Genomic DNA, 101,489 nt, shown 5'->3' with positions numbered 1-101,489 from the left:
TTATATTACGGTAAAATTGCATTACTCAAGAAATAAGTTACTTGTACAGTACATACAGAGACAATATATAGAAAACCCTGCTACGCAAGAAGAACTTTCAAATCAATGCACTTGGCACCCACCAAACTGTTAGCTTTAATCACGCTGCTAAAGGCTGCGATGGGGAACGCGCCGGGGCCTCCCCGCCTCTGCTAGCTGCTGGTGGAGGTTGGGTCTGGTCCCTTTGAGCAAGCTCCAAGTTAGTCAAGACTTCAAGGTTCTTCTGTGCTTGTTAGAGTCAAACTGCGCCGGTTGGATGGCAGCAGTGATGGGGGGTCCGCAGAGTGAGAAATGAGAAGCTTTGGCCTCACCCTGGACCTCTTCTTAGAAGCTTTGCCCCAGAATAGTTGGAATGTAAAGGTGACTGGGGAGGCAACGGTGGTGCCCGTGTTGGGTGACCTGCTCCTGTGCTGGTCCTTGGCGATGGGATGAGGGAGGGAGGGAGAGATCAAATAATGCTTTATCTCACGAACTCCTTTAGAACCTGGCACTCATTAGGACCCACAATGGGATGGTTGGGATGTGGCTAGTACACTGGTCTGCCGGCAAACTGCAAGCGGTCCCAAGGTTAAGAGGGAGCTGAAGGGATGTTCTGGCTGGACCCAAGTCCTGTGCTGTGTGCTAGGCCAGGTCCCTGCTGTCACAGAGCGAAGGTGCTGCCCGATTTGCATCTTTACCACCAAACACAACTGTCCTGAGTGCTGGCTGGAGCAGGGGCTCCCCTCCTCACATCCTCGGGGATGCTGTGAGTGGCCATGGGCTGAGGGCTCAGCCGAAGGCACCCGGAGTCGCTGCCGGCTGGGTCATGGCTTTGTTATGCTGGATCCACACTCGTGTTGTACGTGCCCATCGCAGGGCCAAGGCACAAATGGCTTTCATCCAGCTCTAGGAAACGTTCCTTGTCCTCCATGGGAGACCAGGAAGCGGCCGTACCTGCAGCACACCCGTGCAGGGGGCTCTTCCCTTGGCTTCCCCTCTTAAATTCGATGCTGATACTTCCTAAGTGCCCATAAAGCCCCTGTGGGTCAGGGAGCTAAACCTGCCGAGTCCATTGCTGTTCCCAAGTGCCTAGAAAGACATAAAAATGCCTTCAAGTTGCTTCCATTCCATGGAAGGGAATGGCTTAATGCCCACTGCTCATGAAGAGGATGGATTGATGTAGCTGGCAGGAGCAGAAGTAGGGCTGCACGGCCGGCTCGAACCTGGGTCAGAGGCCAGATGCTTTCCAGAACTGGGATTTCAAACTCCTCCAGGAGCTGGGGAAACAGCCCCAAAATCCCCTTGGATCCCAGCGTGGCTGGGATCTGACTGCAGGAGGTCTGAACTGTGCCACAGCAGAGGTCTATGCTGGGGAGGTGGTGGCTGGACGGCCTTTGGGTACCTCACTGGGGAGGTTTGAGGTGGAAATAACTCTATTAAATCACCAGAGCGCCTTTCCCATTGCTCACCGGTGCGGAGAACAGGAGTGCACAGCCCTGGATGTGGCTGATGGGGTGATACGGAACCCAGGAACCCAACGTGTCTTCTGCTCATCAAGCACAGCAATTGCCATTGGAACCACAGAGAAACCCCTTGCAGTTAAACTGCAGGTTACAAATACCTCATGCAAGTGCACGTTTCGTTGTTGGCACCGGAACAATAAGCCCCGGCGTGCCAAAACAACCCATCCCAGCAGCAGCAGCAGCATCTGATTTCTCTTGGCAAGGGCTGTGCCGGCTGTGAATAGCATTCCCTTTGCCCAGCCCGTTCTTCCTTGCAGATGCTCTGAGCGGAGGGTGATTGGGGTGAGAGCACCTCGTCTATTGGGGAAAGGCCCCCTTTGAATGCAGCTGCCTGAAGAGCAGCTCTTCGGCCGCAGCAACGTGCAAGTGTCATCCCAGCGCGTGCTCCGGGAACCCTGCACCAAGCACGGCAAGGAGCTGACACCTTCCTCTCCATCCCTGGAGATGCAGGACCGTGGCGGGGTCTTTATGCGCAGTGCAGGGCGCTGACTTCCCTGGCACAACCCAGCCCTGGTTCTGTGCTCCTGCAGCCTTTGTGCCGGTGCGGGGAGGGGAACGGGATGCGGATGCGGATGAGGAGCTCCAGCTGAGGACAGGGCCGGCTTTGTTCCTCGGGCAGCTCTCCGGGTTTGGCAGCGCTGGAGGTGCAATTGGCTCCTCAGGCTCTGGTTTCAGCTGAGAGCGGGTGACGGCTGCGCTGCTCTGCACCAAAATGCAGGATTCATCGCCTTGCACCCATTTTCGAGTTGGTTTAAACAGAGGAAGGCTTTGCCTGCTCCAAATGCACCAACACAGCCGGGAAAGAGCAGGGGCAGGAGATGGGGAAGCACAAGGTGCAAGTCCCACAATTGACGATGCCCCGTTCCTCCCAGCCCTCTGTTACTACTGATAGACCCGGATTTACTCTGCCCCATCCATCCTCCTGCCTGCACCAGCTCTGCCCTTCCCAGCCCAGAACTTGCCCTTCAGCTCCCAGCCCTGAGCACAGCTCAGTTCCTTGGGCTTTGCCTCCCAACCAGGCTTAACAGCTAAGCCCTGCCTGGAGGCTGGGGCTCTGCAGAGCTCCCTAAACTCAGCCCCAAGAAGCTTTTCCTTCTTGTTTCCTTGCTCTCCAATGAATCCCAACCTGGGAATGCGCCTGCGGGAGGGATCCTGCTTCCGTGGCAAAGCCAAGGAAGGTAAAAACAAAGAGGCTTTCCTGTGAGGAGATTTGAAGGCGATTCTTGCATCCAAAATCCCTGGGAAACCTGGAAGTTGAAACATCCCCTTCCGCGTGTCACAACGGCTCCAGCCCTTCCTCATTCTTAATATAACAGCAGCTTCCAAGCAGCGGTTCCTCTTGGCACAGCACCAGCAGGTAAAGCCTGGAAGAGCAGTGGAGGCTGGGACACGGCCACGCTCCCGGCTCCGGTGATGCTCTCCCGTGCTGGTGCCTTCATCTGGGATAGGACACGTGGAGCCGCAGGGATTAACGCACGGTGATTCCCATTGGAGTCACGGCAGCGCCTGTGTCTTGCTTGGTGTGCAACCTGTGCAAGCAAACAGAGCTCTTCTGCTATCAGGGGCTGCCGGGGAGATGCTCTTCCTCCAGGCAGGGAAGTGTGCACCATAGGGACCCCCCCTCGCCTGCAAGAGGCCGGCGCATAGCTTTAAATACCAACAAATCTCTGCTGTGCAGTGATTTAAGGGGGAAATAAAGGCAGATGAGAGCAGGGTGAGTGCTGGAGAGGCACAAAATGTTTTTGGGGGAAACACACTTTAGATTTGTGCCTAAAATGGTTCCATCATGGGGATAAAATGCCTCAAACACTGGGATAAAACACCTGCATCACCGGGATACACCTCTATCACTGGGGTAAAACACCTCCATCACTGGGATACACCTCTATCACCGGGATAAAACACCTCCATCACAGGGATACACCTCTATCACCGGGATAAAACACCTCCATCACAGGGATACACCTCTATCACCGGGATAAAACACCTCCATCACAGGGATACGCCTCTATCACCGGGATAAAACACCTCCATCACCAGGAGGAGCAGTTTGCCATCAGTCTCTGCGCTGGTTCTCCCCTAGTGACATTATTAACGATGGAGCAGTTAGTGTTCACGTCTCAATCAGCAAGGCCGATGGTGTGAGTGTTCCTCTGGCTGGGGCAGGGAGTCGCTGCAGCTGCTCTGGGTTAGACAGAAGGGTGAGAAAAGCCAGGGTTTTGCCTTATCTAAACCCAAAGCCCTAACTCTGATGGTGACCATCACCTTCACCCGATGCAGGAGCTCAGCTCCAGCAGGCTGAGCTTGGCTGGGGGCTTTGGCAGCAGCAAGTGCTGGGGCAGGAGGATGGGACCCGTCTTCGCCGGAGCAGCAACTGGTGATGAATTACAATCCACTCCTCTTTTTTCCTTTGCCTTAAACCAATTCACTGGGTGCAACTCAAGCCCCCGGGGGGGGACGCTGAGCCCGACGGCGCGCTGCCCGGCACGCGGGGACTCAGGCACGAGAGGCGTGTGTAAACAGTGACAAAGAAAGCTTTGATTATAACAACCAGAAAATACAACTAAGAGGCCCTTTAACAGGCCGAAGAGAGGGAGCACACCCGGACTGGAGTGAAAATTACCCCCTTTCCTTGCAAAAATACAATGCTCATCCCTAACCAGAAGGAAGAAACGGGGCACGTTCGGGGCACGTTCTGTCCCTCCATGGGATACCCAGCAGGGCTCTGGGATTTCTCCACCCGAAAGCGCATCCCGGCGCGCGGCAGCCCCGGTCAGAGCGCTGTGTACTGGTTGTCAACGGCACGGACGTGGCCCCGGCCCGGTGCCTCCACCTCGTAGTCCGAATCGCGGGGCCGGGGCGCCGGGGGTGCCCTGCCGGGGCGCAGGCTCTGCGCCAGCTCCGACGGCGGCGGCACCACGTGGAAGATCTGCTCCGATGGGGGGCCCAGAGGGGGCTCGTCGGGGCCGTGAGGACAGGAGGAGCTGGTGGGGCTGAGGCTGAAGGCAGGGCTCCAGCTGGGAACGGGCAGCGGGAGAGGGACCGTGGTGCTGGAGCCAGGAGCTGCGGGCGAAGGGCAGAGATGGGCGGTCAATGGGATGCTCCTGCCCTGTTGCTCCCGGGTATCGGGTGTGGTGCTGGATGCATCCTGTGCCCCCCCCATCTGCAGTGGTTTGGGGCAGCTTCTCCTTTCTCAAAAGAGGAAGGTGGGAGCTTGGGAGTCACCTTTTGTGCTGCTTCCCTGATGCTTCCGCTTCCCCTCATCCCATGGGCGGCTGCCCAGCCCCAGGGGACCAGCATCCACCCCAAGGACCCTCCTGCTGGGACATTCCTGCACTCCATAGAACCATGGAATGGTTTGGGTTGGAAAGGACCTTAAGCTCCTCCAGTTCCAACCCCTGCCATGGGCAGGGACACCTTCCACTAGAGCAGCTTGCTCCAAGCTCCTGGGTCCAACCTGGCCTTGAACACTGCCAGGGATGGGACATTTACCACCTCTTTGGATAATGTGTTCCAGCGCCTCAGCACCCTCACAGTAAAGAACTTCTTCCTTATATCCAGCCTGAACCTGCCGTGTTTCAGTTTGAACCCATCACCCCTTGTCCCATCAGTCCCTGATGAAGAGCCCCACTCCGGCACCCCATGGAACGTCCCCATCCCTCCGTCCCCATGTACCTTGGGGCTGGGGCAGGACGACAACGTAGCTGGACAGCCGGACGTCGCAGGCTGTCCCGCACTCCAGCGGGATGGGGTAGCGATGGAAGTGCTGCAGCATCTCCACGATGGAGGAGAAGCGGAGGTGTTGGACGCGGCACTGGCCCCGCTCCGTCAGTGCCAGCCGCAGGTGCTGTGGGGGGAAACATGGACCTGTTACCCTTCTACCAGCACCATTGCAGGAGGAGATGATGGGGGACACAGGGATATTTGGGGTAAAGGGGGACAAAGGGCCTTAACATGATGTGCTGCATCCTCAGTGCCTGTATCACTGCATGGATTGTCCCCACCAGGGATGGGTATGGGTTCACCAGCCCGCTGCAAGCACCAGGGCAGGGACCACAAGGGAAGAGCATCTCCATGGGGCGGGATGATGGGACATGGACCATGCTGCGGGGGGGAACACTCCTCAAAGGGCTCCCGCGAGATTCCCACCCCCATCCCACCCCCTCTCCCGCCCGTACCTTGGCTCTGCCCTGGAAGTTGAAGGTGAGCACGTACTCGCCGCGGCGCGTCTCGCTCTGCCGCACCAGGAAGACGCCGTGTCCCTCCAGCCCCCCCACCTGCACCAGGTGAGCCGCCTTCACCCGGGAGATGGGCCCATGGAACCAGGGGCAGGAGGAGAGGAACTGCTCCATCTTCGGCCCCGCCGCCTCCCCAGGCATCGCCCCTGTTAGGGCATAGGGATGAGTGCCCCTGGGAAGCGGGGACCCCCTGCCCGTCGCCCCCATCCACCTCCCCTCTGCACATGGGGATGCTCCATCAGCCAGGTGGGATGCAGAGACTCCCCCCCCCCGGCAAGGGATGCCCCATCCCCAGGGCGTCCCCGCTGCTCACCTTGGCCCTGGGTGTCCGTGCTGGTGGTGGGGCTGGAGGCTGCAGGGTTGGGGTGCCAGCACGCCAGCAGCTCGGGGTCACCACCATCAGACCTGCCGGGATGGGAGAAGCCAGGCTGAGCCCTGGGGGGGGACGGAAGGGTCATCCCCATGCCCAGGCTTGGGGGCATCCATCGGGAGCTTACCCCCTGCGAGCACATTCCCGGATCTCGGCCGTCCAGGAGCTGAGCTGCTGCTCGTCCCCTGCCTCAAACAGGATGTCGGTGGCGTTGGTGACCTGGGGGACATCAGAGAGGGACGTGAGAGGGGGCTTCAGAAAGAGAGGTACGTGTGAGGATGCTGGAGAGGGGCTCTTCATCAGGGACTGTAGCGGTAGGACAAGGGGTGATGGGTTCAGACTGAAACGGGAAGTTCAGGTTGGAGATAAGGCAGAAGCTCTTCCCTGTGAGGGTGCTGAGGCGCTGGCACAGGGTGCCCAGAGAAGCTGTGGCTGCCCCATCCCTGGCAGTGTTCAAGGCCAGGTTGGACACAGGGGCTTGGAGCAAGCTGCTCCAGTGGAAGGGGTCCCTGCCTGTGGCAGGGGTGGGAGCTGGAGGAGCTTTAAGGTCCCTTCCAACCCAAACCAGTCCATGGTTCTATACTCAAATCCCTCCCACCCATGCTGGGCACCAGCCCTGACCCCAGCGGGTGCAGAGCACCCCCCGTGCACTCTTCCCCAGTCCAAGGCTGGGAAGAGGAACTGAAACTTGGCTCAGGAGCCTTTGGCAACCACATGAGCTCCGGAGGGTGGGAAAAGCCTCGGGATCGGGTCTGCACCCCTCATCTGGTCCTTACCTTGAGGACGAAGGTGTGCAGGTTATCGGGCATCTCGAGGCGCGTGCACCTCCGCACCTCCTGCACGGCAGAGCAGGCAGCGTGCAGCTTCGGCTTGGAGCCCTATGGAGGGTAATGGGATGGATGAGCTGAGCCCCAGCTCCGTGAACCACCCCCAAACATCCCACTGCACTGTGGGGACAGGGCTGAGCCTGCCAGGAGCCACCCAGAGCACAGCAGGCAGCAAGGAAGTACCCGGCTCTGCAGGGAAATACCCCACCAGCAAGGAAATACCCCCTGTGGCATGGAAATACCCCATATGGCACTGCTGGGACAGCCTGCACAGAGCGGGACCCATCCTGGTACCCGCAGCAAAGGGATGGGGTGAAGGAGAGGAGGGAGAAGGGGGTTCCAGCATGGCAGCGTGGTTCAGGGAGACGGAATGTACCCACAATGGGGAGGGACACTGGGATGCAGGCAGGGAGCCCCTGCAGATGGGCGCAGGGGTCAGCGGCTGCTGACACAGGCACATGACAAAGTGCTGAGCACGGACTTCCACAGAGGTTAATAATACCCATCCGGGCAGCTTTCGGTTCCCCTCCTGCGCAGCACGCTCCATGTGCCAGCAAGTGAGGCTGCGGCACGTGGCACCCGCTGGGATCAGGGTGTATCCGGGGTGCCAGGGACCACCCTGAGTGCCAAAGGCCCTGGGGGACCCCTGGATCCCAACCCCTCCGTGCTCATCCCTATGGCCAGACACAAGCCACATTTAAAGAGTCTGTGGATGGACAAAAGGACAGGGTACCATGCTCATCCAGCCTGGAGAAGAGAAGAATCCAGGGAGACCTTAGAGCAGCTCCAGTGCCTAAAGGGGCTGCAGGAAACCTGGAGAGGGGCTTTGGACAAGGGCCTGTAGGGACAGGCCAAGGGGAATGGCTTTAACCTGCCAGAGGGGAGACTGAGATGAGCTCTTAGGCAGAAGCTCTTCCCTGTGAGGGTGCTGAGGCGCTGGCACAGGGTGCCCAGAGAAGCTGTGGCTGCCCCATCCCTGGCAGTGCTCAAGGCCAGGTTGGACACAGGGGCTTGGAGCAAGCTGTTCCAATGGAAGGTGTCCCTGGATGAGCTGGATGGGCTTTAAGGTCCCTTCCAACCCACACCAGTGGGGGAGGCTATGAGGATGCCCAACAGCATTTGCCAACCAAAGTGCCCCAATCCTGCTCCAAGCTTGTGCTACTCCCAGTAGCATGTCCATCCCCCATCTCTCCTCCCTCCCTCCACGCTCTCAACTGAGCACTCGGTGTACTTTGGGGCCGGAAACGCAGCACGAGAAGGATCAGGCCTTATCAGCAGTGAAAAGAAAGTTCTTAGAAGTCGCTCATGCACCAGGGTTTGGTGCTACCGCAGCATCGCACGGCATCCTCAGCCCCATTGGCGACAGTGATTGCAGCTGCAATCACTGTCGCCAATGGGGCTGAGGATGCCGTGAGATGCTGCGGTAGCACCAATCCTTCATCCCGAAGGACTTCCATTTTCCTGCATCATTGGATAACCACCGTGCCCTGTGTCAACTCCAAAGGGGGCTGCCCATCCTGGCTGCTTCCCCACCCCTCAGGGTTGTGACACCCAGCACGTCCCCACGCTTGCAGCGTTGTCTTGGCACGCATCCCGACCGCGGCGCTGGGATCGGCTTCCTGCTTTCCTCGGAAGCGGGGAATTTCCAGGAACAGGGAGTTCGCCGAAGCCCTCCGCGTCCCTCCCCGGGGATGGTGCGGATGGGGAGCAGGAAGGGGAGAAGGAAATGATGCAGCAGAGAGATAATGGCACCCGAAAAAGCAGTCTGGCTTCGGAGAAGTGCCTACCACAAGCATGGTGTGCCTGCCCCCCCCCACCCCCTGTACCACAAGATGCCCGGCTCTGGTACCCAGAAAGGGATTTCTTGGTAAGCAAAACTGCACACTCAACACACCGCGTGCTCACCCAGCACCCACGGGCTGCTGCTCAGCAAGAGAGGTGCCACAGCAGCAGCACCACGGGGCTGGGTGCTCCTCGCTGCCAGCTTGGGATGCTCAGGAGGGGATGCTCATGATGTTGCCCCAGCTCAGCCCCTATGCCCATGAGCATCATAGAATGGTTTGGATTTGATTAAGATCACCCAGTTCCAAACCCCTGCCATGGGCAGGGACACCTTACTCTAAACCAGCTTGCTCCGAGCCCCATCCAACCTGGCCTTCAACACTGCCAGGGATGGAGCATTCGAAACTCCCTTGAGCAGCCTGTTTCAGCCCCTCACCACCCTCACAGTAAGGAATCCCTCCCTTACATCTAACCTAAATCTCCCCTGGTTAAGTTTAAACCCATTCCTCCCTATCACTACAAAAAAAAAAACCCAGCACGAGGTTGAGCACCCCTAAAATCACCCAGGGCCACGATACCCCATGAAGCAGCACCCCAGAACACAGCCGCACCGTACCAACGCTGCACAGTCCTGGTCCTGACCCCTGGGCCATCCTGGGACGTGACACCGGTGATCTCCAGCTCACAGGGCACCAGATCCTGCTGCCCCCTCTTCCCCAGGAGCCAGGCACTGCTGGGGACATTGAGCCACCGATGGGGACACTGATCGGTTGGGGATGGAGGAGCTCTTGGCACCTCCTTAACCCCCAGGGATCTGCATCTTTGCGCTTAGCAGGGAATTCTTCCAGAGTTTAGAATCAGGAAGCCCCATCCCGGCCAGTGCCAGGGGACACGGGGAAAAGTGGGAGATGGATGAAAACACCCCCAGGATGAACCCCCCTCCTGCTCCCTCCCCCGAGCATCCTACTGGGGAAGGGCACCCCACTGCACCCCCATCACGGGGAGCACCAGCACGGCACAGGGAATGCCGGCACAGCCCCATGCACCGGGCACTGTGCCCGGGTCAAAGCTGGGTTTGCCGGCACCTGATGACTCCAGGAAGGATCCCGCGCCGGGAGCACGAGCTGAAGGTGAGGCCAAGGTCACAGCTGCACCGGGGCGTTGCAGGCGCAGAGGAGCCGCTGCGTTTCCGCTCGAGTGGCTCTCACCGCAGCTCCTGCCCCACCGCGCTCCCTGCTACCCGCGCTGGCCCCAGAGCCATGGGCACCGGGCTCCTTCCGGCATCCTCCCTCCGCAGCCTCTTCCCGCTCGCCTTTCCTGCTCCCCGGTGTGGGACACCTGCTGAGCATCGCGGCCCCCGTGCATCTCTCCAAGGAGACGTTGGATCGATGCTTTTTTGGGAAGCAGAACTCCTTGGAGCCCACTCGCACGGGCTGGGAAAGCTCCTGCCGTGATGCTCTGAGGCGCTGCTGCAAGGAGCACGGCCCGGATGCTGCACAGGGGACACAGCAGATGCGGGACAGCGCTCCCTGCTCGGTGCAGAGGCAGGCAGGAGCTTTCCAAGAACGAGAGTGAAATCACACTGCCACAGTGCCCACATCCGGGAGGGCCGCAGCCCAGGTCTGAGAGCAGCAGCTCCAGGTCTGACCGGCACCAGCAGGATGCTGGCACCACCACTCAGCCAACCACTGCCAGGTCCCCAAATGCTGCCACCACCCATAAGGCACAGGAGGGAGCTGGAGCCAACCGCCCTTCGCAGGGGATGCGGACAGTGCCCGGGCTCCTGCTGGCAAAGGGATGAGAGTGGTGGCACAGCAATGACAGCGGTGGCAGGGCGATGGTGCAGAGGTGATGGTACCGACGATGACGGTGGTGGTGCAGAGGTGATGGTACTGGCATGGTGATGGATGATGGGAAGAACACATGGCAATGACCGTGGTGGCACAGTGGTGGTGATGAGAATGGCATGGTGATGACGGTGGCGGCACTGCAATGACAGCAGTGGCATGGTGATGAATGACGGCTGCAGTGGCACAGTGATGATGGCAGCGGCACCATGATGATGATACTGGCGTGGCAATGATGGCAGCGACACGGCCCTGTGCAGAGCAGAGAGCAAATCCTTCGAGAGCAGCGGGCGCCGGCGCTGGCCCCTCCATGTGCAGGGATTTCCCTGCGCTGCTCTTTCACTTCCACTCTGAGTCACACCATGGGACATGCCACAGGCCTTTGGGCAAGGACCCTGATGGATACAGGCGAGCTCCATCGCTCCTTGTAAATCCCAGAGCCCCCCAAGCACCCCATACACAAGGGATAAACCTCAGCCGGAGCTGCAGTGTGACGGATGGATGGATGGATGGATGGATGGATGGCCACCGAGACCCACAGCACTGTGAGCACCAGATTGTGCTGCTGCCAAACCACATCCTGCACCCACAGGCCCCAGGGAGTTTTGTGAAGTTTCCCAGCACACAGCCTTATCCCAGCGGAATGCTGGGTGAACTGGAGGGGAAACACGTCCATTGCTGCGGTGCAGGGCAGCAGCAGGGTCCTGTTGGGGGCACCAAGGGCTGTGCCGGAGGGTACAAGGTGTTTGCTGCACCGGTGATCATCCTTGTGGGGTTCCACTGCGGTAATCCCAGTGCTCATCCTCGGGAATTTTGCAGGGCACATCATCCTGGTGTTTGGCCTTGGGGGTTTTCCCTGTGGTTAAACCCAATGCTCATCCTTGAGGACTTTGCACCAGCGATGATCCCAGCACATATCCTTGGGAGCGGTGTTTGCACCATGGCTAATGCCAGTGTTCATCCTCAGGGATTTCCACCACTGCTCATTCCCGTGTTCAGCCTCGCAGCATTTATCCTCCAGTAATCCCAGTACTCCATGGGGTCCTCTGTTCTAGTGCTGGGGACAGGGCCTGGGATCCCACTGATTCAGGCCATTACCCTACACAGCCCCATCCTCTCATGTGCCTCCTGAAACCCAAATCCACTGCAGGCCCCCCCCGAGCTCAGCCCAGCCCGTTAAAGCTCTTGGGGAGGACCCCAGGGTGGCACATTCCCACCCCACCGCCTGCATGAACCTGTTCACTCTGAAACCTGCTGACAGCAGCAGTGAGCACCATCAGGGGGCTGTGTTCTGGGCTTGTGGAACTGGAGGTAGGAGGTTTTCTGCCTCTGTTAAGCAGAGAAACACAAGAGGTGATCCCAGACCCCAGCCATTACCCCCCAAACCCTCCCCTCTGTACATCCGAAACCCCAGCGCATCCCAACCCACCAACACCAGAGGCACAAAAGAGTTTCCAAGACACCGCATCCCCGAGCATCCCCACAGCCCACAGCAGGGACAGAGCCATCCCCGAGGGGACCAGGCTCCGCGGTGACAAGAGGCACCGTTGTGCCAGCCTGAAGCGCTGGCTCGGGGGTGGCCGGGGCACAAAGCGCCTTCTGTTCCCATCCTGAGCGGCTGCCGAGCAGGAAAACACAGCCCAGACCCCATCAATCCTGATGGAAATAAACCTGGGACACGGCAAAACACAGCCCAAGAGCCACTGGGTAAATCCATACCCATGGGGAGGGATTTGGGGGTTCCATATAGAAACCCCCACCCCATCCTCGGGTCTGATGGCCCTGCTTTGTGCATTGATAAACATCCACTGAGAGGCGCAGACATCCATGCGAATGAGTCAACATTCCCTCTCCAAAACCTTACAAACCACCCCAAAACCAGAGAGCCCGGCGGCTCTCACTCGCAGCAGGGTTTGGGAAGACGAGGGCTATAAACAGGATCTGTAAACAGGCAGCATTTGCCAGCCCCTTTCATTTGTGTCTTATTTTAAGCCAAACTCGCTTCCAGCGTGGGCTGCTTTAATAATTTCCTGGAATAAACAACAAGCATGGAAAATCAACAAGGTGCCTGCGTACGAGCAGAGCCGGCTGCAGCCGGGGACTGAGCCACCCCCAAACCCCAGCCCCAGAGGGATGGGGAACAGGGGGTATCCAGCATGGACCCCACAGCATGCCCAGGATTTTGCATCACCCCGAGGCTTTACCTTACTCAAGGGTTTTGTATCAGCCAGAGGGACGTTTCCCTGCATACCCCCAGCATCTCATGTGCCTCCTGCATCCCAAACACACTGCAGGGGCCCCCCAAGCTCAGCCTCTTGAAGCTCACTGGGTGGCTCATCCCCACCTCACCACCTGCAGGAATCTGTTCACTCTGAAACCTACTGACGGCAGCAGCGAGCACCATCACCTTGCTCTGCCCAAATGAATGAAGTAGATCTTGCCCCAAAATGCTTCATTTTTAGCATCATCTCAAGGCAAGACTGAACACCACGATATCCATCATGCATCGGTTGGAGCCGGGACCAGCGGTGAGGAGGGGGGAACCCTTTCAGCCCCTGCGTAGCCTCTCACTGCTATTTACCTTTGAGAGAAGCAGCGCTCAGCCTCGAAACACCCAGCAACAACCACATCCTGGGCCGTAAAAAGAACGAGAAAAAAGGTAAAAAGAGACAACCACCCAAAAGAAAACACCACCGGGCACCTCACACCGGGTGCCAGGGCTGAGCGGGACCCAGCACCCACCAGCACCCTGCATCCCCAGCTGCGGGAGGCTTGGGTACAGACCCTGAGCACTTTCCCAGTCCCCTTCCTTGAGATTCTCTTCATATCTCCATGTTTTGCTCCCATAGGACAAGGGATAATGGTTTTAAAGGAAAAAAAAAAGGTAGATTTAGATGAGATACAAGGCAGGAATTTTTTACAATGGGGGTGATGAGGCACGGGGCTAGGTTGCCTGGAGAGGTGATGGATGTCCTGTCCCTTGCAAACACTCAAGGTCAGGTTATACAGGGCCTGATCTAATTGCAGATGTCCCTGCTCATGGTAGAGGGTTGAAGCTGGATGAGCTTTAAGGTCCTTTCCAACCCAAACCAGTCTATGATTCAGTGATCCCCAGCTTGCCCATGGTGCTCTCCTACCTGAGCAGCTCTGCAGCATCCCTGTGAGACAGCCCTGACCATGAGCATCCCACGTGCTGGCAGGCAGCAAAGCATCACTGCCTTAAGCATGGGGGTCACAGCAGTGGGATGAGCACCCCAACAACAGCAGGGTGGACTTTAAAGGATGGGGTTAAAGTGAAAGGAAAGCCCCTGAGCCCCTCTCCTGCAAGCCCCAACAACCCCAGCACCGGGGGATGCAGCAGGTTGGGGCTGCTTCATCCTGCACCCATCCCCTCACAACCCAACCAAGCCCCATCCCAGCAACACGGTTTCCAAAATAAGAAACTCTGCTCTTCAGCAATTAGCACCAGGGCTGTGGTTAAGCTGCTAAAAGTGTTTTTTCCGTGCATGACCAAGGATGGAAAAAGTTGTGGTTAATAAATGACAAATAACCTTTTGTCTCATTGCGCTCCCACCCTGCGATACCCAAAATGAAAATATAGGGGGGGGGAAGGGGGGGAATATAGAGAAAGTCACTACCAAAATCTCACCAAGCAGCTGAAAGGATGCCCCAGCCCTTTGCCTTCGAAGAACAGTGAGCAGCACGGCACCAAAAGCAAAGCTGGGGATGTGCTGCTCGCCCTGCTCCGCAGTGAAAGTCTGCGGTGGGTTTCGGTGCGGCTCCAGGCACCTTTGGGTGATGCTTTGCCTTTCCCAAGGGAATCGCAGTACAACCAAACCCCCCAGCTCTTCCCCCATAGCAGGTTTCCTGGTTTCAGCCTGGGGATGCCAGGAGAAGGATGAGGTCCCTTGGGGATGCAACCCAAGGGGATGCCAGGAGAGGGATGCAGCTCTCTGGCCACCCACTGTCCAGCCGCCAAGGGATGATGCAACAGGGTTGCTCTTGGATAGAGGAACAAGGCAGCAAATCCCAGCCTGGGATCAACATTTTCATGACAACAAAGAGAGAAAATGAGATGCCGTGCAGCCGGCTTGCCCCTGGGCAAACCATGGGGACAAGGGTAGGAGCACACGTGGTCCAGTCTGCTCCAGCTCACAGGATGGAGGACACCAAATGGGATCCAGATCGACACAAACATGCTCTTCCCTGGGCCACGCGATGACGGGACGCTGAGATGCTTCCCATCAGTACAAAGCCTTTCTCATGAGGTACCCGTTGCCTGCAGGCAGTGGGTACCCTGCTCATGGTGGCCTTGGGAAGAAAAGACCATTTTGCATTGGTTGTTTTTGTGGGAATAGAGGAATGAAGGAGCTGACGGTGCTGCAGCAGCAACCAGGGCATTTGTGCATCAAACTGGGCACATCCAGTTTGTAAGCACAATTGTAGGTCACTAGTAAGAGGAAACATGTTTTGGATTGGAAGCAAAGTGTTGTGCTGCAAAAGACAGGGATTGCTCAAATCCCTGCCTGGGATAGGGATGCAAACACAGCTGCTGCTGGGATCCAGGCTTCCCATAATGTGGCCTCTCCATCCCTGAGGGCATCTCCCCCTCCACCATTGCCTCTCCACACATCCTCACTGAATGAACTCCAATTGCTCCTGGAGGTCCAAAGCAGCTCGAGGAGGAGCTGGAATGGGGATGGGGAGCTCAGCACCAGGATGACCCTCACCCTACGCCTGGTCCCAGGCACTGCGAATGGGAGCCGAGCGGTGCAGGACCTGATGCTCAGGAGGCGGCAGTTCTCAGAAACCAGCTTCAGGTGAAAGGAAGAGGAAAAAGAGAAAAGAGAAAAGAAGAGAAGAAAAAAAGGAAGTCAAAGCAGCCTCACGCTGAGCAGAGATAAAAATACTGCTCCTGCGGCCGCGGCTGCAGACGAGCCATGACACAGGCTCCGCGGGTTCTCTCCGGAAGGAGTCTTCCCGGCCTGTCTCGGCGTGCCATCGATTTACGGGATGCGCTGGATTTCATTAAAATGCTATAAAGCAAGCAGTGCAAATGCAAATCCCATTTCCCTTCCCCTTTCCTGTGAAAACATCTGGGCAACAGAAACGGCTCGGGAGGCTTCCGCTGCAAATCACGGTTTTCATGGAGCTCAGGGCTCGGCCATGTAAAAGGCACTTGGGGCTCAGCTGATGAAAGGGCAGCCCCGAACCCCTGCAGGTTGCCTTAAACTTGTGAAGCTGAAGAGGCCTCAGAGCTACCCAAACCTACAAGAGATACAGGAATAAATATCATGGTAGAGGAGAAAGTCCTTAGTGCCCCCATGGAAAGCAAGTGAGCATTGCCCTCCTACAGACATCAGAGAATCCACCTGGGCTGCACACATACGCCCATGCCCAGGGTTTCACTGGTTTTCCTGTGCACATCTCTATATACCCCCATATGTACAAGCACTACAGATACCCCGGTGCCCTAAGCCCAGTGGTGCCCTGCAGCCAGGCTGAGATGGGCTCCCAGGAGAGCTCCGCATCCAGGCATCTCCAAACCCCTCCTCTGCGACATCATTTTTCCAGCGCTTGAGGGAGGAAGGAACGATGCCAAAACCAATCCAGCAGCGGCTGCAAGCACGGGAATGTGAGCTGCTCCCTCTGCCCAAAACCCCATCCCATCCAGCTGAAGCTCCAGTGACATGACAGGGAATGGGATGCCCGCACGGGTGGCACCGGCTCTGCTCACTGACACTCACCCCTTCACCCAGCACAGCATTGGCCACCCAAGCAGTAAATGGGATTAGGGCCCTTCAAAGCACCCTGCTCCCTTTGATGCCAGACATGTTATGGGATTAGGCTCAGAGGCCCCATTGAAGTGCACCAGGGAGAAAGTAGAGGGAGGGAATAAGATAAAAGCTGCCAAAATGAGGGAGCAGAGGCCAAGCCATGGCCACTTCCCGCAGGCACCCTGCCCTTCCCAGGTCATTGCAAGGTGCTAAGTATTTGGAGGCCTGGCTTGATTCTCTAAAGCCATGAGCTTGAGCCGAATCTCCATTTACATTGTACTATCTAAAGGGTCTGGAGGTCTGTGGATGGGCAGTGGAAGGTGTCCCTGCCCATGGCAGGGGGGTGGAACTGGACGAGCTTTAAGGTCCCTTCCATCCCAAACCAGTGTGATCCTACGACCAACAGCATCACCAGATCAGGAGCAGATCCACAACACGGGCAGTGGCAAAGCCCTGTGAGCACCGTGGGGCAGAGCATGGAGGGGAGGGGGCTCCCTGCATCCTTCCCTAGTATTTATTTGCAAGGAAAAAGAAAGCAAAAGTAAATCACCACCGAGCTGCTCTGCTCCCACTCCTCTCTTTGCCTCTTGATAGGTTTGGGAAGCGGGGACCCACCAGCACCGTGGGGGCTTTCCAGCACCCCCAGAGTTCAACTACACTTGGTGGAAAAGGGGCTGGACTGAGTGTGCTGTAAAGGAGAGAGGATCTGGCCCTGGCCCAGTTAATTCAAGAGGAAGGACCCACCCTGAGAGTATTTGCACAGGAAGCAATTTACTGCGGAGACTCGTGAAATCCAGGGAGGAACATCCCCCCTTCCACAGACCTGGCTGAGAAACAGGGTCCCCGGCCTCACGGGGATGGGATCTCACCAGGAAATCTCTGCAGGATGGAGACTTGGAGTGCACTGCAAGGAATAACGCTGCAGAGCACTGGGTGAACTTGCAAATGGTTTGTTTTAAATGCCTCCTGCCCGTGGGTCAAAGGAACTGGGAGGAAGAATGTGCTGTGTGCTGGGCTTGCTTCCCAAGCAAAGTGGATGGGGGGAAATAGAGAAAAAAGGGGGGGGGAAAGGGAAAAAAGAAAGGCAAAAAGCAGTGTTTGTAAGCACCAGGTTCTGTGGGCAGGCAGCACACAGTGGGATGCTTGTCCTCTGGGTGGTGGGGGGCATAAGTGGGTGCCCAGGAAGGCCCTGCGTGCTGAGGACCCTGTGAAGGGGAGCATCCCCTTGCTTGGCTTTAGTTTTGGCTCTTGCAAAGCCCCAAGGGCAGGTCTGGCAAAGCCACTGAGGATGTGGAGGAGCAAAGCTGGCAGCAATGCATGAAATAACATCAGGTACCTCCTCCCCACTGGCCAGGCTGGTCCCTGCGGCATGGTCCGACATGCCCAGTGCCATCCTGGTGAGCGGGGGTATGGACCACACCAGCATCCAGTGATGCTGCCCAGGAGCATCCTCAAAGCACCCCAAAGTGATGCTGTTCAGAGCCAGACCTCCCCATGGCCGGGGATGGGGACACACACTCCTATGCAACCTAACAACATGATGGAGCAAAACCAGCTCTTACTTCCAGACTGTGCAATTTTGGTGGTTTTTCCTTATTTTTTTCTTTCTAATATTTAATATTGGAGCCATTTGACAGAAACAGCAGGAATTCAACCAGCTGCTCCCTGGCCCCACTGCCACAGTGAGCAGCAAACACAGCCCAGAGGCAGGGACAAAGCTCCAGCCCCAGCTGAGGTTTCCTCCTTCTGAAGCACAAGTTTAGTCATCAGAGTTAAACAAGCACAGAAAAAAAAAGGGGAGAAGAGGGAAAACGCAGCCCATGCTGCCTGCGTGGGACCTGCCATGGGGAGGAACTGCCTTTTGAAAGGTTAAACCCCCCCAGCTCCCCCTGCATCGCTCCCTGTTCGCTCACATCCTGCATCATCTCCGCTCCAGCCAGCCTCTAAGCACCACGGGAGCTCCCTGGCGTAGCCAAGAGCTGAATTTTGAGCTACAGAAGTACTTACGAACCTAAAATTAACTTCCCTTACAGGTCCCATGGGGAGCAGAGGAAGACTTTTCCCCTTCCTTTCCCAGCTTGCCCAGGCGAGCCAATGCCTTGGCTGCTGAAGCCACAGCAAACCAGAGGCAGGGTGAATTTGGGGTGTGCCAAACCCTTGTTGGGATGGCTCTGTGGGACTGGGGATGAGCGGGATGGAGGCCACCAGGCTCTATCCTCATCTCACAAGGCAGATGCTGGAAAACCCAGGTTTGGGGTGCTAGCAGGGAGAAACACAATTGCACCTTGACTGACTGTGATAATCAGTGCACAAATCGCCCTCAGCACATGGTCACAGCAACGTCCATCCCCCAAACACAGGTTCTCCTTCTCAGAGGTCTTAAATAAACTGAGTCCAGCCTTGCGAGGCTCCAAATGAGGGAGAGCAGCAGCAGAGCAAACCCATCTGGGTGCTGGGCTCGTGCCCAGATGCTGCTCATGGTGACAAACCCTTGTGGTCAGGGATGCAGCACGGTCCTGCTCCTCTCACTGGACATGCTGGTACCCTGGCATCATCCCCAGCCCTCAGCATCATCCCCAACCAGCACCATCATCCCCAACCCACAGCACCATCCCCAGCCCTCAGCACCATCCCCAGCCCCTCAGCACCATCCCCAGCCCCTCAGCACCATCCCCAGCCCTCAGCATCATCCCCAGCCCTCAGCATCACCCAGCTGACAGGGGCAGGAACCAGCAGGTCCTTACCTTGGGTGGGTCGAAGAGCTCCAGCACGTACTCCTCGCCATCAGACGTCCCCGCTCGCCGCAGCACCAGGCGGCAGCGCTGCCAGTGCGTCCCACTGTCCAAGGAGCTCTCATCCAGCAGCCCGTACTTGAGGACCCCCTCCTTGCGCACCTCGGGGGGCTGCTCCCGCGACAGCCCCCACGGCAGGATGCGCTTCCCCAGTCCCGGCTTCAGCGCTGCCTCCGCCGCGTCCCCATCCCCATCCGCAGGGAGAGCATCCGAGGACCGGCGTCGGAAGAGGCTGCGCCAGCTCCTGCGCAGCTGGCTGAGCGAGAAAGGCCTCCGTGCCGGCCCCAGCAGCTCCTCCGAGCTCCAGGACTTGCGGAGCCCTGATGGGGTGGCTTCGGGAGCTCGGCCGGGGGGCTCAGAGCCTGCATCCGCCTCGGCTTTGGTGGCCACCGGGCCCAAGGAGGCATCCGTGTGGCGCCGGTGTGTCTCCCGGTAATCCCGCGCGGGGCCGGAGGGCAGGATGCGGAGCTGGTTCATGGCGAATCCCTCCTTCACCTCATGGCAGAAGTACTGCTGGAAGAGGTCGGTGAACTGCACCGAGAAGTTCTCCGCGGCCAGGAGGTCATGGTGCGGGTGCTCGGTGGCGAAGCGCAGGTAGTGCCGCGCCAGCTCCTTGGCCGTGCTGATGGCGTGCAGCTCGCAGAACTCATGCCAGCCCCGGGGATGCGCTGGCGTGCCGGCCGGCAGAGCGTGCCCATTCATTGCCGTGGCTCCAGCGAGGCGGATGCGCTGCAAGACAGAGCACACCAGCGGGGTCAAGGGAGCCCCAGTGCCCTGATGCCTCCCTCCTGTCCCAGCAACCCGCGGCCAGTGTGGCCATACACCAGTCCCAACACGTACCACAGGGCAAAGAGCCTGGGGAGCACCGTGGTTGGCTTGGTGCCCATCAAAGCCACTTCATTCACCAGGGTAGAGCATGGGATATGCTGCAGCCAGTCTGGGGACAGCCAGCTTCCCGGTGAGTGGCACAGTGGAACCACTATGGCTCAGTGCCCAGCCATGCCAGACAGGACTTGGAGCACCCAGCCCTGCCGCAGCACCTTGCATAGAATCATAAATCACAGAATGGTTTGGGTTGGAAAGGTCCTAAAGATTATCTAGCCCTAACCCCCTGCCATGGGCAGGGACACCTTACACTAGACCACGTTACTCTGTTCAACCTGGCCTTGAACACTGCCAGGGCTGGAGCTTTCACCACTTCTCTGGGCACCCTGTGCCAGCACCTCACTACCCTCACAGTAAAGAACTTCTTCCTTATATCCAGCCTGAACCTCCCCTGTTTCAGTTTGAATCCATCACCCCTTGTCCTATTGCTGCAGTCCCTGATGAAGAGTCCCTCCCCAGCATCCCCATCCCCACCTGGCAGGGCCGTGCCTCAGTTTCCCCACCTGCGAGGTGGGGTGCAGGCAGGTCCCAGAGCAGGGTGTCTATGGGGCTTCCTGCCAGCACAGCTGCCTGCAGCGGGGACGCCCGCCCGGGCCACATCCGCTCAGCTCCTGCCAAGGCTTCGCAGCGCTGATGGGTTTCCCTCTAGGGACCTGTTTCAATGCAGCTGATAAAACCGGAGTGGGGGCGGGAGGGGAGGGAACGGCAGGAAAAGCTGCAGGAATCCAGGGACAGAGCTGCCAGATCCCTGCGGCTGGAGGAGGGGGGGATACGGCCACGCCGCCGGCACTGCCAGCCATGAGCATGTGTCCCGGGGGAGATGCTCGGCTGCCCATGGACCATCAGGCTCTGGCAAACCACGCCATATCTGTGCCGGGAGCAGATTTTGGTGCGAGGCCAATCTGACGGCACCCACGGTCGCACTGGTGTGCGTGGCTGAGCCCGGCAGCGGTGCTCCCCATGGGCTGCTTGCTGCTGAACCTTGTGCTCGGCGCCGCACTTATCGGGGCCATGCACTCTGCTCAGGCAGGAAACATCGGCCAACCCAGCCGGATTCTGCTACAGCAGCACAGGCACCACCACCACCATCACCACCACCGCCTCCCCGAAACGGCAGGCACCCGGCAGCGCCGGGCTGCTGGGAGGGGAGGAAAAGTGATTGCATTGGTCACGGGGAGGGAGAATCGAGTAGAAAACCCAAGGGTCGGGTGGAAGCGAGCGTGGCGACGGGGAGCGTGCGGCAATGGTGGAGCTTGTTTGCAGGCAGGGAGGTGATAATGCCGGGAAGCCAACCTCTATCTCTGCCCACCCGCCGCCCTTCCTAGTACGTACCGTGAGGTTTCTCAGCGAGGGGAGATGTTATCTGCCCCCCGCCAGCCCCGGCTTCCCAGAAGAGCCACCCGAGGCTCAGGGCCGGCGCTGGGCATGCGCCCGGCCGTGGCCTGGCCGAACACCCCGGCGGGGCCCCGTCTATCAGCGCCGCCAGCCTGCCCTGACTCAGCACCCTCCCGCTTCCTCCCGGCACCCGGGAATCGCCGCCACAGCCGCCGGCACGCTCCGTGGGATGCTCCCTCAAAGCGCTGAAGGAAGCGGGGCACCCGCACCCATGACTCCTCAGACATGGGGGGAGATTCCCAAAGCAGGGAATCCGCTTTCCAAGGTTTGGGGCTTGCGCCACACCGGCTTTGGGAATGGTTTCCAGCATGGGAATAGCTGGGCTTCGCCTGAGCCACGCGGTGGAAGCAGCCAGAGGTCGTCTCCGGTAGCAACGTGCTTTTCCAACTGGATTGACAATGGGAACTACATCCCCAGCACTTCCTCCTGCCAGCACAAACTGCAACGCTGTCCTCCCTGCTCCTACCAGGTGTACTTCCCATGTGGAAACAGCTCTCCGGGATGAATCCATGCTTGAGCTACTGCAGCAGCATCCCGCTCCTCCACCTGGCTCCATGGGACATGCCACAGGGATGTGAGTGCCTGCTGATGGATGGGTTTCTCCCTGCTCCAGCCCACAATGCCTGAATTCTGCATCCAGTGGCTTGAAAGCAGAATATACATCCACATCCCTTATACCTGATACGCTCCTACAAGAGGCTCCTGGTCATCCTGCAGGCCAGCTCCGAGCCAAGGGGCTTGTCACTGTCGTGGCTGACATCCTTCCCAAGCACTGGAGGAGCCATGCATCACCCAGCCCGCCCCATCTCGGGGCTGTTTTGGGGTGCTGGTCCCGGAGCTCCAGGAAGAGCGGGGCGGGACAGGACAGACCGGCCATGGGTTGACTTTGATGCGGGTTGGGATGGCAAGCCCTGGCTTGTGCAGGATCCAGCCCGGCAGCAGAGCCACCCCTGGAGATTCCATTAAACTCTTGCTCAACCTTGTGAGTGTCTCTGCGGCAGGGTCGGATCCGGCAATGGGTTATTTGTGCCTTTGTGATGCTGGAAGGACGAGGTTCAGAACCAGCAATGCCATGGAGGAGCTGCGGGATCCATCCCACCGCCTTCCCAGCACAGCACAGCCATGCAGGGGGCCATGGCTGAATGGGAAGAGCACCCTACAGCACCCAGCACTGCAAACCCAGCCTCAGCCCAAACTCAGTCCACGGCGCTGAGCAAACTCAGCTCCTGCTTGTGCACAGGCAGCCCCGGAGCATGTGCAGCCACGATCCGAAAATGAAAGCAGCCCCAGCCCTAGAGCCGTGGGTCTCCACGCCAGCAGCACAAGTAGGAACTGTGATTGATGCGATTGATGTGCCGGCTCTCCCAGAAACTACTGTTCCCAATCCGGAGGAGAAGCGGCCAGCGGCGTTTTCAGCCCCTTTTTAGAAGCATGAGGCTATTCAGCACTCACCCCCAGCACTATTTTGAGGAGGGAGCAAAGCGAGGGGCTGGGAGACGCCCTCGCCAGCCCCATAGCTCCCTGCTTGCCGAGTGGCAGAAATACAGAGTTCCCACAATCCCAAGAGCAGGAACATTGTTCCTTCCCAGGATGTCCTCCATGAAAAGAGCTATTCTGAGCCGGCAGCAGCCTGTCTTGGCACAGCCCCGCACCCTGCTAGCGAGGCAGCTATAAAAGGCTGAGTTACAATGAACAGCACTTTTCAATGGGAGAGCATCCGGTGCGGGGGACTCAGGGGGATGCAGGTCCTTGGGGGGGTTCAGAGGGATGCAGGTCCCCAGGGGATCCAGCCTGACACGGATGGGCTCACAAGGGCTGGGTGGTGCAGAGCATCCCCCCAGGAGGGTGCTGGTGGAGCCTTTCTCTGCATCCCAATCCCCTGGGGACCAGGGTGGCGGATGCTGGAGTCTTGGCTGGATGTAACACTGGGATGAGAGTGCACAAAGGGACCATTTGGGGGTGGAGATGCAGCCCCTCAGCAAGGCAGGAGGGGCTGGTGCAGGGGGAGAGGTGGGAAAGGGTTTGGCTGCAGCCTCCTGATGTAGAATGAGGGTGGGGACAGAGGGGACCATCCCAGTTTCACCCTCCTCCAAGCTGGATCACAGCATGACGCAGAGCAGCATGGCCATGGAAAGCCCCATGAAGTCTTATTGCTGCCCTTTAGTCAAGCTGCTTCTTCCTTCCAGCAGCCCATGCACCCAGGGCATGGGGACTCCAAAGGAGGCAAGGAGGGTGACAGGGCGCTCCAAAACAGCACCTCTATATTTACAGCATCCCTATAAAGCAGCCAAGGCCAGCAGAATCCACAGCAGGAACTGCCCAGCACTGCCCTGCTCTGCTCTCTAGGAGCAGCTCCTCGTGGCGGTGTGGATTATCTGGGGTCTTATATAGGGCGATGGCACAGCACCATCACTCCCTGCAACCCAGTGGCTGTTTCCACACAACTTGGAGGACCCCTGGGTGTCTTAGGACCTTCCTCCCCTCTCTTCTGTGGCTGAAGCAAACCCACAAATCAAAGAGCAGCAGAGGAGCAGGTTAGAGAGATTCCTCCATCACATCCCCACAGGGGCTGTGTTTTCTGAGGAAATCAGGTTAAAAGCCAGGAGGAGGTTGGGGGCCCTTGATTTGCTCTCCTGCCCCCCCCTTTCTTGCAGGCCATGCACACCCCTCTCATTTGACACAACTTGCTCTGTTGAAGGCCAAGGCTGGCCTTAATTTACATCTCAATGGGCTGAGCAGCACCACAGACCTCTGGGGACACAGATGGTTTAGATCCAGACGGATTCCACCCATGTGGCTTCCCCTGATCACTCCACTGGACAGACAGGATGGACACAGTCCATCCCAAACCCACCTTGGGTCAAATGCAAGCTCCACGTTCACTCGACCTACAGGAGCTCACCAGGATGAGCTGCTGCGGCTGATCCCTAGAAAGCCTCTGCCTGCCCCTGTGCACCCGAGCGCCCATCACCGTGGCGTCTGGCACCCGGCAGCCTGGTTTATACCATGACCTACCATTTATACCATGTAGGTATACCATACCTACACCTGCTGCCTGGGGGGTAAAGCCCAGCCAGGGGGTGACCTCATGGGGTGACAGGGTTTGTTTTGCTGCACTAAATGAATCTCTGTGGTGCAGGCGTGGGAGAACCCGGGTGCAGGGAGTGCTCCCATGGGAGCGGCTGATAGAGGTCCCTGGGGAGCAGCTCAGCCCCGGCTCTCCCTCCCCACTGCAGCAGCATCCGCAGGGCTGGATTGAGCCCTTCCTCCTCGCCAAGCCGCGGCAGGACCACAAACCCCGCCAGCGCTGAGCTCTTGCACTTTCGCTTTGTCTCACCCGCTGCGATTTATCCCCATGCCTTTGTGGTGCCCATCAGCCCCCGGCAGCCCCAGGGGTGTGGGGCCGGGGGGGGGGGTGCTCTGGATGAATAGGATGTACGACCCCTCAGAAGCCACCAGCGCTTGCGCCCCAATCTCTCCAGTGCAATACGTGGTGCTGGCAGACCCGCTGCCCTGAGGGCTCTGGCAAACCCAAACCAGATCTTTCCAGAGGCAATAAATACATAAAGGCAAGAGAATAAAAGCAGTGCTGGAGGTGGGAAGAACGCTCCGGGACAAGGCTCTCCCGCACCAAAAACGAGTTAAAAAGAAATCCAAGGCATTGATCTAGTCCCAAACAAGTAAAAGTGAAACCTGCCAGCAATGTCATTGGTCTTTAAACTCCAATCGCTGCCAGCAAACAGGGACACGCAAGAGGCGGCAGCGCCAGGTCCCTGGCCGGCCACCTCTTCCTCCAGCTGCTTTTCCTACCTAAGCACCACCCGAAGAGTCCCTGGGCCACCAGCCCACAACTCCAGCACATCTTGAATCAATTTGCAACAACAATATCGGACTCGTCCCCGTTTCCTTGACAGTAAATCCCAGCCCAGGCAGCAATGACCCTGTTATTGCTGCTGTGGGAGCCAGCGGGTCCGGGCTCTCTGCGGGTGACCCCACCGGGGCTTGGCATGAACAGGACCGGGCACGCTGGCAAGTGCAAGGGAGGCCGCGGGGATGTTGTCCTCCGGGGCATCGGTCTCATGCTCTGAGCCCCCCCGCCTGCCAAGCCAGGCAGTGCCTGCGAGCCAACAAAGTCTGCAGGGAGCAGAAAGCCAAAGGAACCGCTTGGCAGGCTCCGGCTGGCACCTCCGCTTGGTGCTGGCAGCAGGCACGGGGGCAAAGGAGAAAGGGGCAGTGGGGTGAGCAGGCAGGGCATGGCCCCCATGGGCAGGGCAGCACCCTGCATGGGTGGCGGGCATCACCCCGCATGGTCCTGTGTCCTGCAAGAGAGGCCACCTCCACGGTGGGGGCTGCAAGGGGCAGATGGAGGAGAGGGACAAGACTGGATGACGGGTCCCCAGAATAAAGGTGCTGGAAATGAGGGACCTGGGGAAGAGAGTGATCCCAGAAGATGGGGTATTGTGGGGTAAAGGGGTGCAAAGAAGACGGGGATCCTCAGAACTGAGAGCACTCACAGGGGAACAGGGCCCTTGGGATCGGGAGCGCCTACGAGGGAAAGGGTTACGGGGAGGACAGGGTAGAAGGAGGGGACCAGAGGAAGGGGACCCCAAAGAAACGGGGAGCGGAGAAGCTGAAGGGGGCAGACCCGAGGGGTCGGGGCTGGCAGCGAAGAGGGAGGTCCGCACCGGCGCAGCTCCGGGCCAGCTCCCCCCTCCCGGCCGCCGCCAACACTTTCACTTTGCAGCGGCCGCTGCCCGGGGCCGCCCGTCCCGTCCCGTCCCGGTCCAGCCCAGCCCAGCCCAGCCCAGCCCAGCCCGGCCCGGCCCGGTCCCGCTGCGCGCCCGCGGTTACCTGCAGGAGAAGGCGTCCGGCTGCCGGTCACCCATGGTGGAGCGCGGCGGAGCGCCCGGGGCCGGGACCGGGCGGACGGGACGGGACGGGACGGGACGGACAGCTCGGGACGGGACGGCTCAGGCAGGAAACCGGGGCAGGCGGCTCCGCATTTCCGCCGAGCGGAGCCGCGGGACGCGGACCCCGGCCCCGGGCGCGTTATGTAAAGCGGAGCGGTGCGGCCGAGGGCGGGGGCTGTGCGGGGCGGAGCGGAGGGGCCGCGCTGTCCGTCCGGGTCCCGCCGGCAGCTCCGCGGGTGCGCACCGCTCCGCCCCTCCCAGCCGGTGCCTTTAACTTATCGCATCCGCGCCCGCGGAGGCAGCGGCATAAACAGCCCGGCTGCGCTCGTGGAGGTTGCTTTGGGTTTGGTTTGTTGGATTTGGGTTTTTTTTTTAAAGTTTTTATTACTTTATATTACTTTTTTTCCCCTCTGTGGGTTTGCGGGGGTTCGGTCATCACAGTCCCGTCCGCCCGGCCCCAGCCTGATCCCGGGGGTCGTTTGGGAGCCTGGGAGGGATGTGCAGGAAAACACCCCCTTTCCTGTTCCTGCCCGGCCGTGCCCTCCCACGGCTCCACAGGCTGGGTCCCAAGGGACCTCTGCGGTGGCAGCAGTGGGCGAGACGCTGCCTCAAACCCCATTTCTCATCGTTCTCCCCTGCCTTTCAGCTGAGGAAATCATCTTGCAGTGAAAGGCACCGCGGGGCTCTGCCTGCACCCCGTGGGAGCGGGTCAGGCCACAGCGCCTGTGGCTGTCCTGCGCTGTGGGCGAGGGACAGAGCAGTCTCAGTGTCCCTCCGGCCCCAAGCAGGGCTGGGAACTCTGTGTGTGTGTGTGTGTACACAAACCAGGCCCGGTCATCCTGCTGCTGTCATCCCACCCCATGGGAGCAGAGCTGCAGCAGCTCATCCTGCGAGCCATGGGAAATCAGGGGATAATAAACTTGCACCGCACCTTTTCCCAGGAAAGGGCTGGCTTCTGCTCTGTGCCATCATATCTGGCTCACTGACATCTCCCATCCGTGTCAACGGTTGTCCCAAGAGCTCCTCTGGGCCCTCATCCTCAGCAGCACTAGGGATGGAGGGCTCTCCTTGCCTTCAGACCCCATGGAAAGTACCCTGAGCAGCCCTGCCCAGGGCTGGCGCTCACCCAGAACACACCAAGCTGGAAAACCCCAGGGAAGTGGCAGCTGGGATTTTACAGCCACCACAGATCTATCTGTGGGTGTTGGGAGGGTGGAAGCTGCAGGATTTTGCCCTTGGAGAGCGGGCTGAGGCACTCTGAGCTGCGTGTGAATGGGCACCTGTGTGCCACCACCAACGGGCTTTGATGCTTTAAAATACACTCCAGTCGCTCACCCTATCCATTCCCAATCCATCTCCTTCCAATGAGGAGACTGAAAGAGGACCTGGCGCTGTTCCCTGGGACTGGACATGCCCAGACCATGGCCCTGGGCTGCTGCTGGGGTGGACACAACCCCACTGCCCTCCTCCAGCTGCACAAACCCCTTGGACCAGATCTGAGCTTCCCTGCACGGCTATAACCTCACACGCTCCTTGGGCATCCAGGCGGCTCTGCATCCAACCAGCCCTCCCCAAACCACACAGCTGAGAGTGGCTGAAATGATAAAATTTTACCTTAAAAGCCGGTTTTGAATTCCTCCTGCTGTTCCTTTATGCATAATTGCACCTTCTGGCTCTTTTCCTGAGCACGGATGAGCGGTCGGGGGAGCCCGGTGCCTGCCCTCCTTCCCACGGGGCGGCCGTCCCAGCCCGCAGCTATCGCACACTCGATGAGCTTCATCTATTTCAAAAGCGCCCTCTCAGCGTCCTCAGTCCCCGTGGCCTGAGATTTCTCTTCTGTTTTGCTTCCTGTATGGATTTTCCACAGTCCCCAACTGCTAATTCACTGCCACCGACTTCTGCTTTTGCTGTTTATGCAGAGCTGCGCAGATGCCTTTGTACACACACACACACACACACACGCTGCTGCTTCCCTTCCGCTCGGCACCGGGCTCCGCTTTAACCACTGCTGCTTGCTTCTCCTCTAAAAGCTTCAGCTTCCAAACATCCTTCCCACTTCCCCCTTCAGCTCCAGCCCTCCGGCCTGCTTCGGTCTCAGGGTGCGTGGAGTGCTTTGGAAGAGGCACATCTGCATTTCCCAGGGTGGGATGTGATTGGATGCAGGTGATATCTGCCACCCCCCAGTGAGATGTTCCCCCACCGTGTCTGGGGGTGACATTTAGAAGTGCTTGGTTATGGGAATCTGAATTTGTGAACGGGCATCTGTGTGACACCACCAATGGGCTCCATCTTTCCTGGTGGTTTAAAATACACCCCAGTCATTTACCCCATCCATTCCCAATCCATCTCCTTCCAACGAGGGAAAGACTGAAACAGAACCCGACTCCCCCCCCCCCCGGTGCTGTGCCCCTGGATTGGCCATGCAAAGACCCAAAATCTCAGCCTGCATCCATTCAGACCGCTGGGAATTGGTGGGTTGGGTGATGACGGATTGGGTCCTGATGAACAGGGTGCTGATGGAGGGGGTGCTCCCGGGGCTGGCTGCTCCCCGCAGCTCCGTCGAGCCTGGAGCTGCCGCCGCCGCTGGGCTCCATCCGCCCTCTCCCGGGCACCGGCCGCACTGCAGCCGCCCCGGTGGTGGTGGGGGGGTCCCCGGCCCCCGGGCTGCCAGGGTGGAGATCCCCGTGGGTGACTCCCTTTGGGGTGCCTGAGGACCATTCACTGGTGCTCATGATGGAGACCCGCACCTCTTCTCCATCCCCGGCTGGGGACCAGGCATGGAGCAGCCTCTGGGTATCCCCACAGCACCCCCAGATTCCCAGGAAGCCGCTGCTGAGCCAGCACCCGCTGTGACTCAGAGCTCCCACTCACCTCATCCAGCACCCGCTGCTGCATAACCGCACCAAGTCACCAGTCATGGGACAACAGGAACCAGAGGCCAAGGGCAGCCCACATCCAAAGTGAAAGCCCCTCACCTCCTTTCAGACCCTTTTCTTCTCCTTTTATCTCTATTGTTGGTCAAGCTCAGCCTTGGAATTCATTTCCCCATCTTTCCCATCAAGACTTGACATGGGAAACTGAGGCACAGGCTTTGGGCTCCCTGTTGGAGGGATGCTGGAGGAACAACGAAGGGAAAATATGATGGAGCCGCTCAGAAAGGGAAGTGCTGGAGCCTGTGCAGTGACACGAGACCATCCCAAAAGGAGACCCAAAGGGAAGCAAAAACTCACAGAGTAGTTTTGCTTGTGGTTTTTAAGGAATAGGGGGGACTTTTCAAAGGGCTTCCTGGGAAGTGGCTGCAGTGGAAGAACAACCTCTGCTAACATGGCCAACGGGGCTGCAGGAAGCAGCCAGGGTTTCAGAGTCCCAGAGCCAGGAGCGTGGAGCCCTTTAATCAGTTACCCCAGCAGGTCTAATAGCGATACTGCTTCTCCCATGGTCCTTCCATCTCCTAATCTTGCCATGTGAAAAGGCACATCTCCGCAAGGCAGGGAGATAAGTGCTGCAGAGAGAGCTGAGGGTTTCCACCAGTGGCCTTGAACAGAGCCTGCTCCACTCAGGAAGGAAGACAAAGCCCAGATGGTCTAAATCCCTCTTTATAGTACGAAAGAGAAAGGTGGTGGGAAAAGTCCTCAGTGATCTGAAAACCACCGCCATGAGCAGAAGATTGCAAAGCCCTGAGCAGCTGTGCAGGGCAATGAGGAGGCGAGGTGAGGACCACAACCTGCAGCAGTGGTGATTGTGGCAGAGGTTACTGATGTCAGGATTTCTTAGTTGGGGCCCTGCAAAATGAGCATCAAAACCTTGTTTGCTAAAACATACATGCAACCAAGCAGGGCAACAAAGAGACCGGGGGAAAGGGACAATGATAAGGAGAGCAAATCCTTGCTGCTTGTGTTTATTGGGATACAGTGTGGACAGTGGTGCTGCTGAGATGGTCCTCAAGCTGGTGATGCTTTCAGCAGGAAAGGACAACCAAGAGCAGAAGTCAGCCTGAAGGCTACTCCCAGCTGAAAGTTTTATGATTGCCCTGGGATGTGGGTACCAGTCTCAGTGGTCAGCATCATCCAGTCATTGCCAGAGAGGGCAAGCGCTGGCCACGGGGCCAAAAGCACAGCAGCAGCTCTAGTGCCATGTGGCATCATCCACGGTCAGGAAGGAGCAAGCGGGATGTGATCTCTGCCCACGTGGCTGCGCGATGCTTGGCAGTTCCAGCTTTTCACTGGGTGCTTCTTAGCTCCTTGGGCCAGTTGTCAACTTCCCCCTGATGCCCACCCAGCTCCTCCTTTCCGTTTGCACCAAGGCAGAGACCCCCTCCCTGTCTGCTTTGGTCCAGCCTCTCCCAAAGACATGGCTGAAAACTCAGGTGAGCAGCTGGTCCCTTGCAGCATCTCCCACCTATGCAGGACCAACCTCTGCCTTGTTGCCTTCATCTTCAGCCCTCTCATCCATCAACCTCTTCCTGTTCCCTGCTGGATGCTTCTGGGCACTACTTCTGGGACTCTGCCCTAAAAACCTGACTCAAAAATTCAGTGTTTTACAGCCACTTTCAGCACTAAGCTTCCAGGCTTCCCACCCATGAGTACATCCACGTGTACATCCATGCGTACTCTAAGCCTACATCCACACGTGCACTCACGTGTACATCCATGCCTACATCCATCCATAGATCTGTGTCTATATTCATGCCTACATCCACACATACACCCACGGACCCGCATACCCCCTGCATCCCCACATCCATGCTCCCACCTCCCTCAGGCGCTGCCCAGAGCTGTGGCACGGAGCCAGGACCCCTCAGCACCGGGGCCGAGCTCCGGAGTGGTTTCTCCTCCGGGAGAAGGGCCCCCCCTCTGTGTCCCGTGGGGCCGCCCCGAGCCGCGGTGAGGGGCGGTGGCGGCTGCGGCGGAGGCGGGAGGAAGCAGCGCTCCGCCCGCGGGGCCGCCCCGAGCCGAGCCGAGGTGGCGGGGAACCGAGGACAAAGGTGGCCGTGCGGGACCGGGTGCAGGGCCGGGAGCGGGACCGGGAGCGGGGCCGGGAGCCGGGGGTGCCCCGAGGCGGAGCGGGGCTGAGAGGGCCGCAGCCGGAGGGGTGGGGGGCGGGTCCTCCTCTCCCAAACATCCTCAAGACTTTGGGGACCCCAAAAAGATCCTCAAGGTACCGGGGAGAAAGGGTCCCCACTGCACCCCGGAGCTGGGAGCCCAGAGAGCCCCCGTCTCATCTCCTCGATCCCTGCTACGTGGCTTAATGGGAAAACAATAATCCTGGTGCCCATCTGCTTTGTGCAGGCTGGGGGACGGTGAAACACGCCGGAGCCATCAGCCGGAGCGGGAACACCAGGGTGCCGGACCCCACAGTCTCCTTACACCATCCGATCCCGGATCCAGCGCTCCCACAGCCGCCCTCACATCAGCGATGCTGGCGGATGCCGAAGACCGGAGCTAGAAGCTGAATCAAGGTAGGCAAAAAGCCTGGCACAGCGAGGCCACGGCTGGTTAGGGGACAAGGGGAGGGTGGCCTTGCCCGGGCGACCGGGCTCATGGCCACGGCTCTCTGGAGCCGCAGCCGAATCTGCGGCGCAGGTCATAATTCCTCCCTGTGTGAAGCAGGGAGGAGCGAAGCAGCACGGGGCAAACACGGTGCTGGCGGTCAGGTCACCTGCATCGGGTGACGTGGGGCACTGTGAGCCCTGCCTGGGGCTCCTCCATGGGAAAACACTCAGTTGGGGTTAAATCCCCTCTCCACGGAGCCCTGAGCCACCCACCGGCCACATCACCTTAGCTGGAAGCGGAGTTATCCCGGCTATCACGGGGCTGTTTATTCACCAGCTCCATTTCCTGGGCACAAAGGCTGCTGCTGCCAAGAACAAGCCGATGGGTTATTACAGTGCAATTAAAGCACACTCATCCTCAGCATCCATCCTCTATCCCTGCAGGACACGGAGCCATGAAGCTGAACGAGCGGAGCCTGGCTTTCTATGCTACCTGTGACTCCCCGGCTGACAACGCCGGCTTCCTCTACAAGCGCGGCGAGCGGCACACAGCGTACCACCGCCGCTGGTTCGTGCTGAAGGGCAACATGCTCTTCTACTTCGAGGAGCGGGAGAGCCGGGAGCCGGTGGGTGTCATCGTGCTGGAGGGCTGCACCGTGGAGCTCTGCGATTCGGCCGAGGAATTCACCTTCGCCATCCGCTTTGGTGGCACCAAGTCCCGCACCTACGTGCTGGCGGCAGAGAGCCAGGCTGCCATGGAGTCGTGGGTGAAGTCGCTCTCACGAGCCAGCTTTGACTACATGCGCCTGGTGGTGCGGGAGCTGGAGAAGCAGCTGGAGGAAATGAGCTATGGGATGGCCCGTGGGTGTGCTGGGGGATGCCGGGGGTCTCCCAGCTCCTGGAAGCCAAAGCCCTCGGAGCTGGAGCGGTCCCTGGAGCGGCTGCCGGCTCTGCCCGCTGTCTTGCCGAAGGAGAATGGCTGTGCTGTGTGGAACAACGCATCGGGAGCGAACCGGCCACCCGAAGCTTCAGGTTGTGGTGATGCTGCTGGTGATGGGAACCCGCTGCCACCGCCGCTGCCACCACGCAGGCGGGCATCGAGCACCGAGGTGGGCAGTGCAGTGGTGGAGAGCCCGTCCTCCTTCTGCCGGCTCCATGAGTGGTACGGCCGGGAGGTGGCTCAGCTGCGGCGGGACTGGCTGGAGAGGCAGCGTGGTCCCCAGCCCTGAGTGATGGCTGAGCCCTGGGGACCCACCAGGACCCGTAACAAGGAGATGATCATTGTTGGTGCTGCATCAGTCTCATCATCACTCTGGGATGTGCAGCCCTGTCTATGGTGGTGATGGACACTGCTGATGGTGCCACCAAGGGCTCAGCGGTGAGGGACACCGGTGCTGCTCTGTGATGGTGAAACACCAGTCCAGCACTGATGGCATGAAGCCCCTGGGCTTTGGGAACTGACAGGCTTTTGGGCATCTTGTGCCAAGGCAGCAGATGCTTCCTGCCTCTCAAGCCTTGCCCAGCAAGCAAGCAGGCTACAAACCACTTCCTGGCTGATGCCTGCTGGGATTCCAGCACTGCACTGAGTCTGGTGGGACCTCCTGGTGCTCTTGCAGTGGTATCATACACGGACAATACTTTTGGAGAAGGATTTGGATGGGATCTCACTGGCCTGAGCCCCTTTGTGGGTATTCCACAGCCAGGGACCCTGCTACCACCTTCCCCTCCCTGCACTGAGCTCGGCCGGATCCCTCTGCTTCAGCAGGATGTGGTCTGAAAATGAAAATATCACTGAGCGCAGCCCTTCCTTAACAGCAGCAGCTTCCCGGGGAGCTGGTGACACCCGGCCCAGGGTGTTCCACACAAGGCAATCGCTGCTTGCAGCCTTGGGTGAACCCCTGGTGAGGGCAGGCCCGAGGGAATGCTGCAGCTGCAGGCACCCCTGTGCTGGATGGGTATTTCAGGGCAGGGCATCACCGCTGCGCTGGCTTCCTAAGGGGAAGCATCACTCATGGTGGTAATGGGAACGTGTGTGTCAGCACGGAGCGTGTCGAATGATTCATGTGCCAAACCGGAGTGAAGCCAGTGTCTTGTGCTAGTGGTGCTCTTTTCTGCTCCCAGCGGTTTGGATTGACACTAAGGCTGCTGACTTGGAGGTGACCTGGGTTTGAGCTGGGTGGCTCTGGCTCCCTTTGCCCCACTGGGACAAGCACAAGACTTTGCTACAATAAAAGTTGTTTCAGAAATTCCTGCCTGTGCCAGGTTCTTGTTTGTGCCTTTAATCCCCTTCCTTCCATGGGGCTGGGCAGCGACAGGGTCACCCAAGTGGGACACAGCCAACGCCAGGGTCTTGCAGTGCCCTGGAGCCTGACATGCCTGTAGGGATGGGATGAGATGGATGGGCTAGGATGGTGCCACACTGGGGATATCAGGATACCCAGTGCCAGGGTGGTACCATGGCAGGGACAGCACAGTTCTGCTTCTCTGTGATGGCTTGAACAGCCAGGCACAGGTGATCAACATGGGGGTTTGGGCATTAGAAAATGACTGGGAGCACAATGCTCCTATAGTTTCACCCATGGAAGTGGTATTGGGTGCCCCAGTATGAGTTGCTGGTTCATTACAGGTTCAACAGGGTGTTACAACTATCCCATCAAAACTAGGGTTACAGGCAGCACTGTGTGACGCCACTCAGGTTTGGGTGCTCCTATTCAGGTTGCCCTGTGCACTTGGTGGGACATCCCAAGCCATCTGACAAGGGCTCTTAGCCAGGGACAAATTACCTGTCCCCTTGCTGGTGACAGTGTTGGTGCCAAGTGGAAGTGGCCAACATGACCCCATGTCCCTGCCTGCAGCACCTCCATGAACATCTCCAGCTTCTTGCCAACATCATTGAGGTCCATGTCTCTTGGAGAAACTGAGGCACGAAGCCAGGCAGGTCACTTGCTTGCTGAGAGCACTGTAGAACCCTGAGCCTTGCTCCTGGCCGCCCCACTTGGTGTTTTGGCATTTGGAGTGGTGCTGCCGAGGGCAGTGGGGTGCAGCCGTACCCACAGCATCCAGAAGGTTAACGTGGCCCCATCAGTCGGCTGTGGAGGAAGGTTCTGGTTTCCATGGCAGCTGTCCCGGCTTTTCCAGACGTTCAGATATTTATTAGAAACAAATCCATCCCAACATGTTAGCTGACAAACAAGCTTGAACAGATATGCGACATATGGATTTATTAATCCATCAAATGCAAACACCCCTGCCTCGTGTCAGGAGCTGCAAACATGCCCGGTGATGGGCGGCTCTGAAGAAGAGCTGTGCCAGGGTGCCATGCCATTGAGCCAAACCTAATGCCAAAGGATGCTAAGGTACCCAAGGGGCAGGAGCAAACCCGCACTGGGGATGAACACAGGACTTTCACAGGGCAGGATCCCTGCCCGTTGCAGGGGGTTGAACTAGGTGACCTTTGAATGTCCAACCCATACTATTCTATGATCTCACCTTGAGCCATTTCACACCACCAGGAGATGTTTATGGTGGTGAGAGCTCTTGCCACAAACCCAAAGCAAGGCTGTGATTTCCAGCATCAACCCAGGCACCAAGCTCCCATCCCATCTGCCTCCAGACAAAACACACTCCAAGGGCAGGGTCGTATCCAACTTCTGTATTTAGTGGCTCTTTACAGAACTTGCTCCTTCCAAAATTGTTAAACAAAGTTCATCGATCTCATAGAAACTTTAGAAGTACAGTACATGAGCCTAACAAAAACGTGACCGGTATGTCCCGCCAGCTTTAATACAACAGGATTGCCGCGTCCGAGACCATCCTAAGTGCTTCCTTGAATCCCATTCCACTAAAGCTCCCGCTAGCACACAACAGAGAAGAGCAATGATCATATCTTGACCTTCTGCAGAGTGGTGGCAGGGAAAAGAGTGGCCATGGGCAAGCTGGGGCTCTCTGGGGCAGGGTAGGTGGGCAAGGAGAGCCGTGCCTCCACTTTTAGCATCTCTCACCGACCACCACCCATGTATAAAAATACCTTCTCTTCTGATAAAAACGTATAAATCAGTCAATGCATAGCCTCAGAGCCTGCAGGGAGCCCTCCCGATGGCGGTGGCCACGCTGGGTGATGGCTGATGCCATGCGGGCAGGGGACAGGGAAGAGCAGCCCAGCATGGGCCACCCCATGGTGTTTAAAGGCATTTTGATAGCAGAGCCCAGCTGGTGGTGGTGGGGTTGGGAGGTGGCACGGGGTCAGCCCTGGAAAGCCAAAGCTCAATGGTGCTTTGCTCAATTCAGGTCTGAGCTTGCTCAATTCAGGCAGGAGCCTGGTGTGACAATCCGGGCCTCATCCTGGCTTCATGGGCAGCCACTGCCTGGGAATACGGCTGCAGTGAGGGGATGCTCCTCCTGCTCGGGTGCTCTCCCTAAGTAAAAGTGCTTCAGCCACCAGAGCTGGCTGTGATGCTGGGAGCAGCCCCGAGCAGGGTTCGACCCCCTGTGAGCAGGCAGCTCAGTTTTGCGTGCTCATCCCCAAGCACTGGTGCCCCAAGGGCAAAGCTCAAAGGCTCCATCTCTTCTTTCCCAAACAGACGATGGCAGAGCATGGGGAACTGGGATCCAATGGATACCCATTCCCAGCGAGCTGGAGCCACCCCTGAGCATCACACCCAGGTACCTCTTCCCGTCTCGCTCCCAAAATCACAAGCACAGGTTGCTCTCATTGCTTTTGCATTGGTTTTCCTCTTCCTTTGGGAGCTGGCAGGAGCTGCACCGTGCCTTATCGGGGCTGCCACTGCTTACCGGCTGGAGGAAGCACGAGGGACAGCGTTGGGACCATGCTACATCTTGTTCCAGGAGGCTAGTGCAGACATCTCTACAACATATACAACCGCACGGGACATTCTGTGTTACAAAGGTTTCCAAGAACATAAACCACCAGAACTAAATACATACTCGATGGCATCAGGGGGGTCGCTTTAGAGTCTTCAGGGACTATGTCGCAGTCTCTGGCTGGGGCAGAAGCGATGCGGTGTCTTACAGACAGAGGTGGAAACTGCTCAGCAAACGTTCAGTCCATTTGGTCAGTCTCATAGTGCTTCTCGATGGCTTTGCTCAGTCTTTTCCTGGGGGATTTTCCTTTGTTTTTAATCTCATCCAGTGGCAAACTACAAGACTTCAGTGTACATTTAATGACACGACTGCTACATCATCTTCATTTTATAGCTATCTTTAATATCAAAGCAGCTTAAGCTGTTAATAAATTCCAAAGTATCCTTTTATTAAAATATCTAAAAGAGGTCTATAAATATTTTTTGTTTTCCTTTTTTTTTTTTTTTTTGCTTTTTGCTTTTCTAAAACCGTTCCCAGTTTTTCACATTTAAAACAAAGCTGGGGGAGATGTGGCTTCGTCATGGGGGCCACCCCCTTTTCCATGGCTGCTCCATGGCGCCGGCTGCCTGTCGCCTCTCGGTGCGTGCTGCATTTAACAAAATATATGTATATATATGTGGGTGTCTCTATATCTCCAGGGTGTGGGAGGGCTCAGAACTCCCACTCGAGGGCCTCCTCGCGGTTGGCAGCCCGCTCCAGGCGGTGGATGATGTTGTTGAGGTTGGCCATCTTCTCATGGCGCCGCTGGACGCTGGTGCTGAGCCGGGGGCCGGGCGCCGGCGGCAGCGCCGGTGACACCGGTCCAGCGGACGATGGCCCCGGTGAGGCTGAGCCGGCGAGGCCGGGCGAGGATGCTGCCGAGGGCGATGTTGGGGAGACCTCCAAGCTGCAACGGGATGACCCCGATGAGGACTGGGAGCTGTCGGGATGCGGCGGTGGCGGCGGTGGGGGGCCTGTGGTGGCGGCACCGGCACGGCCCCCCCGCCGCGGGAGGCTGCCAGCACTGGGGGCAGCAGCTTGGGGGGCTGCCCCCCGATCCTCCTGCGGGGGTCCAGTGCCCTCGGCCGCCCCGGCTGGGCTGTGTGAGTCCCGCCGGCGGCCCCAGCCACCTGCCTCCCCCTGCTCCTCCTTCACCTTCACAGCGGCACAGGGGTGCTCGCCCCCCCCAAACACAGGTTTACGGTCCTCCGTGTCCGAATCGGGGCTATGGGGGGCCCGGCGCACGGGGATGGGTGTCCCACTGCTCTGCTCTGGATCTGTGTCGTTGTCCGGTGCGCCCTCCACCAGCATCTCCCGCCGCATCCGTGACCTGTCGGGATACAGCCATGGAGGGTCGGTGGCCAACACCCATCATCCCACTCAACAGGCACTGCATGTCTTGGAAAAGCATCTCCAGCCATAAAAATGCAGTCACACCGCTTGGGATGGAAAAACCCCACCTTGCTGGCCTTCAAAACACTTATTTTTGGGAAAAACACACTGCTTGAACACGGGGAATGTGTTTTGCAACACTTTGGGGCTGTTTCCAGCCAAACTGAGACAGTTTTTGTTAATACTTATCATTTTTCAAAGGTTTCTTCAGAGCAGTTGCGTTACAGGCTTTTCTGGAACCATTTGAGTGGAAAGGTTGTGGGCTTGAAAACACCATTAGTCAATGTATATGTTTTCATACTGTTTTCTATAGGGGAAGGAGCAAAACACATCATCTGGGCTGTTGACTCAGAGCTGGCAGCACTTGGAGTGCGCCTGGAGAGGACCCAGGAGCCATGTATGCACCTAGAACACTGCCTAAGGATGAAGCCTGTGCTGTTCCCGCACTGTGGGGATGAATCCTGTGCTCCAGGAGCCTCCATAAGGCTTTCCTGCACCCACAACAGAGCTCCTGCTCAGCGGCAAGTGGTGTCCCACACCAGTGAGAAAGTGGACATGAGCATGGTAATTGCTTTAGATGCTCAACACGACTTGGTCAAGCTGGTCAACACCTCTTGCCTACCCATCAACCAGGGCGCATGCTGCATTACAGCTGCAATCCAGCACCACGCGTGGGTCTGCACCTTCCCATCTACGCAAGAGGGACTGGGAGGACTGGAAGAGCAACAACAACACCCTCTTTGTGGCTCAGCACCATCAGATATCCACAGCCCAGGAGCGCCCATACCTGTAGTTGTGGAACCAGTTGATGACGGTGTTGGTCTTGAGGTTGAGCTGGAAGGAGAGCAGCTCGATGGTCTGCTGCGAGGGGTAGGGCTCCAGCTGATAGGCTTTCTTCAAGGCTTCCTTCTCCTCTGGGGCCAGCACCACTCGTGGCTTCTTGATCTGGAGGAGGCTGAGGTCCTGCGGCTGCAGGCTGGGGCTGGCGCACTCGGAGCGGGCGCTGGGGGACTCGCTGTCCGAGCCGGCGCTCATCAGCCCGTACCGACGCTTCAGGTAGGCTGCAGGAGAGGAGACCCAGCTGCGTGCCCGGGGAGCCCCCCTGCTAGCCCAGCACCCCGGTCCCATTGGGGCTGCACCACCCTGGCCCTCACCTTTCTTCTCCAGCTTCTTCATGTCGCGCAGCTTCTCCACGTTAAGGGGGTCGTTGAGCCAGAGCTGCATGCGGACGAAGGGCTCCCTCCCCTTCAGGCTCAGCTTGTGCCATGGCTTGGGCCTGGAGAGGAGATCGGACACCGAGCCCTGCGTCAGGCCCAGGATGCTCTCCCCAAACAGCCGCTGGCCTGGCAGAGGAGAAGCAGAGGTGGTTAGAGCGGGGCAGAGCAGCGTGGTGGGTGCTACAGTGCCCCCATGGAGCGGGAGCACCCCCGCTTCCCAGCCAGCATCTTCCCCAGCATGCCGGGATCCCACTGAGCACCCACAGAGGACAAGGAGGGGTCTGTGGCTACGGGAATTGGGGCGATGCATCCATGCAGCCTCACCAGCAGCTCCCGAAAACCCGGGCGGAGAGAGGATCCGCACCTAAATTGTTGTCCGTCAAGACCTCCTTGACCTTCTTGGTGATGGAGTAGGTGTCCAGCTCCGGGGACATGGCGACGATCTCCTGGATGCCCACGGGTCCCTGGCTGTTGGGGTACATCTTCCCACCCAGCGCAGGCGTGGACCGGCTCTCGGGCTGCTGGTTTTCTTTGCTGCTCTCCAAGGCCAGGGTGAGGGGCTCCTGGCAGCCCTTTTCGTGCTCAGCGGGGCTGGGGGGCGGCGAGGGGGACGGCTGGGGCTCCACCGGGCTGGCTGTGTGACACCAGGGCAGAGGGGTCAGCGGGGATGGTGGGGTGGGATGGGAGAGGGCAGGGACCCTGCGGGAGCAGGAAGGATGTTCTGGGGATGCTGGCAAAGTCTCACCAGCAGCTATGGCAAAGCAGGAGGAGCCAGTGGAAGAATTAAGGAGAGAAAACACCACTGATGTATAAAATAAAACCCAGTTTTATTTCATATCTGTATCTATATCTATGCCAGGCACAAAGCCAAAGATTTCTGGTTTTATTATTATTTTATTATTATTAACGTAGGTAATTTCAACCCCCCCTTCTGACCAAATAACTTTTGAGGATCTGTATAACAGCCCATAATTGTCTAAGTGACTAATTAAGGGGGTTTAAAATGAGCTGGATGCATTAGAGGAGAGGGGGATAAAAGGGGATTGCCAGGACTGGGGTGTAGGTGCTGAGGAAGCTCTTTCCAGTGCTGGGGTGGGAGGAGGATGAACTTGCCCTGTGCTGGGATGCAGGGAATGCATGCAGAAGCATTGGGAGCACTGATGGCACTTGGGGACCGCAGGGACCGCGGTGGCACTTACCCTGGGAAGGTGGCGGCTGCTGGCTGATGCCTTGGCCCAGCTGGTCTGTCAGCCAGAGCTGCATGCGGATGAAGGGCTCCCGACCCTTCTGCGTCAGCTTGCTCCATGGCTTGGGCCGTGACAGCATGTCGCTCACGCTGCCCTGGGACAGCCCCAGCACCTAGGGACCGTGCATGTGTCACCCACCAGCACTGGGCTGCTGCCTGCCCTCGGTCCCCATGCCAAGGAAGGCTGCCACCCACTGCTGCGCTCATGGCCCCATGGCATGTCCAAACCCCTTGGCCTCAGCCATAGGTCCTGCGACCATGGTGGGCCCTCCTAGGAAACCCAGTGGGATGGGAGGATGGTCCCTGCAGGGCTCTGCGCAGGGGACAAGGTGTTTCTGGTAGGAAGCACCTTCAACCAGTTGGTAATGACCACTGGGAGACCATTTGGGGTTGAGTCAAACCGTGAGGACTTGGCATCCTCCAAAAGGAAACCCACTGGGAAGAGTGGCCACCCTCAGAGGAGCTGGCGGAGGCCCCTAACGAGCCCAGGGCTTGGGGTCATGGAACAAGGGGGACAACAGACCCCCTTTCTCCAGGCTGGTACCTTCTCTCCGAAGATCCTTTGGCAGATGCCGTTCTTGGCCAACTTCTCCTTGACCTGCCGGGTCAGCTCCAGCGTGTCCACCTCCCTGTACATGTACATCTCGTACTGCTCCGGCGTCAGCGGCGGCACCGTGGGCTTCAGGGTCCGTGGCACATAGGCGGGGTAGTAAGAGAGGCGACCACCAGCAGCCGGCTCCGTGCCGGCTCCCTCTGCCTTCACCTCGGTGAGCCGGTGTGGCTCATCATCTGCCGGCGGCAGCTCCTCCTCATTGGTGCCCCCTTCACTGGGCTCACCCCGCGGCCAGCCCCGACCATTGGCCATGCTGGAGTAGCTCGAGGAGGAGGAGGACAGTGAAGGCGAGACAGAGGTGTAAGGTCGGCTGAGCAGGCTCCGCTCCGATGCCCAGTGCTGGTCAAAGTAGGAGCCAGCATCGCCAATCTCCGACTTCACCTTCCGGATGATGCTCTGGACAAAGGCGGCGGGGGAGAGGACAGCCAGGGGTGTCTGTGGGGGGCCAGGGCTGGCCCCGTTCCCCTCCTCTTGCTTGACATAGGTGGGGACAATGTTCTGGCTGACAGTGGCCAGCGTGGAGCGCTCGGTGGGTGGTGTGTCCCCGGGGCGCCCGCTGCCCCCCGATTCCATCTCCAGCAGCGCCTGCTGCTGTGCCTGCATCTCCCGCCGCGCCTGCTCCAGGATGCTCTTGATGGCATCTTCCGAGCTGCTGCCGCCTGCCCCGTTGGCCACTGCTTGCGATGCCGATGGTGTTTTGGGTTCCCCTGGAAAGAAAAGGGGTGAGGGGAGCCCTGAGGAGCAGCAAACGTTGTTTTACCATGTGGCCATAATACAACGCAGGAGAAAAGGGATTTGGAGCGCTCTCTATGGCATGGGTGCAGATCAGAAGGACCAGCAGCACCCACAAAGCGAAAGCTGCGACGCAAAGCTCAAAGCCTCCTTTTTGACGACTGCAAAATAAATCCCATTACCAAAGATTGAAATAGACAAACATGTTTGTTTTCCCTGTCTGTTTTTCCACCATTCCTGTCTAATTCAATTCTCCAGGATTCTGCTTTCTCAGCATACTACCTGTTCTAATGTATTTCGTTTCTTGTAATTGACTGCGAGCGCAGCTGCTTTAATGATTCTTTGTGCCAGATGGATCTTGCATCCTCATTTAATCATCTGGTTTGGGGCACAGGGGAGGAAAAGGGTAGATCCAAAGTTTCCAAAAGCCCAGATGCAAGCGCTGCTGCATGGGGAGTAATCTTCCATCCCTATTGACCAGCATTTCTTCCCACCATACCCCAGATTTCCTCTATGGATGTCAGTGGGAAAAATGCCCCCAAAGGCCCATTTTGGCCATGCCAATGCTGCTCCATGCTGGGTGCCCAGGGCCACCCTGTTCAGGAATACCGTGAGTGCCAGGCTTGGCATGATCTGAATTACGTTTCCTAGGGGATGCAGAAACTCCTGTGCTGGACACTCTGTTGGTTTTGTGGGTGTTTCATGGGTTCCCCCATGGGACCTGCAGCCACAAGTACCCCTCTGGGTGCTGCTCCCATGGGTGCAAAGTGGGGGCTTGGCCACCCCAAGGGCCTCCCAACACACTGGCACCTACCTCCTTTCTGTGACTCGATCTCCTTCTTGGCCTGCTCCAGGATGCTTTTGATGGCATCGTCAGAGCCGGTTTCTGGTGTCCTGATCCGTGGCGTGATGCTACCTGATCAAAGAGGCAGGATAACAGCTTTGTCACCAGCGCTGGTTTACAAGCTCCACTTGTATGTCAAGAAGTATTTACTGCTCCTCATGTTCAGTTATTTTTAGGGATGCTGGTTTTAAGACAAATGTCACTCCCGATTAGTCACTTGCTGGAGCACGGGAAGACCTGGTTGCCCCAGCTCCCAGCCACCTTGATCTCTCCATCCAAGGGCACGCAGGGTGCTGAGCAGAGACATGGGCACAGGGACCTTGTCCCACATCCCTGGCGCTGCTTGTGTGGGTGAAGGGGTAATGCTTGATTGGATCCAGGGATAAATCAGAGCCCCCTGGACTGAAACACCAGCATGGACATGGACCTGCAGTGCTCAGTGCCACTGAGGAGACACGAGTGACCAGCCGCCACTGCTGCCACTGTCCCTGGAGCCAGATGTCACCATTTCATGGTGGTGCTGACACAGCACTGAGGTCCCGCAGCATCAACACTTCATTATTCGAACAAAATATTCCCAAACACGTTGATTCATCACCACGGAACAGCCCAATGAATAATTTAATGGCACTTGTCAGAATAAATGAGCAAAGCCCGGCCGGAAACGCAGCTTCCATAAGGGTGGGTTGTTGTTAATTGCTACCGTTTGCCAGGGCTCCATCCCACTGGCAGCTGCTTCCATCCCACCCCAAAGCAAATTGGAGACCACTGGGACAATCCCTGAGTGCCATTGGTGACCCTGTGTGTGTCCCCCCCGCCTGTCTTGTCATGCCAGGCTGCTGGGCATCCCTGCATGGCATGGTGCTGCTGGGGTGAACCGGGATGCATCGGGATGGGATCCCATGGTACCACATGCAGCATCCCAGTGCAGGACCCCGCTGGCCAGGGCCACCCCAACCACTCACCTCTCTGGCGCACCTGGATAGTCCTCAGGGCCAGCACGTTCTGCTCGTCGGAGAGGAACTGCTTCATCTTGATGAACGGCTCCTTGCCCTTCACCGTCAGCTTGTGCCAGGGCTTGGGCCGGGCCAGGATCTCGCTGACGGAGCCCTGCGATAACCCCAGCACGTAATGCCCGAACACCCGCTGCCCGATGTTGTGCTTCAGCAGCTGCTCCTTCACCTGGAAGGCGATTTCGGCCGTGTCCAACTGCTCCTCCTCAGCATTGCTGTTGGTGCTGCTGTCGGTTGGCTCTCCAGGCGGGCTGGCGGCCGGCGCGGTGACACCGGGGAGCGCGGTGCTGCTTTTGGCACCGAAGATGCCGGAGGGGAAAGGCGGCCCCACACCGGTGTTCTCGCCCTTATAGGAGGGTGGTGGGAGCTGGGAGGCCTTGGGGTCCCCTGAAAGCCGCTCTCCCCCTGGGAAGGGGGACAAGGAGAATGTCCGTGGTCCATCGGGGGCCAAGCCAGGGCCGGGCAGAGGTGGGATGGGAGTGGGGGATGCGGCTTCTTCCGCCGGGGCGTGCTGCGGGGATGGGTACGGCTGCTCCATGCCCAGCGAGTCCTTCCCCGACTCGTCTTCAGAGTGATCCTCTTCTAGAGATGAATGAGAGAGAGGGAAACAGCCCTGCAGTGGAGCATCAGTTTCCCCAGGTGGCATCCAAACCCTCCCCTGCTGTTGGCTCCACAGCCAGGGCAGCATCCTGCCTTTCCACCCTCATTCCCAAGGATGCTCCCGGCTGCTGCGGGATGCAGGGACCCTTACCAGTGCTGGCCATCAGACTGGGCTTCTCTAGCAGGTACTTCTGGGAGGGGTAGAATGCCTCCTTCCCCAGCAGCAGGGCCTCCTCTGCCTTCGATATGCTCTGCAAGGAGCCAAGCCGAGATGGGAAAGGGCGGCGGAGGCACCGGCGGCAGGGCTGGCACGGGCGCCATAGCCCGGTGAGCGTGCTGGCGCGCGCCGCGGCACTTGCCTGGGGAAGGCTGCAGCTGGCGGAGGCCACCTTCATCGCCTTAAGGATGCTGGGAGGGAGACAAGGGGGTGACTCAGCAGGAATGGCTTCTTGCTGCTGTCAAGCTGTTAGGGATGCTTGAAGAGCGCCATGGATGCCCGCGGCACCCGCCCGGGCAGGGGGCAAGCAGGCAGGGTGCTGGTCAAGCCATACCTCAGCTCTGTTTTGATCTCCTCGTAGTCTGCCTGTGCCTGCAGCTTCTCCTCCAGCTTCTGCAGAGCAGAGGGGGGGGATTCCTCGCACCGGCTCCCCGTGCACACCCGGCAGGGCCAGACCCACGTCCCCCCTCCTTGTGAAGCCCCCGAGGACGCACCTCAATGGCTTCATTCTTGGCAGCCAGCTGCCCCTCCAGCTCCGCGATCTGGCTGGCAGAGGACTCCTCCAGCTCCTGCAGCGAGCTCTGGAGGTGCTGCACGTCCTTCAGGAGCCGCAGGATCTCCCGGTCCTTGGCAGCCAGCGCTGCCTCCAGCCTCGACCCTGAGCACATGGAATAGTTCACTTTGTCCTGCCGGGAGAGGGGACACCGTCAGCTCCCGGTGACCCAATGTGGGGACAAGGGCTGCCCTCCCCGTTAGACATGTCCCCATGGGCAGTGGGGGAGCGCAGCACTCAGTGCTGTGGGTGACGCAGCCCTGGGGAGGGACAGACCCTTCCTAAGCAATTAAAGGTCTCCCAGGTACATCTGCTCATTGCCATGGGGTGCTTGTTCCCCTTCTCCCATAGGAGGCTGGGACTGCAGATAGGACATGGCCAATGCTACACCCCACAGTGGAAAAATGCCTTGGTCACAGGCACTTTGGGCTTGCTCCCAAATACAGTGGGTGCTCCTGAATGCAATAGAGTGCTCCTCAGTGCAGTGGGATGCTCCTGAGCGTGCTAGGGTGCCCCTGGCTGCTATGGGGTGCTCCTAGCTATGACAGGGTGCTCCCAAGTGTGATGGGATGCTATTGGCTATGACAGATGCTCCCAGACATGAGGGGTGCTGCCAGCCATGGTGGTGAGGTGCTGCTGGCCTCGAGGGATGCTGGCAGCTCTGCTGGGGTGCTGCTGTGCCCGAGGGGTGCTCCTGGCTGGTCTGGGGGTGCTGCTGTGCCTGAGGGGTGCTCCTGGCTGGTTTGGGGGTGCTGCTGTGCCCGAGGGGTGCTCCTGGCTGGTCTGGGGGTGCTGCTGTGCCCGAGGGGTGCTCCTGGCTGGTTTGGGGGTGCTGCTGTGCCCGAGGGGTGCTCCTGGCTGGTTTGGGGGTGCTGCTGTGCCCGAGGGGTGCTCCTGGCTGGTCTGGGGGTGCTGCTGTGCCAGAGGGGTGCTCCTGGCTGGTTTGGGGGTGCTGCTGTGCCCAAGGGGTGCCCTCACCCCAGCAGCGCCCGGCGGGGAGCAGCAGGCCAGGCGCAGGGAGCTGTTCACAGCCGCCAGCTGCTCCCGCAAGCTCTCCACTTCCCTCTGCGCCGCCTCCGCTCGCTGCAGGAGAGCACAAAGAGCATCAGGACACGCACCCCCAGCTCGTCCCACCCCGCACAGCGCCCAGCGGGGCTCCAGGACGCACGTCCCTCCCTAGCATCCTGCTCCCACCACCGTCACCATAAGGTCTCCGCGTATTTCCTCTCCCCACATCCTGATCCCAATCCCTGGACGCTGCCCGCAGACCACGTCCAGGACACTGTTTTTTTTCCACCCCAAAGGCCTTATTTACATGCAAACTGCTCTTTAAGCCTCTTTTATTACCCATGCGCATTTATTTGGCCCTACGATTTCAGAATGAAGTAAAACTGATGGATAGGAATGGGTAGGACTGGAGGTAATTATACCAGACACCAGCACCAGGGTGCTGTGGGTGTGCTCTGAAATGCCCAGGAGAGGCTGGAGGTGACAAACATCAGCTCCAGCAGCCAGAATGGAACCTGGCAGAAGCCCAAACACACCAGTGAGCATCAACATAGGGCACAGGGGGTCCCACTGGGCTGGGCTGGAGGAGCCACCAGGCAAAGGAAACCAGAGCCACCATCCTTTATAGGGCTTCCCAGTCCCAGAGCCTGGGAATCCCTTCTGTTTTCCAGGACGGACAGCAAGGCCACATGGATGCTTGGGATGCTATGGTGGGTGCATGCTCTGAGGGGCAAAGCCCATCAGCCCCAATGTGATGGAAGGGGAGCAGTGTACGTGCCCTGTGCTGGCTGGAAAGCCTGCTCCTGGCTCACCTGGTTGGCTTTCTCCAGGTTTGTCATGATCATGGCTACTTCGTCTGCCCTGTGATGAGAAAGCAAGAGGTGTCAGCCAGCATGGAGGCACAATCGTAGCCCTCCATGGAGGGCGAGAGCTCCTGCAGGTGCCGCAGCATCTTAGATACAGGGAGTCCCCGTGACTTGGGATGCTTAAAGTATCTCAGCTCCTCAAGTCACTTGGCAGCACCGTGGGGCTGTCCTGGTGCTGCTGCAGGCAGCTCGGCTCAGCCTCTGGCACACCAACAGCCTCCCCACACAACCAGATACTGCCAGTGACTCACTTGGATGCAGCTTCCTCGTCGTATTTACACCGCAGCTCCAGCAGCTCCGTCTGGGTGGCCTTCAGCGCTGGGAAGAGGAAGAGGAGGGTGAGCCATGGGGTTGGGGCTTGGCCCCCCACGGCCAGCAGCCCCTGCCCCGGCCCCCCTACCTGCATGGAGCACTTTGATCTTCTCCTCTGCCTCCCCAAGCCGAGCGGCCAAAGTGACCTGTGCTTCCTGCAGTCCCCTATGAGACACGGGCACCAGTGAGCTGCTGATGCCACAGCCCCCAAGGTACAGAGACCCCCTCGCTGCATCCTCTCCTCTACCCCATCACTCCGTGACACCAAGGAAATACCCACCAGAGGATGCCAGGACGTGTTCAAGCCATGTTACCCCCTGATGTTAAGAGTTGCCTTGCCCCAGATGTAAAGGAATTCGCTTTGGGCTGAAAATGGTCCCTGCTCCCCATGGCTGAACCCCTTCCGACGGCAGCCCACCCCGCCTGTAATTAATTGGAGGAGGGGGAAGCAATCAGGGAAAAGTTATTCTGCATTATTTATAGCCCGCACTTGCAGGAACTTATTCGCAGAGATCTGCAATTTAGGGTTTAAAGATTCCTCATTTGTTTCCCGCTGCAGCGTGTTAAGGAATAACAATGAAGGCCCTGAGAAAACCGGGAGCCTCCAAATTAAAAGGCCATTTAATGAGGTTCATCCAACGACCTGGACTTAACCCCTCTGTCTGAGCAAAGCCACGTGCCAGGGAGACGGTGTAAAGGGTGTGCTGGAGGGATCTGCCCATGCCTGCCACTGCCCAAAACCCACATGGGATGGATGGATGGACAGATGGATGCCTAAGAATGTGTACCAGGTTTCCAGACAGGATGTGTCCACAAAGGAGGTGCAAAGGGAAGGAGAAGAGGGAAGGATGGACAGACGTCCCCATGCGGGAGCAGGAACCACGTACCCCGCAGCACCCCAAGAGGACCCCGTCCCCGGTACTCACGTACTTTTGCTGTTCTGCCTCATTGCTCTGCAGCAGGGTCTCTGTGCACGGTGCTTTGCCCTCGATGCCAGGCTGTGGGGGCTCGGCCACTGCCGGCGACGTCCCCTCCCTGCGCTCTGCGGGGGGACACGTTTCATACAGCTGCACAGGGGACAGCAGCAGCGGCCACCAGGGACCACGGGACAGGTCCTGGCCCTGAGACCCAACCCATGCCCCAGGGATGCTCAGAGGGAACCCATTTGGGACTGCTGCCACCCTCATCTGAAGGAACGGCCATGATAGGGGGTACCTTTGGTGCTGATGAGCTCCGGGTGCTTCTTCCAGGGGCGGCTGAGATCCTTCAGGTGAGAAGGTTCAGGCTCGAGGCGCTGGAGCTGCTGCAGCCGGTCCTCCAGGCTCCGCGCGGCCTCCAGCACAGGAGCAGGATCTGCGGGACACGGGATGCAGTGGTGAGCAGAAGGGATGCCCACCACAAGCCCTCTCCCTCCTCCCTGCAGACCCAATGCCCACCCTCCTCACCACCCCCATTACACTCATAACCAAAGCGGGTGCCTTCCTTGCCCTGAGGAACCCCTCGGGGTACCAAGTACCCCGGGCACACCCCTCAGCCCTGCGCTTTCCATCGCCATCCCCAGTGGACTGGCAAGGCTACGAGGGAGCATCACCTCCATGAGCGAGGCGGTGGTACCCACAGCACCAGTGGCCCCAGTGCCACCAGCGCCGGCCCGTTTGGGCGCAGACAATGGCGGTTTGTGCCGAGGTAAGCAGGTGCATTCAGAGCCGTCCGTCTTCCCTCTGTCAGCATTACACCATCATTAGCTAGTGTCTGCTCAGCAGGGTGTGCCATTATGTCTCCCAGGGCTGATGTAATTATACATTGACATAATTAACCCAGCAAGCCCATTAAGCAGGCCAGCTAAAAATTCATCTATAATTATTTGTTGTGTGCATGCTAATGAGTCCATCTGCACTGCCATTGTACAACATGAACAAATTAATTTACAAGTCTGGATTTTTTAATAAGTTCAAGAAAATGCCTCCTATTGAGCCAGGTTAATATAGGTTTGGTGGGGTGGGTTTTTTTCTCCTTCTTTGAAGAGGAAAGAAAATAGATTTGAATTCTCCAGGGTCAAAAAGTTAGACAAACAGGGAAGTGGGACGGAGCCGTGCGTGCTACTGTACATCAGGGATGCATGGCAGGCATCCAAGGGTGAAAAATAATAATGGTGATGGAAAAGAAATCAAACAACTGCTCGGAATGGGACACAGAACAGCTCTTCTACTGCCCTGCCATCCAACAGCATCTTGACCATGGGGTGCAGGGTCCTACTGCAGCACCCACCACGTGGCTTCCCTGCAGGACCAGTGAGTACCAGACCCCATGTGCTAATGCTGAAAGCCCCTGGAGCATCCTTCTCCATAGGGAATGTTCTCCCTTCTTTCTGCTGGATGTCACAGAGACTCCATGGATGGGCTGGGATAAAAGGTTTGCGCCCAGATGCTGGCCATGAGGATGCATCCAGAGCGGGTACTGAGCCAGGACACTGCTGGCTTTGGCACTAAAATGAGGACTCAGGTCCAGCTGGGACCTTCCCGGGCTGCTCCTGGCATCCTTTGGCTCAGTATCCTACAGTTGGTTCCCCATCCTAGGACACAGGAGTGAACCATCAGAGGGTCGTGGTGATGCAGCACAGCCCGGAACCAGACCGGATGCACTCACAGCCATTAATAACACCCATAAGTACATGAGATGAGATAACGATATAGTTAATTAAACCCAGCCCTCCAGGGCCCCAGCTCACAGGCTGCAGGGGTCGGGGGTCCCCCTGCACTCCCCCAGCCCTGGGGCATTGACAGGATGCTCCGTGCCAGCCCCTGAGCCATCTCCACAGGGATAAACACCAGGGCAAGCCCTGTTCGATCCACACCGGCAGCTCCTCTCACCTCTATGATGAGGAAGAAGATGGGAGGAACTGGCCTAGGTGATAAAGCCTCCAGGGTCAGCATTTTCACTCCCATGAGCAGCAGTCCCACTGCTGAAATACAACCAGGGCAATCCCCCAGCGCGCTGCTTCCCATTTGGAGCCAAAAGCCCAGGATGAAGTGGTTGGGAACGGAGCTTTTAGAAGGGGAAACAGCAAGCAGCGCTTCAGCTCCACTTCCTGTATCAGGTGAGGCAGCGCTGATGCAAAACACCTGGCTGGATTAATTCCATCATGCTAACACCACGCTGCCCATCCCGTGGGAAAGTTCTGTCCTTGTCTATGGGGGCCACCACTAAGGAGCTACTGGAAGCAGGCACCAAGCTCATGCCACGCCTGCACCCTGCTCATGCTGCTGGTGGACAAACCAGCTCTCCAACCTCCCTATTGCAGGGCTGGAGAGAGAATATACCCCAAACCAAGCACATCATCTGCTCACACCGAGGTACATGGATGCCATCACTCTCTGAGCCACAGGAGGGCTCAGAACACTGCCCATGACACCGGGGATGGTCCCTTCCTCTGTGGGTCATGGCCCCGAGCTGTGATGGGTGACACAAGAGAGGCTTATGCCAAAACAGGACCTTGGAGCTCCTCATGCTCCTCATGCTCCAGCAGTGCATCCACCCGCAGCAGCTCCCACACATTCAGGAGCTGCACCATTGCCCACCCGACAGCACAGCCAGCGGAGCAGAACCTGCTTATCTATCACTCGCCCACTGTATATATACATATCTGTGTATTTGTATACATGTAACTATATATATTGTGCTTCTATAGATATTATAAGTGCTGCCACTAGCTGGCGTTATTGGCTGTCCTTTAGTGGCACCAGTACTGCTGCAGCAGGGACAGGGCGGTGGGCAGGGGACCTTCCTGGCGTCTCCAGCCCTGGCACCAGGGCCTTTCCCCTGCTAGATGGGGTCTGAGCCACCAGCAGACCCCCCCCCGGACACCCCCACCGCAGCACCCTGCAGCCACTGGAGCTGCTCAAGGCACTGTGTGATGGTGGGATGGGGCAGGAGGTGCCCTGGGAGCTCATCACCCTCTCCTGAGCACGCACAGCTCCAGGGAAGCATCCGTGTCCCTGGGGACCAGCAGCTCATCCCTGTGCCAGGGCCTGGCTGCTTGATCCAGCTTTCAGGGGAGGTCTCTGCGCTGTGGGGCTGAAGGGTGACATTTGGTCCATGATGATAGCCAGGTCCAAGAGGAGCAGAGCGGACCCATGGTGCACCCCTGGTGCCTCCCTGTGCATGCACAGCACATCCATGGTACCTCCACAGCACATCCCCAGTGCCATCACCTCTCCCCTGGGCCATCACCTCGTCCACCGCCCCATCCCAACCTGCTCAAACGCATCCACCGGTGCCCTACACATCCCTCCACGAGGCAAAGCCAGCCTTAAATCAAATCATCCCCAACAACAATGACATTAATTATGCTTTTAACACATTTTACTGCTTCCCCCCCTTCCCTTCACGCCACATCTGTGTGAACAATATCCAAAAGATTTACGGTTTTCTCCCGTAATTACAGACACACAGCCAGCTCACTTATCAAAATACTTGCTGAGCAATCAGGCTCCGTTACAGTCTCTGCCAGAGATTTGTGTTGACAGCAGCCATTCAAAGCAAAAATTGTCGAATCAGGACTTATGTGGGGCTTGTAAAGTATTCCACAAAGAGTTCGCCTGTCAAGAGACACATGGACATGTAACAGACGGGGACAGAACGATTTGGGGAGCAGAAGGGAAGAGGGGAGCGGAAGATGGATGGAGAGAAGGGACGAAGAGGGGGGCAGAGACCAGAAGGGAGCAGTTCTGAGGTGTGAATGTGTGTGAATGTGTGTGCATCCGTGTGCATGCGTGTGCAAGCAGCAGGAGCATGGTGGGTGAGCGAGGGGAGGTGGGGAGGGAAGATAACTGGGTTCTGGAAACCGAGCTGACATTTGGTTCTTGTAGCACAGGAGAAAATTTAATGAGGACAAAAATACGTCTCCCTAATTCCCCTAAGAAATCATTAAAACATTTTGTTATTCCTAAATGTCTGGAAAATGAATTAGTGGCCCTGCAGGAGCCCTTTTGAGCATCTTCAGCCGTTCGCAGCTCTCCATCCTCACCATGCTGAGGGATGCTCTATGCCCTGAGCAGCCAAACCCTGGCTCAGAGCACAGCAGAGCCCACGGCGAGGAGTGGGGAGCAATGGGGAGGGGGGTCCCATCCCCTCACATTATGCCAACACAAGCCTCAGGGCTGCCCTGTGCCTCAGTTTCCCCCTCCCAAGGCTTTGAGCACAGTGGTGATAGAGGGGAAGCCATCCCCGAGGCACAGGCGGTGCCGGGAGCCGTGCTGCGAGCCAGCACTCGGCCGTTTCGGTTAACTTACCGTCAAAAAGACAACTGGGGATAGCCGCAGTGTTATTACAAGGGCTGAGCAAATGTATTCCTTTCCTAATGTCAAGATGCATTTGGCTCAGGGGCTGAAACACAGCGATGGCAAAAGCTGTTTCCACTCCTCTCTTCCGCTGGTATCTCCAGAGCACCATGCGCGAGCCGAGGTCGGTGAGACCAGCCGCAGCGGGACGGGGACGGCCGGTCCTTGCTGGCTCCTCTCGGCACGCAACGCGTTAGGCAGCCAGGTCACCACCGTGTTGCTTACCTGGAGCTTCGATTAAGTGCTTGTAAACGCTCAGGAAAGCCGTCTCAGCCTCCTTGCTTCTCTTACTAAGTGCAATCACCTGCAGGGAGACGGGAAACGGGGGTCAGAGATGGGCTCAGAGGAGGGAACTGGCTCTGATGCACTGGTGCGACCCGTGACGGGCTCATGGGTCCCACCAAGCATCCACCCCATGCCCCGCACGGCCGCTCACTGCCTTTGGCTAAACTCCTTGCACCGCAGCCACGTCACATTGCCCTAAATCATTGATGTGCTCTGAGTAAATGAAAATTATAATTTAATGTTGGTGCTTCAATAAGAAATAAAGCAGCTCGCCTGCTGTTGGGTTCACCACACAGCCCTCCCCAGCCACGCTCCCAGCATGATGCTGGGCCAGAAGCGATGCTCGCACCAGGGCTGGGACATCTCCTCCATCTCACGTCCCTGTCCCCCTTGGCTGCGGGCGATGCTCGCGCCGGGTGGGTGGTGGGGAGCCGGTGTGCTGCATCGCTAATAACGGAACAGCATCTCAATCTGCCGCACGCTCCATCCAACATTTATGAGCATGAATCATTTACACACCTTAATTTTTCAAGGCGTGACAACACCTCAGGGTGGGAGCTGCTGCCCACCGGGCACACTCTGCTGTGGAATGGGGCACCGGTGGGACACATAGACCTCTGTGTCCCTGCTGCTTCAGGGGCAGGAGCTGGGGATGGAGGCAACCCATTCCCAGCTGGAAAATGCAGGCTAAGACAATGACAGGCTAAGGAAATTGAGGCTGTTCATCCTGGAGAAAGAAGGCTGTGTAGAGACCTTACAGCAGCCTTACTGCATCTGAAGGGGGGCTACAAGAATGCTAGAGAGTGACCCTTCATCAGGGATTGTAGTGATAGGACAAGGGGTGACGGGTTCAAATTTGAACAGGGGAGATTTAGGATAGATATAGGGAAGAAATTATTTACTGTGAGGGTGCTGAGGCGCTGACACAGGCTGCCCAAGGAAGTTGTGAATGCTCCATTCCTGGCAGTGCTCAAGGCCAGGTTGGACACAGGAGCTTGGAGCAAGCTGCTCTAGTGGAAGGTTGGAACTGGATGAGCTTTAAGGTCCCTTCCAACCCAAACCAGTCTATGACTCCATGCCCAGTTTGATCCAAACTGGGCACCCACACCATCCCGTGATGGAGGGTGAGATGCCCACCAGCATTTGGTGCTGGCAGATGCACTATGGGCGAGTCAATCAAAACACATTTAAGCCACCAATGGACTAATCATCAAACAAAGCCCAAACTTCACGCCTCCCGCAGCAGAGCGTCTTTTCCCTCCAGCCAGAGCTCTCCATTGCTTGTCATTCAAACCCAAAGCAAACCACTCATTTGTAACCCAACAGCCACCTGAGCAAACCGCCTTCTCCTTCCAAGCTCGCAGGCACTGGAGCACAAAGATCATTTTTCTATTGTTAAAATTGTATAAGCTGGGCTTTTTATAGCGTCTCGTACACAAACCTACTTTCTCAGCGCCACGTTTCCAGCACAGGAGGAATTTGGGGGCTTTTCTTCAGTGTTCTGCAAAAAACCACCTGGCTTCAGGGTGCTTTAAAATAATAATAATGAAGTGGGGAATAGTGGGGGGGGCAGAAAGCAGCCGGTGAGCGGCACTGCCTGTGCATTGCAGCAGGACAGCACTGCGGCTGCTGAACGCACCGGCAGCACGCGGTGGTGGGGTGGCACAGGGAGCTTTGCCAGGGTGTCTGGCAGGATGCAGAGACACAGCGGTGCTGGGGTGCTCCACGGCATCAGCGCTGTGTGATCATCCCCGCTTCCCGCATCCTTGGGATGTTGAATGGGAGAGGAGGACCACAGGGGATGGATCTAGGTTTCCTCCTGGCACTTGCGAGGGGTTGACCATCCACTCAGCCCATCTTCCCCCCCATTAACTATACCATCAGCATCCTAACTGGAGCCACAGGACCCATAGTTTGCTGCTGGGGAGGCTTTTGGGGCCATTCCCTCAGGCAAGGCATCTGGGGCTCAATAAACTTTAGGTAATGTTTTAAATATGGATACAAATAAATAGGTATTTCAATTTTTCAATGACCTTTTCCAGATGGGGATAATTCACCAAAATGCCAGGGAAGATTCCAAGTCTTGCACAGGGACACCTCACCCTGAAACCACTGTTGTTTCTCACATAGAGCTGAACAAACAAGCAGAAAAAGCCCACATCAGCCCCAAAATCAGGGGTTTGTAATAAACCCCCCCCAAATCCTTCCTTCCCTGGGGACCAAACCCCATCCAAGAGGGCAACATCACCAGCATCCTGCTGAAAAGAGCAGAAAATGGCTAAAACCAGGACAGCTGAACATCGCCACAAGCACGGTGGGGTCGGGATGGCATCATCCCTACTCCCGTCATCACCACCATGCCCAGCAGCAATGGCGAGCCCACCACAACCGCTCTGCCTCCGCATTACGGATCCATGTGCTATTAATTCCTATTTTCTCCCCCCTTCCACCTCCCTCGGCAGCATTCCCGGGCTCAAGGTGAGGCACGGCAGCGGCGCGGGATCGCCGCCGTGTGATAAATTACATTTACGCGCTGGGTCCTTTTCATGGCTGGTGACTTTCCAGCAAAGCAATTATCACTGTGGAATGCGTAATAGCCTAATTAATTACTATTGTCAGGCTGGCCTCTGTGCCATGATTATACCTTCCGAAGCCAACTTTTTAAACATTTGGAAGCAGCAATATTCCTATAATTGAGTGACAAAGTGGTAAAACTCCCCCGGCGCAGGCGGTTCTCCTCCCGGCACGGCGGTGAGCACCCACCGTCTGAGCAGTTCCTCTCCAAAGGCGCGGGATTTGCATTGCACCGGCGGTGAGTTTATTCTTATATCCATGAGATCGAGTGCAGGATAAGTAGTGGGTTATTTCCATCTAAATACTGGTGGCAGTAAACCACAAATGAGCTCTTTTTTCAGTGGAGAGGAACAGCTGTCGGGGGAGAAAGCGGCAGCAGAGACCCCAAATGCTGAAGAAAACTGATGAAAAAATTCATTCAAGGCTTTTTTTGCTATTTTTCCTTGCTTTTTTCTTTTTTCTTTTTTTTTTTTGCTGATGTGTAAAGAAGTTGGGGAGAAACGGGAGGGATGCGGAGGGGCGAGGGGGGAGAGCCAGCCCCAGGGGAAGGATCTGGGTTCTCTCTGCTTCCCACCTCATCCTTCTCTGCCTCCCCGGCGTCCCGTATCCAAATAACCCCTTAAACCCATCACATGTGCACATCACGCATACAGAGACCCACTGCATGTGGACGAGCCTGTCACAGCCAAGCACAGATCCATCGCACACCCACAGACCCCTTGCAGGTACCCACAAACCCATCGCACGCATGTAAACCTACGACACAAACCCATCACACACACATTGTGCATCCACACAAACCCATGGTGCACACACATGTGCCCATTGCACGCATGTACACACCCACTGCACATGGACACGGACTCATCACACACATACATGGACCCATCATGCACCCATTACACAAGACCATCACGCACCCACATTGACCCATCACGTATCCGCACATACCTGCATCGCACACCCAGAGACCTCTTGCACACCCACCCAAACCCATTGCACACCCACAAACTCATTGTGCACTCAAGAACTCATTGCACTCCCGTAAGACCCATCACACATCCACAAACCCATCACACACACACCCCTGTTGCACAGCCATAGACCCATCACACACCCAAGCCCATCACACACACACACACACTCATTGCACATATACATAGACACGTTGCACACCCATAGACCCATTGCACACATACACAGACCTGTTGCATACCCAGAGAACCTTTGCAAACCTACACAGACCCATTGCATACCCAGAGAACCTTTGCAAACCTACACAGACCCATTGCATACCCATAGACCCATTGCACACCCATAGACCCATTGCATACCCATAGACCCACTGTACACACACAGACCAATTGCATACCCATAGACCAATTATATACCCATAGACCCCTTGCATACCCATAGACCCACTGCATACCCATAGACCCATTGCACACACACAGACCAACTGCATACCCATAGACCAATTACATAACCATAGACCCATTGCATACCCATAGACCCCTTGCACACGCACAGACCCACTGCACACAACGGTCCTATCACACATCCCTCTCACACCTACCCTGCCTCCTGCTGCACCCCCATGCCCATCCCTCCAAAGGCAGAAGCAGCTCCCAATGTTCTCACAAGGCCAAAAAGCAATTCGTGTCAAAAAAGATCAATAATATAAAAATAAAGCCTGAGAATTCTAGTTAAAGGGAACATCACAGAAATATGTTGTTCACGTTCATGACTCGCAGATTAAAAAAAAAGGGGGGGAAAAAGAATCAATAGAAGTTCTTCAGATGATGTTATTTCTAATGAGAAATATACCGAGACTGCAGCAAATAACTGCTTAACGGAGGAAAAAAATGCATTAATAATTTACTTTATAAAGCAAAGGATCCCGAATGCAGGAAAATCACTGCTGGTTCTTAATTTTGTTGTAATACTCCCTGACAAGTCCAATGATGCTTTGGCAAAGTTCTTGAGGCAGATGATGCTTGGCTCATTAGGTTAGTTTTCCCCCACCTTTTCCCGCAGCATCCCAGCCTGGCTGGCTCCAGGAGGAGATACTGGAGCTCTCCCATTCCCATGCACTGCAGGATTCCTTGGGCTGAGCCCCCAGCTCAGCGCTGGCCCTGCCAGCACGCTGCCGGGCAGGAGCATCCTCCTGCCTCCTCCCAACACCGTCCCCAGGTGAGCTGCAGCCTCCAGTCACACAGCAGGAAAGGAAAATATTTCAAGCTTATTTTACCATCCCCATCATCACAATTTAGTACCTTTTTTCACTGCTTTAGTTGAGGTTTTTTCTTCTTTTTTTCCCTTTCATTTTTCCTTAATTTATTTTTTTTTCCATGCATTTGCTGACAGTTGGCAACTCCAAACCATCTGCTACCGACGCACACACCGAAACGAAAGGCTTCAGCATCGAACCCATGGCGGCTCGAAGGAACAGGCTCATCTCTGACCATCAGCATGAGAAGGTGCCACCCAAATGGGCTCACTCCCAGATTTCCTGCAAGCCCCCAACATCCTCTTCCTGCAAGAATACACAGAATTCCCTATGTGGCTGGTGGCAGCAATCCAGGAGATGGGCAGGGATGAGCGGGACTCAGCACTGCTGGCACAGACGAAGCAGGGTGATGATGGGGTCCCAACTGGTCCCCGGGTCCAGGATGGAGCTGGGATGCGGGTGCACCCGGAGCATCGCAAAGTTTCACCTCCCATTTAGCAGAACAAAACTTTTAATTTAGATGTTTTCATCTATCTATCAGAGTAAAAGGAAAAAAAAAGTTTAAAATAATGACTGTAATAAATGAAGGTAATTAATTGTAGTTTGTTCCTTTACTGTCTAGTCAGCTTAATTTTACCTTTTCATCTAATAATGAGAAAATAATTTTTGTGCTCTGAGGGTTAATGATATGTAACTGCAAGAGCTGCTAATTGCATGTTGCAAACTATTCATCAAAATCCCCATCTGCGCTACTTGATTATGTTTGCTAAATTATTGCTTTGAATTATCTTTCATAAAGCAACTTTTGTAATTAGCAGGGCTTTCGCTTTGCTCTTTTCTCCGTCGCAAGGATATTCAAACTTTGTCCGTCTCAAGCTGTTGCCATTAAACTGCCGTCACGGGCGGCTTTGGGGGAGAGAAAGAAACTGCCCTTTCGCTCATCAGAGTGGGGAATAAAAGCTGGGTTTATTCTCTGCAGTCACAATTTATCCTCCTGGCCCTGCTTCTCCTTCCTTGAGGAGAAAAATATATATGGGAAGGATGCAGGAGCCTAAATGTATATGAGATGCACTGGGGAATGGCAGAGAGAAACGGCCTGAACAGCCCATATGCCCCCACCTGGGTTAATATTTCAAGATGCTATTTTTCCCCTTCCCATTTACAAGCAGGAGAGGAGGGGGAGCGCTCGCCATCCGTCACCACGCTTCCACGGGCTCCTTCCCGTGATGCAGGTGATGTAGAGCTCTGCTCTCCCTGTTAATATTCATGGGGAGCGGTGGGAAGTGAGGTTTGTGGGGAAAAATGTACTGGAGTGTGTTAAAAATGTGAGGAAGGGGGAAGGAAGAGGGGAAAGAGGGAAAAAATGGGGTAAAAAGGGGGGAAGAGAGGGAAAAGAGAATGAAACGGGAAAGGATGGGGAGGAGGGGAAAGAGGGGAAAAAATAGGGAAAAGAGAGGGAAAAAGAAGGGAGAAAGAGGGGGGGAAGAGGAGAAAAAGGGGCAAAAAGTGGGAGGAGAAGGGGGGAAAAGAAAGGGGAAAGGATGGGGAAAATGTTTTCAAATAGGAAAAAAAGGGAAAAAAAAGAAAAAATTTAAAAAAAAAGAGACAAAAGAAGAGGGCAAAAATAGAGAAGAGAAAAAAAGAGGGGAAAAAATGGGGAAAGAAGGGTGGAGAAAAAGGCCCCAGGCCCCAGCAAGCCTCATCCCAGGAGAAGCAGCATCGCTCTGGTGTCCATCCCACACTGAAGCAGCCCAGAAACCCAACCTCGGGGGTGCAGCATCCACCTTTTGGGATAAAATCCCCCAAAACCTCCCATGAAAAAGATACCCCGGGGTTGGGGGAAGGCGGCAGAGCCCGGGAAGCGGCTGCTGTCAGCCGGGAATTGCATCCTGCTCTCCTTTACACCCCCATAAATCCAGAGCCACTTGGGCGGAGGGGCTGGGGCTTCCCAAAGGACATAGCTCAATCCTTGCAGCGGATCTAATGAGGACTATTGGAAAAAATGCAGTATTTAAAGGACTGGAAATGTATTCCTATTGTTATCACTCTCTTTTATGTGTTTATGCATGGTGCATCGGAATGAATCAATACTGGATTGCCCTATAAATAAATGAGCGTATCAGTAAACCCAGTAATAAAATGAAGTGATGAAAAATATGGAAATCAGTCGCATTTGTGTAAATCCACTTATTGTTTACTTTAATATTTTCTTATGCAGTTCCGTGGCTCCAAAGAGACAGATTTAAACCCAGGTAATGCTCAGCAGATGACAGATCCTAATGTGTCGCTGCTGGCAAGCTCCGAGTACCGGCAGCTCTCCAGGGGTTTCCATCGAAGCACATTAGAGGAGCAAAGAAAGCAGCCCCCAAAGAGAGAGCATTAAAAAGACAGGGAGAAGAAGAGGTATCCTGAAGTGCAATGCATCTCACCAGCATCGGGGACCAAAGAAAGCCAAGGCACCCACAGAGCTGCCATGGATGTGATAGGGGTACAGGGCTGATCAGGTTGGAGGATGGAGGAATAGGTGCCTCCTGCAGCAAGGTGGTGGCTTGGGACCATGTTGTCTCACCCCAGTGCTCGGCTGCTCCTCAGATCACCCATTGCAACCTCATCTGGTGCATCCTGACCATGCTGTGGTACCTCCTGGTCACATCATGGCATTTCCTGGCCACACCACAGCACCTTCAGGTCACGTTGTAGCTTCTCCTGGCCACACCATGGCACCTCCTGATCGCATCACGGCATCTCCCAGCCACACCACAGCATCTCCTGGCCACATCATGGCACTTCCCAGTCACCTCCTGGCAGTGGTGACTCCATCTCCTGCCTGGAACCTCTCAAGGCAGCACCTCCATCCCTTCAGGGGGGATCAAGGAGCTCAGCAGCAGCAGGACCCTGCCAATAACCATGCCAATAACCATGCCCATGTGTGGCACAAGGACCACCCGTTACCATCCAGGGACACAAAGCAGACAGATTTTAGGGGCTGCAGAAACCCCTCAAGGGTTGGGGACAGTGACCCTGTGCCTTGGCCACACCAATCCAAGTCCGGTCTGGCCCTCCCAGCACTCTCCCCTTCCCATTTCAACCCCCCAAGAACCATCAGGGTGGGAAGAGGCTGGGATCATGGGTGGGATGATGGGGAGAGAGGGCAGGTCCTGCCTACCTCTCCTTTGAGCATCCCCTCGCAGGCTGCCAGTTTTCCTCCCACCCAGGCAGGCAGAAACCACCCCTCCCCACACAGCCTCCGAGGAGCTATTTTAGAGTTGCTCTTTTTATTTTTCTCATCTTTTTTTTTCCCCCTATTTCTTCAAAAACAACACATCTCCCCCCATCTGGGCTGCGAGCTGGGTGCCAGCATCGCGGCGCCGAGTGCTCAACGCTTGCTTTTTATAAACGCCTCCAAACCCAACGTTTCCCCCTGCATTGCCACGACGCATCCGGGAGGATGCTGCACGCCGGTGGATGCTGCATCCCCTCACCCCATCCAAAGGAGCTACAAGACGCAGCAAGAGCCATAAATCCCCGTACCCCAAATTTAGGGGCTGAGATTTGGCTTTGTGGCTAACCAGCTTCCATTCTTGTCAGTCTCTTACATCTATGGCTCCCAAAAACCTAGTTGCCAGGGAGGGAAATCACCGCCCTGCTGAGTTAATTCTCCAACAGCAAATCTCCTGTACCTCAGGTACATTCCTCTTAAATTCCTGGCTGACTTCAATTAAATGTTTACGAGGCCGTGTGCTTTCCCCCATCATGCGGCCAGCACCAAAGCAACAGAATTAAGCTCCTTCTGGAACAAAAAAAAAACCCCAAAAGAATAGGGGAAAAAAAAGAGGGGAAATGGTAAAATGAAGGCAGTTTGGGAAGGCTGGGGTTTAAGACTGCAGGAATCTAATTCCCCGGGTCTGATTTTGCTTTGCTTTGGCCCTATCGATGAGGGGGTTTATATGAATAATGGAAGGAATTCTGTATTCCCTGCAAAAGAAAAGGCAAGCCGAGAGGGGTGTTGAGATTATCAGGAGCTTGCTAATCAATATTCCCAGCCCCAGCCTCCTCCTCGCTTCTCCAAAAGGAGCAGTGCCATAAGCTCATCAGTAACTGTAAAAAAAACATCGCACTCCGAGTGTCAAAATAGTCAAGCACAGCATATTGTATTGCCAGATTTCCCTCCCGGTCCACCCCGGTGCCAGATTACATCCATCAGCGGGGAGGGAAGCCGTCCAACGCTGACTTACTTACGCTTAAGTGTTCATAAATAAGGATTTTAAGATAGAGATGGCTTTTTAATTTTGGTGGAATGTGATAGGAAAAATAAAGAACTGATAAAAATGATGGTGTTGATGCGATGGGACACGACCTCTCCGGTGCTTCCCGGTAAATCCTGCAGCCTGGACGTGCTGGGGGATGCCCCGGTTCCTATCTGGCTTGTATCACGGTGAAAACAGCCGGAAAGAATTGATGCTGGCACCATAAACCATGGCAAAGCCTTTGTCTGATGGGGAGATACGGCACGAGAACATGTCCCCGCCAGGAAAACCTCATTAGCCAGACTCTAATTACTGCCTGGGAAGTGGGGAGAGACAGAAACCATCAGACCTGAGGTGGGGGGAGGCTATTAATTGCTTTTGGATAAATTGGGAATGAGGTGCTGGTGGCAGAGGTCAAGAAGTGTCTGTGTGGGGCTCAAGATACGGCCACTGGCGATGCACATGCCATCCCCAACTCGCCTGCCCCACACATCCCTGTCCGGTTCCCAAAATAGGCAGTTTTGGGGCAAGCTGGGTTTGCAGTGGAGGAAGCCACCACCACCAGGAGCAGCAGCAGATGCAGGACTGGTAGTCTGCTCCATTCTCACGTCCCACCAAAACCTCAAGACCGTGACCGCCTCTCTCAGTACGGAGCCAGCCTTGCACCCCAGATTTAAGCCATGACCACCTGAATCACAGAGGATCAGCTCCTTCCTCCCTGGCATCACCAAAAACCCACCCGGTGGGACACAGGACTGGAGGAGACACCGTGGAGGGCAGCGACCACCATGCTAGAGGGACTGTGGGGCAGGTGGGGTGACCCCAGCCATCCATCACCCCCTAATGCCTCATGTAGATCCATGATGCTAAGGATGTATGGAGCCAATTACCAGGGGTCAGTGCTGGTGTAAAGTTCTGAGGAGGAAGCTCCTGGTCTCAGATGAATTTGCGTGAGATTGCAAGTTTACTGCCTTTTATTGGACAATATAAATATTTCACTGTTATATAAAAAAATATTGGTGAGAAAGCAGCTAAACCCAGGTCCTGTGTGTATACAGAGAAGCAGGGAGTGAAAAACGACCATCAGCATCTTTTTAATGACCTCTGGTGCAGTACAGGAGCACGGGTGAAAGGGGTTTGATGACTGCAGGGGCACAGTGAGATGGGGGGGACCACAGAGACCCACATCCCGGACACAGTGGGGCTATGCTGGGAATGGGAGTGATGCCGGTGGCGCAGGCAGTGGTCGGGTCCAAGGGGCTGGTCCTGATCCAGTCATGATGGAGAGCAACACGTGGGACACAGAAGTAACCTTTGGAGGCTGAGCACCATGCCCAAGAAGCCCCAGGCCCAGAGCTGAGCCTGTGCCCACCACAGAAGATGCCCAGGAACGGCCTCACCATGCAGATCATTCCCAAATGCATTTTCCTAGCAGTTTCCCCCAATTTGTCCTTCTGGGATCATATCTCTCCTCATCTGCAGACCCCTGTGCCAGCACAGGACATCCTTATTTCACGCTCACCAATCTATCAACCCTTTCCCTGTGACAATAAAGCAGGAGAAAAGCAAAAATAAAAGCCTATAGGAATCGATTCCTCTTTCTCTCTCTCTCTACCTATATTTTATTAAAAACTTTAGCATCAATATTAATGTTTAAATCCTCACCAAGCTGAGTTTAATTACCTGTAAACTGCATCCACAGCTACATGGACTTTGCTCCTCACTGCAGTAACTACAGCTGAGGAGGAGCAGCGCCAACAGCCCCGAGCATCACCTTCCCATCCCTGCAGGAGTGACTGTATCCAGCCCCCCATCCCTCAGCAGCACTGCCGGCCACATGGGGAGAGGATGCTGGGCGATGGAGCTACAGCCACGACCCAGTGTGGGATAGAGCTGAAAGAGGAAGGGGGAGGTGAGAGAAGGGAAAAATTGGGATTCTGGGAAGAAAATGATGCGTAAATATAAAATATCTGGGGCTTTTGAGGCCAAAAGGAATCTGCTTTCAGCCACTACGTGAATCGTAACATTTGGGATGGGGGAAGGATGGACAAGTATTTGAATGGAATCCCTTAGAGGCTGAGGACCATGAATAACTCGCAGGCAGCAGGAACTGCTCCTATGGGGCCAGGAGACAACAGAGAAACCAAACGGGGCTGGGACCAGATCCCATTTCAGCCTACCCAGCAGCAGCCTCCTCCCTTTGCCAGAAAGGGAGAAACACAAGTCTGTTGTGTTTTCCTGCTTCCACAAGTGTGCCCGCATCCTCCGACCACCAGCACAGGCAGATACACAGCAAGCAAAAGGAAGCAGGGATCTGTCTCACTGCTGCCACCCCAGGGCCCATCCCTGGTCCACAGTCCTGCAGCACAGATGCTGAGCCACCGGGTCTCAGCATCTAAAATGGAATGGGGGTTTACAGCCCGTTATCAAAAGAGCCGAAATGGGATCTCGCAGAGGGCAGAGATTTGAGGCGTGCATCAGATTTCCATTCCCCGGGAGACAGGAAAATGCTGGTTCTCAGCAATCCCATATATCAAGGGATGCTATCTCACGTGCTGGATTGGTGGCTGCTCCACCACCTCGCTGTCTTGCCATCCTGCTCCTTACTGGAACCCAAAGAGGGGCTGATGAAGGGGACCAGCTTGTCCCTGCCCTCCTGGACCTTGTATCCCCGCATCCCACAGACTCTGCTCCTCCCGACTGGCTTCTTTAAGGTCCCTTCCTTATTAGGGCAGCTTCCCAAGGCCAGGGCTGGGACGGCGACGGGAGCGTTTGAGGGCTCCACTTCCAGAATAATATTCATTACCATATCCATTCAGTGTTTATCTCACAGATGTACGGATCCGTTACAATGGAGGAAAAAGAGAACTCGGAATTTGCTCTCAAAAGATATTCAAATTAGTTAATCAAGAGCCCTTTTATCACGTGTCTCGTGTACCAGCAGCGACTATCCATCGAGATAAATGATCAGCTGCTAATAACTGATTACATTGCAGCAAGTGTTTTCTTATCCCTATTACCACCATGTTTAAAGACATTTTATAAATTTCTAATTATTGCAAATTGTTTCTCCTTTCGAAAACATCTTCCCATAGTCATCAGCTGTCAATTGCCCCTGAAAATCTCTCTCTCAAGCGAGCTCATAGCACGATGCTTGGGAAGAAGAGAGAAAACCCTTCCTGGCTCCCAGCCGGTGGGATGCAGCCTGTCCACCTCCATCCCGGGGCAGTGGGGGAGCAGGATGCTCCTCCAGCCCTTTAAGAGCAGAGCAGGCTTGAAAGGAAAAGCAAAGCATCCGTAAATTGGATCAATCCTGGATGATGCTGCCTTTACCTGCTGCAGGATGCCAATGTACCACATGGTGGAACGGGCCATTGCTCCGGGTGGATTCACTCTCCAGCGAACCACAAAGAAATAAATAAGCCAGCAGTATATAACACAGCCTCTGACAAGTGCAAGGCACCAGCTCCTACAGGCACTGGCATCCGAAGGCAGATCTGGGCTTGGGAGAGCCCTAAATAAGATCCCGCTTGCTTCCTGCGTATTTTACAGATGAAAGCTGAAATCGTTGAGAGGGTTTGAAGGCAGCCAGGCCTTTAAATCCAGCAGCCAGCCTCGAGCCGCCGCTCCAGCTGATTTCTGGGCTCCATTCATTATGGCAATCAATCAGCTCAAAAAAACCCAACCGCAAAAACAACAATAAACCACCCTCTAAACTCCCTCAGACACTTTAATGGCAAACCTATCTTCTTCCATCTTCCACGGGGCTGGAGCCACAATCCATGTGCCCCGGGCCAGGCTGCAGCCAGGACAGTCTGTACCGTGCTGGGGACCCACAATGGCATGGGCAGAGCATCCATGTGTTCCTGGAAGGGATCCAGGATGCAATGAGCTCTCCGGCATGATGCCAGTTTGCCATCACTGGTGCCAGCGCTTGGGTGATGGTGGCTCCGCTGGTGCCCAGGGATGGGGATGACAGGGACAGGAGCGCATCGCAGCTGTGTCCCATGGCACAGCCAGACCCTGGAGATACGTACCAGGGGTTGGCCAAGTGCTTCCATGAAGCCAAAGCTGCACAGGATGGGAGGAGGAGGAGGGAGGAGGAAGGCTGCCTGGGATAAGGGCCCTGCAGAGGACCAGGGTGTCCAGCCAAGCACATCCATGGGGCAGAGCAGAGCCCGTGGCTGCCAGGAAAGGGAGGAGCAGCCGGCGGAACGCGGAGCTTGGCACGGAGCAGCCAAGGTCCTTCCCGGCTCCAGGGGGGCTCAGACCAGGGGAGGAGACGCCGCAGGCACCAGCCATGCCATTATACGCTTTATTGATGCTGTTCTGAAGAAAGCTAATCAATATATTAGATTTCCCAAAGAAAGAAAACACCAGCTGCCAGCAGCACATAACTCCTCCAGCGCCGTGCCTTTTTCCATCAAGCCCCCGAGCCACACGTGTCTGCGCAAGATGAGGTCTCGTTCCAGACAAGACCTCCTTCTCCCCCGGCAGCCAGGTCAGGGCCAGGGCCATGGCCACCACTTTGCCACTCGTCCACCTCCGTGGGGTGAAATACAGATGGGAAATTCCCCTAATGTGGGGGGCTTGTATCAGCATCACTGGGGGGTGTGGAGAGACAGCGCCCAGCAGGACAAACCCATCAAGGTCCAATGGGGAGCCCTAGGGACTGCCCTAATCCCAGTGTCTCTGCATCGCCTGCATGGACCCACAGTCCTAGGTGCTCATTTAGGCTTCACAGAGGGTTCCTAAAAAGCTTTTATCATCAGGAATATCCGTCTCAGAAACTGCCTTTTTTTCAGCCACATTTCCCTGGCAGAGCCATTCCCACAGTACCAACCAGCCCAAACACATCTGCTCAGCCATGCACCAGCAAGAAACTGGAAAGCATCAAACCAAAGGATGCACTTGGCAATAACGGGATCCCAGCACACAGAATCCCAGCAAATCAAACCACGGTGCCCAGCGCATCATGCTTTCCACTGCCCACACCCCATCACCATTTCAGAGTACCCATTCCTTAAACCATTAAAGCTGATGCTGTGGCAGCTCCAAAGCCGTTAAAAAAAGGACAGAATAAATCCACGCTGGACCCAACACTCGGCACCAGCAGGAAAGCGGGCTGACGTCACAGGGAATTGATTAGGGTTTTAATAGAATTAGATCACTGGGAGGGTTGCAGACCTGTTTCAGAAACCCAAATGTTACGCAGATTTGCATTCGAAACACTAAACCAGGGCGCATTTAACCGAGGCAGAGTAAATGTCCCACATTTCCCCTGGATTATCTAAACCATATCAGATATAATCCAATGATCTGTAAAGTGATTATACCCAACTGAATATAAGAGATCTCTTCTGGTAACGCAATATTTCATCCAGCTGCAGACATTAGGAGCAGGCAAACAAAGGAGGAGATTTAATAAGTGGAAATAAAACTATAGGCAGAGATAGTTTTAATTTCTCTTTTTTTTTGTATTGCATCTAATTGCAATCAACAACAGACATCTGACACAGTGACAGCATCAGCAAAATTGCTGCTGAGAGCACAGAATCTTTGTCTAAAAATAATCAGACATTCAGCGCACCACTGTTTGTTATAATGGTAATCGATGCTGGAGGCTTTGAATTCCATCAATTTATAGATCTGCTCTGTTCTGCCTGGTGATTGTGTTCTGCACACATCCACTCCCGCTCGGCACAGGCAGCGCCGGGGCACTGTGTGATTAAGATAAGCTCAGATTCCTTTCATACATTCCTTATCAGCTCTAATTCTCCACCAGGCAGAGATGTTCACAGCAGTTAAAGATTAGTTCAGCTTCTCAGACGCCAAATTTGAGGGTATTGATCAATAAATCAAATCACGGCAATCAATCGCCCGATCCGAAGAGTCTAGCCGATGCATTATTACTGGCGCCTTCCAAGCTGAGGCTTTTTCATGGGTTTCATCAAAACGCAGCTTCCCTGGCTCCCCGCCAGCTCCCGGGCTGCCTAATAGACTCCGCAGCAGAGGAGCACCAGCCCAGCAGAAGAGCAATAAATCTCTCATCAAACAGCCGATAGAGAAACAAGATGAACATCTGTTTTGCTGCAATGAAACTCCTGTGTTCTTCAGAAGCTGCAAACCAGGTCTGACAGACCACCCCAAAGGCAGCTTTGCCTTCAACAAAGCAGCAAAGCAGAATATTTGCCCGTTATTTCAATCAGGTAATTTAAGAAGACTTTGCATTCTCCTCTCTGCAGCTGCCGGAGCTTTACAGACAGAATTCCTGCTCAGTCGATAATAAAAGCCATCCTGGGACCCTGTACTATGAAGGCAATTTTATGATACCCATTATGTGGCAATGTAACTTCATTAAATGCTGTTTATTCCCTCTAAGCATTTTAAGCACTTTCCCTCACCCATAAAGAAGAGCCTCTCGGTGCACTGGAAAGGTTATTTGTGCCCAGAGCTGCTTTTGGGTATTTCTTGCCGGGAATGAGGGTCGTGTCGGCAGCAGGATCCCTGGCAAAGGGGCTTCTCCCTTCGGCTGGCAGTGAAACAGGAGCTGCTGAGAGGCAGCTGTATATTACTTTTATTACCCACTCAAGATGAGCTCTGTTTAGGTGACATTTATCATGCCAGCTCCTTTTAGAAATTAATAGGGACAAGTGCCCCCAAAATCCTCCTCCACTGTGAAGAAAGAGCTGACTCCCCTGCATGCACATTTGCTCTTCCATTTGGGACAATTTTGGGTGTCTCAGCCCTGCGAGCTTCATTTTCCAACCCAACATTATAATTCAGCATCCAGAGATAGAGCCGCAATCACAGCAAAGCGGGAGCCAGACCCCATCCTGCAGCCAACTGCATCCCTGTGGCATGAATGAGTCACTTTGCTCCAAAAGAGAGACAAATTGAAATCCTTCAAATCAACGAAGCAACTCCTAAATCTCAAATTTAATGCTCCTTATTCCTGCTGGTACAAAAACCCACCCCATTCACCCCATTCACCCAAGCATTCAGTTAACAAGTTCATAAGCATGGCCACCGGATGAGGATGGGCTGGGGACACTTCTCCCAAATGCTGCCAGAACAAATCCCACATGGGGCTAAAGAGTTAACCCATGGCTGGAAGGATGTTTGTCTCCAGATGGGATTAGTAGCCCCTTCATCTCTCCAGGTTGACAGAGCAGGAATGTCTTTGAGACGTCAAGCTGGCCATCAGTGAATGGCTGTTTGTGCTCTGTTGATAGTGAGGAATCCATGAAACCACCCAGCAGCCACCTCCCTATCTAACGATGCATCCCCAAATAGGCACTGGCCTGGGAGAAATTATCCATAAAGCAGGGCAAGCTGGCCCAAATTTGTAAATCCTACCCAAAATAAAGTGAATTAATTAAGAGAAAAGATAGGGAATGAGAGAGGGAGAAGTGGGGTCTCGTGGAAAGAATGCAAATCCCAATGTTTTTGCTCTTGGCAAATTTTATCCTCCAGCCAGCAAGGTTTTTCTCACTGCACAGAGGTCAGGGAATGGTCCATTTACCTCTGGACCACCACACATTGCTCTCACGTCCTCCTAAGTTAATATTCCCCAAAACCTCTCCAAGAACGTGCCAAAAGGATGCAGATTCTTTAGGGATTAATAACCAGGACAATTATTAGCATCAAGGAAAAGAATTTCCCCTCTTACTACCTTCCAAAGAACTGCTCCTCTCTCCAAATAAATGGGCAGAGACTGGTGTGGCTTGTGGGAAGAGACTGGGGCAGGGCATGCTCCTGTGCTCATCGCCAGGCACCAAACTCCACAGCAACAGCTCGATAGGCTCCCATCAAACATACACAGAATGCTGCTAATGGCTTGGTATTTCTTTAAACAGAGTCGCCAAGGAAAAATGGAATTACTAGAATACATTTTAATTGATTTACAACAGCACTTAGTAACAGTGATAAAAGAAAAACTTGTTTTATTGGGCCTCCTGCTAATTAGCTCGGCTGACTCCAGGTTAGAAAAGTGCATCCTTTGCAACCTGGCACAACCCCAAGCAGCACCTGACACCAAACAGCTTTTATGCACAGAAAAACCTCTCTAACAATGAGAGAAAAAACACTACCAAGTGGTTCTTGCCAAGAGGCACTGGAGGAAAGAGGACTGCTCCGAAGATGGAGCCACCAAATGGGATAAACCAGCCTCTCCAGCGGATTCGAGCATCCCCTTCCCATCCATAAACACACCTTTATTGCAACTTTGATATATCCTTCCCTTAACGACTTTTAAGGGCAGCTGATAAAGTCAAGAGAAGCTCACAAGCAACCAGCAAATGTTTAATATTCAATAAATGTGTCAATTTTACATACGGAGGTAAATGGGGCTTTATTGAAGAATTGGTAAACTTCCTTGGAGGAAAGTAAGTGCGTTTTAGCCTTCAAGGGGTCCCTGATGAATGGAAATGGAATGTGATTTGTGATAAAACTCAGCTGCTCTATAAAAGACGTTAAATAAATGTTGCTGTTTCACTAGGGATATACAGAATTGATTGCATTATAGACTGATTTGAAGATGCACGCTCCCCGCGAGCTATCTGCTTGCTCCTGCGTGCCACGCAGCCTGTTCCCATTGCCTCTATGTGGCCCTCTTAATACCTGCGTGGAATTTTCTGGAAACACTTTAAAATCACCCTTCCCCATGGTTTTGCCTACATATGGCATCCCAAACATCGTCTGCAGCAGCGCAGGGCTGGATCCATCGCATCCTCAAGGAAACACTGGACCCTCCAGTGTAGGGCAAATGCCACCATGGATCCAACCGGGGCATCTTGATTCTTCCCAAAACTCACTAATCCCTTGTTAGTTCCATTACTGTTTCTGTCTCCAGAGACATTCAAAACCTGCCTGGACATGTTCCTATGTAACCTGCTTTAGGTGCCCCTTGCCTTGGCAGGGGGTTTGGACCAGGTGATCTCCAAAGGTCCCTTCCAGCTCCAACCATTCTGTGATAGGCAGAATTTGGAATTACCATTTCATGGCAAAATGAAGGAGGGGAAAGCACCAATTAAAACCATGTTCAGCACCACAACACCAAGCCAAGCCCCCGCCTGCCCCGGGGCATCCTCCCCTGGTGCCGTGGGATCCGACCCATGGGAGCAACGCGTGACACCCGGGAAGGGCAAGGCAAACAATCCAATCTCCGCCAGACAAATGAGAGGCCAACGGTACCACCGCGGCGAGCGCAAACTGTGATATAATTGTGCTGCTGCTACATCATCTTTAATCAATAACATGATTGCGTGCACAGCCCAAGCCCCAGCCTCCGCCAAGAAACAGCATGTTGTTAAAAAGCCCAATAGCTTTCTCCCCGCTAATAGGTGGCTCATTCCCTCACCCCTGCTGAGTTTTTAAATAAACCTAAATTCCAATAATTGTTTAATGCTTATTTTTGTTTAGCTCTGGTTCACCTACCCTGCCTCGCCATGCCAGACAGTGATATTTTGCTCCGGTGGCTGGGGAAAATCAACCTAAAATTAGGAAACCCTTGGTTATGCCTTCTCATAGAGTGTGCCATAACCGCAGCTTCGGGAGCATTCTATTCCTCCTAAACTTATCTTTGCTCCGGTTTTCCAGGGATCACCTTGCCCCAGGACCCTTTGGAAGGGCTCCCAGCACTTCCCCATAAGCATGGGATTTATGTTTTTTATCCCCTGCCCAACAAAAGCCTGGATTTAAGCCCAAAAGAGATGCTCTTGCTTTCCGGGTAGGTTCATCGCTCTAAAACCCATCAGTGCCTCTGCCTTCCCATCTCCCCCGCCACCCCGAGCAGGGTTGAAGGTGGCTCTGGAAAAGTACAGGAAAGCTACAACCAATTCCTTTAGGAGATCCATCACGTCAGATTAGCAACTTAGTTTCTTATTAGCTATTTTCCATCCTATCATATTAATATTTGTTTTCACTATACAATGCAGGAGTCTTATCATATTAGCAACTTTCACATCACATTAGTGAAAACAAATACTAATACAATACAATACTAATATGACATGATCTGATGGGAAATTGCTAATACAATAAGACTCTTCTACCATATTAGTACAGAAACACTGCGTGTCCCAGTTACAGCTATCTTTGAACTGGGTAAATACCCAGCTTATCCAAACCCAACCAGGTTCTTTGTGTCCCAAGGTGCACACATGGGATAGGGGGACCCCTCTCTGTCCCCATAGAGCAGATGAATTAAATTATAGTGAAAATTCCTTATTCAGAAGTATATTTGTGAAATTTCGGGCCTCTCCACCACACAACCAGATCGTTGGGACCATATCCCTAGTTGTGGTGATGGATGAGGAGCCAAGCCAGCCACCATGACCCAGGGATGGGCACCATGGCCTGAAAACTCCTACAAGCAATAATAATTGGAAAGAGAAATCCAATGAAGCCAGAGCCCATCACATAGTTTGGGCATTGGTAGCTGCCTCTCACCAAACCCCCGATGTTCCTCAAGTCCCCAGCACAAACCTGAGGCTCTAGGGACTATCCCAAGGAGCAGGAGGCTCCACAGCCAGTTTGCAGCAGCATCATCTGAGATGCTAATGGGGAACATCCCCTCACAGAAATGCCGTGAGGAGGAGGAGGAAATCCAGAGCTTATGCTAGGAAGAAAGGCTGGACCATGGGAATCATTCACCAGTCAGTATCACAGGCCCCAAGGCAGGGATGCTGCCCCGGACCTCACAGAGTTGAAGCTCAGCACCAGCACAGGGATGAGATACGATGCTTGGAAAAACCAAGCATCTTAATACATTGGCTCGCCCAGGCAGCCTCCTCTGGCTGGGGCAGACAGCTCACCCTCTATGCCAGCTTTATTTCCTCTCCCCTCCAGCACCTGGACCCATTTTCCTGCTCTTGGGCTTCATCCCTCCCACAAGTCCCTCTTAACATCTCCCAGTCCCCAGCCACAAGCTTCGGGCTCAATAAGCAAAGAGGGGTTTTCTCTCCCCAGCTCCTTGGCAAAGCCACCTCCGGGAGCCACTTCCCAGCTTGGCATCAGCACGCACCCAGGGATGCTCCGTGCTGTCCCAGCCAACTGCGGCACCAACCAGCAGAGCCCAGCCCCAGCACGGGGAGAGGCAGGCAGCGTGTCTCCTGCGAGCAACGCCCGGCTTCGGCACGCTCAGCAATTTTCTATTCTCTCAGCAATTTTCTGTTCTACCGAATTAGTAGTTTGTATTGAATTAGTATTCATTTTCCCTAATATGATATATAAGCATAATCGTGTTAGTGACTTTGATATCGCATTAGGCTCTACTGCCGGCATGCATCCCGGCCCCAGCAGCGCCGGGTGGGGAGCACCACAGCCAAGGAGGAGCCTGCAGTGGGAATACTCCAAATGTAAGGCTGGATCCTGCTCTCACCAAGCTCCTCCAGAGCTCCCCCAGCCCCACGGTGCTGAGGTCCTCACCGAGGACAGGATTCCCCATCTCGGGACGGTGAAATGCAAACCAAACTAAAAGGTGCTGCATCCTGAACAAGCAACTCATTCATCCAGTAATGATTCCCAAAGGCACCCATCCAACGAGGAAGCATCCCTGGCAGCACTGGGTGCTCCTCTCCTTGCAAAACCGTGGCAATTTGGGAATTAAAAGCCAAGGAGGGAATGGGATGCGGCCAGGTAAATCAGGGTTACAGCGGAGATGGGGGCTGCTCACTCGGCTGCAGCTGAGAGCTGGCACAATCCCATGGGAAAACCCCAGCCAGCACTGAGCCTGCCTCAGTTTCTCCATCAGAATGAGAAAGGGCTCTGCAGGGCCTGGTTCTTAATTAGCTGATGAAGTTGAAACAAGCACAAGCAGGGAGAGGAGAACGGGAAGGAACAAGGGAAGTCCCTGTGCAACAGAGCGCAGAGGGATCAGGGAGAGAGGGAAGGGCACAGGGCCAGCACAGGGCCACTGGCAGGCACAAACTGGTGGCTCTGGAGCCGATCCCACTGCATGGGGACAGGAACGGGCTTTATGTGAGGATGAGCAGCTCCGGAGCTGCATCCCCAGCACACATCTCCCCACCGCTGGTACAGAGCAGCCGGGTAAGGGTTCGCAATCTGCCGCATCCCTAATTAGCTCTTTTATGGACTCAGATAAATCGTCTTCACGTTAACATGGAAGCGTGTTGCTTTTAATCCACTGCCCGTGAGGCTCTGACAGCAGCACGCCTGTGCCTCCAACAGAGATTCCATCGCCCATCGGGGCCAGGAAGGACCAAAGCATCACCAGTGCCAGAGCAGAGCTGCCCATCGAGCACCAGTCAAGAGCAGAGTAGTCACTGTGTGAGATCAGCACATTTTATATAGATATTTCAATATACATTTTAATGTACATTTAAATATATATAGTTAATATATATTCAATATATTTTATATGTTTTATACACGTATTTCTCATACCTATGTCTGAAAAAAATTCCCCTACGTGCTGATGCCCATGTGGACATCCCAAGGATGCAACACCCGGCACTGACCTCCCAATCTGGAGCCCAAAGAACAGATCTCCTGGCCATGCACTGATGCGTACACACACGTGCAAACACAGACACACATCCTAAACCCCCAAGAAAATCCTGAGTCCTCACTGTCAGCGCTGTATATCACTTTGAGATATATACCATATTAGCAAAAAGAACTGAATTATATTGCATTCATGATGCAATTAAACACTTCACTAGGAATCAATGTAAAACTGATGAGGCCTGAAAGTAGTGCATATGGCTTAGAACATTATAAAACATTACCTTCACTCAAATCCTTTTCAGTAGCAATTTAAATCTTCTTACAGTTACTGCTGCCAATGGTAAACCATCCACTGATTCATAACAGGGCATGGGGAGGAATGGGTTTTTGTAAAAATTTATTCAACTACTAAATTACCCATGAAACCGGAATAGCTGACAGAAGTCATCTGAATTATTATTAGCTCTGCAAGTATTCTGCATTAGCCAATTTAAAACCACGGCTCACAGGAAGAAACCAGTTAGTACAGGCAGGGTGTTAAATGACTGCCATAGTTCTTCATTTTACTGCTGCTTACGTTTAAAGGTCAAGAGATAAAAATTACACATGACTGCAAACACAGAAAGGGTGTTTATCTCTTTTTTTTCTCTCCCTATGAATCAGGTCAACCAGAAACTTTAGAAACAGTTGGAGATGGGGTTGTGCAAACCACGATGCCTCTGAAGTAGCCCAGGGTTGAGGAAGGGGGTGCGGAAGCCGCATTAATGGGGGTTGCTCTTCCTTATCATCATCATCCCGGTAGCTTTTTGCACCAGAAAAATGGGAGAAGGAAGGGATGAGATGGTCCTGTCCTCCAGATCATGGGCATGACCCAGCTGACCCATGGCTGCAGGGATGATGCACAGGGATCACCTCAGAGTCACAGAAGGTCCCATCACTGAGGACCGGTGGCAGCTCTCCAGCCGTTCTCCATCACTTCCACCCCACAGCCAGCACTGGGATCTGCTTGCAGGAGGATGAGTGATTCAGCCCAGCTGAAATCACCACTGGGCTCCTCATCCATGGGCTGATTCCTTGGAAAGCAAAACTGCCTGGGATCTGGGCACCGACCGCTCTGGCAGCATCAGTCAACAGGGCAGGGGGACCCTGGTGTCCCCAGAACAAGGGCAGGGAGCACCTAGGGACAGTACCTGCCCCCATTTATAAAGCAGCATCAAGGCGAGAGCAGCCCCCTGAGATGCCAAACGCGCTGCATCCCTTGTTTACCTCCTGCATGGATTAAAGCATGTGCAAGGCAGGGAGAGGAATGGGCTCAGTCCCTGGCATGGGCACCCCTGGGGTCCCTGGCTCCCCATTTAGAGGGCAAAGAAGATGTCTGTTCCCCCCAAGACAAAGCCAGTGATTTGCAAAGTGATGCTGAGATCCTCCCTGGCTATACCCGCATCCCACAAGGATATAGCTGGCCTCTTTGCCCGTTCTCCATGGATGAAGAGGGCAGGACAGGGCAGGTTTCCAGGCAGAAGCCCCCAGTGCTGGCAGGGAGTGCAGGCGGTGTCTCTTTAACTGACCATAACACTGCATCATCCTTTCTCTTCCTATTTTCAGTTTTATTAGCAAAGCAGCACAATGTTTATACTAGTGGGTATTACATTTGCCAGAACAATTACGGTATGACAAATGGCACATCAATGTAATCCATCAACTCGGCCCAGACAGGAATCCTTTATCCCGGCCTGCCATTAATTCCCAGCCAGGTCTCTGGGGTCCCATGCATCAGTAACCATGACAACCCGGGGGACGCCGGGCGGCGATGGCATCTCATGGGGAAGAGACGAGCACCCCGGTGGGGAGCTGGGATTTCACCTTTGGCGCCGGGGTGTCAGCCTTGGGATTGAACATGGAGTGTGAGACCCCCTGTGCAGCATATGGACCATGCAGGAGCCCAGAGTCAGCATGGGGACACTGCAAGAAGCCGTAGAGCAGGGTGGCACGGCCCAGACCATGGCAGACAGTATTCTCCAGTGTCTAATATGCTGATGGTGCTTGTGCCCCCTTTTTCCACACAGGACAATTGTTTAAGGTGGATTTCCCTGGCCTGTTTTCATGACAGGTTTTGGAGTTATCTCTTACAAAGCTTACATTGGATTGACTGAAGGAATAGAACGTTACTGAGGGGAATGGATATCCAAGGCCAAGCCTCAGCCCTGCAGGAAGCCAGGCACTGCGGGACAGGGCTCCCTGCCCGACGGCACGTTAAATGTGCCAGTGGGATGAATACAGTGGAGCTCTGTTGATACGAGAGGAGATATGGCTGTACCAACCCTTAGCCAAAACCACCAACCCCCTCAGTGATGCCTGGGCAGGCAGAGCCTGACGCCAGGCTCCCCAGACCCCACAGTGGAGGACCCAAATGCTCCCTTCCCACACATGGCTCACAGCTTGGCTGCTTCCTTACAAAAAACAAAGACAAATTCCACCAGGCAAGAATTCCCAGGCACATCACCCAGGTAAGGAAAGGAGCCAACTGCTGCTACTCAGAAGCTGAAACCAAGAGGGAAAAACCAAACCCTCCCCATGGCCACACTCTCCAAAGCACCGAGGGCTTTCTCCTCCTCTGCCAAATCAATCTGGCCTCGACCCAAAGATGCATGCAGACAGCCTCAACTACCTCCCCTGTTTTATTAAGCCATTACCAGAATCATCTTATCCCCATTTATAATGTTCGATAGATGGTCTGAAGACTTCTGTAATCCAGTAATTAGATGCGATGCTCAGATGGATGGAATCGAGAAGGTCTCTTACACAATTACACTGTATTTTCCAAGGATCTGCCTGGATTTCACACACACACACACCCCCCCCTCAAGTGGTCGGCTGTTGCCTGCATCCCACACCTAGAAAGGGCTTGGCTTGCTTTGTGGAAAGCAGATGGGTTTGTGGGGTGATGCCACCATCTCAAACCCACTTCACCTCCATTGAGGTCCCCCATATCCCAGCACAGACATAAGCACAGTACAAATCCCCACTCAGTACAGACCCATCTCGCTTCCCATCCATCCGCCACCAGCACTGATCCAGGAGGAAAATTGAGGTTTTTCCCATCTTTCTGTAGGTAACAGCACCAACCACTGCAGCTGCCACAATAAAACCCTTTTCCCTCCAGCCTCTCCCACGTGCGAGGCCAAAGAGATGGCTTCATCCCCTTGGATCCTGTAAATCATCTCAAAGCCATCCTCACAATTTATAGGTAGGACATTAAATATTATAGCCACTGACGGCATCAAATTACACTTGAAAAATTGAATTCTGCCGGAAAATGAATTTAAAAACCAAATTAAATTAAAACCTAACTAAATTAAAATTAGGTTTCTAAACTAAAACGACTTTTTAATATTTTCAGGAGGAAGGGGGAAAAAAATCCCCTTCTGTCAACTAATAAAATTTGCCAGTGCCTTTTATAGCTGACAAGTCCTGTCTGAGAGCAGTTCTGGTTATGCTGCTTAATAAATAACTGGAATAGAAAAGGTGGCAGAGGATGGGCCCATCAGCTGCGCAATCTCAGCTCCTTCAAAGGGGGGCGGGAAAGGACAGAAAGACCCCCAAAGCAATTAAAAACTAATCATAATTAACACAATCTTTAGCAAACAGCTGGATGTGGCAAACCCAGCTGCAACCTCTCTGCTGTAGCGATGCTGATGCAGCCCCAGTGTGCCGGTGGGATGGCTCGGGACCGTCGTAGCCTATAGGTCAGGCATCATCCCACAGGGATGCTCAGGGATGCAGGACCCAAGGAACTGGGGAAAAGATACATCTCGATGCCTTCATTCCTAGCACATCTAGACCTTTTCTCCGGGTCTATTCCCTGCCAGATACACAGGGACCCATCACACCCTACAAACGTTGCTTGGTCTCCTGCAGATGGGGACCATGGACCACAGCATCCCAGATGTGCGCCGTAACATCAGCACCGAAGCATCACAAGATACCACCTGCTGGGTTTGCCTCATGCCCAAGGCTCCCAGCCATCAGCTGAAGCTTCCTAAAGTCTCTCCCCAGTCATTAATGTTGGCAATTAATTCATCCCACTTTTTAAATGGCGCTCGATGTATGAGCCTGCCTGCTCGCATCTTGATCTCCTGTTGTCAGGGCTGTGATAGAAGAGATACATAAACAGCCTGGGTGACCATACATCTATTGATTATTAGTGCAGGGAGATTTAACACGAGCACCGTAATAGGACATATCCAAACGAGCTTTAGGAGAGGAGAGAGATCAAGCAAGCAGCAAGCAGGTCTGCATAGCCTCGTCCGAGAATTCCCAGTATCCAGGAGGAGTTTGGAGGTATTTGGCCCCGCAAAAGCATCTGGAGGAGTTATCCTGCGTGGATGCTCCATCCCTAGTGTTCAAGGCCAGGTTGGACAGGGCTTGGAGCAGCCTGGTCTAATGGAAGGTGTCCTTGCCTGTGATAGGGGGCTGGAACTAAATGATAAGGTCCCTTCCAACACAAACCTTTCTATGCTGCCAGATCCCAAACCAGCACCGTCCTCATAGCTCGAACCAGGGAGCAGTGGCTCACCCAGCAACAGCAGCACCGCAGCCCTTCTTAAATGCTCTTTTTCATCCCCCAATGATATTTATTGCTCTGTTAAATTGGCAGTTCCCTCTGTGGGGAATATTTCTCCCCCCTCCCTGCCATGACAGATGACACGGACTCCTCTCGTGAGGTGAAGAGAAGACCTTTTATTGGGATACAGCTCAAGTTCTATAGCCCCTGCTGCAGCCCTGCAAAGCGCCACACTGCAATTTTCGGTTCCCTTATTTCTGTATAGAGTATTAATCACAAGATTATGACATTATTCCTATTTCTTTGCACAGGCTTATCTCATGTTAGTCTTATGATCACATTGTTGCAAACACAGCATCTTATAATCATGGTATTGCTAACACAGTGTCTACACGTCCCACTTTTGCTCAGAGCCAGTTCCTTGTCTCTCCTCCTGGTTCCTTTCCTCTTCTTTATTTTTCCCTCTCCCAGGGCCTGCATCCAGCCATCTGTGTGAAGTCCCAGCCACTGCTCGTGCTGGAGACTAAGCCGCATCCATCCTCCGCGCCCCCCCTTCCCGACTCGCTGCTGCTTCCCAAGATGCCAGACTCGGGGGCTAGCCTGCTAGACGCCAACCCAACGGCCCTCTTTCAACAACATTAATTATCTCGAGCTTGCCACAACACAAAATAAGCTTGATCCCACCGGCTGCCAATAGTGGAGAAGCTCGTGGAGGAAAAGGCTTTTATCTTCCCATCTCAGAGAAGAGCCTCGTGTTTGATCAGCCCGGGTGTTTTCCCCCCCCTTCCCTCTTTGTACATTGTGAACTTTATAGACTGATTAATTCCTCCGATCGCGGTAAACTGCTGTGTACACTCGAGTGTTGACTTGATTTCCTTCCCATTAAGAAAACAGCTATCTTCATATGAAATTAAAAGAGCTTAGCACGTCTTTGCTCCGTGAAGCTGGGAAGAGCCTCAAATGTGGATGGAGGAGGGCAAAGAGGCGAGTTGAAAAGATGTCTTTATTTTAAATGAAAGTTCAGGATTAAAGGCATCAGGCTTGCAGGAGTTATTGCGAAAGCCTTTCCGAAAGTCCCAAGTGCATAGTCCATAATCTTCTTTTAAATGGCTAAATTTAGACCAAGAAGCCCTCCAGCCCTCCCACCTCCAGCCCTCCACGTCTGGCACTCAGCACCAGGAGCTGGGGTGGGGGGGGTTTAATACCATCGCTCTTTCACAAATACCAAACAAGATTTACACTGGTTTTGTAAGCCCTGGGTCCACAAAGCCTGGCTTTCCTGGGCTCACTATCAATAGGATAACAAACAAGTGCCTGTCCCTGCTGCCCATCAACACGAAGGATGAAAGTCAGGAGAAAAAGATTGGAGCCACTGGGTTCAAAAGTTAATTTCTCTGGCTCGGGAGAGGAGGCAGAGGCAGGCACCATCCCCAATATCGACAGGGCCAGATCAAAGATCCCATTCATTGTAATTTATTCCCTGCTTTTTCATTTCATCAAATCACCTTAACCCTTACCTCTTATCACAGATCAGTGCTCTGCCTGGCAGAAGCTCTGAGCCAGCCACACAAAACACACTTTCTGTTTTACTCTCCACCTTGCAGCTTAAACTCCATAATTGTGCCTAACAAATAAAGGATTTGACTGAGTTCGTAGCTATTTCGGATAAGAAATGCTTCCAGATTTATGGTAGTTATTCATGCAAGGGCTACATTACATGTAAATCAATACCATAAAGAACAATTTGCTAAAAATATAAATACCATGTTTAGGCTTTAAGGACATTAGCAAAGAGGGATGCTTGGTGGCTGTGTATAAAATAACTGCACCTGTTTGAGTGCCCAGGCTGGGATCAGAATAGTGCTCCATGCTAGTCTACCCTAAAATAAGAAATACCAGCAATGCCTGCTCTTCCAAACCAGCTCCTGAAGCCCCAGGGACCTGGGGGACTCTGCTCTGCATCCACATGGATGCTTGGCCACAGGAATCACAAATCATTGCAAATAAATACAAACAGTTTGCAATTAAATGCAAAATCATTTGCAAATAAATGTAAAAGCTGCTGCAAAAACACCTGCAAGGAGACATCAGCCTTCTGGAGAGACCTGGCCATCCATCTCCCATTGGACACAGCATTGCCATAAGGTGAGTGCCAGTGGCTTTTCCACATTGAGCCATACACCCACCGCCATATAATATGGCCATCACTGGTGGTCGCTTCATTTGGCTGATTACAGGGGAAGGAGCAGACACCTGGGTTTTATTTTTGTGGTGGTTTTAGGTATTCCCACTCCAGGCAGTTGTGGGCATCCCCATCCCATGCCCGGCAGCAATGGGGAACGTGCCACACAGAGCCAGGATGGGCGCAGGGAGAAGGACCCGTTCCCATTGGACTGAGGGCTGCTGAAGAGAGACATCTCTCCCTGTAACTACATAACTCAGAATAAAAAGCCAAGAGCTCAAACACAGCACAATTAATGCAGGAAGCATCGATTTCTGCACGGCACCAAGCCGGCTCATTAATTCCAGGTGCTCCTACAACCAGTTCCAGCACCGGCCTCCCTGCAACAGGGGACAAACGGGAGAATATCAAAGGCTGAAATTCCTTCACGCACTGACCTTTTATCACCACGGAGCTCCCAGACCCCACGTTTTGGTTACTGGGGTTGCAAAGCCACACGGGCCACCATCCTGGGTACCTGATTTCAAGGGCAACGCTGCCTGCAGCCTCCTGCCTGTCTCTGCCAGCACTGCGGTGATGCTCAGATGCAAGGGATGACTTTTTGGATGTGAGGGACAAGTCACCTCCATGCGCCTCAGCTCACCCCCTGCCACTGCATCCTCACAAAACCCCCTTAGCCCTTCAGTCCACCCAGTAACACCCTCTTCCCCCAGCATGGATGCAGGCAGTGGGGTATAGGGGATGCCTTGAGCTTTTTGGGAAGCCACTGGAAGTCATTTAACCTCCTGCAAGCCATCAGAGGCCAACATCGCTGCCCCAGTGCTACCAATCCAGGAGAGCATCTCCCCACACTGGGAAGCTCAAACAGCAGGGATGCTCCTGGATGCAGGAACATAGGTCAGGCAGCCAAAAAACAACCCTGAGGGTTATATACAGCACCAGGATCTATGCAACTGGAGGAGCAGATGAGGTTGGAACCCATCTGGGAGCTGCATTTATGGGGACAGGGGACCAACCAGCCTGGACCCTGCAGCACCCAAAGCATCCACTGCTTGCAATGTAGAGGACCACATCCCTACACACGGGTCGGATGCAGCAGACAGCAGGGAACGCAGCACATCCTCCCTGCTTAACAAATGCCAAATCTGGTTTGCACTTGATAGAGCCTGACAAGAGCAACAATCACAGATTAGTAAGAAAACTTCTTGCTTTTCAACAAAGGTTAATAAATAGTGACAGCATTAAGTCTCTTCTGATTAACTATGCTGAAAGATATTATTGCCATTTGTAACGTGGAATCATTATTGGATTAAGCACAGTGTATAAAAATGAAATGTGAGGTTTAATCTCAAATGTAGGCTCTCTGTGCTCCGATGCAGAGCGGGAAACTCGCAGAAGCTTCCTTGTATTAAATTCCATAACTCCAGCTGCGGAGAGATAGCATCTGAACCGCGTCGCCTTTCTAGGGTTTGGGGGATTCTTTTCTCTCCTAGACTGTAACAAAACCACCATGACCGGACTTGAGAAGCATCTAAAAATGAACCGCATGTTCTGGCTAAAATTAAGCCCCAAATCCCCCGTTATTTCCCAATACAGCATCTCCCAGGGTGGATTTTGCTGCGCCCCAAGCCTCTGGCATGAAGCGGGCAGGGATGAGGGCAAGGAGCAGGAACTGTTGCTCTAATTAAGGAGGCACTAAATTAAGTGCTTGTGCCCATGTGTGACCACCTCCTTGCTTGCTCACCCCATGGCTCTGGGCAGAGGCACCCTGGGGGGCAATGCCCAAGGGCAGAACAGGCGACAAAGCCAGTGCTGGGTCACCAGCAGTGGGCATCACACTGGGGTCAGCACAGCCCATGGAGGGACCCCCACAGTGACATTGGATGGTGACAGGATGGATCCTAGCTGGTGATGGGGTGGGAAGGGCAGGGAGGGGACTGCTCCCAGTGCCACAACCCCAGGATGAGCTGCCTGGGATGTACAGTCACTCTTTAGGAGAGGGGAGATGGTCCCATGGTGTTGTACTTCCAAAGGGACGCTGTGATTGCTGAACCAGCGCTCGGAAGGGAAAGGTGGAATACGGCTTGAGGTATGGCACAGGACCTGTGATGGATCAGTTGAGGGACCTACAATGATCATCTAATCCATGATATTCAAAGGGGAAAGACTAAGAAAACAGTTAAAAGTGAGCAGACGAAACACAGTGCCCAGGCTGGCACCGCTCATGTCCATAGAGCAGAGAGGGAAGAGGAAACCATGTAAACCCCAGGATTTGCTGTAACCAAAGGATTTCCATACATCACTTAGATTCTCTTCAGCTGCTCATGGGGTATTTGTGCTCAGCCCACTGCTCGAAATAGAAAGAAGGTGCTGCTGGTTTTAATTAGCCACACTTGAGCCAAAGCCAGGCATAGTGCAGCCTAATGCCAACAGAATTATGCCAGGGAGGAATTTTACCCATTACTCCTCAAAATTGTCTTGGAAAAAGCTCACGACTGAGCAGAATTTTGTCATCCTGGGGTTATGTTTGGGATCCTTCCCACCAGGACCCAGGCTTGGCTGGGAGAAAAAGGGGGGAGAGAAGGAAAAGCTGCATCCCCTTCCCAGGAAAAGGATGGAATGGGGAAGTGAGGGCCATTGTCCCGCAGATTCAACCACTGCCCCAGCATCTCCTGGAGCCATCCTGGATGCAGCCACAGGGCAGAACCTGGGGTGCAGATGACAGCACCAAACCAGAGTGCCCAAAAGGGCTGCCTGCCCTCCCTCTCCATTAAAAAAAGGGCAACAAAAACGTCACTTTCATGAAAAACAAGACGCATTTTTCTCCAGAAAAGGCATTTCTGAAGAAGTTCTTGCTTGAAATATTGGGAAAAACAAATCCAAACATCTCCCAGAAGGGAAGATTTCTGGTTTATTTTAGGAGGATTCTCTCACGTTTATCCTTCATCCTGTTGGCTTTACCGTATTCCACTGCCCAGCACTGGGGCCGGTTTCTAACATGACAGAACAGCTTGACTATTCCAGTCTTATAGTTTTCCTTACTTTTAGTTTTAAACCCATTAAGAGCAGCTACTACTTAGCACCAATTGAAACCCCTTATCTCCTTCTCTGGATGAAAGGGGGGGTTCTGCTTGTTGTAATGAAACCAGTTTGCACCTAGATCAAAGCCTCCGCTGTCTGCATCATGTTTGACACTCGTGTCAAAGTGTCAAACTATTTCATTACCACGCGAAGCGGAGACACTTTGACTAGAGGAGATAAGATGTTTCCATCAATCAGCATCCAGAAACAGCCTCCCCATGATGATTAGGAAAAATCAAATAATAAGGTGGTTTCAGCCACAGCATTCGAACCGCGGCTGTGTAATGAAGCAGTGTAGTAATAAATAATGGCACGAAAGCAAAGCCCAACAGCGACGCAGGAGCGTCCCGTGATGCTCCTTCTGGGCCCACTGGCCAAAGGGGAACTCCACCTGATGAATGGGAAACAGAGGGAAAACAAAGAACCGCTGCCTGAGGGGAGAGGGGGTACTGCTGCTGGCTCACCCCACCACCAGCCTCTGTGCTCTGAGGCTGCAGTATGGGCCTTGTAGGTAGGAAAAGATGAGTCAAGACTGAGAAACACCAGAAAGCCCCAAAACAATCTTGATGCCCATGGAAAATCAAATAAATAGGCGGGAAAGCTCACACCTTTGCTGCCTTGCAGCCCATGTGTGATGCAGAAGGGACAGAAGAACCAGAGGAACGTTACAACACCCTCAAATAAATCACCAGCCCAATGAAGTGGGTGCCTAAGGGGCACTCGTGCTTGGTGCCAGGAAGCAGCACAATGTCTCGGCACAGCATCATCCCACCCAGCTATGCCAAAACCAGTACGCACCCCACAAACGGGTTATGGGATCTTCTTGACAGTGCAACGAATATGTTTGTTCGAGGGAAAATAGAGCTGGAAGCAGCAGCCAGCCGTGGTGGAGATTAGAGAAAAGCCTGCTTAGACCTGGCCGCGCCGGAGGAGCCGTATGGGAACACTTCATCCCTGTGTAAATACTGCCATTGGAATGCCGGCAGAGCCGGAGCTCCGAGAGCAGTGAGAAGTTACCAGCTGAGCAAATTCTGCTTGTTTCATTCTACATTGCCTTCAGGCACGTTCACCTCTCTGATTTTCCCCACACGCCCTCTCTGGAGGAAGAAGAACCATTCCTCGGGCTCACCCTCCCACAGGATCCACATGGATTTACAGAAGCAGAAGAGCAGCTGCAGCCTGCACTGAGGATGCTTCCCAGGTTAATTCAGGTTGGAGTTGAGCTCCTGGCTGGAGCGAGCTCTTTGGGCCGTAGATGCAGATCCTCTCCACTAACCCCTTTGCAAAGTCCTCTTGCAAAATTGGTTTTTAGCAAAGCCACTTATCACCTTAACCATCTATCGATTCCCTGACTCCTGGCCAGAGCTCCCAGGATCCGACACAGCACAGGCAGGGAAAGCAGAAAAACATCACCGCAAATGAGGGCACTGAAGCACGCGGCTGAGATCACCCCGGAGAAAGCAAAGACCCCCGACTGCAAGCAAAGGTGATGGCTGGATGCTCACCAGGGACTTCAGTGCTCTCATCTTGGGGCAAATGCTACCAGCCAGAAAACTGCTGCATTTTTGCCACCTCCAGCAATGGGAAGATGCGGGTGAGCCGGCTCCATCCCACCAGCCCCAAACCCCGCTCTCTGCTGTAGCTCCATCACCACACTGGGACTTGCGCATCACCCCAGCGCGATGCTGGGGCTCCCATCTCCCCCGTGGCAACTGCAAAAAGACTGCATAAATCAGCACCCTCCCTGTGCATCTCTTGCCAGGGAAACCTCCATGTTATGGATGAGCCACCTAAATCCAAGCTCCACAGTCAGGACACGGGCTGCGAGCAGGAGCTTGCCGGTTGCGAGCAGGAGCTTGCAGCCCCATGTGCTTCCCAGCAGTATCGATCTCACAGCAGTAACAGCCAGTATAATTTTGCTTAGCTTCAAGTACCTGGTGATCATGAATTCTTTGGCCACAAGGTTATAAAGCGTTCTCTAAAACATGAGGAAAAGATTAGGCCTGCTTATAGTTAATATACTGTACACTGTCTATCAAGCTGGCTGTTTGCTATTGAGAGCCTACTATTAGACACTTATTTAAAAGGCCTTTCAAAGCTTCCCAAGAAAGTGCAGTTATGCATTTCTTTTTCTGGCAAGAACTACTATAGATAAACATCAATTCACTCCTGCAGATCACAGTCGCAGTAAATAAATTTTTCAGGAAGCTAAGTTCCATACAAAGCCTCCTCAAAGCTCCCATTTCACACAACATCAATGTTTGGCCTCTGAGAAATAAAAAGCTCTGAGGTTGCTTTATCCAGAGCTAAATTATCAATTGGAGCTGCTTGAGAAAAAAACAAAAATAGGGCATTTCAACGAGAAGCCAGTGTGGGAGGTAAACAGCACAGTTGCTAGATGGCGATGCTGGTTAGAGACAGAACGGGAAAGACAAGAATTTGGCTGATGATTGATGTGATGGCATCTGCAGCCCCAGCGCATCACGATGGTGAGGAGGGAGCGACCAGCTTCGGGCAAGCTCAGCAGCCAGCGCCTGTGCTCGTTTCTTTTATAGCTGTTTCAAGCAGCAGCCTGGGATTATCCATTACAACGCGTGCCACCAGAAACACCTCACGTTGGTTATAACCATCTAAGCTGCAGCTCCTGCGGTCGCTGCTCACAGAGGCGGGATGCAGGGAGAGATGCTCAGCACTGGATTGAGCCCATGGCACCCACCGTGTGCTGGATTTTGCCAACTCAGCAGGAAGGAATGAGGACCCATCGGGGCCCAGAAGGGCTTTTGAAGCAGCTCGCTGGGATTCAGCCATGGCATAGGAAGGGAAGGCAGGAAAATCATCTCGGCTCACCTCTACCTAACGATGCCCTTCTAATTCTGAGCAGCACCCCATGGGGTGCTGCCCGCTGCCTGCCCAATAACACGGTCCTCAGGGGGCACATCCAAACCCTGAGCTCCAGGACTCACTGGCGCTGTCGGAGCCAGAACCTTACTAATATACAGGATGCTCCATCTGCTCTTTAAATAAAGAGATGCTGGGCTCTGTTATTGTTTAATTATTAGCCAAAAAAAAGACAGAAACACAGAAACCCTTCCAGGCTCAGGTTATGCATGGTAGGAAGGAGGGATGCTTCAATAAGAGCAAGGGATGGGTAAGGAGAAAAGGACTGCTGCCAAAAGGCAACCTGCATGTCCTGCATAGGAAGACCTGATGGACCCAAATACCCTGTGGTGTCCCAGATTGCTGAGGCTTCATATCCAGCTAAATGGCTTAAAAATCGAGGAGGAAAAAGGACAGGATTATGTGCCGGTCTCAGCAACCCAATCTCAGTAACTCCAAATCAAATCAGCTCAGCTTTCAAGCAACACACAGGGTCGTACCCACCAGCCTTGGGACTGTCACAAGGACAAACCTCATGGAGCCAAACTGAACTCTGAGCTGCAAAGGAGCAACTGCCATGCAGACCTTTAAATCACCAATGAAGTGGCAAAGCCCCATTTCCAACCCCACCGGTGCGCTTTGCTCACTCTGCACACAGGGCCCATCTCCCACTGCAGTTTTGGGTCAATCCTGTCTGGAGCAATGACACTAAAACCCAGGGGCTCATCAGCAATTCATTTACTCTGTTGCTAAACACAAGGGCGGTTTGTAACAGAGAGTTAATGAGTTACCAGAGGAGCTGGAGCCTCTCCCAAGCACAAGAACTGGGCAGCTCCCCAATGTCCAATGGACACTATAGACCCGTCACCTCCATTGATGCTTCCTAAGCACCCATTATTAAACAAAACACAGGTCAGCTGCCCCCCTCCTCTTTGCAAAAGTGTTTTTCTTTCCCCTCTCCTCAGAAAATAACCAGCAGATGCTTAACAGAGAAGCACATTTTCCATCACCAAAATAAACTTCATTTTGAAGTCACGAACTTGTGACACCCGTTGCTCTCCTGAAAATAAACCTGCCAGGGATGATATAATATGCATATTTAACCTTCTGATGTTGCTAATGTTTTTAGCAGAACCTGATCTATCGCCCATGCCCACTGACAGGCGCGAGAACCCCTAAGCTATTGCTGTGGCTATTAGCAAACACTCATTACCTGCAGTGTTATTTCCAGACTATAGAAAATGAGCCCTTGGGCTTATGGTACTGTAATAACACCAGGCACTGCAAAGCCCCAAAGGAGACCTTGGAGCGTGGCTGGTTGTGGCCAGAGGTCAGCAAACACAGGGGATGTGAGTGCCCATGTGGGGCTGGAATAGGCTACAGCACCCAGCGGGACCAGGGAGCACATCCCCGTGCTCACATCCCATCACCAGCATCCCAAAGGCTTCAGCCCGCTTTTCCCGGTGCTCAAATGACTCCCTCACCAAACCAACACGAAGCTATATATATAAATCCATAAATACATCCAGTTTTAAATAAAAGGCAACTCTTTCAAGGAACAAAAACGGAGAAGGAAAGCTGCCAGGAGCAAGCCCCCACACAGCCACGAGCTTAATTGATCTGTGGCAAGAGGGAAAAGGTTTATTTAGGTTAAGGAGACTGCCAGAAGGCACAAGTTTGAAAAGTAAAATCCCAAAGCACCCAGGGCAAAACCATGCAAATTACCAGCACCACTGCGTCCTTACTTATATCTATATCTGCCAGCAACAGACAGTCCCCAGCCACCGACCGCAGAGCCATACATACTCCAGTGATGCTCTCCCCAAAGTTACATTAACAGGACTTTTACCTTTTCCACTGTTAAAAAATAGGGCTTCATTTTCAGGGAGTCCTCCTAGAGTGGTTGTTAATACTTGCTTCAGAACAGTGGATTCCATTGAGGAAAAAATAAATGGGTTTTAGGCATGTCTTTACAAAAAGAAACGCGCGTGGTTGTCAAGGTTCAATGCAATGTGTCAAGTTTGGGATGCTTGCTGTAATCATATGATGTATATAGGAGTAATATAACAAATAAATGAGCCTCTGCCCAGGTCCCCACCCAGTATTTAACTTGTAATGGGAATGCAGCTCTGTTAGCATTACTAGAATATTACATTAATATTATATGAAATCAAAGTTATTCCCTCTGAAACCTTACTCACACATAGGAATTTGGCCAGGATCTCTCTGCCTCCCACTGGGCTTTGTCCCCTGCTCACCCAGCACCCACAGGCTCATCCTGAAGGTGCTTTTGGTAGCCCTTGGGCAGGCAAACTCCCAAAGAGATGCTTGGGATGGGGTGAGCCAAACACCCCAGAGATGCTTCTATACCTAAGATTCAGTGATCGATAAGTAAACGGTTCTCCATCGATAACAGCGGATCGCTAAATCAAAGCTCCCACGTGCCCTCGGAGCTCTCCCACAGCACCACGGATTTCCTACCGAATGAACCCAGTACGTGCTGATAATCCCAGCGACTGCGTTCGGGGGAGCCAGGGCTCCAGCCCCGGCGAGGATTTGCGTATTAGTAAAAACAAACAGTGCTGTAAATAACGAGCCCCTCGTCCTGTCTCCACCAGCGCTCCTCTTATTGAGTGAGTCAGATGTTCTGCTGATTAAAAATTGATCCATTTCAAAATCTAATCAACAGAATAGGATTCTTTCATATGTTATCAAGGCAGCTGCTGACAACAAAAACCAAACCTGTTATTAACCCATGAACCCCGATGACCTGAACCTGGCTGGGCTCCGCAACTGTAAATTATTCAGTAGTCCAAGAGCAATACCCGTAAGCCTGATGAATTTACACCCCGACCGGAGCCGGTGGGGGTTAAAGCCAATATCACAGACCCAGGGGTCCCTGGGGACGCGGTTCACGACACGCTGCCACTCTGTGTCATGCCTGGGAATACATTACCAGCATCTGCTCGCCTTCGCCTTGCAAATGTCTGGGCTTTTTTAGGTGGGTTTCTTGTGTTTTAAATGACTTTATGGATTCAGCACAGCACAGCAGGGAGCAGCCTCATGCCGGTGGTGCAGCAGAGCCCAGGCAGCCCTGTATCACTGCCATTAAGCAATATACATAGAGCAAATGGCTTGCAACCCTGCTTTAGCCATAGCCATAGCCCCATTGACCGTTCCTGCCCACCACTGTTGAACAGCTTCCATCTGAGCTGCCTGGTCACAGTTAGCACCAGCCTGGTTGAGCCACCGCTGGTTGATCCATCCAGTTTCAGAGGCTGGAACCAGAATGGGGGAAAACTGGCATCACAGAAACCAAGCTGGAAGGTAACGACGGCTCTTCTCTTACATTGTCATGTATTTATGGGTTTAATGACTCTCTGACCTCTGCTTAAAGCCCAAATAACCCCTGGGGAGCCCCCTCAGACTGGCCACAATCGATCCCGACTGGACTGCCGTCTCCCAGCTACCGGCACCTGCCAGGGATGCTCCATGCACTGCGTGGGAAGCAAAACCCCTCCTGCTTCCCCCCAAACCCACTGGGTGTCAGCACCATGCAGGGGCTTTTCAGTTACTTAACAGTGAGCCCATCACCATCCTTTACCTCACAGTGATACCTCAAATGGCAGCATGTGGCTAAAAACACCAGATACTGAGGGGGTTTCCCTACGTTAAGTCAAAAAGCACTTCAAAAGCAACCCAGTCAGAGCAGGTTGATCACCCACTTTACTGATGGACTGGGGCTCTATAAGCACCCCTGCTATGGGGTACCTGGATTAAACCCCCAGCAGGCTGCAGCCCTGCATCCTTCCTCATGTATGGTTCTGCCCACCCAGCTCCAAGATACCATGGATTCCCCACATCAAGGCTTCCTGATGCACTTCAGCACCCTTATGGGATGCAGCTAAGACCTCTCCACACACTTCAGCATCCTTACGGGATGCTGCCCAGTGAGTTACCAGAGTGATTCAGACCTGGAGAACACAGCAGGGTTTTGTCTCTTGGTAAATCAGATCTGCTGTGTAATTTCATTATATTACAAGGTAGATATTAGGGAACAAGACTTAGAAGTGAAACTGAGCACAGGATAGAGCCCCATCCTCATCCAGCCCTGTGACCTACAGGGATGCACCCAGGGACCACTGCTTTGTCTTGCCATCACCATTGCTCCAGGGGCAACAGCGGCTCCCTCGGCACTACCAGGACAGGCCAGGCTCACCCAGCACCAGCCATCGACCCCTCCACTCCCTCCTCACTATCTAATAATCACACTTGTGCAAAGCTGTTGCCATACAGAAGGAAAAGAGAAAACATCCTCGGAGAGCCTAACAATCAGACAATTTTTAAGATCATGGAGCATTAAACCATTCCCAATAGGGTTTACTAATCAAACAGCCAAATCCTTCATAACCAACCAATCCCTACAGAGCAATTAAATCCTTCCCCTTTAAAACACTTGGCACGCCGTCTGGGGAGAAAAAGGAAAATTTGCAAAATTCATTTGATAAATTAACCAGGGAAAAGAAGGAAGTGAATCGAGCTTTGTTCTTTTCATTTTTTTTAATTATGGAATTCACAATGCCTGAATAATGTTTAATAAGAACGATGGAAATTCCTAACAGTATTACAACACAACACAAAAGAATTAACCTGGTTACCGTGAAAAATTGCATATTTAATTAAGAACAGAGAGTTCAAAACTATCCAGAGATTTCAAAAGTACTGTTGCCTAAGGGGCTAAATTACACGCTCGCAGTGCTGCTAACAGGGCTGGAGCGCGCAATCATTACCCAAGTGTCCCCATTAAGTGACAATGGGCAGATGACATCAAATTCATTTCAAAAGCAACAGGAATTGAAGCATTCGCTTGGGTAGTGGAAGGCAAAGCGACTATCCTGCTGGTATAAACCAGACCCCTTGTTGATAAAGGCAATAATTAAAGAATAATGTTAATTAGCTGCTTTTATTTGAAGGAAAAGTGCAGTAGCAGGAGACGCTGCCTCTGCGGCGTGCGCCAAGCGGAGGATGGAGAGGGCAAAGCTGATGGCCCTGGATGGCTGCTGCCATCCTGGATGCTGGGTCCCACCAGCTCCGGGTACCTGCCAGCCCAAACTCTGCCAGGGCTGGGGCTGGGGGAGTTGGAGGTGCTGGAAGAATGGGAACTGGCACAGCATGGTCAGGGCACCCTGCTCTGGCTCCAATACAGTGAATATGGCATCAGCAAACGCTCACGGGAGGAGAGACACCGAGGAGGAACCTTCACCAACAGCTTAGGCACTGAATTCAGGCCCCAAGGGTGCTGCTCAGGGGATCCAGCACAATGCTCTGCCCAACCAGGGAGAGTGGTGAGCCTCTGTCTTCAGGGTTCAGAGCCTTCCTCTTGGAGGGCACCATCCTCCCCATCACTCCATCCCAGCCACCATGCGCTGCACGTGGACATCACAGCAGGCTTTTAGCAACACCGCTCCCCAAACTGTGCCCCTCCAGAGCAGAACCCACTGCTCCCTCAGCCAAGGGACTGGGGGACAGGATGGGTAACGATTACCCAGCTCCCGGGGATGAAGCAATGTTTGCAGAGCTCTGCGAGCGCCGCAGCCGAAGGCAGCTCTCCCCGTGCCCTTTATTAATCAGCGTGATTAATAAAGAATAAATGTCCTCTGCAGCCAGGCTAAGCAATAACACACGGGCCCTGGCGCCAACGAGCTGCTGTGCTTACACCACACATTGCAAGGCCCGCTGCCAGCACCAGGTAATACTTTATTATGTTATCCCGACAGAAGAAAACAAAGGATGCCTGAGGTCCTGACTCCGGTGTAAAACCACGGGAGCGTTACCAAAGGCAACGGCAGCGTGCTCCGAGCGGCTGACGCACGGCGCGGCTCCCACCAGAGGGATTGAGGGGTTCAAATGGGTTATTTACTTCTTTCGAAACCCATGTTGCAGGAGAGACCAACCAGCACGCACCCACCAAGCAATTAATATCAGAGCGGCCCCGCGTTCGCAAAGAATCGCTTAAACCGCGGCTAAATCAATCCTCTGGGGTCCTGCTGCAGCTTTGGGGGAATCATTAAGTGCTACTTCTAAGTAGTCAAAAACATCATTACACAGCAAGGCTGTACTAAGGGAAAAGGGGGGGGAAGCAGCACTGAAACCATTTTGGAAGGAGGTGTTCAGCTGCGTGAAACCGGGAAGCTTCAGCTTAAAAGCAAAGCCGTCGATTGTGGGAATACAGCAAAGCTCGTCAGCAGGCAGGGCCACAGTAAATCATGTTCAATACACAGACGGAGTTGAAGGAGCCCATCACCCAATGGGGCTCCTGCCTGCAAGCCCAGGGTGAGCCCACCTCAAACCTGGATCTGACCCGGGAAGGGGTGGATGCTGCTGTGCCCAGGTTCATTAACAAGCACTGCCGTAAAGAACGAGCACTTGAGCTTTCCAGGCTATCTAAAGCCCTTTGGTTGGGTTGTGCTGATGGACCCCTGTGGCTGGTGGCTTGCTGGCTTCAAGAGCTGTTCTTCATTGTGCTGATACAGCCTGGACCTCTTTGCAGAGGGGCCCCCTGAGATCCTCTGCATGGGCAGCCAAAATGGCACACGCAACTCCTCCAAGGGCCCTTTGCCGCAGGAGATGATGGACAACGCACAGCCATGCATCCAGGCAACAGGCACAAACACCGTGAGGCTACCAGACCCCTTTTTGGAGGTGATTTGCCCCAAGATGCTCCATCCCACGTACCCCAGCAGCAGGGAAACTGAGGCACAAAGCCATTGCCCTAGGCAGCAAGCAGGTGCTGGGACAGACCCCAGACCACCAGAGCATCATGGTTGTTTCACTGCATCCTGAATCCCAGAAGCTTCTCAGCCTGCGATGGGGAAGGGGACACAATCCCATTACTCTACAGTGGGTTGGGAATATGGATCCTGAGTTTCAACCCTCTCACAGCAACTGTGCTGAGTCCCATCCTCCCTGAGATGATGGGGTGATGCACCCACACACCCCACTCCCCCTGATTAGGGGGATCCCCATCAGATGGTAACCCCCCTATCACAGACTCCATCACCAAAGCCAAGCCAAGGCAGTGATCTCAAGCAAGCCAGACCCAGCACCGGGCTGAATCCTGCTCCCCAAGTCTTGCTGTCTTGGCAAGGGACACCAAAAGCTGCACGAAAAGGCAATTCAAGAGAGCTCAGTCTCATAGATCCTAATGCAACACACACGAGAAAGTGTTACGAAGGGGGAAAACTTTTTAATAAAGTCTGCAAGTATATATTCCTCCTTTATCAACCTCAAGATTTATTGACCCAAGAAGCCATATTGACTGAATAAATCTTGATAATGACCCCAGCAGAAGTCAATACCTGCTTATTATCTCCCAAGTTGGGGAATTACATCTTCCGGTAATAGGAGCAGGATGGTACAAAATGTTCTGAGAAACTTCACACAGGCTCTTTTTTGGAGGGATGGATGCCTCTAATGTGCCTTTTCCAATTTGAGAGGGAATGTGCTACCCATTAATACAGCAAGTGAGCTGCTGTGTGGTTTCTGTCTCAAGGACTGGCAAGGGGGGAGCACAGAGCATCGCTGCTGCACCCTAGATTAACTTCATCTCAAGGCAGGCTGTTGAGGATGCTGCAGCTCAACATCACCCTCCCACCCTGCAAACAATGGTCCTGCATTTGCAATTTGCCATGTTGAGTCAGCAGCTCTTGGGATAATTCCCTGGAATTCAAGATGTGGGAATTCCCATGGCCGGGAATGTACAGCACCATGACTATACCAGCACCCAAGGGAGGAGGGGAGCAGCATCACTGCATCCCACGGGACACACAGCCACCCCTGGGAGCCCAAACGCTCTGCTTTTCTCCAACCAACAAAACCAGGAGGGGAAAACTGAGGAGCAGACGGGTCGCTCCAGCCCCCCAGTCCATATTCTGCATTTAAAGTTGGTGCTGCTCTTGCTAACAGTTAACTTGCCATTCAGCAGAGAAGACAGCAGCCATGGGACCAGCGCACACAACAATTTTGCCTGCATTTTGAGTTGAAGTCTCTGCAGACAGCAAGAAAAATTAACTGAAAGGAGCAGCTCCTGTGCCAACATATGGAGGGAGATGAATAGCGCGCTCGGCACGCTCCGCTGAGGTTATCTAGTTAAGCAAGTGCCTCCTAAAGGACTGGGGCTGGGAGTGTGCTGCTTGCTTAATCTGGTCATAAATAATAATTCAGATCACCAAACGCTTTAGCATTCAGCTCCACCTGCAGCACAACGGCCCTGCTGAGCCCAGCCAAACTCATGGCCACAAGCAGCAGGAGGTGATGAGGAACCCGGGGACCGCAGTGAAACAGCTCCCTCATTGCCACCAAGCCATGCAGGGCATCGATGCAAGAGGCCGGGCTGGCCCGAGTTAGGGGCAGCAGGCAGCTGCCTCCACCCCATGAACCCCATTCCACAATCTCCCCTATTTCATGGGGCACAGCAACCGCAAGCACGCTGCTCACTGTCCCCATTCCCACCTCCAAGCTGGATAACCCACCAGGGCTGATACCCTTCCCTCCAGTCCCATGAAATCAAATCACATCCCCATCCCTGTCCCCTATTTGCCTCTTGATCCCAATCCCTTTCCCTCCCCACCCCTCTCCTCCAAGGCCACAGAGACAACCCACTAAACTGGATCAGGAGGCCAGCATGTACATCTCTAATGGGCTGCAGCACGCACACAATTAATTAATGGATTTATTAATTAGGGAAGAAGTCACTCTTCGGGCTGGAATTGGGGTCACCAGTTTCTAAAGCGAGAGCTGCGTAGCTAAAGATAAACTCTCATTTTCTGCAGCTCTCATCTTGTCTGGCAGCATCTCAATTATTCAGACACAGGGAAAAATAATAGGGAAAACCATACACTGGACCTCAGAAACCTCATGGAATGACTTCCTGAGGGTGCACAACCCAAAGCCAGCAGCAGACAGGAGCAGGAACAGGGCCCATCCCCATCCCGCTCATTCTTGATGTTAGAAATATCAAGTAATTGCTTCTAATGAGGGGTTTGGGAAGTGTGGAGGAAGGTGACACCACAATGTGGTCAATGATGGTGACATCCAGAGACACGAGTTCCCCAGTGGCCAAGGTTCTAACAAGCCATGCTGGAGCATCAGCTGCGCTTTGGTGGTCAGTTCAGGTGAACCTCCTTGGTGGTACATGGAAAGGACAAGCATCTGTAGCTGCCATAGCCCTAGGTGTCTAAAGAACAGGGCTCCTGAGTGAAGAAATGTCACCAGTGTCCCGGCCAAGAGACAGGCTACATAGCACAGCCGCAACAGAAGACAGCAGAGAATCCACATAGAGAGCACCATCAGGTCATTGGGCACCTCTCAAGAGGAGCACACAACCATCAGACCACAGACATCTACAGAGAACCGGGCGTCATTAGTGCCACTGCTCCTAAATCCATGTTAACTGTGGAAACGGGATGATTCCACAGCTCCCACCCCAATGCACAGGGAGCAGGCAGAGCTTCCAGGAAGCACAAACCATTCACAACCCCACAGTGCTCCTCAGCCAGCTCCAGGCATGGGCTGTAACAGCACAAACCCTGAGCTTTCCTCTCGGAAAGAGGAAATACCCAAGATGGGGGCACCCAGAGCCCCCTCTGGCACCTCTCTCCTCCCCTTGGGCGCAGTGACCATGAGCATCACCTCATCCTCCACTTTGCAGAGGTGGGAATGAACAGTCTTGGGTGCTGGGGGAAACTGGAAGGTGCCACCGGTCTCTCCATCCGATCCCTAAAAACCACAGAACCCAGGGATTCGCAGAGGCAAAGCTCCCCCCATGATAGCCCCAAAAGCACCCTTGCCTCCCCCGAGGTTATCCTGCCCACCACAAGCAAGCACTTCAGCCTGTTAGACCAAGCTCCAGGAATGAAGCTTCAGCCAGGAGGACTGATAGCTTATTTACTGCTGTCGTCTATATAAAGAAGAATTTTGACACATTGTTAAATGATGCACATTTAGATAAGTCAAGCTGTCATATCATTTAATGGATGTCTAAACTCCCTCTGTAGCTGATATGTAAAATTTATGCACTTCAGAATATCATAAGGTTATAATATTTTAATCACATCCACAGTTGTGGGGTTGGGTGGGTTTCAAACCCCCCCCCCCCCCCCTTCCCTAAACTTTGAACAGCAAAACCCATTCCATCAACCACACCGCGTTCCAAGGCTCCTGACGAAGTTTCTGCCCAACTCCGCTCCGGAATGCCGACAGCATTTGCATTACAGGAAATCAAACCGACAGCGTTTTATTTGACGAACCAAACGCTAGAGCCATATAGCCAGAGCTCATCTGCATAATGGGACATGAAGACATCGATAAAAGATGGCTATAATCAGTCCCTCTCCCCTCACTTGCTCTTGTATTTATTATCCCAAATCAGCAGCTCGCAACTCTTCCCATTTTTTGCCCGTTTGGGTTAGATTAAAGCGGCATCCGGAGCGTGTAATCCATACAGTGCCAACCAGAACGTAATAAACCAAGAGCAAATTAAAACACAAAAACCCCATAAAGGACCGAATCCTGCTATGACTATTATACACAAGAAAGCTGTAAAAAAATACCGCATTAGTAATGTACACAATAAAACAATCTCATAACCCAATGAAATATGTCTGGCATTATCTTTGATGGAATTTTATCTCTTCTCATTTCCAAGACTATTTGCCGTAAAAAGCCTCGACGCCGTCTCGATCAAAGTGCTGCCGAGTAGCACATTATCTACATGTTTTACATATGCCCACCATTCATCAGGGTTGCTCAAAACTCTGCCATTCCCAAGCAGCCCCAGGCCAGCAGAGCTGCTCAGGCACATGCATTAAAGAGGAAAAGGGAGGAAAAAGAACCACGGGAAAAGCTCTTGGAAGGATAATAAATGGATTGCTTCCCTTCCTTTTATTTATGTTTTCCTTTCTAATAGAAGGCATTAGGCCAAGCTGGCACAAGGTCACCTTTCCCACCGTGATCCCGCCTGGACAGAAGTCAATCCCTATGGCTCCATCTCCAGCACCCAACCATGGCCATCCAGTGAAGCAGAGCACCCACCGCCCTTGCCCACCTCTCCCTCCAGCAAAGTTCCCCCCACAACGGACCCACGGAAAAGTAGCTGCCAATATTTGCCTTTAAATAAAGGTCTGCACACCCCGGAAAAGTCATCAACGTGATTTAGCTGGGAATGCTTTTGTATCCAAAGCGCTTAGACCCGTAATCCCTTCCCGACCACAATGAGCAGTCATGGCAAGCCGACCGGCCGCGGTACCTGCAGTACTTTTAAGGGTCGCGTATCGCAGACATAGCACGCAATCTGCTTAAAAGCCAAAATGCATTAAATGCTGGAACTGTGGATGTAGTACCAGAGCCCCATAAATCGCATTTCAATCCGTTTACTCCCCTACGAAGCACACTACGTTTTAAACTCCGTAATATCCGATGGGGATAAACCCATTTAACATCCATGTAAACGAGCGTTTCGGCTTTTGTAGTGGATCCAGGTCGGGTTTCATCCCATTATGTTGGCAGAGCTATTGTGTTAATTATCCGCCTCCCCGTTACACCGGTGCCTATTTCAGATCACAAACTGCCAGCATCCCCCGGCAAACCTTCCCTCGCACACCTTAACAAAGGACTTACCGGTAATTTCACACACCGAGGGCACCACGGCGGGATACGGCAGCCGCGACCTGCCCGGAGCCACAAAGGATCCCTCTCCCGCCACATCCATCGCCAGTCCCGGGCACCGCAGGACCCGGCCAACAACCGGCTCGTCCCGATCGCCTTTCCCTGACGTTCAGGGCTGACCGAGCCCCGGCACCGCGGACCCGGGGCCCTGAACAATGGGAGCGCGGCGGGGCTCCGGGCAGCCCCGCTCCGCCATGCCCCGGCTACCGCGCATCCATCCTCTCACCGGGGAGCCCCTGCCCCGCCGCGCCCGCTCCAGACACGAGCGGGGGACGCCGCTGCAGACCCGCTCCCGGCGGGGGGAGGCCGGACGGCACCGGGGACACTTCGCAGCCCTCGGGCACCTGCGGCTGCGCTCGGCGGGCGGGGACCGCGAGAAACTTGGCGGAGCGGCGCGGGGGGCCGCGCTCCCCGCAACTTCATCCCGCGCAACTTCCTCCCTCCTCTCCCTCCCTCCCGCCGGGGCGGAGCGGCGGCCGCGCTGTCACCTCGGGGGCGGCGGGGCGGGGGCCGGGGCGGCGCGGCTCCATCGCCGCTAGCGCTGCTCCATGCTCCCGGGCGGCGCCGAACAAAGAGCGGCGGCGGCGGGGATCAATTTCTGATACCTATCGATGGGGAAGGGCGGGCGGAGGGAGGGCGGGAGCGATGGGGGGGGGGGATAAGGGGAGGGATGGGGGCGGCCGCCCGGATTCCCCCCCCCCCTCCGCCGGCCCCGCTCCATCCATCCTCCGCCCGCCGCCACCAACCTGGAGCCGGCGGACATCAAACCGCGTCCGGTATCGAAACATCGATCCCACGTCGGCGGCCATCTTGGGGGAGACCGGCGGCGCGGACGGGCGCGGAGAGGAGCGGAGCGCACCGCACCGGACCGCACCGCCCGCCTCCACCGCCGGGGGCGGCCCCGCCGCAGCCTCGCCCCGCCCGCAGCCCCCCTCGGGTCCATGGGACCCCCCCCAACTATGGCCGGGGAGGGGATCGATGGGTGGCTTGGGGGTTGCCGGTGTTTGAAGAGCATCCCGCACCGCGGGGAGGTGGGAATCGGCATCCAGAAGCCGCCCGTTAAAGTTTAGTCGGTTTTCGTTTCTGACCTGACGCATCCGCAGCACCTTTGACCCTGGTGGGAACTGCAACAGCAAACAACGAACGCAGCAAAACCCGGCCGGGAAAATCCCCAAATTCAGAGTGATTTAGGAGTATCTATTTAAATCACTTAATGCAATTCAGCAGCCAACTTCAACAGAGCAATAGGGCTCAGACACCAGCATTCGGGCAGTAACGAAACCGGTCCAATAAACACCCCCTTTGCTTTCCTACCAAAAAGCCCCCAAACTTTATGGTTTCTGCCCCAAGTTTCCCCATATCCCGTTGTACCAACCACACCGACATCCAAACATAGGGCTTTGAGCACTAAACCCCAGGCAGAGCCGTGCTGTGATTGCCAGCAGTCCCTGTTGAGTGCAGAAGGGTTGAGCTGCCCCTTTGGGTCCGTTTTGCAGGTGGGTATTTGCAGACCAAGCAAACGCAGCAGTTCAATGCTCCTGCTAAGGAGCAGGGCACACCTCGAGCTGTCGTGCAGACACGTGCATAGCCCTATGCCTGGAAGAGCCTGGGGCTCCTGCCAGGCTGTGACACAAGCCCACATCCCAACTGCCCTACCTGAGATCCAGTGTGGAGGAGCTGGGGTCCCAACCACCCCACAATGGGGGATGAAGCATTGCCCTGGGCTCATAAACCTGGGTGCTGCTTTGCCTCTGAAACTGCAGAGAGGAGGAGGGCATCCTGCAGCACCCCATCCTGCACCATCACACTGGTCCCCCTTTGGCTTACCTGTCACCATTTGGTGCTTTGGAGATCCCGGTGCTCAGAGGGAGGTGGTCAGGATCCCAACAGCCTCTGCTCCTTGTGTGCACGGACACCAGCAAACCCAGGGCAAGTGCTCCTTCAGCTCTCACTCAGTCCTTCACCATCCCAGCCCCAAAGCTCTCAGCTTTGCTCCTTGCAGTAGATCTGGCACTGGAGATGCAGGGATGAAGCAGCCCCTGTGCCTTGGCCTCGCTTGGCAGCCCAGGTATCATCCTGCTGCCGTTATCTGCGTTGTGCAGGACTCCTGGGATTCCACCAAAAAGCACAGTTTCTGTCCAGAAGGCACCAAAGGAACACGCTCCAAACTGCACCCTGCTCTGCAGGTACACCCAGCCACCACAGGGACCCGTCTGCTCCTTCCCTTCTTGCTGTCTGAAGTTCACCTGGGCCAGGACAACAGCCCAAAAGGATAAAGCAGGCACCCAAAGTGACCTTGGCACCATGCTATAGTGTAAACAGCCAGGGAATGATCTCCTCCTTCTCATCTCTTCCACTCAGGGAAACTTGGAGCTGTTTGGGATCCCACAATCGCAAATTGCCTCATGCAGAGGAACAAGTGAACAGAAAATCAAAGTTCAAAGGAAAGCTTTGCAAGAGCCAGGGCAGTTTGTGTTAGAGCCAGGGTGCTCCTGCAAGCCCTAGTCCAGCTTCTTCCACACCTCCAGAGCTGCCTGGAGAAGGGAACTCTTACAGAAGTTCCTCCTCATGGTGCTGCAACAGAAGC

At 54.5% G+C, this 101,489-nt stretch overlaps 3 protein-coding genes across 14 annotated transcripts; 1 reads left to right on the top strand and 2 right to left on the bottom strand.

Moving 5' to 3' along the window:
* Positions 1-4,057: 4,057 nt before the first annotated feature.
* On the bottom strand, positions 4,058-19,903 carry SH2B3 (SH2B adaptor protein 3). Its single transcript, XM_061466392.1, has 7 exons — positions 19,127-19,903; positions 6,926-7,027; positions 6,277-6,368; positions 6,093-6,184; positions 5,720-5,925; positions 5,217-5,388; positions 4,058-4,604 (listed from the first exon to the last, which is right to left on the bottom strand). Exons 1-7 carry the CDS (start codon positions 19,874-19,876, stop codon positions 4,315-4,317), a joined length of 1,704 nt encoding a protein of 567 aa, XP_061322376.1. The 5' UTR covers positions 19,877-19,903; the 3' UTR covers positions 4,058-4,314.
* Positions 19,904-31,263: 11,360 nt separating this feature from the next.
* PHETA1 (PH domain containing endocytic trafficking adaptor 1) lies at positions 31,264-33,284 on the top strand. The gene is made up of 3 exons (XM_061466391.1): positions 31,264-31,348; positions 31,653-31,822; positions 32,300-33,284. The coding sequence occupies exon 3, from the start codon at positions 32,311-32,313 to the stop codon at positions 33,082-33,084; it is 774 nt and encodes a 257-aa protein (XP_061322375.1). The 5' UTR covers positions 31,264-31,348; positions 31,653-31,822; positions 32,300-32,310; the 3' UTR covers positions 33,085-33,284.
* Positions 33,285-35,492: 2,208 nt separating this feature from the next.
* On the bottom strand, positions 35,493-99,798 carry CUX2 (cut like homeobox 2). Of its 12 annotated transcripts, none has more exons than XM_061466385.1 (20): positions 99,649-99,667; positions 52,893-52,971; positions 52,620-52,713; positions 48,544-48,681; positions 48,259-48,370; positions 47,417-47,493; positions 47,268-47,334; positions 46,963-47,011; positions 46,121-46,225; positions 45,084-45,275; positions 44,924-44,982; positions 44,524-44,780; positions 43,725-44,354; positions 42,730-42,831; positions 41,115-41,890; positions 40,524-40,683; positions 39,689-39,958; positions 39,262-39,450; positions 38,895-39,168; positions 35,493-38,045 (listed from the first exon to the last, which is right to left on the bottom strand). In XM_061466385.1, exons 3-20 carry the CDS (start codon positions 52,699-52,701, stop codon positions 37,388-37,390), a joined length of 4,197 nt encoding a protein of 1,398 aa, XP_061322369.1. In that variant the 5' UTR covers positions 52,702-52,713; positions 52,893-52,971; positions 99,649-99,667; the 3' UTR covers positions 35,493-37,387. The 12 variants fall into 12 exon arrangements, with proteins under 12 accessions (XP_061322369.1, XP_061322366.1, XP_061322371.1 ...); XM_061466382.1 differs by lacking the exons at positions 52,620-52,713; positions 99,649-99,667 and adding exons at positions 61,437-61,546; positions 98,855-99,336; XM_061466387.1 differs by lacking the exons at positions 52,620-52,713; positions 99,649-99,667 and adding an exon at positions 98,855-99,336 and having other exon boundaries at positions 44,524-44,623; positions 44,732-44,780.
* Positions 99,799-101,489: the final 1,691 nt, after the last annotated feature.

The sequence above is a fragment of the Pezoporus flaviventris genome, unplaced genomic scaffold (genome assembly GCF_033815535.1).
Source record: "Pezoporus flaviventris isolate CSIRO_AGI_PZ_B2104156 unplaced genomic scaffold, CSIRO_AGI_Pfla_v1 ptg000041l, whole genome shotgun sequence".
In the NCBI taxonomy this organism is placed as follows: Eukaryota; Metazoa; Chordata; class Aves; order Psittaciformes; family Psittacidae; genus Pezoporus; species Pezoporus flaviventris.
The sequence above is the reverse complement of the archived record's forward strand: the minus strand, read 5'-3'. Positions and strand labels throughout refer to the sequence as shown.

Coding starts and splice junctions, on each gene's coding strand:
- SH2B3 (XM_061466392.1), bottom strand. CDS start 19,876: ATGAATGGGCACGCTCTGCCGGCCGGCACGCCAGCGCATCCCCGGGGC. Junction 6,185..6,276: donor CGGGAATGTGCTCGCAGGGG/GTAAGCTCCCGA, acceptor CCATCCCGGCAG/GTCTGATGGTGGTGACCCCG. Junction 5,926..6,092: donor CACGGACACCCAGGGCCAAG/GTGAGCAGCGGG, acceptor ATGCCCTAACAG/GGGCGATGCCTGGGGAGGCG.
- PHETA1 (XM_061466391.1), top strand. CDS start 32,311: ATGAAGCTGAACGAGCGGAGCCTGGCTTTCTATGCTACCTGTGACTCC.
- CUX2 (XM_061466377.1), bottom strand. CDS start 52,183: ATGTCAGCTCGGTTTCCAGAACCCAGTTATCTTCCCTCCCCACCTCCC. Junction 40,684..41,114: donor AAAGGATCTTCGGAGAGAAG/GTACCAGCCTGG, acceptor CACGGTCCCTAG/GTGCTGGGGCTGTCCCAGGG. Junction 38,046..38,894: donor AACTGGTTCCACAACTACAG/GTATGGGCGCTC, acceptor GTATCCCGACAG/GTCACGGATGCGGCGGGAGA.